Source organism: Colossoma macropomum, unplaced genomic scaffold, assembly GCF_904425465.1.
Source record: "Colossoma macropomum unplaced genomic scaffold, Colossoma_macropomum, whole genome shotgun sequence".
In the NCBI taxonomy this organism is placed as follows: Eukaryota; Metazoa; Chordata; class Actinopteri; order Characiformes; family Serrasalmidae; genus Colossoma; species Colossoma macropomum.
In genome coordinates this window covers 49,303,354-49,447,532 of record NW_023494792.1, presented here as the reverse complement: position 1 = coordinate 49,447,532, position 144,179 = coordinate 49,303,354, and the positions used below count along the sequence as shown (strand labels likewise).

At 38.9% G+C, this 144,179-nt stretch overlaps 5 protein-coding genes and 1 long non-coding RNA gene across 12 annotated transcripts in view; 4 read left to right on the top strand and 2 right to left on the bottom strand.

Annotated features, from left to right (window-relative positions):
• The window catches only part of strip2 (striatin interacting protein 2), a 59,903-nt gene extending 49,527 nt beyond the window's left edge, over positions 1 to 10,376 (top strand). The window contains exons 18-22 of one of the 2 annotated variants that reach the window (XM_036577453.1): positions 1,191 to 1,291; positions 1,393 to 1,459; positions 1,607 to 1,711; positions 3,345 to 3,549; positions 6,949 to 10,376. In XM_036577453.1, coding sequence (XP_036433346.1) covers positions 1,191 to 1,291; positions 1,393 to 1,459; positions 1,607 to 1,711; positions 3,345 to 3,549; positions 6,949 to 7,199 — 729 coding nt within the window. In that variant the 3' untranslated portion in view covers positions 7,200 to 10,376. The remainder of the gene's footprint in view (positions 1 to 1,190; positions 1,292 to 1,392; positions 1,460 to 1,606; positions 1,712 to 3,344; positions 3,550 to 6,948) is intronic. The other variant, XM_036577454.1, reaches the window with a different exon arrangement.
• A 429-nt stretch (positions 10,377 to 10,805) lies between these two features.
• Positions 10,806 to 19,256, top strand: LOC118812435 (small lysine-rich protein 1). Its single transcript, XM_036577455.1, has 3 exons — positions 10,806 to 11,928; positions 12,242 to 12,281; positions 16,420 to 19,256. Exons 2-3 carry the CDS (start codon positions 12,279 to 12,281, stop codon positions 16,675 to 16,677), a joined length of 261 nt encoding a protein of 86 aa, XP_036433348.1. The 5' UTR covers positions 10,806 to 11,928; positions 12,242 to 12,278; the 3' UTR covers positions 16,678 to 19,256.
• Positions 19,257 to 19,474: 218 nt separating this feature from the next.
• On the bottom strand, positions 19,475 to 37,972 carry cd9b (CD9 molecule b). 2 transcript variants are annotated; one of them, XM_036577452.1, is made up of 8 exons: positions 37,718 to 37,972; positions 27,273 to 27,375; positions 21,996 to 22,093; positions 21,709 to 21,783; positions 21,520 to 21,621; positions 21,343 to 21,432; positions 20,613 to 20,696; positions 19,475 to 19,973 (listed from the first exon to the last, which is right to left on the bottom strand). In XM_036577452.1, exons 1-8 carry the CDS (start codon positions 37,784 to 37,786, stop codon positions 19,908 to 19,910), a joined length of 687 nt encoding a protein of 228 aa, XP_036433345.1. In that variant the 5' UTR covers positions 37,787 to 37,972; the 3' UTR covers positions 19,475 to 19,907. The 2 variants fall into 2 exon arrangements, with proteins under 2 accessions (XP_036433345.1, XP_036433344.1); XM_036577451.1 differs by lacking the exon at positions 37,718 to 37,972 and adding an exon at positions 29,569 to 29,801.
• Positions 29,863 to 30,208, top strand: LOC118812433. Its single transcript, XR_005007537.1, has 2 exons — positions 29,863 to 29,989; positions 30,074 to 30,208. It is a non-coding gene; the product is annotated as an uncharacterized LOC118812433 (long non-coding RNA).
• Positions 37,973 to 53,895: 15,923 nt separating the features above from the next.
• On the top strand, positions 53,896 to 117,825 carry ano2b (anoctamin 2b). Its single transcript, XM_036577450.1, has 26 exons — positions 53,896 to 53,982; positions 54,096 to 54,137; positions 54,467 to 54,799; positions 67,198 to 67,296; positions 68,497 to 68,651; positions 68,820 to 68,874; positions 69,187 to 69,238; positions 69,835 to 69,890; positions 70,018 to 70,065; positions 70,822 to 70,886; positions 70,988 to 71,122; positions 74,135 to 74,295; positions 75,468 to 75,550; positions 76,932 to 77,015; positions 77,687 to 77,773; positions 90,036 to 90,110; positions 90,347 to 90,548; positions 92,175 to 92,286; positions 93,362 to 93,419; positions 93,619 to 93,719; positions 104,067 to 104,215; positions 109,329 to 109,481; positions 109,808 to 109,860; positions 111,560 to 111,729; positions 114,882 to 114,987; positions 117,425 to 117,825. The coding sequence occupies exons 1-26, from the start codon at positions 53,938 to 53,940 to the stop codon at positions 117,818 to 117,820; spliced, it is 3,075 nt and encodes a 1,024-aa protein (XP_036433343.1). The 5' UTR covers positions 53,896 to 53,937; the 3' UTR covers positions 117,821 to 117,825.
• A 6,231-nt stretch (positions 117,826 to 124,056) lies between these two features.
• Positions 124,057 to 138,516, bottom strand: LOC118811385 (golgin subfamily A member 6-like protein 4). 5 transcript variants are annotated; one of them, XM_036575551.1, is made up of 6 exons: positions 138,472 to 138,516; positions 138,252 to 138,306; positions 137,918 to 138,040; positions 132,600 to 132,668; positions 126,539 to 126,631; positions 124,057 to 124,745 (listed from the first exon to the last, which is right to left on the bottom strand). In XM_036575551.1, the coding sequence occupies exons 2-6, from the start codon at positions 138,291 to 138,293 to the stop codon at positions 124,656 to 124,658; spliced, it is 417 nt and encodes a 138-aa protein (XP_036431444.1). In that variant the 5' UTR covers positions 138,294 to 138,306; positions 138,472 to 138,516; the 3' UTR covers positions 124,057 to 124,655. The 5 variants fall into 5 exon arrangements, with proteins under 5 accessions (XP_036431444.1, XP_036431445.1, XP_036431446.1 ...); XM_036575552.1 differs by having other exon boundaries at positions 138,252 to 138,313; positions 138,472 to 138,506; XM_036575553.1 differs by lacking the exon at positions 138,472 to 138,516 and having other exon boundaries at positions 138,252 to 138,365.
• Between the last annotated feature and the right edge of the window lie 5,663 nt (positions 138,517 to 144,179).

Sequence of the window (144,179 nt, the reverse complement as noted above, 5' to 3'; positions counted from 1 at the left end):
GTCTCAGTATTACTGGATGGTTAATGTTTGGAGATGTAGTAAATGTGGAACACAGCAATCAAATGCAGGCAATTCATCATGAAGCAAAATCACCCTGAAGCCTGAATCTCATCTTAGAAATGGAACCACAGCAAAGATGTGATTAAAAATGAAGGGCTTTCCTCCTCTTGTCTCATCAATGATGGAAAAACTAACCATAGACCTTATGAGATGGGTTTTTGCTATGCAGCATCATTGCTCTGGTAAGAACAAGGGAAAAATCATATCATGTATTTAAATAGAATAGAAACCAAAGATAATAGTAGTAGATTTAGAATCCAATATATTTATGCCTTTAAGAGATAGCTTCAAGCTCCTGATGCTAATTCTTGCCAAATGCCGGTTCTTTAAGGAATAGTTTGGTAAAAAAGTCACATTTACACATTTTTTATCTTACCCCAAATGTTATTAATCAGCCAAGCATTTTTGGTGTCTAATTTGGCTTCTTTAGTTTAGCACAGGAGCTATAAGTTTATTGTAGCTAAGAAGTAATGAAATAAGAGATAACGTCAAGCTCCTGATGCTAATTCTTGCCAAATGCTGCATCTAAAATAAATAGTTTGACAAAAAAGTCACATTTACACAATTTTTATTTTACCCCAAATGTTGTTTGGGGTAAAATAAACAGCCAAGAAATGGTTGGTGTCTGAATTTTGCTTCTTTAGTTTAGCGCTGGAGCTAATGTAGCTAAAAAGTAATGAATTAGCATTATTAGCTTTGTGCTAATGAAAAATCTTTGTCTCAAACTAGGTGGAATTGTTTGACATTGACGTTTTTGGTTTTTTGACACCACGTGATGTACTGTTGTCTAGTAAAATGTATGTAACATAAAATACTTCATGACATGGGTAAAAACAGTAGTAGCCATCTTGACATCTGAATTTTGAAAAATACTTTTGTCCATTTTTATAGATAACAGTATGTCAAACAGTACCAGAAACAATATTAATTTGCAAATAATATTAATTTGCAAACAAATATCAACTTGCCTAGCTTTTCTCTGAACACCATGTTGATTTATGATAATTAAACGTGCTTCTGAACAGCTTGACAGATTTTCTTGCGCAGAAACAATATGCAATATTACATGCAATATTAGATGCGTCTCATGAGCTGAGCTGTAATTACTGTGCTTGCTTCGTCCTGTGCAGTTTGAGTATGTGTCCCAGCATCTGGTGTTTGCCAACTGCATCCCCCTCATTCTCAAGTTCTTCAACCAGAACATCATGTCCTATATCAGTGCCAAAAACAGGTAGGACATGTTTAGGCCTCTGCCTCTTGAACACCAAACATTCTTGGATATGTGTTCATATGTGTTTAATCATTGTGTTGCACTGTGTGCTCTGACTGCAGTATATGTGTGCTGGATTTCCCTCACTGTGTGGTCCATGAGATGCCTGAGCTAACTGCTGAAAGCCTGGTAATTTCTACTTTCTATTGACTCTTCTCAGTATTTCTCTTTCGCCAGTGCTGCTCATCTGTAAGATGATCTAAACGGGTGTAAGCAATGAGTCTAAAAAAATCTCTGAGATGTACGTTGTCTGGTTGTGTCTGTTTATGTTAACAGGAAGCTGGAGACAGTAATCAGTTCTGTTGGAGGAATCTGTTCTCCTGCATCAACCTACTGCGAATTCTCAACAAACTCACTAAGTGGAAGCACTCTAGGACGATGGTGAGATATAACATATAGCATTCTGAGTTTTGATATTTTATATTTTGCATTTCAAGATTGCTTTAAATCAAAGTGTTACAGTCCTGTGCAGTAATCTAAATAGAATATTAATTTTTCAATTTTTAAACATGAGTGGGGTGATAAAGGATACATACATATCCATACATTTTATTATATTTACTTACATTTACAGCATTTAGCAAACGTTTTTTTCCAGAGTGACTCTCAAAAGTGCTTTGTTGTCTGCTTGGAGATACATCTTAGCTAGTACAAATAGGTTAGAGTAAAAGCTACTTCTGAGCTCGGATATTGCTAGAAACAAAAGCCTATGTTGAGACCTAGAGAAAAATAAAAAGAAGTAGATGTAGTGCAATAAAGTACATTTTAATTAGTGCAGTAATAAGTTACTTATGTCAGTATATTGGAATAAGTTTCTAAATGCTATAAAATTACACAAGGTTCTGTCTGAAGCGGGGCTTGAACCCTCTTTTCCCGCTTGACGACTGTTAATCATCCCCTACCTAGTAACTGTGAGAGTTATTTATTTATTTATTTATTAACAACATTTTTTAAAAAATGAGTGCCAACTAATAAACTCATTTTAAAAAAACTAAAACAAGGGCTTTTGGATTTTTGTAGCTTGGTCTTTATTTGATAGTTTTAATAAAGGTTTTTGATTAGCCTTGATTGATTACCAAGTATTACTCTTAAGGAAGAAAAGAAATAATATAAAAATTTACTTAATGGTTCTGATAACATAATTATTATTTCATTGTCAGTTAAATAGACCTGATGCACAATGTGGCACATATATTTTGTTTATACATGTACGTATATTTTTATTCCATTGGGGTATTAAGGGTGGATGATATGCACTCAAATTTGTATCATGATAATTTCCACTATACTGCCAATGGCAATATAATATCATGATATACCCAAAAAAAAATGAGTACTACTACTAATAAAATATTATTACTAACCTCAACAGTATTGATAAATGTTGATGACAATGCTGATGATGCTGAAGCTATTTAATTATTTATTTCTGTTTTGGCATTTTTGCACTTATTACAGTATCCATGGTATGGTTAAATCCATCCTCTGCAACAATGACAAATGTCTATTAAAGGAATAGTTTTCCACTTTCCCCAAATGTAGTCTGTAATCATGACATGCTTGGTGTAGCTGGAGCTATGAGGCTAATACAGCTAACAAGTAACTGAAGCTTATATCCAACCAATTAGCATTGTGCAAGGTGTACGTCCAAACCATCACACAGTTGCCTCAATCCACATTATGATTGTAATCTGAAATAGATTTGCTTATGTGGTTTCTGACACTGTATGACATACTGTTATAAAATTGTTGATAAAATAGCAAAAGTACAGATAAGAAAAGAGTAGCGACAAGCTCAGACTTCACTGTTTTTGTTCTGTTTTGGCTGTTCAGTTTAGTGCAGGGGACTTTTTTTTCCCAAATATTCCATTTGATCGTATGGAGGATACTATGTGTAATGGTGTTGTCATGTGTCATGTGGTAAAATTCATATGACAGCACTAGGATTAGTTCTGGGTCAGTGGAGTTTGATACCTTAGATGCTGCTAGAAGCTGACTATGCACTCTTCTCCAGATGCTGGTGGTGTTTAAGTCTGCTCCAATCCTGAAGAGGGCACTGAAAGTCAAGCAAGCTATGATGCAACTCTATGTACTCAAACTCCTCAAGATTCAGACGAAGTACCTTGGCCGCCAGTGGAGAAAGAGCAACATGAAGACCATGTCGGCCATCTATCAGAAGGTCCGCCATCGGCTTAATGATGACTGGGCCTATGGGAATGGTAAGAACCATGGCATCTTCAGTCCACTGTGTCAAGTTATATAAGTGAGAACAGCGTATTGTTTGTGAAAGATAGTATTTCAGATTATAAGGGAATTATAACCTATAAAGACAGCTATAAAAAGATCAAAATTCATCTTCCTGTCTGATTAAAAATGTATTTTTTTATTCTATTTTTAGTTTCCATTTTTATTTCAAAACCTTGTCATCCCAACCACAAATAAGTATACAAAGGAATAAAATAACATTTCTCCAGTGCAACACACAAGACAGTACTGTACAAGTGACCAGTGACATAGACATAAACACACACAACAACACAAAACTATGCTCAGAGCCCAAGAACAAATATAACTTAACAAATAAACAGGACAAAACAGTATGAGGCAGAAAGTAAATTGTAATTAATGAAATAGAGTACAGAGCTTAGTAGGCTGGGTAGTAACATAATACATGTAACAGTGTTATGTAATCAGGATACATAAAAGGTAACTGTATTCTGTTACAGTTACAGGAAAAGGGCAGTATACAGATTACATGTATATGCTAAAAATAGAGTGATTACAAGCAGGATTACAGAAAAACACACGGGTCATTATTTCTTGCCTGTGTTTGTCTCTATAGATAAATTTGGCTGCTAAATGCAGACATTGTGGTGAATTTTTTTCTTGAGAGTGAGAGTTTAGCGCTTTCAACAGCGTGAGAAGAGAAATAGCTCTCTGTGGCTCTGCTAAGGGGAGACAGCTTGTTGTGGCAAGCGGTAAACTCGCACGAAAGGGGAAAAAAAATTAATCACGAAATCTACATTTAGCTGACAAACAGCAAGTTTACTATGGCAATAATGTTAACCTAGAACTTACAGAGCCAAGTTCAAATCAGCTTTTTTGTTTCTTTGGCTGCTATTATGATTGGGACTGATGTCGGTTTTCTTATTGGAACAGTGTGAGTTAGAAATTAAAAACTGAGTTGAGATGAAAAGCTTGCCAAACTTCAAAGAAAACCAAACTGAGAACAGTAGAACTCAGCCATGTCTGTTAGAGTGACAGGTGTGAACGGTTTGCTCGGCAGTGAAATTCACATCATTCATGCGAATGCAGCTTTAAGGGTAGATCACTTTGCATAACAAAATGTAAAGCTTATTTGTATGTTCTATTTTCATATTCCACGTCATTCTAGCATACGTGATGAGTTGTTGAAGACTGAGACTAAGTGATTAAACAGGTGACAAACTTCCGGTGTGTTACTGCTTGAGTTGGCTGAAAACCTGCAGCCACACCAGCCCTTTGTGGATAAGGTTGGACACCACTGACGTAGAGCAAGTGGTTGGTAGCAGCATTATAAAACATTACAAAACAGTCAATTTTGACCACACACTCAGATTGTACATTGTTCTACCCATGTTGTTACAGTGCTCAAAAGTAATCCTGAGACATCTCTGTCATCGTTTGTATTTTTTAAATTATTACATTTGTTAATATAGTGTGGAAAGTGCTTTAACATATTCAAAGGTATTTCTACTAACCTACGTAAAGGAAAGAGACGCTTATGGTTAAGTGGTTTAAGTTCCCTTACTAAAGTTTTAAATTCAGTACTGGAATCATTTTAAAGTTTCATTTAGTAAACCTGGTCATTACTGGTTGGTATAACTTCTGATAACAATGAAGAAATTATAACCTTAGCTCAAATTGATAAATAAGCGAGTCATGAATTGTATTTAGTGAGCGTTCTAAGACCTTTTGAGCACTGTTTATCTGACACCAGCACTTTTTTCATTCACTGCCCAACAACAATGGTCGCTTTAACCCTTGTGTGATGTTGGGGTCTGTGGGACCCATTTTCAATGTTTACCAAAAGAAAAAATGCAATTTATTATTATTTCAACCCCATTATTTCCTTGGCCTTTGCTCATTTTCTGTGAAGATCATATAAAATAACACATTTTCAAAGACTTCACACTGGTGTTGGGGTGAACCCACGGGGAATAAAAGTGTGGAGGTGCTGTGTCCCTTCACTGTTCTCCTCCTACATGGCCTGCTGTTAGTGTGTGTGTGTCTGTGTGTATATGTGTTTGTATATGTGTGCGTGTGTGTGTGCGGGACAGGCTGCTGACTGGCTACAGCTGCTAAAGGAGAACCCTACACTGGCCTATTGTGATATTTTAAACATCTGGCATTTTACATAAATTGCTATGGCTGTATTGATAAAAAAAAATCAATAATGCAGTAACAAAACAGAGTAACAAAAACATGAACAACACACAAGGGTTAAGCTGTTGGAACCACTTTTTTGTTGGAAGAAACAGCCAGTATTATAAACATGACCAGTGATATAGACTCTACATAGTGTAATTAAACAAGACGTGCATTACACTTATACAATGAAGAAGTACACAATAGTTCAAAACTAGGTCTGGAGGCCAAGAATAATCTAATACAAAAAGTATGCCTTAAAAATATAATGTTTAATAATATAATTAGTGCAGAAGAGTACAGAGCTGAGTAGATTACCTCTGCAAATTATATGTAAATCATAAACAGTGTGGTGCATGGTGCTTGATATACAGATGGCAGCTGGTTTTTCATCCACTGACCAACATGGTTGCCTTACTCCAAGCTGCTGGAACTACTTTTTTGGTGGAAGAAGGAAGAAGAAACATATTTGAAACAATGGCTGCGTCCAGAAACTTTTGCTACTTTTTCTGTCCTCCCCCTTCCATTCTACTGCTCCTCTCCTACCCCGGAAAAAGACGGAGGAATTGAGGAGAGGAAAGGAGCGGGAGAAATAGAGAGAATGTTGACTATTGATGAAATGAGACAATCACAATGCTCACTTGAATGCAACGCCTAAGCTGCAACACAAAGCCTGCCTATTCACGCTGGTGTGGTTTTATACTCCATGTTTTTTTTAATTGTATTTTACACCACGTACAAAATACACAACACAGATAATTAGAATCTAAAGTATAGTTGGATTTTACCCTAAAATCTGTAAAAGACTCTAAAAGGCATGCATAGATGTATCCTCCACTTAAACCAATTTCAGCAGCTGTTTGAAGTGGCTACTCTCATCTTCTGTGGTATTCAGACAGCCGGTAAGAAATCATTTTTTGGGTCACAGAGGAGAGGAGGGGGATCAGTAGGAAAAAGCAGTAACTTTCTGGACATTTCTGGACGCAGCCAGTGTTCGTCTTCTTTGCTTTACTTCCTCTGTTGTATAAGAGCAATGGAACTGTGAGTTCCATGAGTTATCACAAATAACATCACAGCAGTGTTGAACTACTCCCTCTCATGTTCTATTGCTTAATCATACCAGGAAATTAATGAGAACAGTCCTTGAGAGGTGAATGTGGACAGTCCTGAGAAAAAGGCTATCATATTTCTCTCTCATTCTTATCTGTCAGATATCGATGCTCGGCCATGGGACTTTCAGGCAGAGGAGTGTGCCCTGCGGGAGAGCATTGAGAAGTTCAACACCAGACGCTACGATAAAAACCAGAACAGCGAGTTTGCGCCAGTGGATAACTGCCTGCAGAGTGTGCTGGGTCAGCGGGTGGAGCTGCCCGAGGACTTCCACTACAGCTATGAGATGTGGCTGGAGAGAGAGGTCTTTTCGCAGCCCATCCAGTGGGAGGGCCTGCTGCAGGCCCAGTGATGGAGCTACAGTGAAAAAAGAGGTGGAAAAGGATATTTTAACCCAAACTAGACTGAAACAACCTACTGTGCGTTTACGAGCAGCCCACATGCACAGAAACACACACACTCGGTCACTTAAATACACGCAAGCATGCAGACAGAGCACCTGTGCCAACTGTATTCTTCATGTAAATGAATGCTTGTAAATAGAGATGTTCAAATACAGTGTATGGGCTTTGAAATGGTAACCCTCCTTTACTGGTGATTGATGATAATATAAGCACATCAAGTGGGCATGATGCATCAAGTGCTTCTATAAAAACATAAATATTTATCACAATGTCAACTCCTCACTACAGTACGAGAGACGACACACACTGCCGGTCAAAGTTCTGGGACACTGCGTTCATTTGAAAGGAAAGTCCTACTTTTACTTTTTAATTATGTAAGAGAAAACTTGCAAAAGTTACTTGCAAATGCTTGCAAATGTAAAACATTTGTTTATGAAGAGCAGTTTTTGAAAAGCACAGATTTTGTTTCAGATGTGCTTTAAACAGCTAAGACGATTTGAGTGCCGATGAGTCCTGACATCACAACAAGGTAGTGATGGACATTCTGGCTCATTTCAGTGATTTAGCTCCAATAAGGGATAATAATACAATTTCAAGCTTCCAAACAGCTCTTTATTCAGTAGCAAAATCAGTTTTTTGTATCTAAAATTAACCAAGTTAGCAAAATCGTCTGTCATTTAATTTTCAATAAAATCTAATAATATCTTTAGTAAACTGATGAACAAAAATTGCATTATGTTTAGCAGGTTTAGGCATAATGAGGGGCACAGCCAGAATGTTCCAAGGAGATCCAGGTGGGTCCTGTGATTTTCAGCTACAGCAACATTAGATCTACCCATTTATTTCATCTTAACTTATAAAATACAAAGATACAACCAAACAGCTCTTTATTTCACTACAAGGGGATAAAATATTATCACACATATGTATGTGATATTATTTTCCTCAAAGTAAACCTGGTTAATATGTTATCGAAAATGGAAAAAGAAAATATGCTCATTAACATTAAAAAGGAATTCCACCATAATCTCTATAGTCTCGTTACCATGTAAACGAAGTGTTGCACCATTCTAGAGAAGAATAGTCTGAATTGTTGTGATAGGAACCAGACGTCTGAAGCATTTATTGTCTCTGACAGCTGCATCACAGCAGGTTATCTCATGAAAAGGTAATGAACATGCTGCCTGATGCCATGATATGATAGTTTTGAAATAAGGCTTCAACACAAAACTTATTTTTTGAAGCACATTCATGGCGGAGAGGTACATACAGGGCATTAAAAGGCAAAGACTGCCCAAAGAAAACTACCTTTTTTCAGATTTACCACTGTAATCAACATTACATATAAAAACTCTTAAGACACATGGGTTCATGGGTCATTTTAAGTGGTAAATAAAGTAGTTATATTTGCAAAGACGTCACAGCCCCGGGATCCCTCTCACCACCATTGTTAAAAATAGACAGTGCACCATGTTTACATGTTTACGTCTCAACCACTGAATTATGCAGAAATTTGAAAAAAGTGTTGGAATTCCTCTTCTAAAACAGTGTCCCCAAGCATTTGACTGGCTGTGTGTCCATATATTTCTATTGTATAATAATGAATGCTCAAATACTAGAAGTATTATAAGTAAGTTCTAATGAAAAGAGTGAAGGGATTTATTTATTTATCATTATCTCTCTCAGTCTGGAACTGCTGGTAGAACTTTTATTTTTGATGCATACGCACGTATATAAATAGAATGGAAAGAAAATATATCTGGGCTTAGCACATTCTGTCTCTGTTGTTGTGCTAAAGAGACTCGATATGTCCAAGAAGAAAAAGCCCAAAATGGCAGCTAGAAGCATAGCTCATGTGTCAGCGGGACCGGAAGAACTGGTCTTTAAAGATTCCTTTCAGAAACTGCTGCTGTCTCTGTGTATACAGACGAGGCGTATGGCAGGAACGTCCTTGAGAAAGCAGTAAAGTCTCAATTCTCTTTGTCTCTCAGATGTCAAGCGCTTCCTCCCACTCCGTACACATAGAATGGGCCCCTAACAGCACAGCACAAAAGCACTAAAGTGTCCTTGGTGAATAGTATCACCCACCTTACAATTAACAAACTTCCCACACCATGGTGCTGATTTTTAACACTGCTTTTTGTCATCATTTCCTCTCTTTCACACCTTCTCTCTACTGCTCCCCCTCTCTCGCCCACTCTATCTCTCTCTCTTTCCCACATGATTTCTCCCTCTCTCTCTCCTTCCTTCTTGCTTGCTCTCCTTCTTGCTTGTCCACCCTTCTCTCTCTCTGTCTCTCTCTCTCTTTCTCACACTCTTCCCCTTCTTTTTTGCTTGTCTCTCTGTCTCTCTCTCTTTCTCACACTCTTCCCCCTTTCTTGCTTGTCCACCTTTCTCTCTCTCTCTCTCTCTTTCTCTCTTTCTTACACTTTCCCCCCTTTCTTGCTTGTCTCTCTCTCTGTCTCTCTCTCTCTCTTCCCCTCTCATCTCATCCTCTCTGTTGCTGTCTTTCTTACTCTTTTTTTGCTTGTCCACCCTTCTCTCTCTCTCTCGTTTTCTCCCCATCTCATATTCCTTCACACCTTCTCTCTATCTCTCCCCCCTCTATCTCTCTCACGCTCTTTCTCCCTCTCTCTCTCCCCTCCCTTTGTCTCTCTCTCTTCCTCTTGCTGTCTCTCTTTCTCTCTCTCGCAGTCTTGTCCTCCCTTTCTCTCTCTTTTTTCTTGTTCCCTCTCTCTCTCTCTCTCTCTCTCTCTCTCCCCTGTCTCTCTCTCCCCCTGTCTCTCTTGCCCTCCCCACTTTACCTACCTATAAAACTAGCAAATATTTTCTAATCATTTTTATTACCATTTCCAGTGTTTGATTAAAAGTTGAAGGTGCTGGTGTTAATCGTCTACCTAACAGTGAGGTAACTGTAGATTCATACCAAATTCAGCCCTTTTTATAAACACACTGATTTACTGTACAGAATATGAGATGATGAGTCTTTATTGCAGAGTAAATGTTCGAAATTGTTGTATTTGTCTTGAAAAAGCTACAGAGAGACGTATTTCACCTTAAATCCATTATCATGTCTCAGTTTTGTTTTGGTGTCATTGTCCCAGAATTAAAATATCGCATCTTAAGATACAGTTATCTCTCTTCTTCTGCTCTCAAAGACGCTTTAATGAAGATGAGTATGTAATTCCCAGCTTAAGCGGACATCACCATCTAGTGGAGAACACTATGCCAGTATTTTTACTGACCACCAGCAGAAGACCACTAGCAGAAATAAAGAGGTATTTAGAGTAATTCTGAGCACAGCACATTCTGCCCCTGTTTGAAAGTTAAAGAGACGTGATTATGTCTAAGCAGAAAAAGCCCAAAGTGGCAGCTGTAAGCACATCTTATTTTTCAGTAGGACTAGACGTTCTGAGAACGATGTGAAGAATTAAATAATATTTGTCATTTGATTAAAGTTGATTCCCCAGTTTGAACAGCGTATATTTTAGCGTATATTTAGTGAAATGTACAAGAAGTTACCCTAAAGCTAGAGAAAACTGAATAATTCCCTGCCAAACCTCAAGAGCCCAGCCAGATTACAGCGTGGATTTCCACAAAAATGTGAACAGCAAGATGGAACTGTCCTTATTCAGGAAAAAGTTTGACGAATGTAGGATTTAGGGTCATAATGGTGCATTTTATTTGTGAAGCCATTTCCACATCATACTGTAGTTTCAAATATCATACAGAAATTAATAATTGATATGTTTGATAGAAATATTGTAATACTGCATAAAACCAAAGTTTAGCAAAAAGAAACTGACTGAAAAATCAAAACTAAAACTGACTAAATTGCAAAGGTGAAAGATTTCATGCTTTGTTATAAAGGTTAGACAATTCTATTAATGTAACTAGTGGATTTTGAATTTTTAATATTATATTTATGCTCGGTTGAAATTTTCATTTAGTTCAGTCAGATATGAGCATTCTGTAAACCAGGGGTGTCCAATTGCATCCGCAAAGGGCTGGTGTGGCTGCAAGTTTTCACTCCATACGAGCTGAAGCACAACTGATTCTACTTGTTTAATCAGTTGGTCTTAGTCTTCAAACATTTCATCATGTGATCTCCTGCTTTGTTGGAGTGAAAACCTGCAGCCACACTGGCCCTCTGCGGATAAGATTGCAGATAACTCATTGTTTAAGGTGTGATTTAGAACCTGATGGGCCAAACTTTACAACATCATGACTAAAATACTATGTGGAGAACAGTTCTCACAGTTTGCATGGTTGTATGGATTTTTCATGGAAATCCATGACCTGCTGTGCTGGTATAGAATAACCCAACTTCAGCAACAGACTTGTCTTTCTTAGAAGGAGTCGTTGTTGCTTACTCTCTTTTTTTTTTGTTCACTTACTTTCTAAGCTTAAATGATGCTGCAGTGAAAGTGTTGGCCTGGTAGTCTGTCACATTATAAATTGATGCCAACTGATCAAACAGTGGATTATCCTGAGCACGTGTGGGGGATGACATCCTAGCCAACAACAGTCTGGGCCAACCTGAAGAGTGAGCTGGTGACAGAGGGCTGGGATGGCATGCTGCTGTCCCGTCTCTACGACAACCCTCTACAAACAAAAAACTATTCAGAAGACAGAGGCCCACAGTGCAGAGAGCGCGTGGAAGAACCCTCCTCTCCGGTAGGACGTGCTTTCTCTGGTTATTAACAATAATGGCAGAAATCTTTATGTCCTCCTTGTGACTTCAGGAACAAGAGTTTATTCTGTTTTGCACAGATAGAGGAATTTAGACGAAGGGGGTGTGAAGTCAAGAGCTGCATGAGTAGTGTGTGCATGATTATGCAGTACAGCATAGTGTATGTTGTAAAAGAACATGATTAGACAAAATTGAGGTGTCAGTAGGCCTTAACTGGCAGAAGGCAATGGAAGAGTGCCAAGGTGAATGGCCAAGTAGGCAACACTTACATGATTTATAGATTTTTCCTGTCTGCAGGTCCCTCAAGTCCTGGATAAAAAGCTGAGACTGTAAAATGGTAAGTTAGTGTAACATGAAAATAATATTTAACTGAAATTTTATTGACCTGAAAATTCTCCAGGTACATATAACAGTGTCATTTAGGGTTGTTGGGATTATTCAATTCAAACAAAGTACTGACAGATTTTGGCAAAATACTTTGAACACAGTGATGGCTGAATACTGAATACAATGTCCTAAATGTATTCAACAATGTATTCCTTTACAATACATAAAAAGTAACATACTCAGAATTTATTTAGAGCACATTCTGGACTACATCCTCAGAAGGCATATTGAAAAACTATGCTATGTTGTAATTTTTATTTAATTCATACTGTTTCTTGCAGTTTTCTCCATGTAAATCTCATCACCTGTCCACTTTAATCCACTGCTGCTCTCACAGTTCCCCTGAGCAGGACGCCACCTGTCCCATTAAGCAAACAATTCGGCATACATGAATAACAAAATCTTGTGAATTTGACTGTAAACTGAGCAGCTGTGATTTTCAGCTAATTTTGGTTTATGTGTGGAACATAATGGCAGAAACACACACAAGTCTGGTACAACACCAATGCTAAGCTTATCACTTGTGAACATGTCTGCTACCGAGGAGAATATTCAGTTCATTCAGCCCTCAAAAGACCTTTACACTGAGATAAATAACTGGCTCATTACGCTGGTTTAACAGTCTACTCAGGCTTTAGCAAGAACTTCAGTGTGTGTAAAGAAGTCATTTGCTGAGGTCCTCTTTCTGAGTGTGTTTACTATGCATACTCTGATTTTCAAATAAAAGTGTTTCTTTTAAAGATTGTATGTTTTTATATTTACTGAGTAGGTATTTTAAAAGCATTCTCCTAAAATTGTAAAGATAACTGTATTCTGAATCTTGTTTTTACAAAATGTAACTTGGACTGAATACAGATTCTTCATTTGTGTATTCTGAATACATACTCGCAATACTTGTATTGCAATACATCATAATCCTGATTACCCTGATCAGTTAGCAGTTTGCATGATGATAAATATTGAAAATTCTCAAAATAGAGGCTGATGTTGCACCTGCTATTATTTGTATTTATGATCCAGTACTGTGTTTGCCTAATTGATATTTCATTATGTTCAAATGTGCTGAATGGTGGACTAAAACAAATCTATGTGATGGCTGGACGCTTCGGGGAGAAGTGTGGAACTAAATCTTTGTTCTCCCAACTAGGATAAAATATCAACTACTATTACTTTTCACTGTATTTATGTTTATTTCGAAATATTCTATTGTTATACCTTTTTAAATAACGTGATTTGGTGGTTTTAAACCATGTGCTTAGACTTTTGCTCAGCACTGGATATTTATACATTTTTAGTGAAGTCCTTTTAAATGTTTATTTGTTTATCATTTTCCAGTACAGACTATTGGAATGGCAATGTATAGTGTAGTACTGTTTAGTTCATTGAAAAAAAACAGTAGATTACTACTGATATGCTCTATGTTAACAAAAAGCTTGGAATCACTTGTCATATTAGCTTAAACAGTGTGGATATATACTATATAAGCCTGACACCAGAAGATACTTCAAGATATTTGTTTTACTCAGTATTTCATTTTTTTGGGATCACCAAAAGATTATTAAATGATAAACAATATACTGTAATCATGTATTCGTAGTAGGGTCATTCCATATCAACTCACTCAGCCCTCCCAGTTAATGTCATAAATTTTCCTGAAAATAATGATGTGAAAACTTCTATTAAATTCACAAGACCTTGCAAAATCCTAAAGCTCTACTCCAAGTACTTTTTTAGCTATGAATTTTTATTATTTTTGGGATTCTTTGCATGTGCATTCTCAGCCTCACCAATTGCTTATTTTTTGCTGGATTTGGTTGAAATTTCTACTGAACATGAAAGAAACTCTAAGGATAATTTGCAACATGGATTTATGTATTGCTGAATGTTTCACAGTAATCAAATTTAAAAAATATTTTTTACCCGAACTACAAATCTTTTAACTTTCAAAAATTAATATCTCCACTAGTTTTTACTTTATTGCAACCAGATTTTAATTCTGTGTAGAATTAACATAGTTCTATCTATAAATTCATGGGACCTTGCAGGCCGCTCACAGACTACTTGGGGATGTATGAATTAACTTGTTTTACACGAGGAAATCTGTTGTTGCAAAATATTTTGGAAGTTGGCATGCTGGTATACTTGGACATACTTTACAAGATGTTCTAGATTTTGGCACTCCTAGAACATGCATCAACAGGGCATGGGCATTGAGGTATATCTGTTGTTGGAGGGGGGGTGGATCTTGGATGCCAGACACCACTGTTGAGCCTTCTGGAGGTGGTGTAGGCTTAATACCATGAGATACTGATGAAGGAAGGTGCCCACTTGACAACCATTGTGAATTGCTCACAAAGGCATCTTTGTTGTTGTTGTTGTGGTTGTTAGTATGGTTAAGTACCAGTGTATGGTCATAGTACATCCTGTTGTGTTATAATTTGGCTAGGTTGTTAGGTATCAGTACTTACATCTGACTGTGAGAGGTTTGGCTGCTGTGGGAAGTCTCCTATCAATAGCACAAGGAACACCTTTTCCTGTGAATGACTAACATTGTGCACACACGCAGAGCAAGATGACATCATCTAGCATGCAACAAATCAAGCCATTACAGGTTGCACCTTGCCAATTTCCTGAACCCAATGAAGCACAGACTCAATAGGCATCACACAGAAATAGAAAACCATGAAGCCAGCATAGTACAGATATCTACCTATGAAATAAAACCACAGAATGTAATTTTACAGCCAGTGAAAAGTATGAAAAAATAGCTATTTTCAATAAATTATTAAATGATGGAGTAATGTACACTGAAAAAATGGTTTGTCAGTTCAACCTAAAAAATTACTACATGTGGGAACAAGCAATTGAACTAGTTTTATTTAACTCAAAAATTACTTTGATCCAAAGAATCATTAATTCAAAGTATTTATTTAGATTGAATAAAACTAATTAAATTGCTTGTTACCACATGGAGTACTTTTTTAGGTTTAACTGACAAGCCATTTTACAGTGTAACATTTTTAAAAAATTTTATATATCTGTAATGAATATTAATACCTTTGCATAGAAAGGTTTCAAGCAAATTCAAACAATCCTTCTTGTGAGAATATACAATAAATATAACTTTATAAATCAGCTCTGTGTCTCTAAATTTTCTCTGCAGGTCCAACTAACTTCTAGATGTGATAGAACTATGTAAAAAAATATTTTTATAATTTGATTATTGTGAAACATTCAGCAATACATGAATACATGTTGCTAATTATCCTTAGGGTTTCTTGCATGTTCAGTATAAATTTCAACCCAATCCAGCAAAAAATAAGCAACTGGTGAGGCTAAAAGTGAAGACCGCAAAGAACCGCAAAAATGATGAAAAGGGACAAACTAAACAACGTACTTAGAATATAGCTATAGGATTTTGCAAGGTCTCCTGAACTTAATAGTTCATGTTTTCACTTGTTTTTTTTCCCTCAACAAAATCCATGCCATGAACTAGGAGGGCTGGGTGAGTTGGTGTGGAATGACCCAGTAACTTCTACCCAGCAACCTCTAAATTTAGTAACATCTAAAAGCCCTAAATTTTTGCAGCTTCCTGGGAATTATTGCAAGTAGAGTAGTAGCATCCTAATACAATAACTTTATCTTTAACAAATTGCTTTAATAGTATTGAAAAAAGTGAATTCAAACTTTTGAATGACAATGAATAAAAACCCATTGGCCAAATTGGCTGAATTGCCATGGATCTCAACAAAGAAAATATCATTCAAAAGCAATCATTTAAAACACCTTTTATTTTGCCTGTGCAGACAAAACCTTCAATCTATAGTTGATCTAGAGGGTGAGAGAGCTCTGAGATCTTAGACTGAAGTTCTGCCTTGAAGGACTGAGACAGAGGTGTAAAGGTCAAGATGTATAGAGAGGAGACGAGGAGGTGGAGAGGTGCAAAAACATCACATGAAACAGAAGGGAAATATGGAAAAATACATCGTTAGGTAGAGGGTCAGACAGGTAGAGGGTCAGACATTTATGACTCCATTTGGTCTTACTCCAAAACGAGTTATTTTATGACTCCATTTGTACTTTTACAGCCTACAAGAGCCAAGAAGTCCAAGTCCCAAAGTGCCAGACCTAGGAAGAAAAGTGACAGGAAGCGGTCAACTAAGAAAAGGTCAGCAAGTGCCAAACCCACACAGCCAGAGGTGGACATTCTCAGTCCAGCAGCCATGGAGAACGCCTACTACATTTCCCATAATGCTGTGGACTGCCTGGAGTTCAGGGGCTTTGGGTGGCCTGAGGCCACTAAGAAAAAAGGAAAGAAATCAAAAAAACAAAAAAGTAAAAAATAAAGAAAGACAAAATCGACAAAAGCTACTTATTGTAAACAAAGGAAATGAAAACAGTGTCATGAATTTTCAGGGATAGATACTGAAAGGATAATATTCTCTTGTACATTTATGCTGATTAAATATATTTTTGCTAACTGAGTTTTCTTTCATGCATACATGTTTGTTACAAATACATATGAGACACCCTTTAATGATTTTTCTGTGCCAAAAAATGGTCGTCACCCAGACCAGTGGAGGGATGAACTACATCTACTAGAACTGGGTATAAATCAGAAAAAAAAGACCTTTAAAAGATGGATTGTCAGTTAATGTTCCCCAGTTAATTTATTTGTATATTGAAAGTATTGGCTTGATGACCAATTGTATGAAGTCATTCAAAAGCTCTCAGAAGTAGAGCACAAAGAGCAAGGAAACTGAAGACCTGTGTCAGCAATGGGTGTGCCATAGAGTGGCTGAATTAACTGTTTATATGGGGTGTCTGGATACTTTTGGACATACAGTGCTGGAGCTGCTCAAATACACTAATGAAGTAAAATGTTTTGGGGCTTTCTATTAGAAAAAGCCTTACAGTGTACATGCCCCAAGCACTTTATACAAACACTTTGACACCTGGGTCATTCTACAGAAATGTCCATTTTAGTGCCCCTAGCATTTACAGATATATTACACTTGAAAAACATGTTAGGGTTACAATGTATTTATAATTGAAAATAAAACAATGTTAACAATGACGTCCTCTTGAGCCATTAGTTTAGCAATATTGTTTTTTAAATCAATTATATAGAATTCCAGGCATCACAGAAGTGCTCGTCCTCACAGTCATGTGTAAAGGGTGAGTGCCATATTTTAAGGTAAAGAACGTTTTTCTGTAATTTTAATTATAATAATCTATACATGACTATGACAAAGAAAACAAATGCCAAATAAATATCATAAAATATATAATGAAAGTTGTGGTCCCCAGGAGTCGTGTCACTGGTGTTACTGTGTAATAAAAAATCTTATTTTGAAATAAAAATCACACTGGTGACATCACGACTTCCTTTTACCTATTTTCTGAGGCTCTATGAAGAAAAGCACATGGTAGGTCCACTGTGTCTTTCAGTTATCAGGAATTTTCTCATTTAGCTCATGATTTCATATGAAGCTTTTAGTTGAAATCACTGGTATGATCTACTTTATTCTTAGGTGATTGTGAAACAATAGAATACAAATGGATTAAATTACATATTTTAGTGGATATTCCATGACTGACAACATGTGGTTTGATGCTCTCACTTTTTTCATTAAAAATGTCACTGGTGTTACTGTGTCTGGTACCTATATTATGTGCAACACCAATGAGGATTGGTAACACCAGTGACTCCTATGGATAGATCAAAAAGTGGACGTTTCTGTAGAATGACCCACCTACTCATTCATGCAATTATCCAATCAGCCAATTGTGTGGCAGCACTGCAGTGCATAAAATCATGTTCACATCAACCATCAGAAGGGGGAAAAACTGTCATTTCAATGATTGTGACCATGACATGATTGTTGGTGCCAGATGGGCTGGTTTGAGTATTTCTATAGCTGTTGATCTCCTAGGATTTTCACACACACAACAGTCTCTAGAGTTTACTTAGACTGGTGCAATAAAGAAAAAAAGATCCAGTGAGCGACAGTTCTGTAAACAGAAATGCTTTCTTATTGAGAGAGGTCAACAGAGAATGGCCAGACTTGTTCTACTTCATAGAAATGATTGTGTAGTAGCATCATAATGGAATCATTTTATACATGTATCTTAACTCAGATAACCACTCTGTACAATTGTGGTGAGCAGAAAAGCATCTCAGAATGCACAACACGTCAAACCTTGAGGCGGATGGGCTACAACAGCTGAAGACCACATCACTTCTGGCAGCCAATAACAGAAAGCTGAGGCTGCAGTGGACAACAGACTCACCAAAACTGGACAGTTGAAGACTGTAAAAACATAGTCTGGTCTGATGAATCTCGATTTCTGCTGAGGCACACAGACGGATGGATCAGAATTTGGCACAACAGCATGACTCCATGGACTCTGCCTTGTATCAACAGTCCACGCTGGTGGAGGTGGTGCAATGGTGTGGGGAATGTTTTTTTTTGTTTGTTTTTTAACACTTTGGGCCTTTTTAATACCAATCAATCATCACTTCAGTGCCACAGCCTATTTAAGTATTGTTGATTGTTGTTCATCCCTTCATGGCCACACTTTACCATCTTCTAATGGCTACTTCCAGCATGATATTGCACCATATCACAAAGCAAAAGTCTCAAACTGGTTTCATGAACATGACAATAAGTTCAGTGTTCTTCAGTGGCCTTCCCAGCCATAGGATGCAGTAGATCGGGAGATTCACAGCATCAAAGTGTACCTGAAAGGTCTGCAGGAATTGCTTGATGCAGTCATGAGATCATGAGGCTGTTATGGGAGCAAAGGGAGGCCCTACCCTGCATTAGTATAATAAAGTGCTTGTTGAGGGTATATTTGAATAATTTTTCCACTTTCTAAATATTTTTCTATATATTTTAGTGCACGATTTCTATTTATTTGCTGAGTCAAAAAAATATATAAATAAATAAATAATTGTACATTAAAACATGCAGAGGTGTGTTCTTGAAAGAGGATGAACTTATTTTCAGTACATTTGCATATAACTGTACAAAATCAGGAGTTAAATATTTGAGAGCTTTCTTTCTCCCCTTGTGATACTGTCTGCACAAGAAAGTGAGAAATGATCTAGCGCATCATGTTTGACACAGTTAAACCCAGTGTTGGTATTAGACAATTTTATTTAGCATTAACTACTTTCCATCAAAAGTCTAGTACTGGTATATGCAGAAAATATTTTATTATTATCATCATCTCTTAAAGTTAGTTAAAGTTAGAATTGTAAAAAGAAATAAAATCAAATGTTTACAAGAGCATATTCACACATACATTTAAAAACAGACATCAAAACATCTGGGGAAAAAAAAAATATATATCACACCAAGCCATCATCTATGATAATTTAGGGGGTATGACTGGTAAAAATTATTCCATACAGAGACATTCAGCTGAGGTGGCCATTGCTGGCCAGCATCAGGAAATAATTTACGATTATTTAAGGTGTGCTGAAGCGGTGGTCTGTGGCTTGGCCTGACCTTAAAGCTAAAATCAACAGCAGGCAGGTAGGTGTAACAACAGAGGGTCTGAGAGCTCCTTAAACAATTTCTCGGGTTCGTTTGATGGCACAGCACAGCAGCATGCTGAAGATCATGCCAAAGATCTGCCAAAGAGAAAGCCAACAGTTAATAATAGACTGAGTTCAAATCTAAATAAGCAGTTGCTTAGAGTATTTTTTGTTTAGTATCATTTGTGTTAGTCATGATCCTGGCTGAAAATTCTGGTATGAAGACATCAATGATGATTACCTCCATATATATATATAATGTATATATATATATATATATATAAAATGTGTATATAAATAATAGTTTTTTCAATATTCTATGTTCCCTTTATATAGTTTTATTTCCCATCAGTTTGTGTTTCTTCAGTATTTATGGCCTTTTTTTTCCAGATCAATATCAAGTATTAACTTGTTTTCATTCTTACATACAAAATAACTGAATGCTGCTTAAGGCTCCCAAATGTTCAGAAACGGCCCTGCAGTTCTTTCACAGCAACTGTTGCTAGGGTGGACAAGCTTTATAAAACATTCCCATCCTTCATCAACCTAAGGCAAAACTATAGTGCACCACTCTTGTCAAAATACTGAATTTAGGAAGTCATGTGATATTTATTTTGTTTGCATGTTAAAGGTCATACTTAAGACAAAAACAGAATTTTGCCAAGGTTTTGTAAAGCTTGAACAACCTGGCAACAGTAGCTATGAAAGAACACTTTTTGAAAATGTCATACTCACCATGATCACACCAATGCCAATTCCAACACCTCCAATAATGTGCAGCTTGGAGTTGAACAGGTCATCTATGGCAGCTGGGCAACTCTAAACAAATGGCAACAGGACAAAAACATACAAATACATAAATAGATAAAGCGTGACATTTCAGGAATCAGGCTGGGGTCTACAAACTTTTTGTCTCGGATGGCCAAAGTATAATGTTTGTGGTGGGCTAGCAAACAAAAAAAAAGGGGGCAACTCATTAGCTCTGTTTTTGCATGTTGCCAATGTACGTGGAGAAACTTTATATAGTCCGTTGTTTTCTTTTCATACTAGGCACACTGTCTGGTCATCAGCAATAAGATATTCTCCACACTGGTAGTCTCTAAAACTCCTCTAGTTTGTGTACCATTGCCAGTTATGCTCCATTAGCTCATAACGGCTAACTACTTTAACTCATAACTACAATGTTGCAGTCAGTCACAGCTGAAGGGTTTCAAGGGTCATAGTTTATCACATTTGATTTTATAACATTAGACTATATAGAAGCTAAAAAGGAAGAACATAAGAAGGTAAAAAGGTGTTCGGTCCACTGGCTGCGAGAGTGGTGCAATGTTAAACCAAACATCCTTGTGGGCAGCCCTGATCTCAGCTATTCAGGTCGTCACTTAAATAACAGTGATCGCATTTCTTCTAGTAGGTTGGGAGGAAAAGACGATTGATGACTGGTGGAAGGAAGGTCAGTTTTTACCGTTGTAATGAGAAGCTGCGAACCCTCCTTCTTCGGACATGTGTCTTGGGCAATATCAAAAGCTGTTCCAGTGGTACCACAGCATTGAAGCTAATTAGGGTGGAAAGAAATGTGCTTACTCAGGTTGAATTACATGTCCAGATCTTTAACCAACACTGCATACAAATTAACACGTACGCTATACTGGATCGCTCGCAAAGCCTCCTTGAGGGCTTCCTGCTTTGTAGTTTGGTAATTTTGGTAGGTCTCCTTGTAGAAAGTTTTCAACTCGTCCACAATCTGCACAAGCAAGAGACAGCGAGACATTGTTAGTTATATATATATATATATATATTTTCCTAGCCCCAGTTTGTACATGTTACTAACCGTATCTTTATTTGACAGTCCATAGATTCCAGCTGCTACCTCTGCCGCAAATAAGACAAGCAGGAAAATGAAGAACTAGATAGAGAAAGACACACACACACATACACACACACACACACACACACACACACACACACACACACACACACGTTATATTGACTAGGTCTTAAAATGTCTTAAAATACTGAAAACATCACAGGCCCATTTCAAGTCTGAAAATCAAAAAGTAGTATCCAGAACATCTGAAAGGTCTGACAAAATTTGTGTACACCTGCAAGAAGACTCACCAATCCCAGCATGCACGGTGACTCTCGAATAGCTCCACAGCAGCCAAGGAAGCCAACCACCATCATGAGGGCACCAGCCACAATAAGGATGTAAACACCTAAACAGCAAAAAAAAAACAAAACAAAACAAAAAATATCTGGTGATGCACACCACAGCTGGAGCACTTTAACGTGAGAGTCTGGTGAAAAATACAATTTACATTTTAATTTTGCCCATAACCCAAATGTAGTCAAGCACCCAAGTCATTTCATGTCCAAAGGTTGCCTCTATAGTTTTTTTTTTTACTTATATTAGTTACGAGAGTACTGTAGCTAACTAGCAACAGACTCTTATGTATGCCAATTATCATTGTGCAAACTGCATGCCTAACTCACTATTACACATTTTATATAACATATTAAACATGTCAAACCACATCAAGGTATTACATATTCTCACATAGACCTGCTTATGTGGTTTCTGATAGTGTTTGACATACTGTTATCTATGAAAATGGTATGGACAAAATTCAGCCTTCATGATTGCTGCTAATATCATTTTAGCACTGCAACATTCTTTTGTACATTTTTTTAGATAACACTATGCCGAAGCTTACCTATGTTCCAAGGGCTGTGCAGACCCCCTAGATCTTTATAAAACATCAAACCTCAGTATGATCCATTAGACCTATGAAAGGGTTCCTAAGGTCATGGTTGCGGGTGGGGGGGCGGCCATCAGAGGTCATACAGTGCACTTGCCCTTGGCAAGACTAGCCTCAGTGACCCAATTAAGTTTGTAATGCCAACAGTTTTTCTGAGAAATTAGAGCACAGTATACATTCATACATACATGAACTGGGGAACATTGGGCAGCAACCTAGAAATTTCAAAGAGGGAACACAGAAATGACTCCTAGTACATCGTACAGTGTCAGAAACTACATAATCAAGTTTTAGAGGTGATTGTATAAATTCAGGCATACAGCTTGCACAATGCTAACTGTTGAGTTATTAGCTTCCATTACTCATTAACTATGGTAGCACTACAGCAAAAATTAATTAGCGAAGTTCAGACACCAATTACTTTTTGACCTTGTTAGCAAATTAGTACTTAAGAGGGCAGCTCACAAGAACAAAAGGTATATATGGTTTGGACTCTTATGCTGCCCTGCCTAAAACAGACAGCTTCAGGCACAAACCATGCCTCATGCTAAAGCCATCCTATTACCTCAGCATGGGCGTGTGCAGTATGCCCAGAGTGCAGAAAACAATAGATCCAATGCTGAAGTCTGCAGTGGTGTGCCTACATAACACCACCCACTAGCTATTGTTGCCGACAGCCTATCATTAAGATGTTTTGCATTGCAGGGCAGCCCTCTCTCACAGCAGTGTGGTGCTATAAGCATTGCGAACTTGCCTGCTGAAATGGAGGGAGTGACCAAGAGCAAGCCTCTATCAATTCCTGACAGGCAAACAAACAGGACCGAACAATGTGGGTTCTGTTGGGGGAGTCGGGGTGCAGAGAAAGGCGCTTCTGTGAGGGTGTGGGGAAAGAGTGAGTGGGAGGGGGACAAATACTGTCTCATTAGCCTCGCCCAGCTAAACAGCACAGCTGTTATGACCCTGGAAGACCAGCCTCTAAATACCCCGCACAAACTCAAAACGACCCCAAATGTCCCAGCCGCTCAGCTCAAACCACCTCACCCATTTTCTAGGTAAATGAGACTCGCCTAAAACATGGCTAAATGCTCACCTGAAACGGGCATTCCAGCCAAAAATAACAGTATAATATTTATTTTTATTAGTTATTTTTCCACGTTATGTACCATTCTGTAGTTTGGCAATATAGCCCCCGGCTTCATTGATTTGAGAGAGTTCACGATTTTATATTGTTTTCATGCTTTCATTCATGGTTCTCTCACTATAATACCCAGCATGCATTGTATAACTACATCAACCACTGGGATTCCCTGCAGTGTCACCAGTCCTAACTGCCATCCACTGGTCCACAATTTGGGTACCCAAGACCAAATTACATATTTTGCTGATGTTTTAAATATTTTGCAAAAAATAAAATAAAAATAAATTAAAAAAATGCAACCTCTGCAGCAAATAATTAATAAAATGATATTAAAAATTAATGATATTAGTTTTCTGCAGATGTTAATGCACAGCTACTCTATATTTGATTATCTTAAATAAAAAAAATAGGTGGAAAAAATGAGCTGTGTCATGTGCAAAAGTTTAAAGACCTTTCCTTAATTAAATCATTATGTCTTAAGGGACTCATTAGGACTGGTTTGGCAGGTCATCTGGAATTGTCATCAGCTGACAGTTCCAAAGCATCATAAATTCCCTAACACTTCTGATCTTGTAACATTCAATAGCCATGGGCTTCTCTAAACAGCTAAGGATCTGAAAATGAAGCAAACTGATGCCTACAAAGCAGGAGAAGGGTATAAAAAGATATCAAAGCACTTCCAGCTCTCAATTCCCACTGTCCGAAATGTCATTAACAAACGTCAGTTAAGGGGAACTGTGGAAGTCAAGGCAAGATCTTGAAGACCAAGAAAACTCTCCGATATAACTGCTGTATGCTGACCAGAAAGGCAAAGCAAAACCCCCATATGACAACAAAGGACCTGCAGAAAGGTTTAGCTGACACAGGAGTGGTGGTGCACAATTCTGCTATGCAGCATTGCCTACACAAACAATAAAGAGTTTTATCTGCAATAAAGAGTCGTCAGAGAGAAAACTAACCTGCAACCTCATCACAAAAGAATGTCTGAAGTATGCAAAACAAAACAAAATCTAGAGAGCCATTTTGGAAACAAGTTCTGTGGCCTGATGAGGTAAAAATGGAACTCTTTGGCCACAATTACTAAAGGTGCGTCTAGGGGAACAAAAAAAGCAGAATTTGATGAAAAGAACACCTTGCCAACTGTTAAGCACTGGATGGATCTATTATGCTTTGGGGTTGTGTGGCTGCAATTGACACAGGAAACATTGCACAGGTAGATTTAAGAAAATCCACTAAATATCAGCAAATTCCAAACGCAAAAAGTGACAGTCAAGAAATTTAAGTTCACTTTCTACAACAGGACAAAGACCCAAACATTATATAAGTGTTACCTCAGTCATCCAAAAAAATTGTAAAGAAAACAGCAACTTTATCTCTACTGAGCACAAATTGATGGCCTGGTAACTACTTTGCTAAATATAGCTTTTAACATGTTAATCCATTCAGTCTATGTAATGATGATTTGAAGACAGTTACTGCAGATGTATGGCTGTAATACAATATGTTGTTTCCTATTGTTACCCATCTGTCTGCCTTTTTTACTTACAAGCCAACCCAAAAACAAAACAAAACAAAACAAACAAACAAAACAACGCCAGCCCCCAAAATCCACCCCAAAGCATGGACTCCATGTAACATTTACAGTAGATGTAGTAATGCTTTCTTTTTGTTTAAGGGCTGAACCTGATACTGATAGTCAAAGATGACCATTTTCACACCAATATTGACTTGCTCTTAAATAAAGACTGTATATATGAATTTTTTTATACTGTTATATGTAGCACTGTGCTCAAAGCAAATCTGCAGTCACTTCAGGGGAGCGTGCTATATTATATTAATAATCTCATTTCAAAGGAGCATTGTACATGAATGCATCTGCAATCTGGGTGTGGTCACCGGCCAATGCTGGGAAAAAAAAATAAAATAAAAAAATAAAAAAAATAAATATATAATATATATATATATATATATAGGCCAGCCAGTGGATGCAATGGTCAACTACTAGTTTAAATCCTACTAGGTTTTTACAAATAAGAAAAGAGTTCATGTATAAGAGCTTCATACATGAATGAATACACTTTGCCAAAGTTTTCTACATTTATGAAAAGACTTAAGCTGTTTAAATAGCTCACTGGTAGTATATTAATGTGCATAATATTTTGGGTAAAGTTTGAACATTATTGGATTATACATGGACACTGTATACATGACAAATTCTGTATTTTCATAAAAGTTCCCTAAGAGGTTTCAGATGACTGGACAGAATTCCACAGTAAATGAAATAATGAATTGAGTCATACTGACCAGCACACTTGTTTTCAGGGCATTAAGGTGCATATACCTCGAGCTATTGCAGCACAATACTGTCTTCAGCAAGAACTACAACTCACATTTTTTACATAAGTGCATACAAGCTAAACACAACTCCCAGCATTCCAGAGAACAGAGCAAATGTGAAAATGTCTTAACTTCAGTTATCGCTCTGTGTACTTCTTACTCCTACGCAAGAAAAGAACTCATTCTGTCAGTAAACATACACACGCCCTTTACAGCAATACCCAGAACTAGCAGAGTGCTAAAATGACAGACATGTTTACAGTTTTTTAAATACATTTCACCAATAAAAGTACTGGGAATGGATGCAGGCAGCAAGAGTTCATGTTAATAAACTGCTTTGACCTTAACTACTGACACTGAAAAAGAAATTACTATCCAAAAGCACGTGTTTACCATGAAACATCATGTCTTAAGGTTACTCTCAGAATGACCTTAGGGGTCAGTTTCCCCAAATCCTTGATTTAAATTAAGTTTATTCATAGACTAAAGAAGTGCACACTTATGTCTGCACATTGCTCACTTATGTCTGCACATTTGCACTTAAGGTACTGCACTTGTCTTATTTTGTTCCATGTTGGACCATTGATCCTGGAGGAATGTAATTTTGCTCCAATGTGTACTTGTACATAGATGGAATGACAATAAAAGCCTCCTGACTTGACTTGATAGTCATGTATTCCAAGACTGGGCTTATGTATCCCAGGGAACGTATTACACAAAGCTGGATTTTTATTTTTTTTTCAGTAAACTGGATAGCTTTAGCCCATAGGGAGGCCAGCCCAACAGAAATGTCCCCTACCTTTTGGACAGTCCCCTACCTTTTGGACGGTATTTTATTAAATATTTCCCAGAGTCTTTCAGAACATTATTTCTATCTTGATGTAGATAACAAAGAACTTCCTTATTTACACTTTTCTTTCATTCTCTTAGCAGACTGTGTACCAGTCTGAGCTCTGATAATTCAAATAACTTGGTTTGCTGATTGTGGGTGTGACCTGCTCCCATGACTACCACCATACCCAAACAAACCCAAGAGCTGAACGCAGGGATAATGTATGGATTGTGCGAGGTGTGGCTAGTCCTGATTTTAAATCCGTGGGGTGGTCTGCCTGTCGCCTAATGCTGAAAATTGAAATGACCTTAAGATGTCCCTCTTTTTACCTGTGAAGAATGCAGTAGGCGAGCCCTCTACTTGAAAAAGGCCCTCAGTCCTGCTGTCAAAACGCAGCCACAGTCCAACAGCCAGGACTCCTGTGCCTGCAAGCTGATAAAATCAAAACACATGCAAATAAGATTTGTTTGAGTTTCTGTCCTGCAGCAAGATAATCAGGAGCTGGTGTATGGTACTGCCTGGTAAAGCCTTCTCTGGTAAACAGGGCACCACCATACCAGCTAATTTAGGAAGTACTAATTGGCTAGTACAGTTTTGTGCAAGTGGAAAACAAGAATAGCAGGTTAGGCATGAGGTGAAACTAACTCAGTCTGAGGGAATGAAGTCCAGCAAGTCTTTTAGAAAAGACGGTGTCATTGTTTTTTGAAAGAGAGGCCTACATGTAAAGCATGCTAGCCAACCCACCACACTATCTTCATCAAACTTTGTGGCATTAAATTGAAACCCAGGCTGTAACATGAAAGATCAAAATCATAATGCTGACACTGATGCATCAACCATTATGTGGTCATTTTCCTCAGCGTCAATGAAGACCACAAGCTCATATGTAATAATTTCCCTGGATACAACAAGGCACTTGCGTTACACAACATGGCTGCAGATGTCCCCCATATATTCCACAATTGCATAACCATAGCTATGACAGATCATAGTCATGCTTGACTCAAGTCAGAGTGTGGTAAAGATCACTTCTTGATGCACCATCATAACTGTTTAAAAATGACAGTGCTGTACAAACACACAAAACAGTGGACAAACTTTAGGGTGTAGTGGTGTCAATCTTATCTTTCTTTACCAAGTTTCAACAGCCAGATTCCTCTGTGCTAATATCTAGTGTGAAACTGTCACGTTTAAACAGATTTCAATCTAGGGTGTGGCTGGTTTCTATGGAAGCCCATTCAAGCCAGGTAGAAGAGGAAAAAAAGGCAATGTTTTATCCTCGTTCTCTGTTTCTGGCAGCAGCAAGTTCAAATTAATTACTTATTTTCTTGAAATTTTGACTTAGTATCTCAAAATGATGACTTGCCATGTCAAAAGTAATTTCTCAAAACTTGACTTTGTATGGTAAAATAATGATTAAGTCTAAGTACTGACTTATTTTCTCAAAATTTGGACTTATATTATGAATTATATTATAAATTATGACCAATAACCCCAATATACATGTTAACTTTCTTGAAATTTAGTAAGTCATTATTTTGAGACACAAGTAGTCAAATTTCAACATAATGTGTTACTATTTTAACAGAGCGAGCCATTATTTTGAAATTTTGGGAAAAATAACAGATCAAATGTGTATTTGAAAGTATCTAAAATCCCAATTTTGACAGCGATCTGCCAGAAACAGAGAAGCAGGGAAAAATAAAATAAAATAAAATAAACCTAGGCAAGAATGGGCTTCTGTGGGTTCCATTTGAGTTTAATTTTGCTGCAAACAAACCAGCCAACAACTGGACAACTACACTGCAGATTTGTGTATGTGCCCTATCAGCCATGATAAAACCTGTTTGTCATGTTTGTTTGGCCTTTTTTAATCAGCAGAGTACTTAGAATGGTCATGAATTCACAAATCCCTGCGGTAAGGTCAAACAGGCCTGCAAGCTCAATAGGCCAAACTTGCAGGGCGGGTTTTTCATTGACGAAGAATAAGCCTAACCTAGGATGACGCATAGAGAATCACAATTAAGTGAGTGATATAGTCCAGGTCAAAGTTTCATGTTTCTAGGAAATTACCTCTCAGTGTTATAGCCATTTGATGGTACAGAGACTGGGTCAAAAACAAAATGTGACCAAAGATTACATTGGTTTTATCTATTGGATCTCAGACACATTGGGGTAGTGAGTGACAAACCCCTGTGTTCTGAGCATGTAAGAGCTGTAGCAGGAAAACATGCCTTAACTAGATTTTCTAATGACTGCAGTGCTGAGAAAGAAACATCAGATTCATAGCCTCTTCCGCTTAGTGATTCCAATCTAACCATCATACCACTCTCCTCATCTTCTATTATGTGCATTAGCAGGCCAATCTGTCTAAAAGCACCATTAGCACAAACATGAGTTTGCTGAAAACGGAAAGCAGCAGTGAGAACTGCGTAGCTTAGTTTCACTTTAAAAACCTTCTCACACCACAAACAACATCAGTAATAAACCTCATATAGTACCTTTACATACATAAAATGAAGCTCAAAGTAAGCATTATGATAACATAGGAAGCACATGTATATATTCTACTCCTCACTGAAGCACCCTACAAACCAGTATCTGAGATGGAAAGATTATACATACCCAAAACAGAAAATTGAAGGCAAACATCAGGTACTTGATGCAGCTGACACCTCCTGTTACGACTCCCATGGTTAAGCTTTAGAGTTTTCAAACGAAGACAAAAACCTGAACTTTAATTCAGACTAACAGTGCGTAGCCGGCTCTAGCCTCTCAGGGTGCTTCCCACCTTAAGTCAGAGAGTGAGGCGCGTAAATGAAGCGTATCTGGTCATAACCCCATGACTTCCGTGTTTATATGAGTGGCTATATGGGCGGGTCCAGATAAGGAACGGTCAAAAGTTGGAGCGGGGAGACACTCCACCCTTAAGCGGACAACATGGACTTAAGCCAAACTTTAGCTTCGGACCAAACTTTAGCGATTATATATGTTCCCTTTAAGATTACAGCGATGTTGTGGCCATTTTTGTAAACACGAGGGTCCTGTGAGTATTCTGAGCCTAAACACGCTTTTTCAGACGAGCTGACTTTAAGAAAACCCTGTTTTGTTTGGTGTTTGTTCTGCCCAGTGTTTCAACACAGGCTACTGCTGTTGCCCTGGAAGACGGAGACGGGGGCGGGGCGAAGCGGTTGAGGCAAGCAGACAAGAACTGAGCTCCTTTTCGCCCCGTTCACTTGAACGGACACGCACCACCTCGGTTTACCGTATATTTTGATCGAAGTCGTGTTGTCCTTGTCAATTTGTCGTCGACGCCATGCTCTTATACCCATATACAGAACTCTACGGGATAAAATGAATTTCTCAATGAGAAAAATGAATGGAATTTACAAAATGGCACCTGTCGTATCTGGTGTAAATCAAAAATGTTCCAAAGCTGACGCGTTAATTTTGTCCTATGAACATTCTTCTGTCGAATATCACTGAATCCTCTGAATAACGAGATCGTTAAAGCGTCAAAACGTGAAAATTGCTACCTGTAAGCTAATGATACTTGCAGCCTCCTTAAAAACCAGCACCAGCTTGCTTTGCCAGTGTAATATTCCCATGTTCAGACTGAGGGCAGATCAAAAGAAACAGGTTTCACTTGTTATCTGCTCTTCGTCTGATACTTACTGAAACACGATATATCTTCTATGTTCTGTTCATAGTTTGATTTGAACAGCTCTACAAACCTACCTGCACTCAGGCTAACTTAGTACAGACTTTGCTTAATATCACTGCTGACCCCCTAATAAGCTGATTTAGGCTATCAAAATATCCTAATTACTATTTAAATGCTGGTAACATTTTCTGAGGACATTTTCTCAGGACATTCGCCAGCTTCTTGTTTGAATTTTTTTCCGTTCAGCAGTTAATGCTGGGCCATTTAAGTTTTTTTTTTTTTATTATTTAATTCATGATGAACTACTAAACATTCTGAGCTGCAAACAGATTTCATGGTTGGTCTACCATGCTTGAAACTTTTTCCTAATCACAAGTCAGAATGCTGTCCACGACAAACAAATATACTATGCACTTTCATAAATTATATTTTTGTTGAGCATAGTGAATGATTTGAACATTTATCTGGAAAAATGAATGTCGCTGCTCCGCTCCACAGCTCAAATGCTGTATGTATGAAAGGCCAGCGCGTTCAACCTGTAGCCACATCGCTCATGCCACGCAGAGGTAGCATGTGTGAATAAGGCCTAACAAGCCTAATGTCTCACAGTTCAGGTCAAAAAGAACCCCAGGATCTGTAAAGTGAATGCCTATTTTGTCTGTACAAACTCAAATAATTTGTTCTTGCTGCTTCTTTTACTCTTAGGCTGTGTGTTTATAGAGGTATTTGACTTGTATTCACTTGATAGAATTTGTTCTGGAAAGCCTGCTTATCTGTGTACATCTAAAAAATGAATAATGCTTGATGCATAAACAAGCCTGTTTTTGACACAAGAACAACACAGACAAGGTGAGCAGAAAGTCTTGTTCCGTTCTTCAGTTCTGAAGAAAAAGAATGGGGAGCTCAAAGGGGAATTCCAATGAATTTTCAACAGTTCTGCATAATTAAATCATTTGCATATAAACTAAAAGTCATTCAGAGTGGTTTGACGTGAAGCGCTCAATTCTAGAGATACTTATTGAGTCAGAATTGTTTATAGTGGTGAGGATAGGAACCAGACATCTGAAACGTAAAAGCTCCCTCACAGGACGTTTTTATGTGAAATGGCTATAAATATGCTGCCTGATGCCTGAGACATTGTCAAACAACATTTCTGAGATAAGGTTTTGGCCTAAAATATATATTTTAAAAGCCATTAATGGTGGAAGGGTACATGAAGGGTGTTACAAGGCAAAATAGCCCCCCTTAAAAAAACATGTTTTTCCAGATTTACTACTATTTTACCTGTATAAACTTTACATATAAATACTCAGAAGACGTGAGTAGGTTCACTGTTTCTTTGGGTAGTAAATAAAATGGCCATATTTGTCTCATAAACATGGGGACACCTGATTCCTGTCATTACCAGAATTGGTAAGTCGGCAAGTTTCTCTACAATGCATCATTTACCACCACTCTGAATGACTTTGTTTACATCTCAACCACTATATTATGCATTCATTCTGAAAAAATGGTGGAATTGCCCTTTAAGGTGAATAAGGTGTGTTTCTGCTTCTAAAAGGCCTAACGGCTTCTGAACTGAAACTCTTGACCATAAGGGACTGGGTTGCTGGACCTGAAATGCGGCTATTTGTATATTCACAAAATGAGGTGGATCAGCAAGTTCTAATTTCACCTCAGAGTTTTCCACATCAAACACAAAACATGCAGTTGCTTCAGGCTAGTTTTGCTAACAGTGACAATTTGTGATTCGGACCATCTTGTACAGAACAAGATGATATAAATATATACACACGCACACAAATGGATTTCTAGAAGTTACAATGAAAAATTTAAAACAAGCCTATGGATCACCGTAACTAAAAGGGTTAGCTAAAGAGCTCACTCAGCTAACAGTGCTAACATGCTAAGAGCTGGCTTTCATTCCCTGCTATTTGCTGTCTTTAGTTTTTGGCATGACTGTCCTTTAAACTCTAACTTAAGACACTGAAGCAAGGGAATGAGGAAGGGATTGCCTTCCTAAAATTCACAGAGAGGACTCTGATTACAACAGCTGACTGTCACTGACACAAAGAACCCCATTTAAATGCTTGAAACATATACAATTTGGAGCAGGTACAAAAATGTGTTGACTGCAGTGGTCTGGTTCAGAATCCTGAACCCAAATCTGGCAGTTGACAGGATTCATTGGGCCAATGCCCAGGAATGATTTTCAGGTTCATTGAATGAAACTTAAATTTCCACTGCTAGTATAGAATAAAATAAACTTTTTTCATTTTGATTTCCATTCAGAAAGGATGGCTTTGTATGTAACATAGGATATCTAAGGCCTATTTTTCAACAATAAATCTACTACTCTAAATTTGCAAAGTAAACAAAATGGCTTTACCATGAAATCCATAACTGTGCTTTAAAGTAATGCTGTAGTTTTCAGTGTACACATGTGTGAAGGTGGAGTTCCATATTGTTAATGTAGTCTATTATATGTCAACAGGCTGGCCTTCAGTGGTGTAGCCTGAGGCCAGAAACATACTCAACGCAAGTAAGCGAACGCAAATGACAGTGCTTGGCCAACGCATTGCAAACGCTCAGTCCTTCTATAAAAACTCACCATGCGTTCTTATGTTACTGTGGAACTTAAAACAAGGGGACGTTAGCGTACAAATCAGAGAGGGATCTACTGTTGTTCCAACAGCCTCAACAGCTAAATATGGACAAGTAGAGGAGAATGAGCTACTTTCCCTCTTCTGTTGGAATGGAAAGGCGATAATGTATCATATTTTTATGTAAGCCATCTATGCATAAGACTCAATTGCTGCTAGAAAAGTATTATCATTTGAAAAATAATCAGGAAAGTATGAATACATACACAATTTACATGTAATTGAGAGTAAATGTGAACATATGTAGAACTATTGTCTATATAGAACCATATACAACAAATTCTCCATCAATCTGAAGCATTATTTCACCTTTCAAAGAACCATTTAGCATGAAATGGTTCTATATAGAACACATGGTCCTAAATACAATCATTGCTTTGACTAAAGAAACTTTGTAGAACCACCTTTTTAAGCATGTACTGCATCATATCAAGGCCTATTAGAAATGACTAAAGAGAGTTGACTCCTTTAAGCTTGCTGACACTTTCCGTTTCCCAAAATGAGTATTGATTATATTGGAATGAACATTTTTTCATGAAGCTTTATCATGTGTTGGCTGTTAAATGGATAGGGAGTGGCATCCTCTTACAACTTTCAGTTTCAGAATGACCACTGGTTGAATCTTAATGGAAACTGATCGTGAATAAATTTTCTTCTTCTTTTTCTACTTCTTCTTCCTCTTCTTTTTACCAAAATAATCTGTTTGTCAGATCATGTGGATGACTTGATTCAACCCAGCAGCCACAGAACATCTGGGATTGGTCAGGATTCTCACAGCACACAATAAAACATTGTGTGAGATCGGTTAGAGGCTCCTGCACACTTTAATGATATTGATATTGCAAAGGCTGATGTCGTGATAATGATTAAGGAGCGATACATTGGACAACCCTATGCTGAGCCTATGATACTTTTCTGTTTCCTAGTATATACAGCACCCTTCACAAATTTTGGCACCTCTGGTAAACATGAGCAAAACAGGCTGTAAAGAAGCTTCTTTATTGCTTATCCTTTTGATCTTTCACACAAAATATTAATAAAAATCTAACATTTTTGAAGTACATTGATTGAAAAAACCTAAATCTTATCAGAAAATAAATATTTCTCTCAAATCTGTGTGCCACAATTATTGGCACCCCTTCACTTAATAATTTGTGCAGCCTCCATTTGCAAAGCTACCAGGTTTGTGTCTTTTCCTATAATGCTGAAGGAGACTTAGTGAGACATATGGCAAAAGATCTGAGAGCATTCCTCCATACAGAACCTCTCCAGATCCTTCAGATTCTGAGGTCTACACTTATGGACTCATCCTACAGGTTTTCTATGGGGTTTAGGTCAGTGGTCTGGGGTGGCCAAGGCAAAACCTTAATTCTGTAGTCAGTGAACCATTTTTGGGTTGATTTTGAGGTGTGCTTTGTATCACTGTCCTGCTGGAAGATCCAACTATGGCCCAGTTTAAGCTTCCTGGCTGATGCAGTCAGGTTTTGATTTTATTTCTGCTGGTACTTGATTGAGTCAGTGATACTGTGTATCTGAATTAAATATCCAGGACCTTTGGAAGAAAAACAGCCCCACATTATCACAGATCCACCACCATACTTCACAATGAGGATGAGGTATTTTTATGCATGCATGTCTTTGTGTACATGTCAAACTCACCTCTGGTGTTTGTTGCCAAAAACCTTTATTTTGGTCTCATCTGACTATAGAACACGGTCTTACTGAAAGTTCCAGTAACGTTTGGTAAACTGTAGGAGTTGAGTTTGTTGGTCATTGACAGCAGAGGCCTCTTTCTGGCAACCCCCCATAAACAACTTGGTGGTTATATAGGTGGTGTTTGATTGTAGTTTGGCAGAAGTTGTGACCCCAAGACCTAACTAATGTCTATAATTCCCCACCTGTGATCCTTGGAGATTCTTTGTCCACTCAAACCATCCTCCTCACTGTGCGTGGGGTCAGTATAGATATATGTCCACTTCCCAGCAGATTCTTAACATCTCCAGTTGCTTTAAGCTTCGTAATTATTGACCTGATAGTGGAAATGGGCATTTCCAGCTGTTTAACTGTTTTCTTGTAGCCATTTCCTGATTTGTGCAGCCCAACAACCTTTTGTCATACATCACTGCTGTTTTCTCAGGTCTTTATCATAACGATGGATGACTGAGGGAATTTGGCCGGTGTTTCACCTCATATATATTCCCCCGTAAATTAGAAGGTCATGGCTGACCATGTAAGTGTTCCTAATCGCTTAGGTGAACTAAAAAACAAAATATGAATGGGAATATACTTCAGTTTCTAGGTGTGCCAATAATTGTCACATACATACATTTAAGAATTTCTTTTTTATGACAAGATTTAGTTTTTTTCAATCATTGGACTTCAAATAAAGTTTAGATTTTGGCTTACAGCTCATTTTGCTCATGATTACCAGGAGTGCCAATATTTGTTCATTGGCCATTTTACTAGGTGCACCTACTGTACAGGTACGCGTTGTAGGTTTACAATTGCTGACAGTAGTCCATCTCTAACTGTACAATTATTGCCCCCCCCCCACCTTGTTCATCAAATTACCACATATGGAAATGAGTATGGAATAACAAAGCTGCAGAAAATATAGCCTTAAACAGGAGCTGGACATACAAATCATCCTCCCCCTTCAACAAGTTATAAAACAACTATCAGCAACTTAACAGAAATTAGACCACAGACATTGCTTCAGTGCAATGCAATCTACTATCGTGGGCGCAAACAGTGGAGAAACATAATCTGCAGGTTTCACAGATATCAGCAAATACTTTGTGTGTAAAGGCCCAGACTGATCTCTTGCAACTTTCGCCTTAACCTTGAACATGTCCACAGCATCATATGCAGAATCTGGTCTAGCTGGCCATGACTTGCTGTCCCTTTGAACTCATAAGTGTGTTGCTTACTTTTTTCTATTTTTATAGCTGCTAATATATGTGTGTACCAGTTCCACTAAGCCAGATGTTTCCATTCGGGATGACATGACAATGACTGAGAAAGCTCTATAGCAACAAGAATGAAGTCAAGAACATGAAGAAATAATGCCTTGTATATCAAAAGGAATCAAATCTCAAATCAGGTAACATAGTTTCCCTCTGCAGGCCCTCTAGTGGCCATCCCACCATCAGAATGGAAATCAACTTGGATATTTTTTTTCAATTAATGTAATCAAATAAAATATCTTTCTCCAACTTTAATGTTGTTAAATTAACTAGAACACTGTTGGCTATCTGTGTGTGAAATGTCGTGACTCTGTGTTGAGCTGCTGATGAGCAATGATGGATGAAAGCAGAGGGTTGTAAAAACAATTCACACCTCTCCACAAAGACGGTCATGTTGACATAAAACAGACAGCAAACCTGCAGCTTCCTTCATATCAAACAATCCTGTACAACTATCACAAAAAAAACATTTCAATTCATTAAAATACACAGTGGTATGCAACAGGTTGAACACCCCTCAGTCATATTACATGTTTTGTAGATTTTCTAAGTGAAAATAAGTGAACACATCCAATAAGGAACACACTATGGCATGTTTCTGCAAATTCTGGTAACATTTTATTTTGATAGAGCCACTGTAGATGCTTTGTAGATGCTCAGTCTGTCTTTAAGTAACATTCAACTATATTCTATTAAATGCAACTGAACTTAAAGTTGAGTGTGATAGATTCTAAATCTAACCCTAATCCTAAACCTAAACCTAACCTTAACTTCAACACAGAACCCACCTACTCATAGACCAAACCTTCTCCACAATATGGTTAATAATCAACTAAGTATCAACAGAAAGTTAATAATTGAAGTATCTGTAGATCATCTGTAGAGGACCATCAAGATAAAGTGTGACAGTTCAATTCAGCAAATACACAGTAGTTGTGCATTAAATCGAGCAGTGTGTTTTCAGTAGATGATGTGTTGACTTGTTTTCACTTAGAAAATCAACAAAATAGGATTTTTAAAAAAAATATTTTCAGGAGTGCCCAAACTTTTGTATTCCATCAACTTTATTAAAGACGAAAGTGCACAGTTCAACTGAGGGAGCTCCTCCAAAACAGATGGGAAATGCATTTTTTGGCATTATATGAAAAAGGACAAACAGTATTGTACAGATCATAACAGTATATGTCTTATCATTTAATAACTTTTTCCCCACAGTACTTATTTAATATATAATCAAACAATTTGCCGTCTAGTTTATAATGTTTAGGTCTACATTGTGTAAGTTATTACTGAATATAAATTAACATTAAAATTACTGTTAATAACAATATGACACGTGATTCCAGACTGTTGACCGGTAGTGTAAGGGGGTGTGGATATGAGCTACTAGCTAATATAACACGCTTATTAGTGCAAAGCAGATAAACCTTCATATACTCCTAAATACAGCAAAGTGAACGCAAGTGTTTGTTGAAACTCACCCAAATGACGAAATTAAAGACGAAGAGGAGGTATTTGATGCACACCTCTCCGCTGGTCAGCGCTGCCATGATGACCGGTGCTGAAACTGCGACCTGCAGCCTAAACAATGTCAACAAGACGGTTTGCTCTCCCGCTTTCGGCTTCTAAAGTGATTATATCCCAAAAGCTGTGCTGATGAAAAAGTGGCTGTGCTGTTTGATGCACTTCGCTTATTCTCCGCTGGTCAGCGCTGCTCCTCCTACGGGATGGCCGCGTGAGTAACGGTGCACTCCCACCACAGAGGAGAAAGAGGGGTTTAGAACAGCGCCAGTGTTTGTTATGTAGTCTGAGAATACGTGACCTGAGAGTGGACACTGCTTATTATTAGACTGTTTATTAGTGAGAAATCTGCACATGAAAAGCGACATAAGTAGCTGCTTAGGGCCCTGTAGACACCAAGTGCTCGCTAACAACTCCTAGGATATTACTGCACCATTATGTATAGATGCTTTTCTAATTGGTTTTGGTTTATAAGAAGAACAAGAAGTGCTGGAAAAGGGGTCCATCTAATGAAGCAGGATTAACTTAAACAGGCTCTCTGGCTGAATTTCAGCTTCATGAAAACAAACACAGCCACAGTGAACTCTCTTGACAACAGTGGTTAACAACTTTCTTTGTTAATCCAGGATTAGATACACAGGCTTTAAATAATCCAGGTTTAGATAGTCAGGCTGTGATTAATGCAGGTTTAGATTCTCAGGCTGTGATGAATCCACATTTAGATACACAGGCTTTGTTTAATCCAGGTTGAGATACTCAGGCTGTGATTAGTAGAGGTTTGATACTCAGGCTGTGATGAATCCACGTTTAGATACACATTTATTTAATCCAGGTTTAGATAGTCAGGCTGTGATTAATGCAGGTTTAGATACTCACACTGTGATTAATCCAGGTTTAGATACTCAAGCTGTGATTAATGCAGGTTTAGATTCTGAGGCTGTGATGAATCCAAGTTTAGATACTCAGGCTGTGATTAATGCACTTTTGGATACTCAGTTTGTGATTAATCCAGGATTAGATACTCAGGCTGTGATTAATGCAGATCTAGATATTCAGGCTGTAATTAATCCACGTTTAGATAGTCAGGCTGTGGTTAATCGGGATCTTGATACCCAGGCTGTGATTAATCGGGATCTTGATACCCAGGCTGTGATTAATCCATGTTTAGATATTCAGGCTGTAATTAATCCAGGTTTAGATAGTTAGATAGTCAGGCTGTGATTAATCCAGATCTAGATACCCAGGCTGTGATTAATCCAGGTTTAGATAGTCAGGCTGTGATTAATGCAGGTTTAGATAGTCAGGCTGTGATTAATGCAGGTTTAGATAGTCAGGCTGTGATTAATCCAGGTTTAGATACTCAGGATGTGATTAATCCAGGTTTAGATAGTCAGGTTGTGATTAATCCAGGTGTAGATACTCAAGCTGTGATTAATGCAGATTGAGATACTCAGGCGTTTAATCCAGCTTTAGATACCTAGGCTGTGATAAATCCTAATATCTGTGCACATGACAGTGTGATATTTATGACAAACACGTGAAACAGGAGGAGGAGTCGCTAAAGAGGGAAAAGAAATCATACAGCCTAAACTGTAGAAATTAAATCATATGAAACAGTGAAAAAGTGATGAAAAATGCTGTCACCACTGCTATCAGAATTAAGATTAAAGTTAGACAGGTAAACCAGAAATACTGTGTTGTGAGACAGACCCCTGGATGGAGAACTCTGAGAAGTTTATCTTTTATTTAAATTGTAACTTTTTACAGCTCCAAACGAGGATTGTAAGGAATTTTTTCCTCTTGTCCCCTTCTCTGATACCTCCACCACCTCACTCTATCTGGTTCTTCTCCTCTGAGCTCCGGGAGTGTGCTAGAACAAACGACATAGGTGTCTCAATGTTCAGGAACACACTTCATTTATTCTGGGGTCAGGAGGGCCTTTTAAGCATGGCATTTAAAAGCATACATGATTGGCAGTTTAGCCAGTACAAAGAAAATATAGAGTTTGCAAGAACACTAAGCTGAGGTGCTAAAAAACCAAGAAACCATGGTGGAGCCAGACGCAGCTGCCAGGAAAGGTGTTAAAATATTTTGCTTAGACAGACAAGCATAAGATGCTTGTTTCTTAAAGAAGTTGGTGTGCTTACAGAACAGCTTTATGGTACAGAAAATGATTGTTCTTTTACGGAAATCCACAGAATTTATTTCAAGCATTAATTTTACAGTACTGAAATCCTGCTCAGGGCCCCCAAAGGACTAGATTTGGCCCAGCTTTCACATTTTTCAAAAAACCCTCACAAGCTTCAAAGCAAGGCTGTTTGTAAATGACTCATGGAAGCAAAATTTGATCCAAATCATGTTTTCTTTTTATGTCAGGTAATGTCAGGTCCCTAACCACAGTGGATGTCAATATGATAGTTGTAGGAGAGATATTATTAAAGGAATACTCCAACATTTTTCAACCTAATCACTATGATCTCCATTTGTCGCATGGGATTGATTATCATGGAAAATCATTTTGACACATTTCTCTGTTTTTAATAAAGAACAGAAAACCTGTTGATTTGATTGTGACTTGTATGTGTAGTTGCTTTTCATCTTCTCACTGATCTCTATTATTTTATTACAAGTCAGCTCTCTAAGTACAGGAAAATGATTGTCCATGGTAGACGACCATATGCTAGAGATGTGTCAGCTAGAGATTAGGTTGAAAAATGTTGGGGTGTTCCTTTAACCACAAGCCCAAAGACTTAACACAGGCATCAATCATCTGCCCTAGAAATGATCCCATGATTGTAAGATGCACATGCTGGCTCAGTGCCAAGGAAACAAACCGACCAGATTGCAACATGACAGAGTAACCACCCAAAAAAACAACAACATATAGATTCTTCCCACAAAATTGTGTTTTTGAGGGTTTGCGTTATGAAATTTGTGGCTTCTATAGATGCTGTCATTGAGGATCATTAATATGCGCCGTTGCCTTACTCATCGTTGCCGTCACATTGTGCTCGCCACTGCATATGAGTGTGACAGATCCTCCTCCCTCCCATCAATAACGTTTATGGCTTTGTCTGATTTTCCCTCAAGCTGCTTGTATCGGGGTGGTACAGAGGAAAGGACAGTAAGGATGACAATTGCGCCTTAAGGAGAGGCACTGTTTTGGACAGAAGAATGGAAGCCATTGTCGTGGACACAGCGCCGCACGCCCTCACCCACTCATCAGTGTTGTGACAGCCATCCAGCTCCGTCAGTGCTGCACGTCATCCTTAGCAACCAGAACACAATAGCTGTCAATCATGTGGTTAGAAACAGCTCAGAAGCCACAGAATGTGCCAGTATGGAATTAGAAAACACTGAATCACAGTGATGGAATGAAGAGATTGTGTATGAATAAAAGCATGTTTTCCAGTGGCGCTTTTAGATGGCTGCTTGTAATTAGTAGTGCTGTGGTTTATTTTAACCTTCTGTTGTATACCTTTAAAACCTGCATCATGCATCATTTTTTTCCTAATACTTGGTTACACATCCCTTTCCCTTAACAACAGGACCAATCCTGTCAGTTAAAAGTTACACCAATCTCTAAACTTGGTGCTAGAGTTTGTGTGTGCCTATTTCAGTGCTTCACTTGATGTTCTGATTTGAGATTGAGGTCTGGTGATTTTGCTCAAAATGTCCCACTGTTCCAACATGTCTGGTGATCTAGTCACATAAAGACACCCTACAGTTGTCAGCCTGGAATGAGGGAGTGTCAATGCTGTGTTATATTAGGTCTTGAAGCACAAAGTTCATGGAAGAGTGGGTTAAAATGGACAGGAGCTATCTTAAGAAACCGGTTTACACCTTACCTCACCAGACTGATGCTGATACTTTTCTTCCTCATACACTGTTAGAAATAAAGGTTCTGTGCAGGTACATTTTTTGTTCATCAAGGTACATACAATGTAAATGTTCCCTCAAAGGTACAACAGTGGTTTTAAGGTCCAATTGTGCACCTTAAATATGTTTTCCCCAGGTGAAAAGTACATATTTGTACCTTTTCATATCCTAATGTGTTAAAACAGAACAATAAAAAAAGCCTGGAGATGAGACGGGGTGTGTGGAGTCAGTACAACTTAGAAAACACAATTTCAATGGATTATGGTACAATTATGTTGATTAAAGGTGCTGATGTCCAATTCCCACCCAATAGCTAGATCTCTCCCTATCACATAGTGCTACCAAGCTGGGAGAATGAAGGCCAGCATGAGCTTCCTCCCAGGCATGTGAAGCCAACCACTACAACTTCACTGGACAGCTAAACATGCCTAAAAGACAACACTAACTACCAATTCTGTTATGGCAGCTAACACACATTTGTGTTGTGATTGACAGGAGAGGGAGGGCCAACCACAGCGAGGCCAATGATGCTGTCTTGGACTCCTGGTCACAGATGGCTGTGGCATTACCAGGGGCCAAGCTGGCGATCTCCAGATGATAGGACCAATACTCAGACAGTCGTGTCACACGGGGGGCCTGAAACATGTCAAATTAAACTGGATAATTTTATGCATAGGGGGTCTCAATTTTATAGAATTTGCTTCCAGTTTATTACAGAATAAGGCGTGTCGATAAGCTTAGATAAGTTGAAGGTTTCCTCCATGTTTTGTTCAGTTAGAACATCACTGTGTTTGTGCTGCTCTGGTCATCAACATTGTATGCTTTTTCCTTGACCAGAAGCAGAAAAATCTTACGCATCATTGTTAAACACAGTGTGACTGAAACATAATGTTCAGATGCGGCTGCATCAGCGTCCACTTCTTCTTTCTGTCATCTGCGAGAAGACCTTTTTTTTATAGAATCCATAGTCAGGTACTGTTATATTACTTCCTTTGGCACTGACCCTGGAACATGAACAAGTTTATCAGTCATGGAAGCTTATCTAGTTCTTCCTGGCCTGTAACACCTGAAAGATAAAGGACAAAATCTTTGATACATCTCCTGAAACTTTTCTTTAAAATTTGTTTTCAATGTGTTATCATCCTTTTCAGTGTATAAAGCTCACCAAACAGAAAGCAGCCAACCAAAATTTAGTAAGGCCGTGCTCTAAAAAGACATTTTGTTCTATTTTCCCCCCTGTATTTCCCTACTGGCTTTTGAGCATAAGCAGGTTTATCAGTCTTGGTCGTTACTTTCAGACGTGAAAGCATGTGAATGTTGTGAATGTCATTTTGACCTATTAAACTCAACAGAATTTAACAAGCTCACCGCTGCTAACCAGTTATCAATGAGGGTGATAAAAGGGCCTGTGTTCCGCTCCAAAACAAGGCAGGGTTCAGGCTGGCAGCCCTCTCTGTCTGACACAAAGCCAGCCTTCAGAATGTGTCTTAGCATCTTGTGAGGCCATGAGATTTTGGTAGATCACCACAGTGCGGGGGAAGATGGGGCGGACTGTGAAAGAATTATCATTTTAGTTTCTGAAGAAGTGTGGGCTGTGACTCCAGTCAGCCTAGCTCTGACTTTTTCAACATCTTTCTTTTTGGCCTAATATGTACAGTACTGTCTGAAGTCAGATACCACACTTAAGCTATTTTATTTCCAGCCATTCAGTGCAAGTTATTTATTTTTCAACGTCAGAGCAAAAGCAGAAACTACATATTTAACAAGACAATTACACAGAAGGCTCAACAACCAAATATAAGTTTTTTAGTATCTAGTGTGTCCACACTTTACCTTCATTAGCTTCTGTTCTTTTCAGGAGATTTCAGAGAAGTCAAAGTCAAAATTTATTTATATAGTGCTTTTTACAACAGGTGTTGTCACAAAGCAGCTTTACAGAAAAATCTGGGTCCAAGCCCCTATGAGCCAGCCAAAGGCGACAGTGGCAAGGAAAAACGACCTAAGATTGAGAGGAACTGAGGCTCAAAAGGGGAACCCATCCTCCTCTGGTTGACACCGGATAGCAAACAGCATTAGTATAAAATATTAAAATACTGAAACGGGGAAAAAGCAATGGTTTTAGTAAACAGTTTGAGTCTGTGCAGCAGCAGCAGCAGCAGCAGCAGCAGCAGCAGTATCATTAGTAAGGTCAATTTACGCAGGTGATCTTTGCACAGCATTGTACAGCGAGAAGCTTCATGGTGGTCAAACCAATCCAGAAGGCTGGTGAGCAGTGGGCACCCAATCTAGGCAGAAGAAGCAACAGCATTAGACCTCACAGGATGAGCAGTTGTTCAAATGTGCATAGATATTTTTCCATACCTTCTTTCCACAAGTTCAGTCTTAGAAGTTGGTTACATTTTCTTTATTAAGCTTACAAATTACAAATTTAGACTCATGAGTCCTTAAAACTTTACCCTGCCAATGTCTCTCTCTCTCTCACACACACACCTTATCACATTATCTTTGTGCAAAATAACATTTTCTAAAATCTGCATTCATCAGTTTACAAGCAATTTAACTGGTTTTATTTGACTCAAATAAATACTTTTAAACAATGCAGAGCAGATTAAATAGGTTAAATGAACTAAAGCAATAAATTATATCAAATTATATTGTACTTCAAATGAACTTCTTTCCTGTTCCATTTTGTACAGTGTACTAAGTGTAATATATCTTTTCAGTCTTAAGTTTTAAAACTTTGCTGTAGCTGTGAAGAAGACGATGCTTCCCTAATTAAAATGCTGTGTGATTGCTTGTGTCTCAAAACATCTTGAGTAAACAAAGTAGTTATTTATCCAAAATCACAAACAGTTCTTTGTATTGTCTCTAATGACAGCTCAGAAAATGTTATGATTTCTTGGAAAGAATCTAGTGCCCCACCTTTAGGTGTTTAGTAACCATGTTATTAGAAAATAACATTGCAGTGGGTGGAAGATAGAGTTCATACTTTGATATGTGGAACAAAACTACTGGATATTTCTATCCAGTCACATGGAAACACTGTAGTTTTAACTGTGTTTAACTTGATGTAACACATGATGTGATAGTGATGCCTTTGTGTTTATTGGTTATAATAATCTATTGTGGAAGCTCTTGCTATTGTTTGTGAGTATGTGTGATTTTTATATTTTGTTGATTTGTGCTTGGTGAAAGTCATAAAAACTCTCCTTAACCTCTAAAAAACGTGTCCATTCTTCACTCTCATAACCACATAACTACAAATAACTGACATGGTAGCTACGGAATTAACTGAATAACTAGTATCTGAGTAATAAGTTTTAAGGCTAATAACAGAATAATAAATCAAGGGGTTCGTTCAAAGGGAAAGGAACAGTTTGATAATGAAAGAAATGTGACACTTCCTTGTTGCATCCACTTGAGGGAGCCAGTGACACATTTTCACCACATGCCTTCATTCTGGGGAAGACTGTAAATGACAGAAATGATGAGAACGCCCATGGCTTTTCAATAAAAACCTGCATCTGGTCCAATCAGTCCAGACCATAATCAGTTGGGTTATGATCACCTTACATGCTGTTAGGTTTTGACTCATTTCTTTTATGCCTCTTTCTCTTCAGTTGCCGAGTTTAACATGTTTGGAAATAAAATATATTAACATTTGCACAGGCCTCATTTCTCATTTTATGTTTTATTGTTTTCAATATGTTATATTCAGCAAATAATCAAGTAGTGCAGTAATAGTAATTGTAGATTAAATTGTACAGATGTAGTAGGAAACATTTTATACTTTATGTTCTTTTTCCCTATTTGTTAAACCCAGTAAATACAGAGTGATAAAATTGGCAGAAAAACAACTTTGTTTCCTGTAGAAGATTTGCTTACTTATTTTCACCTAGAAAATATAGAGAAGAAACATGTAATTTGACTGGGGACACCCAAACATTTGCATATTTCTATATATATTACATGCAAATTTCCCTCAGACTGATAATCAGTACCTCTGACTGGATAATAAACACCTTTGTCACCTTTTTATTTCATTAGCCATGTTTATGTAAAGAATAACATTTTTGGTAAGTGTATGGGAAGAGGAGCCTGAGGACAGATAACTCTCTTCATTTGCTTCATTAGTTTTATCAAATTTGTACATATTCAAGGGTGATTAATTGAATTTTTTTTTACATCTGTTTATTACCTCGAGTGTTTGAGCTGCCTTCTGCCATGTGCCCCTGAGACCCCTGAGCACTGACCCCACTAGTCCGGTCAATAATCAATGCCTATGCCTTCACTCCAAAGAACGCTTTTTTGGCACCTTTAAGAGTGCATCAGGAAGGGGTGTGGTTTATCATGAGTTCGCTGATGTGTTGCACCTGACCCTTGTTTTGCTTCCTTATTATTGTTTTTCTCCTCCTGTAAAGAGGACTCTGAGCTGAAGGCTTGTAGAGAAAGATGTTGAGCCTGATGTGATTTCAGGGAAAAAAAGCAGAAACACTGAATTTATTGTCATTATTTATGCTCAAAAGTTATAATAAATCATTTTGGTTCAGTTTCCACACCTCTGGGATCTCTAACACAATAATATTGCTTGTTATATAAAATAGTGGGACTGAGCCCTGTAATCCATAGACACTGTAGTTCAGGGCATCTGAGCTTTAGTCCTGGAGTGCTGGACGCTTTAATTCAACACATTATTTAACTCAACATTTGGTTATCAGCGTTAGTAGGTGTGTTTGAGCAGCACCAAACTGCACTCCTAAAAATAAAAGGGGCTAAATGTCTCTTGTTTAAAATATATACATATCTCTTTTACAAAAACGGTTCTTCAGGAACCCTCCACTGAAAGGTTCTTTAGGGTTCTTTAAGTGGTTACTCAAAAGATTCCTTTGTCGCACCTTGATTTCTGATGGAGTGTGTGGGGCTCTGGCCCACTGGACCTTATGTTGTGCTTAATAAACCTAAAGCTTTGCTTATTATGTGTTCTTCTGAACCCATAATAAGCTGTAGCATGTAGACATTAAATCAGCGTAACTAGTCCAATGAATCAATGCTGTTACAGCCAGCTGCTCTTTTGGTAGTAGTACTAATCCACTTCATTTCCTGCACCCCACCTTGTGTAGTTGAGCCTATATTAAGATGTGTAGTGTAACCCTTAAACAAGCATGAATGGGATGATGAAGATCCATTTAGCAGCCCTGCTTTTGAAGAGTTAAAAATGTGACATATTTCGCGTTCTTGTTTCCAAGAGGGAAATCAACCAAATCGAGAGCAGCTGCCGAGCTGTGTGGGTGAGCGCTTTATGCCTATTTATGTGCAGAGCCTCTGAATGGAGTAACTTTCAATCTCATCCATACCATTCCACTACCATGGCCTGAATGTGTAAGCCTGCTGGGAGATTGGCAGAGTGATGTAGTGGCCTATATCATCAACCCACGACAGCTGAAATTATTCAGAAAGCTTTATCCTCCATATGTTGTGTTTATTAGTTATATGAAGTAAAAACAGCTCATATAAGTAGCTTAAAGATTGTCGTTCCTTAAGCCACGTTAATCAAGTTGGGGTTGCGCTGCGATATTTCTATACTGTGGGGTTTCTGTGAGAAGAAGAGAAAAACATCTTGGGCACCATGTTTGGAACATATGCATGACCTATACAGTAAGACACCTAAGCACTTTATGTTTAAAACCATCTATCTTGGAAATAAGTGTCTTGTTGCTTGTAAAATCACAAGTGATAGTGTGGGTTTACCCAAATAGTGCACTATATGTTCTGTACAGAATTGTACACATGTGGCTGAATCCCAAATTGCTATTTGTTAGACATATCTTTTGTCGTTTGAGTGCAGGAGGCATTATTTTAAGACCCATAGTCACTACATAGTGCACGACATAGGGAGTAGGGAGCCATTCGAAATTCAGCCATAATGAAGTATTGCTTAGCCAAACCAGGTTCTAGATGATACCACTCTTTAAAAAGATGGTTCCTCAAGTGTTCTTTAGCGAAGGGAATGGTTCTCATTTTACAGAAATGATGACAAGGGTTTTTCTATTGTTACAGGTTTGACATCATAACAATGGAAGACCCCTTTTTAGTGCTATACAGAACCAATTTCAGAAAGGTTCTTCACAGAATTACATGCATACATTCTCAGTCAATCTGAAGAACGATTTCACCATGCAAAGAACCATTTAAGCATGAAATGCTTCTACATAGAACTCAGGGTTCTAAACAGAACCATTTGCTTTACTAAAGAACCCTTGAAGAACCATCTTTCTTTAGAGTGTACCAGTAATACTGGGCTTCCTCAGGCAGAGGTTTAGAAATGGTTAAACAAACACATCACCATGTAACATCACTACTTCCGTATCAATGGGCCTCATTCACCAATATCTTCCTAAGTTTCTTCTTAAATTTGTTCTTAAGGTCCTAAGGAAAGTCTCTGTCAGATTCATTACATGTTCATAAACCACTGAATTGTTTGTGCCTTTGTGCTCTTGAGTATGTATAAATTCTGTTCTTACTAAGTACAAATCCCAAATAAGAAAACAATGGTGAATGTCAGAATCTTCATGAAAACTGCGTAAGTGGGTTTTAAGAAGAAATTTTGTCTTAAAAATGGTTAGTGAATGAGGCCCAATGTTATTTGTATTCCTTCTAATATTAGTGTTTTTTTATATTAGTGAAGAAATAAATACTTATAGCTCAGATCAACTGCTTTTTAATTCTAATTTTCTTCAGTGCCTAAAACTTGCACCGCACTGTATGTATTTATGTCGCGTTTTCCAGTTTTCAGTGCACAAATCACTAGTGTAAACTCAACCACTGGGTCTGCCATGAGTCTTGACGTTCATCTTTCACAGGGCCTCTAATGTTCTCAATGTGCACTATCATCCTGATTAGCCAGGCTGACTTCAGTCAATCTAAAACCCCAGTGCGCATATGCCATTCACATAGCTAGACCTAATAAAGTCTACGACATTGTTGATTTCCTTGAAGACAGGTCAATGGTTCCTCGAAAGACGGGTACGTGCTGCCTTAATATTTAATTACACAGATATTTAACAGCCCCAGTGTAATAAGACACTATGGCTCTCCGTGAGGCTTTCAGAGCATTCAGGGTCCAGGCTCACCTTGGACAGATTTACTGCATCCTGTTTTTTTTCCATGAACTTTTGCAATTTTTTTCTCTTTCTTTTCTTCTCTTTCTGTTCTTTTTTCATAATTGAGAGCTTAAAAGGGCTGTAGAATGAAAGTCCCATTTTGAGCTCTTTTCCACCGAGCCGAGGTCAAAACAGGACTGGCATGGGTCGTGGACTCTGTGCACTAAACCAAGACAGAAGGTCCTGGCAATTAGTCAAAGTTTGGCCCGACCATAAGCCTCCTCTCGAGCAGGCATGGTATTAACTGCCACAACCGTCTGCAAAGTAAGCCTGGACAAAGCCAGGAGAGGATTTCGCAACCTGACTGCACCCAAGCGTCCCAAGACCCGTTTGCCGCTGCCTTTCGCCTGTGACATGGCCGTGAGCAGGTCCAGATCGTCCTCGCAGAGTGGTAAGTTGCATGTCACTCCTGGCTGAAACACACAGAGCTGGCGCGGTTCGCTAATCCCCGTAGTGTGTTTTTGCTTCTCGCATGGTTGGCGCTGTTGCGCTTTAGTTAGCCTAATTAAGTTGCTGCTGGTGATGAAGGTGGGGTACTTCAGCACCGAACTAGACTCACAGTGAACTGCCACGCGTGGAGGAGGACATATTTAATGATGTTGTGCAGAAATAGAATGTACAGCGCTGTCGGAAGTGCCGGGGACCTGAGTAAACAATGCGCAATGCGATGGCGCACTTTTACGCATGGATCACATGCGTTCATTATCCTCAGTGTTGCTCTCAGACAAGTTTACGAAGTAATTGAGTTTTTAAACGATTTATTTCGCTAAGAACTTTTTAAAGGCGTCTGTCCATGGTGCTGAAAGCAAGCTCAGTGACTGCCAGTCCACTCCAGTCCACTCTAGAGCAAACAAATCAACACGACACCAAAAATAATCATCCTTATAAACACTACCATCATTTATAAACCTTTTGTTCCACACAGTTGAAGCCTGGAACACCGCTGTGGACCAGGTGAAGGTGTCAATGGCCATGAGCGAGTCATCCTCCATCCACAGTGACAGGCTGTACAGCATAGCCAGGGAACTTTCTGGAATGGGGTTCGATCCGGTCAGCTACACGTTTGACGACCCCTTCAACTTCATCGACGACCGAACTCGCTCTGTGAGTGACTTTTCCATGTCAGCAAACGATGTGATTTTCTCAAGCTTTTGCTTTTTGCTTTTGCCCACCTGCTTCTTATGTGAGCCCTGCTGAAAAAAGACAATTAGAACTATTAAGATTAAAACCTAAACTGATGGTTTTGCTTTCTAATAAGAAATGGCTTCGTGGTTGCTGTTAGAAACCACTAGTTTTCTGTAGGGCACCTTTAGCTCCCATTAGGAAACCATCAAAGGCATCTGGAGTCTGTCCCAGAACACCTGTTAAAGCAGTAGAATCTGTTAAACCAGTAGAATATTCACACTGTGAATATCAACCCATCAGGAAAACTCATTAGTGAAAACACCATTAGTGACTATTGGACACCACCAGAAACTTTTAACGGTTTCTATGATTTTTTTCAGCAGGCAGTTCACTCATGAAAATTTCATCAAGTTCCTGACCTCAAGTATTTATAATATCATGTCTCTCAAAAACGTGACACTGGATAAGACCCGAGCCAGACGGGTAGAGGAGCCTGGAGCAGAGATACCTGACGCAACCTGGCGCAGCTCTTTATAGAGTTAAGAGGACTCATTCAGTATAAGGATCCATTATAGTAAGGCTAAGATTCAGCCCCAGAATAGATGAATCATGTAATCCACATCATTCTGCCAAGGCTGTCTTAGGTCATGTTCTGGCTGTGTCCCAGACTGGCAGACTTCTGATCTTCCATATTTAAAACTTTATCACAAGCATCTGATGTAGAAAACCAGCCTCATTTTGAAAGTTCAAGGAAATGATGTTCCAGGAAAATAAGATGCTTTTGCTTCTTCCTCTCTCCCAGCATGGAGAAGGATTTGGTTAGATTTTGGAAATATCAGGCTCATGTTTCAGACTGGCTTACTGACCCGTTATTGTTCCACAAACAAGAGCATATTAAATTCTCTTATAGAGGGTCAAGCACCCAAACAAATAAAGAAACAAACAAACAAGCAAACAAATACATGAAATGAACGCAGGCTGGGATTCTACAATTCTTCGGTAAAGGCAGTTCTTATATATACAGTCATTTTTTTTACTAAGAATTTCAATTACAGTTACACCAACATAAACACTTTCATCCTCAGTTTGTATTAAGACAGTGTAAATAAGAGTTGTTTAAAATATGAAATGAGCAGGTAACAAGTCCCAAAAATCTATAGTTACAGTCATAAACAAAAGTTTTGGATGTTCCTAGTTAAATTATATGTTTTGTTGATTTTCTTATTGAAAATAAGTTAACACACCCTCTACTGAGAACACACTTTTGCACAGTTTTATGCACAATTTCTGTTACTATTTGCTGAATTTAACACATTGGAAAAAATAAAATAAAATATTTTTCCCAACATGTTAAAACTCAACAAAACATGTCATTTGACTGGGGTGCCCAAACTTTTGCACACACATGTATGTATATAAAACCCCGACTACTCAAAAAGCCACTTGAATGCTTAAATGTTTTCTTGAATGATTACACGGTTACCATGATTGAGTACCTGTTGTGAATGATTCTTTAGGGAACCTTTTGAAAATGGTTCTATGTAGCACCATAATGGTTCCATTATGGTTACAAGTCCTTTTTTAGTACTATACAGAGTCATTTTTTGCTAAGATGTGTGGTATTTTATTTTGAAGGCAAGCAGACTATTCCCTCACTTTTTCAAGCACCAGAAAAAGAGGCTATTACATTCTGTGGCTATCTGACATCTGCTTTATTGATTCAGTTGTCCACAGTGTTCTTTGGTGCCAGAACGGGTAGGTGGAAAGGATGTTTACTCTGAAAAATATGATGAATGGTTTGCTAAGTCAAAATATTTAAAAAATTGCATGGCATGGCATTAGAACAAGACCCATACTCAGCTGGCATTTTGGACCTGAATCAATATTTGATATCAACCATCCTGCCTAAATGTCTTGTTCGTCTTTCCTGCTCAGCAGAGATGGGTACAGCAGCCTACACCTATCCTCCAGTAAAAGCAGTTTTACTTCAAGATGCTTGAGAAGAGGTAGAAGTAGCTACTAAAAGCAACTTGAGTAGGAGTGAAATGTCTCAGCTCAAAACTCCTGAAGTATTGAGTTCCCTGTAGTATAGAACTGCAGCAGTATAACCATCTATCAGCACAGGAACACTGTCTGTTCTGCTCTGTTCTTCTCTTGTAGGGATCCTTTTGGTTTAAAGCTCTAAAGTGAGAGGTTCAACACAACAGAACAGAAATTAAACAGATTTATATGTAAAAGATCAAAATGGAAATGTGGTTTCCTCACAAATATGAACATTTGAGAGCTTAGAAAAATAAAAATAAATCAAATTTGTGTTTAAGCACATGCAGCTGAGCGAATGTACCATAGAGTTCAAAAGTTTGGAATCACTGGTTATATTAGTAACTGTTGTCATTTTGTTCATTTGAATACAGTGTAGATTGAAATACTATAAGCTGGAAACCAGAAGGGACATCTGAAGATTCAATGTTCAATATTTCAAGCTCATGAAAAAGATTGAAAAAATATTAAAAGATTAAAGCATTAATAAATAAGAAAATAAATTACTACTGTACAGAAATACTGTCATTATAAACATATACAATGTAATGTATACATCATGTAATTATACATCATTTCTTGCGTCTGAGATTTGACCACCATGTTTTAAATAAGAGGCATTCTGGATTAATCGGAGACGTAGCTAGGACTCCTAGAATGGGGTCGCCACTGATATGCTAATTATTAAATGTGGCATCATCAGACTCTGAGAACTGATTCATACCTACCTTGATGGCAGATTTTCACCATATTGCATAATCAATGCTTTATTGATGATGTCTGTCTCACTTTCCATAACTGTGGTGTCCAGAAGGGTGGCAATGCTTTGGATAGCACTAGCCACCTCTGGCCACCCCTAGGCTATACCTCTGATGTTAATTTTATTAAACCTTCACTTTTAAAAGAGAATTCCACCATTTCTCTATAATTAAATGGTTAAGATGTAAACAGTCATTCAGAGTGGTCCGATGTGAAAAGCTTAATTCTAAAGAAACTTACCAAGTCAGAATTGTTCACAGTGGTGGTAATAGGAATCAGACGATGAAGAGTTTAATGCATCTAAAAGCTCCCTTAAAGAAAGTTATTACATGAAATGGTTATGAATACACTGCCTGGTGTTTGAGACATTGTTTTATGATTGTTTTCAGAAGGTTTTGTTTTTAAATACATTCATAGAGAAGGGGTACATGCAGGGTAAGGCAAAATAGTCCCCAGTGGAAAACTATTTTTTAGATGTGTAACTAATTTACCGACATTACATGTAAAAACATGCATAGGTTTATTAGTCATTTTGGATAGTAAATAAAATGGCTATATTTGTGTTGTAGACATTGCGTCCCCTGGTTCAGCACCACTGTAAAGAAACCTGAGTCTGTAAGTTTCTCCACAGCAAACCATTTCATAACAAAGCACTCTTTGACTTTACATCTCAAAAAATTTCAAAAGTTGGTGGAATTCCCCTTCAATGTTATACAGCTTTCACAGTCATTAAGGAATCTGAGCTTTCTTCATTTTCAGTTTGCTGCTAATTAATTGACATCTGTGAGGCTGTAAAGTAGCATCATAATAGAATCATTTCATACATTTATCAGCAATATTTTTATTTTTTAATATATTAAAAACAGAGAAAGCAAAATTGTGATTCCAAACCTCTGAACGCTCGTGTCAGTGCTAACTCCACAACTGCCCACGTTTGCTAATCGATCTACGAATTAACGACAAAAACACCCATATATTGTGTACTTTTGTCTCTGAACACGGAAAACTGCATACATTCTCCCACCGCATTCCCACCAACCCTAACTGTGGCGGCACAGGTGTCTCCCTGATTCCTGGAATTAGCGAGTGACGAATCACGAGTTTCTATGGAGATCCGTAGGTGCGCGCGGTTCCTAGTCAACCGGCTGGCTGGCACAGCGCGCGATGCAGAAAGCACAGAGCAGGCAGGCGGATGGGTTGCTCGCGCTGCGCGTTACATGAAGGTTTGGACGATGAGGATGGCAGGCAGCGTTGCGCTTGAGGTGACTGGGGTGTGGACATGCTCTGAATAAAGCAGGCAGTTGTGCAACGGTTTCAACTCGTCTGAATCTTTCTCTCTCTCTCTTTCTCTCTCTCTTTTTGGCTTCCCTTAAAGAGCTCCAACATGCTGCACTCTTCCAGGGATGACAAGCTACCTGTGAGTACGCCGCTCATTTTCTGAATTAACTCAGCTGCTGTGTTTGCACTGTGATTTGTTGCGGGTTATAATCACATTATCTGAAGTAGTTGAGACTTTCAACTTGAAACCAGGTGCCTGCCCCCTCGGAATGAAAAGTGCCGCTCTCCTTGTCTTCTGTTCTAAATTTAAGTGTATTGAGAGCAGCCAAATTAAGAAGCAATAGTCTGACCTACATCCATGCCTGTCATGCCCCCCCCCTTTCCTCTCGATGTGAATTTGATATGCAGGCGAAGTGGTGAGCGCTGCGCTTCTCTGTTCATTGTGTTTCCCCGTTGGCGCTTTTACAGGTGGTCAACAACTTCATGGACGCGGGGCACGAGCCGGGCAAAGGGTTGTACTTTGCCGACGGGAAGAGGAAAGTGGACTATGTGCTGGTCTATCAGTACCGGAGGCCGTCCTCGCTCCACGAATCCCCCGGCCAGCACCGGCTCTCTGTCATCTCCAATGGCAGCTTCCCTCGAGTGGGCAGCAAAGAGCCCGAAGGGGTCAAGGAAGAGCATGCGGAGGTGGTGCTGGACATGGGCCCTGCTGACCCGGCCGAGGGCGAGAAGATCATGATCCGGGAGGAGTTCGAGGCCAACCTGAGGGAGGCTGGGTTGGAGATGGAGCGGGACAATGAGGTGAGTGCGGGATAATGGCTGTATCGCATACGGCTCCTGAACCCTCCTGAGGAACAGGACTGTTTCTGTTGACTCTTTCTGTTATGGTGACAAACTGTTCCGCTTAATGGTGCTTCACCGTATGTGCATCTCAACATGAGGATTGAAATGCATTATGTCAGCATCCAAGAAAGCAGTTGTACCTGTCATTTTTTGAGCAAAACAGGTGTCGATGAGGTTGACTTTCAAATAGTAAGATGTTTCAGTAGATCACAATCCCAGAAAACATTAACAACTGTGGGGGTTTTTGCTTAAAAGAGGTGTTCATGGGGTCAACTTTCAAATATTCAGATGTTTTGATGAAATGCAATCTCTGAAATAACTAGTGGCTGTTGGTTTTTGAGCAATAGCCATGTTCATGAGATTAATGTTAGAAAATGTAGATGTTTCAACAGGATGCAACCCCACAAAGCACTAGAAACTGTTATTGTCTGAGCAAACGAGGTGTTCATGAGGTTGACATAAAAATTATGAGGTTTCAGTGGATCACAATCCCAGAAAACATTAGCAACAATCCCAGAAATAACTAGTGGTTGTTTTTTGGGTGTTGATGAGATGGACTTTCAAATATTCAGATATTTTGTTAGATCACAATCCCAGAAAACACTTTTTTAGCCAAAGAGGTGTTCATGAGGTCAACTTTTAAATATTTAGATGTTTCAAGAGAGTGCAATCCCAGAAAGAACAACAGGCTGTTGTTTTTGAGCAAAGGCGGTATTCGTGAGTTTGACTTTCGAATATCAAGATGTTTCAGTAGATTATAATCACAGAGAACATTAGTGCTGTGTTTCTGAGCGAGAAAGTTTTTCACATGGTCAGTTTTTGAATATTAAGATTTTTGACAGGACGCAATCTGAGAAAGCACTAGTAGCAAAAGAGGTGAGGTTGACATAAACATTAAACTGTTTCGGTAGATCAGAATCTCATGAAACATCAGTGACTGTGGTTTTCTGAGATATTCGTGAGGTTGACTTTCAAATGTTTCGGTAGATCATAATCTGAGATAACATTATTGTGATTGTGTTTTTTGGAGCAAAAGATGGTTTCACAAGGTAAATATTGGAATATGAATATGTTTCAGTAGGATGCAGTCCCAGAAAGCATTAGTGGCTGTCATTTCTTGAGCAAAAGAGGTGTTCATGAGGTTAACATAAATATTAAGATGTTTCAGTGGATCACAATCCCAGAAAACATTAGTACCTGTTTTTTGAATAAAAGAGGTCTTCATGGGGTCAGCTTTCAAATATTTATATATTTCAATGGAATGTAATTGAAGAAATAATCAGTGGTTATTGTTGTTTGGGCAAAAGAGATGTTGATAAGATGGACCTTCAAATGTTAAGATGTTTTGGTAGATCACAATCCCAGAAAACACTTTTTTTTAGCAAAGAGGTGTTCATGAGGTCAACTTTCAAATATAGATGTTTCAACAGAGTGCAGAGTTTCAGTAGATCATAATGACAGAGAGCATTAATGAGCGTGTTTTTTTTTTTTTGAGCAAAAACGGTTTTCTCAAAGTCAGTTGTTGCATATTAAATTTTTGATAGGATGCAATCTGGAAAAACACTGACAGCTGTCATTTTTTGGGCAAAAGAGGTGTTCATAGTGTACATTTTTGAATGTTGAGATTTTTCAATAGAATGCCATCCTGGAAAGCACTGACAGCTGTCATTGTCTGAGCAAAAGAGGTGTTCATGAGGTTGACATAAACATTAAGCTGTTTCAGTAGATCACAATCCCAGGAAACATTAGTGGCTGTAAGATTTTGAGGAAAAAAACATGTTCATGAGGTCAGTTTTCAAATATTGCAACAGAATGCAAAACCAGAAAGGACTAGTAGCAAAAGAGATATTCATGAGGTAGACTTTCGAATGTTTCGGTAGATCATAATCTGAGAAAACATTAGCGATTGCGTCTTCTTAAGCAAAAGAGTGTTTCATGAGGTCAATTTTAGAATATTGACATGTTTCAGTAGGATGCGATCCCAGAAAGCATTAGTGGCAGTCGTTTTTTGAAGGAAAGAGGTGTTGTTGAGGTTGACTTTCGAATACTAAGATGTTTCCATAAAATGTTTCATGCCAGGAGCTGGAAATCTTTTCAGATCTTTTCAAAAGGAATAGTTTTCATGATGCTGCAGGGAGAGATTGTTTTTCACTCTCCAGGCGCCAGCCATAGAATTTCACTAAAGAAAGACCTTGATACTTCGCTATGAATGTTTTGCAGTTTCGTCAAGGCTGTTTTGATCATCAGCATCATTCAGAGCTAATACTGAGATGTTTTGTTCTTGTCTGCTCTTCTGGATCGACTGCTTCGTGAAACACAATGTGTTAAGTGATGTGCGTGTGAGTGCGTGTGTTTGCACATGTGTGTGTACGTGCAGCACAGTGGAATCTCTGCGCGTGGGTGTTGGGTTTGGGCTACTCCTCTTGGCTGTCTCTCCAGATTGCGCCGGGACTTTTGCCAGGCTCTCCTAAGAAACCCTCTATTTGGCAGCAAAACAGTTTCAGAGGGCAAGAGAGCAGCTTGGTTTTATGGTGCAACCCCCTTGTTTTTATAGATTACATCCATTATTAAGTAGATGAGTTCTGTGTTGTTATTAGTGATGCTACTTACTGTTGTCACTCATTTGTTTGTCTGTTCGGGGGCATTCCTTGAGATGGTATAATAAGAGATCATAAACAGCTGAATATTATTGTCTTTTTAACCCCAAGACCTGTCAGCAGTTTATTACATGCCTCTATAGCTTAGGAATAACTCTTTTGCTTTGTAGTCCATTTATTTACTGAATGATAAGATGTAATAAGGCTGGGATTGTAAGGGTTTGCACCTGATCTTAAGATGTTTTACTCAGAATTTAACATCATCCTCTGTACCTGATGAGTCTGTTATGACAGATGTGATACATACCTGTGCCACTATTATGCTTAAAGGACCAATTAGATACTTCAGGGTGTTTTTTTCAAGAATTTAAATTAAAAATACACTAACTTAACAAACAATGTCATCCTCTGTTTGTGTTTAGACAGCGTAAATAATAGTAGTTTGAGAATAGAGAATGAGCAGGTCATGAGCCCCAAAAATCTATAACTAGTCATATGCCAAAGTTTAGGCACAATAGAATACCTATATAAATACAAAATAGTGCTTAAAATAAAAAAATAGGACATAACTGTAATCCAGTACTTTACAATTTGAGTACCTTTGATAAATAAGGTATTCATAAATAATGATCATTGTTAGGGTAACATTCCAATGTTGTAAGCAAAAAGAAACAGGAGAAAATTTTAATACTCTTCACCCTGACCTGACTCAAGAAAACCATTAAAAAGAAGAAAAAATAGAAAACACAGAGGGTAAGCATTAGGCGTGAGAAAAATAATTAATTCTAAGATGCATCATGATTCTCTCTTGAAATATTTGTCATAATCATATTATTACGCTATATATATTAATAGTGGTATAGTGCCAAACATTTCTGGTGAAAAACAAACACCATGGCTTGTATTGTATACAATGTAAAAAAAAAAGATCAAATAAAAATGTAGTTCATTGGTTTGAACATATTGGATAGTGAAAATAAGCTAACACTGTTGAAGACGCTCAGATATAGGCTAAAGATTAAATAATTTTAATTCAGTTCCTTCATGCAAGGAGAGATGATGCCCCTCTGTTTGTCTCAAACATGCACAGCATAAAAATGTCTCATCAGACATATGGGCTGCCATGACATACATTCCAAACCTAGTGGTGCATGGTGGGCCCCATTTTTCACAACGCTACTTGTGAAGAACAAACATGGCACAAAGTCATAATGTGGGTGATAGAACTGAAAAAATCAAGATGCATGCAGAATAACAGTATAATTGCATGTTGGCACCCTTAATTGAAATTAAATCAAATCATGATTCCCATCCCTCGTAAGCTTGGCTACCTTGGATGGTGTTAATTAAAGCTGATCTTTTACATTGTAAAGCTAACTGAACTAAATTAAAATGTCAGTAATTTTACAGGAATAGATTATAAAAGTAGTAGAATTAAGGACATATTTACATATTTCATAATTTACTGGTAATTTCACTCACAGTTCCATTGCTTTTTACATGTTTTAAGGAATAGGTGATATGCAGGAACCAGTAATTAAAACATTATGAAATGCCATTAAAATGTCTCTAAAATGTGAATCCAGTACATTCCTGCCTGGGTTTGCCCTACAGATGGGTTCTCTGAGTGCAAGCTGTGGGCTTTTGCAGGACACAGCTGGCTATAATTTAAAAAAATGGTTTTTTTTGGCTGTTGGAAATAAAAGAGTCTGATGTAGTATGTAAACGTAGTTTGTTTCAAAACAAACTGTTCACTTTCCAGACCATACAGTCAGTATATTCCCATTTGGAATTCACTATTTTTGTGATGTCACATAAAAACTGCATGTTCACATATATCCACCTATTCAGCCTACAGCAGTTTAGCCCCTTCCATTCATGTTGAAGTAGCAAGAACTGTTATAGCATTTACACTCTGCTTTTTGAATGAGTCTCAATACAGGTAGCCAACCAAAACAGAGATCACTTATAAATATATATATATATATATATATATATATATATATATATATATATATAGTAGTCTTAAACGCACAGTATCAAAAAAGGCCTGTTTAATTCTAATCAATGAAGAGAGGTTGGAAAAAGGTAATGTAAAAGAGGTCATTCAAAAATGAATTATGACTGTTTTTTGTTCCATAATCCTAGACAGATGCCATATCTGCACTACAGTGGAAAAAATACAACATGGGCCCTTTAAAGTTTCTCAGTTGTTTATCATAGTAATGTTCACTTTGTACATGTACTTTGTACAATTAAGAATGCTCAAGAGAGCACGCTTACAGCTGCAACACATCTGCAGGTTTGCAGGCCTATTTTGTGTGTGTGTGTGTGTATGTGTGGAGGGGGGGCGGACCCCTTATATTTGTCTTTATGTGTTAGATGTTTAGTGTTCGTGTAGTGTTAGGCCTCTTAGATATGAGATATGCACATCTGGAAGAGTGATGACCACCTTGAGGACAACATAGCATCCATTCATCAGCTTCATTTTAGGATATCCATTTTCTGTGCAGTAAATTCATTACTGATCACTTTAAAATCACACACACATCTTCTAAGCCGCTTATCCTTCTGGGTTGCGGGGGGAGCTGGAGCCTATCCCAGCAGTCATTGGGTGGAAGGCAGTATCATTTTTGAAACAATGAGTGTAAAAGTATCTTCTAGTCTAGTCTTGTATTAATACTAGGGCTGCAAAAAGAAATATTTTGACAGTTGGTAATGCATGTGAAATTAAATGAATGTGATGCAGGTGTACCATTAAAATGTTTGGGAGTGTTTTGACATACTGAGGTACTGTTCACCAAGGTGCTTTCTTTAAGCCTGTTGGTAAAGCAATAGCAATAGCTAAAAATAAGAGATATATAATAAATATGTAAATAAATGTTACAGCTCCTCAGACTGCAGCATCGTTTAACTGGTTTAACATTTTAACATGCTGGTTCACTGGATAAGCTTTGTGTGAAAAGGTTCTCAGGTTTTTATATGCGAAAACTATAGCTGAATCTCAAATGGCTCCCTGCTCCGAACATAATGCACTAGGTAGGTCTTAAATAATGTCTCTTGCATCCAGAAAGTACATAATAGCTCTAATAAAGCACCGTTTGGGATTCAGCCACATGTGAATAATTCCCTACTGGACAAATTTGTGCATAATTAGGGTCAGAAGCCAAAATTTCATAACATAGTGGACTACAAACAAGTCGGGAGCCACTCAAGATTCAGCCTGTGTTTACAAAATGAGTTAACCTTTTCAACTCCTTGATACCACCAGTGGTTCCAAAACACACTTTGTCATATTCTTCATAACTTTCATATTTCATAAGCTACATTTAGAAGGTGGGTGTCATATGAGAGCTGTAACTGTCTTCTTTCCAGTCAAATAAATGGGTAATGTAATTTTAAATCTTTATAATAAAAGAAGCTGAACTCAATTTTTTTTGTCTACTGAAAGTCGACCCATTTTTCAACAATACTGGGCTATAAACTATAAACAGATGGTGTCTCTTCAGTGATATACTCTGTAAAAATTATTTTTATAAAATAATGCAAAGAGCATCTATGATTTTTGGCTTTCAGCAGTAAATTGTAAGCACATAGCAATATGTGCATGATCATAAAACATTTTCTGTTGATTTGAGGGGAACTTGTACAAAAAATAAATAAATAAATAAATAAATAAAATTAAAATTTACATTCATTTCATGCAGTTACTGAATAATTTGCCTTACGATTTGGTCACGTAAATTCAGATGGAAAAACCAAAATATACCCTGGTGAATAAGAGTTAGCCAGTTGTACGTAGTTAGCTACCTAGCTGCTAGATAACTGATACATGTAAGGCTGTGACAGGACGAGGACAAGCTGCTCAGTAGTGTTTGAAGCCGTCTGCTGAATATTCTAGTTAGCTAGTGGTCTATTATGATGTTCTATGGTGGTTTTTGTAAGGGGAACATTATTAGCTCACCTACAGTGTGAACTGCACGTCCTACAGCTGTAACTTAACGTTAGTTCTGTTTGTCAGAATACCAACATGGAAGAAAAGCTACCGTTATCTACGACGCTGAAATTGGCTTCCAATTTTGCGATTTTTCCGTTGCACCTGAAACAGTGCAACAGTTACATGCTGGCTTCTTTTCAGAGAGCTTCAGCTTCGTCCGTTTACTGACCGCACTGTTGCTTCAGAATCGACACCAGCATGTTTTCTTCCCCTGCTTTGGAAGGTAACGTTCCGTGGAAAACGAAGTCAGACTAGCATATTTTCTATGGGACTACTTCATCCTTCATTTTAAGAAACTGCTCCCAGACCTCACTGTTTTTTTAACTTTCGGCTGTATTTGTTCTTTTCTTTCGCGGTTTGCTCACATAGATACAACACAGTGAGTGAACTGCTGCCCTCTGTAGCCTCTTCAGGTTAAGTTAGCTAACGCTAGCTAGTTAGCTAGGTAAACTCATTAGGGTGGACATTTAAAAATGTTAGCTAACGAAAATCTGCAACGGAAATGTTTATCGACGTTATTTACTGTAGACTTCATCGATAAAGGCGAATAATTATTTCAGCCCTGATTAACATTTGCAGTATCAGCCTTTGTGGAGCCCAGAGTGGTTTGCCAAAGGGATCCACACTATAATGGACTTGTAATGAGAATAGTCCCTGTCATATCAAAAACATTTTAAAATAACAGCTGCCACATATAACCTACTGTGTGAACATTTCATAATGAATGGACCAGTAGAGATTCAAACCTTTTATGCATTGCTGGAAGTAGTTTTGTTAGGACAGCAACAGAATAGATTGTGTTAAGATAAGACCATGTATGAAATTTCTGTCCCCCCTGTTTCTTCATATATATGTTTTTTTTTTTCTTTTTTGCTGTGAGACCTGTAAAAACTTCTCAGGATGCTCCCTGTCCTAGGTATCATATTTTAAATGGCAATGAGTACACAGCAGTTTAACCCCTCAAATGGCCAGGACACACCAGAGGACCCGAACTTTTATTAAACATCAATAACACAGACAGTTTGCATTGTAGTACATGTAATGTATGAATAATAAACTTTAAGATATAATAAGCCTCTGATTTAAGGTGTAAATATGAGAACAGTTTTATTTTAGGGGAACATGATAATTAATATAACTCTGAAATTGCCTTTACCCCTAGAAACCAAAAGCACCAGCTGACTGTCCTTAAGCATGTTCACATGGCTGGTCCCACCACTTTAAATGGCATCAGCACAGAAGTCTCTGCTGCTCTAAATGTAATTCATAGAAATAATTAGCATCAGTGTTAATGTGAAACAGCATTATAGAGAATAAATGCTCATGGAAGCTTTTGGATCTTAGATCCAGAGCACACCACAGAAAACATTAAACTGGCTTTAAATTGGTTTAACTGCCTTAAAATGTTCTAACACTTATCTATCTGGCTTGGTTGCCATCTCTCAAAAACATGACATTCTTTTGTGGTATCCAAGAATTTGAAAGTGGGTGGACTCATGGGTGGATTTTTGTCTTTCTGCCACCACCGAACCATCTTGCATTGGTTTAGCAGTACTCATTCGTAATTAAGCTGTGGTTCTGAACTCTTAAAACTCCAGTGTTCTCGTGTTTCTGAGGGCTGTGCTCTGTGACTGCTGCTAAACGCTTGAAGTTGCAGCCTATAAATTATTCACCTGTTAGGTTAATGACTACGGCAATCTGGACAGCTAAATTGTCCTTTCACCCAGGTGTCACAAGGAAGGTGATTCGGCATGATCATCATCACTGGTGGTTTATTATTGTTTTTATCCTTATCATTTCTTTTGTTTTATAGTCACAGACATTATATTCATCAGCAGTGCCTTTATGATCACCATTACTAGCGCTTTATTATTGTTTTTTATTAGGGATGCACCAACATAGGAATTATGTGCTTATACTGATATCTGATATTTTTCATGTACATAGCCTGATACATAAACATTTGATGAGTTTCAATACAAAGTGCTGAATATTATAACAATTTTGGATATAACAAGTTTTTGAAACAAGTACAAGAAACAAGAGTAACAGCTAATTTGTTTATAACGTAGAAATTTGAACTAGTTATACCTCAATCAACATTATTAAAAAAATACAGCATTTATTTCTATAGGATTACAAACGAGGTTACATTAATAAAATGCAGACATGCTTGAGTAATAGCCCAGTGTCACTAAATGTTGTGCTAATCTGGAGTGCAATAATTACATCATCAAATATTGGTCAAGTCTAAACAGCTGTCCCATGCCAATAAATCTTTAAAGCAATTATCTGTCAATACTGGTGTGATTCTGATGTTGTGCATCCAGTTTTTATTCATGTCATTTTTTTCTCTTTCATAATGATGGTCATCATCATGAACATCATCATTTTTTATCGTCATTGGAGGCACATGTTGGTTCTATTTTTGTTAAAATTTTTATCACTTCCCCTTACTTCAATACCTATAAATGATTGAATGAATGAATAAATAAATAAATAAAAAGTGAAAAAAAAACACTGAACATATAAAATATAAACAGAATGTCAGGGTGCCAACTCAATATCTTTTTTCTCCAAAAATTCAAAAGCATGGGTCACGTTGGGGTGCTGGAGCCTATCCCAGCTGTCTTTGGGCAGAAGGCAGGATACATATGTTCCATATTTTTATATTTAAAGAAGTTTACATTTAATAGCACGCATATTCTTTTCGATGTTAACCTTCTTCTGCAGCCCCCCCTAGTGGCCATTCCACTGGTGGAATGAAAATTGACTCCCATATATTTAATAAATATAAACAAATTAAAAGATCCTTATATAAAAATTAGATTAACTAGGACACTTTAGGCACTCTGTGTGTGAAATGTTGTGTGTCTGTGTTGAGCTGCTAGTGAGCAATGAGGCTGTAAGGGCAGGACTGAGAACCCCTTCTGTAAAAACAATTTACACCTCACCACCTCTCCTCTGTGCTGAAAGAAAATGGACGGCACAGCTGCAGCTTTCTTCATATCAAACAAACCTGAACGGCTGCCATAATAAAAAATAGCATTTAAGCACAATAAAAAGACACTTTTATAAATGTTGCTTGCTGAGTTATGAAGATGAAAATTGCTTATGGTTTTGTAAATCATATACATATTGAAATATGTTCCATCAATGTTACTGAAGAAAAAATGCTGCATAGTTCAACTGAGGGGCCTCCAAAACAAGAAATAGCATGGCAACTACAAAAAAGGTTAAACAAGAAGGTAACTCTTTCAGCTGTGTACTTACAGAAGATGGGCACACATTTTTCCAGTGAATGCTAATCAGAGGTGTACCGGTTTGCTTTCATGTTTCCTAAGTGATAATGTCTTTGGTTATAGGTCTAAAATATAGTTTTAGACAGCCAGACATTTCTCTGCAGCGAATCTTAGAAATAACTCTGGGTACTTGCTTGTAAAAGTTCTGATTCACTGCACAGACCCAAAAGCATTGAAATAAAGTATCATGTCTTCTCTTTCATTGTCATGGTCCTCATCATGAACCACATCATTTTCATTGCCATCAGAAGCTCATGTTGGTCCATTCTTGTTCATATTCTTCATCACTGCCCTTTACTTCTAGCATGAGATCTCTGCTTAATTATTCCAAATGTCAAAGGCAGGATTCACCCTTGCATGCGGGGGACACTTCCGCTTTTGTGTGTTTGGAAGCCCCTGAAATGTCAGCCGCAGCCGGTTTCCGTAGCGAAGGCTCCCCCTCAGCCTGCTCTAAAATCGACCTAATTGCCTTACCCTGCTGAGATGAAGTACTAATTGGAATATCTTATCCTAATTAACCTTCTCAGATCCACATGTTATTTTTATCTCACTTTTGTGTGGTGTATGTGTGTGTGTGTGGAGGGGACAGAAGAAAGAACCGGGAGTGCTAGAACACAGGCCAGAGCAAGGTTCGCTTCAGGTTTCCATGATCTCCCTCCATCTCTCTTTCTCTCTGTCACTTATTGTCAGCGTCACATCCTCCTCTCTTCTTAGCACACGCTTATGCCTTGATCATGATGGCATAGCCAAGTACGGCCAGACAGATTAAGTTACTATCATCGCTGTGTGGAGACGAGGCAGCTTTAGAGTTCTGTTACATGACCAGCACACGCACACGCATGCACACTGTAATGTTGAGCTCCATGTTGAAGTTTATGTAATCGTCTCTGTAGGTGTATGGCAGATAGAGTGACCGTTTACCTCCATTAGCAACTGTTATCTACATGCAAAATATTTTTTAACATGTAATTAATCCCCCGGAGAGTACAGAGAATTGAAGTGCTGCCCAGCGTCGCAGAGACGCACCCAACAGCTGGGACCTGGGTTTCTGTCCCAGTTGTGCCGCATGCTGTCTGCGATTGGGGAGCACAGGATCGCATAGCATCTCAGTGGTGCACAGTGAATTAGGGATCTCTTTCACCTCTGTCGTTATGCGTAACAGCCTGGTGTCTGTGCACTTGTGTGGCAGACTTGTGCAGTTTTTGAGTGTGTTTTTCTGTGGAGGCTTTGCATTCCAGGAATTGTGCGCTTGTTCTTGTCCTCTCAACTGGGGTACTGAAATAAGAACGAGGCTGAGTTGTGAAATGGCTATAACTAATTAACGGGAGAGATAAACTATTGCTCAACAAGAAAAAAAAAGAAAATGATCTGCCAAAGGAATGAGATAATTTCAATTAATAAAATGACTTAAAACAGGTTGAATAGTCTTATAATGTTCTTTTATATCATACTGTGCAAAAGTGCAAAAATAGACCATGCTTCATTTATTTAATGTCCAGTCAAACAGCAATTAAGTACGACTTATTAATTTTTCAGGGTCGTGAAAGGAGCAGAGAACATATATTTAACAGAAAATTACACAGAAGCCTCAATAAATAAATATAATATCACATTTTTCAGTATTTAGTGTATTCACGCTTTGCTGTTATTACAACTTCCAATCTTTTTAGGAGAATTGCAAGTAATTCCAAACACATTCAGTGATGTTTAGGTCTGGACTTTGAGGTGGTCAGTCTGTTGCTCTGAGAATACCAGCAGCTTCTTTGCAAATTTTCCTGTTTTCTGATTGTTTCCTTTTATCAGTAACAGTTTCTTGACAGTTGCTTATCCTTTTAGACCCATAGTGTTGAATTGCCTTCTCACAGTGGAAAGATGGACAGAACTGTGGATTTTTTCAGATCTGAAGCAAAAGTGGACCTTGATTTTCTCCTCTCTCTCTCCCCTTTTTACTCTTTTTATCATTTTTTGACATCTAGTTTTGGAAACCCGTTTTATCAACTTATGTTGTGTTTGACTTTTTTTCCTTTCTTTTGCAAGTGGATTACCTTATTTATATAATCCGCTCAGAAATATCTTTTGAAAAATGACGAACTTGTACTATTAAACATTTTGGCCTGTTCACAAAGCATTAAAGATCTTCTCTGAGACATGATTCCAGTGCACAATTGCATTTTATATTATGTCACATAGGCTAGACAGTAACTCCAGTTATGAGGACCCACTGCGCTGCACTGTTTCAGCTATACTGCACTGTATACCCCACTGTCTACAGCTATATATAGCTAACACTTGATCCAACTCATCAGGTAATTATCAAGCCCTTCATGGATTAGGTGTTTTTGGGGTAGGAAATGTTATAGAGCAAAGCAGGGGGTCCTGTGGACTGGAATCCATGGGGTTCACAATCACCCTTCTCTGATTAATGCTCTTTCTTATTCTCCCTCTCTCTCACTCCCCCAGCACAAAGTCCATGGGCAAGGCTTTATCCGGGTGCATGCACCCTGGCAGGTCCTGAGCAGGGAAGCAGAATTCCTCAAGATCAAGGTGCCCACCAAAAAGGTGTGTCTTGCTTTAGTTCATATACACTCTGGAGGTGTCAACTTTCTCTTATTCTTAATGTGGATGTTCAGAACCTGTGGGGTCTCTGTACTGAGTAAACTGCCCACAACATTTGGACATTTAGGGTCTTTGGGTAAAAAGAAGCTAGGTCACTCAAGTGTCAAATATTTGAGCAGGACTTGTTCTTTTCTCCGTCAAAGAATTCTAAAGCATGGTTGCTCATCATCTAGTCTTGGAGGTCAGTTAGTGAAGTGCACGTTGGTATTACTGGCAATCCCACAAAAAATGCTAAATAAAAAATGAAAAATGTGTATATCAGCTTAATTTGACACTGAATAGATGAGAAAACTCAAATTTCAGTAAAAAATCATTCAAAAGATTTTTTGTTTATAACTGACACATATACACATTAATATTTTATCTTTTAAAGCCTTGAAGTTTTTAATGAACTCTTTTAAGTAATCATCCATCCAGACCTGCTTCACTAGGGTACAAGTATGAGGTGAAATGCAGGGCAAACACCCTTAGTCATCCATCAGCATGGGGATGATCAAAGAATCCACAAAATAAACAAGACAGAAAGTTGATAAAGGTGTATAAAAATAGCTTTACACCTGAAAATACCCATGTCTACTATACGGACAATGATTAAAAAAATTAAAAAAAGACTGAGGGGTGAGCTAAAGAGGAATGTCCACAAAAAAATGGACCGTTCAGTAGTTCCATCATTGAATTTGGATACGCTTGAAGTAAATATACATAAATGACTCAGTTCAAAAGTTTGGAATCAGTTATCATATTCTATAATAATGTTTTCTTTTTAATTATAATTTATTAACTTTCTAATGATCTGTTTAAAGTAATTTATTGCCAAGAACTTTGTCACCTCTTCTCAGTTATGCGCTATTTTGGATATTTTTTATAGCTTAATTCCTTTAAGAATGGTCAAGAACTCTGTTCATCATTCTGGTCACTACAGTTTCTTAATTTTGTACAGCTTCCTACAAATGATCCGAAACTTTATATTAGCATTATTTTAGAACAGTATTATATTAGTATTATATTAAAGTTATTTTATCTGCAACACTTTTTCTATGTTATTGTTCGTATGTGGTTTATTGTTTTTTTCTTTCTCAGCTTGATGTCAATAGTTTTGTTTTGCCTCATGTTTTGATGTTCTACTGCATGTGTCTCTCCCAGAGCTATGAGATGAAGGAAGACAAGGGTCTGTCTGCCACTATGAGCGCAGTATGGAGGAAGCTGAACCAGCCCTTCCAGCCCAACATTCCCCACCTGCAGCAGCAGAGCCGCACTAAGTTCCTCTCGCACAGCTTCTCCCGGGACAAGCTCCATCTGTGAGGAACCTCTGGGGAACCTTAAGGGTTCGCGCATGGGGGAGGATGATTTAACGAGATTTCTCTTAGTGCCGAAGGCGCTCATACCACTCAAAAACATAAACCCTCACTCATGACTTTGGCAAAACCTGCCTTTACTCAGCCTCGCTGCTTTTTTGTCTTTTTCAGGTACAACATTGAATCCAAGGACACCTTCTTTGACAATGCCACGAGGAGCCGAATCGTAAGTCCTTCTCCTTCCTCAGTGCGGAAGAGGTCATCTCGTTTAATTGGGACAGCACGGTTAGAATTGGCTGGCCTGGTTGTTGTGTGAGTCTGCTGGAATAATGTGGTTATTTACCAGCAGCCTGAGATGACGCTGCCCTCTGTAGGCATATTACTAGGAGACAGTTCCTCTGGGGGCTTTCTAGGAACACTTTGTTTTGTTTGTCACTCCCTTTCTCTCTCTCTCTCTCTCTCTCTCTCTCTCTCTCTCTCTCTCTCTCTCTGTCTCTCTCCCCCACCCTCTCTTTCTCGTTCTCTCCTCTCCTCCCAGGTGTACGAAATCCTCAGACGCACCGCCTGCACACGGACCTGCCAAACCATGGGTTAGTATTGCAATAATCTGTAACCAAGGCGATGAAAAAGTGGTAGAGAGATCCTGAGGAAAGCCAGGATGAGAGGCCCACTGGTTCCGATGCTGGCGAATCTGGGTGCTGGAGAGAGGCCTCTGCCATATGCTCTCCTGGACCGATCTGCTCAGCAGACGGACACTGCCGGCAGCTACGGGGAGATTGAGGCTAGCTAACAGAAGGGGTTGGGTTCACGCTCTCTTTATCTAGACTTCTCTCTCTACTCACTCACTTGCTGTCTTCCTCTCTGTCTCCTCTACTGTCTAAACTGGGTCATGCAATCCCACGATTGGGCTCAGAATTGAAGCGGAGTCCATGGGGGGTGGAGGAGTGGAGTGGTGGTCCCTCCAGCTTGTTGCTGGGGAGCCACTTTATTAATCGAGGGCTAATCACCGGAGTGTGTGTGTTGTTCCTTTGAGGACTGATTAATTACTTTGATGAAAGCCTGTGTTCTACATGTCAGCCGCTTTCCATTTTGAAAACCCTGTGTGCTAGCTTCACACAAAGCAAAGCAGCGGGGTCGTGCCAATCAGCCAGTGGTACTTTATGGTGATTTCTCTCTTTGCTTGCAGGAATCACCACATTAATAGCTAAAGGAGTGTATGACTCTGCCTTTCCTCTGCATGATGTGAGTTGAGTTTGTGCAGTTCTTCATCTGAACCTTCATTTTTGACCCAAATGTTGATCATTACATTAACTGTTTCAAAATCCAGCATTTAGTACGTTGAAAATTGTTAATGTATGATTTGCTGCAGGGAGACTTCAAGGACAATGAACATTCAGAAGGGACGAATGACAGACAGGTGACTAGCCATTTTTTTGTACATTTATTTATCTTCTCTGTGCAGCCCCTTAAGTGGTCATTCCACTGGTGGAATGGAAATCAACTCAAGCATTATTATCAGGTTAAGTAGGGCTTTCTGTGTGAAGGTTGTGACTCTGTGGATTGGATTGGAACCTCCTGTTGTAAAAACAGTTCAAAACTACTGTCTTGATATCATAAAAATCATGTACAACTGCCAATAAAAAACAACATTAACTACAAAATAATACTTTTAAAAGTGCTGACTTGCTTGCTCACCTACAAAGACAAAAATCCAGTTCACTTCCGGTTCTGCAAATCATACACATTTCCTATAAAATATATTCCATCAATGTTATTATTATTAAAGAAAAAAATGCATAGTTCTACTGAGGGACCTGTTGTATTTATTGTATTTATGGCTACTGTAAAAAGGGGTTTAAAAAAAAGGTTCCACAAAGGGTCCTTTTGAGCGATGCCATGGAACAGCCACCTTTGGTTGTTTAAGGACCTTTCAGTGGATTGTTCTTTCAGGATTCATTCTTCTAAATGAGATGTGTGAATGTGAAGATCTTTTTAAAGTTTAATGAACTGCCTCATAAGGTTCTGTTCAATTAAAGGTGATCACTTAATGTCCAAGTCGTAACTAATTAATTACATTTAAAACTGTACTTATGTATTTGTGTAGCATGTAAGGCATAATGGGCACTTTTTGTACACATATGCCATACAACCTGAATTTTTCTCACTGTTTCAGCTTTTACATGATGAGTGGGCAAGATATGGAGCCTTTTTCAAATATCAGCCACTTGACCTTATTAGGTACATGCCATTTTTAATAACACACTGTTTTTCATAAGATGTGATGAACGTTTACCAATACTTCATGCGTGATTTCTAAAGACTTTGACTTTTGCCCTCAGGAATTACTTTGGGGAGAAGATAGGCCTCTACTTCGCCTGGCTTGGCGTCTACACTCAACTGCTAGCCCTGGCCTCTTTGGTGGGCATCATTGTGTTCCTATACGGCTGCTTTACCATTGACTCCAATATACCCAGGTATGAGGCAGTGCACACTCACTAGGTGATAGGCTTCAGGCCTGCTGTGTTTGGGCATGGGCATCATTTTGTTTATAAAATAAACAAATATTCAATTAATATTTTAAGTAAAAACAAATTATGCAACCCAAAATGCTGCTACGACAAAGTAATGGCCCTTACATATGATGTCATTGAGCTTATCATGAAGTTTTTCAACATAGTCATTCTTGGTAGCTCATTGAAAAAAAGAGCCACCACCGTTAGATTGTGTTTGTCGTTGTGGAACTTGTTAATGATTGTAAACTTTAGCATTGCAGGCTCATACAAACATCATGTTCAGTGATTGATAACACCTAGCAAATGCTCGTGGCAGGTCTTTACAAACATTCAAAATGCAATGTTAGATAAAACTAATACATAACGGACTACTAAAGACTTTTTAGAAATCACAGTGTAGCAGGCAAGCAGAAACATGACATTTCTGTGCAAGCCAGAAGGTCAGTTCATGTAGTGGTCAAGGTAGAGCTTCAGTATGATGGTGTTTTGTTGCCTGTATCTGAAACCATTTATTTGAAGAACCTCTGTTAAGAATTGTAGGTTGTACGATATTTTATGGCAGTGGTTTCCAGTCTTGGTCTTGGCGTAACCCTGCCCCACATATTTTGGTGTTTTTCATGCTCTAATAATAGATTTGATTAATCAGCTAATTTACAAGCCCTTCCTGAGATGAAAAGTGGTTGTGCTAGAGCAAGGAGAATGGAAAATGTGCAGGGCAGGGGTTACTCTAGAACCAGAGTTTGGAACCACTGTTCTATGAGATTGTGAATTTCCAAGATTGTGCTCAGGCATGGTAAAATGCACAAGAAGGGGTGGTAGTGTGTCATTTAAAACTTTGCTGCCATGGCTCTTGTCATTCTGGACTTTAAAACTTGCCTGGGGCTTACACTGTAAGCAGAATATAATCCCTGAGGGATAACGTGATATTTTGAAAATGTCACTACCATTGAGAATGCAAGATCAGTCTATTAAATGCAGAGATTTAATTTTAGAGACTTTGAAAAGAATGTTGATAGCAAAGCTAGGTACTTACTACAAGTAACAAAGGGCTGCCATGAGGAGAAGTTTGAAAATGGTTTATTGAACACATTGACATGGTAAAATCACTATAGCTGTATTAATATTTCTTGTATTCTACTATTAGCTGTTTTTCTTTTCACTTCCATGTTAACTGACAGTGTGTTGGGAACAGTAGGCCATGGTTTGTTTCATTTCAGTTTGAAAGGACTTTTACTGGCATGAAGTGACACACCATAATGTAAAGCTTTATTTCGTACACACCTCCTGATCTCTCCATCTCCCAATTAACTAACATTCTTTCTCTTTATATTTTATAATAGCACATGAATGTTATGTAATAACATAAAAGCTCTAAATGTTAATATGCTATTTTAGTCAGATTTACATAACAATTGGTGCCATGAATACACTAAAATGGGTGCTATGATATTATTAGCCTACTTTTTTCAATGCTTTTAAATTACTTTTCTTTTTGAGGTATAGTTTATCAACCTAGCTTGCAGCATACTAGCTAGTTAATACATTTTTTTGCCTGTATAAGGTTTTCTATTTTCAATTAATGTCACCCTGCTTAAAACTTTCAGCAGGAGGGTCAAGCAGGGTTTTCCCACCACTTGTTCTGTTTTCCGTATGTAGGCAGGTGAAGAAGGTGTACGAGACACCTGTACCAAAAAAGTAGTTTTTTCTGTACATGATCAAGTGAAGTAAGTAAAGAAATGTATTTTATTTCAAGTAACAAATGTAATATTGCTGACTTGTTTTAAAGATATGACCTTGTCCCTGACAATTAGCTTTTAACTTGACTAGCTAACTAACATTTTTTTTGTTCAGTTATAAAGTAATGCTTGTTTCCACTGGCCTGCTGGAGGGTCTCTAGTAGGAGCTTGCTACATGATAAATGTCATAATTTTATAGCTGAATATTAATTCTTTGCACATATTAACTGTAGTTTAGTAATTCATTTAGCACAGTGGGCTGAAGACATAGCTAACATTAACCTAGCTAGAAGGCACTTGGTTGAACACTCCACATTGTACTCGTGTGTGCAATAAACAAATGAACCATGGTCTGGCAAAGTTGGGGGTCACGAACTGTGGTTTGGTTCACTGCTGGTGGGAACTCATTTTTGTGATGTCTGCACCAAATGGGGGAAATTAGCATCAGATCAGCATGAGTGCTTTTCTGCTTCGTAGTCTCTGTATAATCTGCCTGTTTTAACGGCTGACTGTCTACAGATGGTCATAATGTTCATGCAGCCCGAGCTGCTACTTATAACGGCAGACAAGCAATAAAATAATAGCGAAGTGATCATTATTGGTTTGATTATGATGCACGTAGATGTTAAGTATCTTTACTTTCATGCAAAGGAGTTTTTTGGCTCAAATGACGGCAAATGTCAAAGTAACACAGGCTTGTATCCCTGCCTATTTAACAAGTAAACAAGTACTCACATTTGTAATTTGGTGCGCTTTAATTGTTGCAGTGTGAAACAAACTGAACCAAATTAAATAGTTACATGATGTCACAAAAACTCTGGTTCAAACTTTAGCAAACAAGCTAGATGTGAGAACAGCTTAATTATAAAACGGCGCATATTTAATCAGGCAATGGGCCACAAATCAGGCAAAATTAAGGAAAGTACTTTTGCCTTCAATCGGTGTGTGCACTGTACTGCATGCAGTCGAAATGAGGGTGAAAGCAACTTCTAAAAGCAACTTCTAAAAGCAGCATGCCAACCATCAGAGGATTTCACACACTCTAAACACTGTTTATGACCTCTGCACAGTAATGTGTGTGTATATACAGTATAGATAATCGCATTTGATTCACTTTTTTATATGGCAGTTAATTCTGACACCATTGTACAATTCACCCTGTTTTAATCACCCTCTGAATGTACTGTTGGACTGATATGACCATGTTTTGGATGTGTTTGTGTGTTGGTTCTTCCAGTCTGGAGATGTGTGATGAGACACAGAACTTCACCATGTGCCCGCTGTGCGACCGGGCCTGTGACTACTGGCATCTGAGCACAGCCTGTGGCACTGCCCGTGCCAGCCACCTCTTCGACAACCCGGCCACTGTCTTCTTCGCCATTTTCATGTCCCTCTGGGGTAGGCATCCTCTTGTTTATGCATCAGCTTTTCATTCTTCTTCTCTATCTTCATCGCTATTTATTGAATACTACTCTGTAGTCATCAGACTCTTAAATTCTAAAGTCCCCAAGACTTCTGTTCCTCACCCTTTCTTAGTAGTTTTATAGTTGTCCCTTAGTAATTTATAGTGGTTAATGGATACTGTGTCTTAAAATTGAAGTAAAAGTTCTGCTAAAAAAAAAAATAAATATCTACACAGTTTTCCTTGGAGAAATATGGGTGATGATTGTCAAGTTTTGCACTGGAGCTTTGAAGTTAATGTAGCTAACAAGCACCTAAATTATCACATGCTTAACTCAAACTACATTGAATTTTTTAAATAATGTCATATCGACTATAGGTAGGTGAAAACAGTAGTAGCAGACCTCCTGAAGCCTGTCTGATGTCTGAACATTTTACTGTCACTTTAATAAATAAGTAATAAGCCTGGAGGTTAAAGGGTTAACAAATTGAGCAGAAGTGATACAGGTCTGTTGAGAACCACCTTCGCAGCTTCTCAGTTTGGACTGTTCTGTGTGCTGCCTCAGCACCTGCTCTGGATCTGAATCCCAGGTGACGGGCACCATGAGTAAGCAGATATGTTGCTATGTCTCTATGGAGATGAAGATAAAGGCTTGTGTGTACAGTACGTGCGGGTGATGAATGAGCAGGTGTAGCATTACCTGTGCCTGTCAATGGCTGCTCAGGCCTAGTCTTGGCTCTGCCGTCATCGGCCCTTCTCCTGGAGCCTTTGTGAAAGTACTTTTTTTTTCACAGCTGCGTGTGGCAACAAGGTATATGCATTATTCCTCATACACAACCCCCAGTGAGGAGCAGATGGAGTGCTTGTGTGTACAGTCATGCACCTGGAGCGGCTAATATTTATTGGCTTTCGAGTACTTTTTTCAAACTGAGAGCAAATGTTGTCCAAGTATTTGTCTAAGATGAATGGGATGATTTGTTATCTAAATTTGTAGTCCTGTTCTTCAGGAGGAGTTGAAACTGTGCTGGCACTAAGAAAGCGATGCGATTTATTACAGACTAAACAAACCTATTAACGTAATTAGTGACGCAGTGTTTTTGCTCATGTTTTTATTTCTCTCTTTCTTGCTCTCTCTCTCTTTTTCTGTCCCACTGGCCTTCTGAAACAGCGGTCATGTTTCTGGAGCACTGGAAGCGCAGACAGAACAGCTTAAACTACAGCTGGAATATGACAGGAATGGAGGAGGAAGAGGTGTGTGTCTACTGGAAAATTTACCTTCATCCAGCACTTGTTCACATGATCAGCCATATATGATGAGGTGGAGGCCAAGAGTTACATGTTGGTCCCCAAGCACAAAAATAACAGGACTCTCTCTGTCAGTCATATGTCTACATGTTATTTTGGCACTCCTTAAGCTTAAACTAGGGGAGACTACCTTAAGGCTGAATTGTACTCTTGCATCTGCAAACATGTGAGAGTTTTTGTGCATTTTTTTTGCATAGATATCTGTCAACATATAGTAGCATACAGTGCGCAGAAGTTTGGGTGCCCCGGTCAGGTTACGTTTTGCTGATTTTCTAAGTGAAAATTAGTGCACAGCCTCTACAGAGAACACACTTCTGGACATTTCAATACACAATTACTCTTTATTTGCTGAATTTAAAGCAAATAAATAGAAATTGTGCACTAAAATAATAAACATATTTAAGTGTTAACTTATTTTCACTTTCAGAAAATCAAAAAAACAGTTTGCAGTAGGGGGGCAGTGTCCAAATCAGAATATACAGAATAGAAAGAGGAAAGTGTCGCATTTTTCCTCCCTTTCTCCAAAAATTAATAAATGCTTCATTGTTTTGTGATATTTTGGAGACCGTATAAGTGTTGCACCTCTTCCACCAGCCAATGCTCAAATTGCTCAGTTTGATTTTGCATTAATTCTGCTTCATATTGGGTATCATTTGGGTCTCGTCCTGCCCCAAAGCTACCAGATAGCCAAACAACGTGTGCTTGACAGACAGCTCCACAGAATCGCACAACACATAGTTGACATTTTGGAGAAGTGCATATTGTAGCGTCTGCAAAACTACTCTTACCCATTAATCACTTCTTGTTTAGGCTTAGAAGAGCAACAATTATAGGCTGTTTGTAGCTCTTTTAGGCCTAAACACAAGTAGTAAATAGTTCACGATATACATGTATATGGGTTTAAAGCTGTTTCTTATGACAGCTTTTTTTAAAAAAATTTACATAACTCTGTGTTGATTAAAGAAATGTGTTTGCACGCTAGCTTGCCTAAAAATAGCCGTAATATAAATTAATGGCTGTAGTGCTGCTTGTTTTACCCAATGTAGTTTTTGTTTTCATTTGATATATTCCCCTCTCCTCCCTGAAAATGCAATCTTCCCCCTCAGGAACGGGCAAAGGTTTGAATATTTTTTCCTTTTGTAAACTGTCTCCTCCGAGATTCCGTAGATAACTCTTGGAGCTTGCCCTTGCTTTGTGTCCTTGAGTTGCTGTGGGTTTTGACCTATTTGAATGGTTTGAAATTCCTCCAAATGAAGTCTCAACAGTCAGCCAGCAGGTCACACACAGAATATGAAATTAATATTACAGTTTGGCCTCTCGTCCGCAGGAGCACCCCAGACCTAAATACGAAACCCTACTCCTTCAGAAGAGGCAGAGGAAGAGAAAAAATAGAAAGAAGAACAAAAGCGAGGTGAGTAGTTCGCTCATAAAAAGCTCAAAGCTTTAATGAAACAGTCATCTGCTGTTTCAGTTGCTGGTAAATTAACAACTTTTCTAGGTGTTCACTTTGGATTCTAAACACATTAGAAATGCGCTAGTTAGGCACTTTAGAAACTTTGCTTTTGTACCGAAGTGACTGTCATACACTATCTTGACAGCTTTTTGTACTGTCAGATGCTGTCGGCTTTTGTTTTGAATAATGACTGATTTTGAACAGATTTCTCACTTTTGCTTTTGCTCTGTGCAGAACTGTCACCGAGGAGTGCAGCACTCGCAGCATATATATTTTGTTTTCTTGGAAGGAATACAAATGAGGACTTATGGTTATAGGGCTGGTACCAAACGCTATGAGCCGCCAGCAAATGCTTCCATGATGCACTGCTCTGGCTTGAGGCGTTTGGCACCAGAACTTTGGAGGTTTGGTGGGCTGCTCTCCGCACTGGTTCTGCCAGGGCAGAAGGAGGGGGTTGAGGGAGAGAGAAAGAGAGAGAGAGGTAGAGATAGAGTGAGACTGGCAAGCAGTGTAGAGGAAGGTGAGAGCACAGCTTCTTCATTCACGAGCAGCACTGTTGGCTGGCTGGAGGCCCCTTTTTGCGTGCTGTTTCCTGTTAGTATGTGATCCGTGGGCTCTGTGTGTTCCAGCCTGAGAAAAGTGTGGAGGAGAGCATCGATCTGGGCAAGGACAAATGGAGACAGTGGTTGCTGTCTGCCATGGCTACAGGGAACCCGGTAAATGCTGCTCTCTCTCTTTCTCTGTTTCTCGCCCCCCCTGCAGTTCCTCTAGAGCCTTCTCTGCACCTGCATCTCTGTGCTTCTCTGTGTCTCTCTTTAACTCTCTGCCTTGCTGTGGGGCTGCGGGGTTTCTTCTCTCTCTTATACACTTGTGGCCTGGGGACCTTCTTTTCTTGGCTGTGGGATCGCAAGGGTTCTCTGTCTGCATTTCTGGCCCTGCTTAGCTCGTAGTGGTTGGTTCTGACTAGCACTTTGGTTCTACTTTCAGTAGTCCTAGTAATGTTGGGTTTTTCTGTTAAAGGTCTTCTGCCACTGCTGCCAAAACCTGTATCAGTTTTTACATATTTTCACGTTCAGTTCAGTAGAAATTTAGGTGGGACTAAAAGCAACTTGTCGGGAGTGTGTGTGTTTTGTTTCACTGGCAGGAACGATCTTCGATCTGGTAATTATTTAGGTGTGGCATAAGGGTTATTAATTACAGGTACAATAAAATTAGACCTAGAACTGGTAAGATTCAGTAAGTCTTTGGTATAATTGCTATTACACTTGTCCCTGAATGTGTTGTAATGCTCATAGGGAAAACTGAGATTAATGAGATGAATCAAAATCAACTTATCCCCATAAGACTTTGTTCTTCACCACAAAATTAGCCAGAATAAAATCCAAATAACAGGACATATCCAGCTCTGTTTACTGTGTGTGTAATTGGGGATGGAAACAGGAGAGGGCATTGAGTAGTCACATGCATGCATTTTTTGCATGTCAGTGTATGCAGTAAATCATAAGCAATATTACAGTTTCATTAATCAAAATAATTCTCAAGATTTTCTGAAATATTTTATTTTTGTTAACCTGCAATTCCCTTTTAGAACTGCTGCTTGTAGGTGGTGATTTCTTCCATCACATGCTGGTTCCTATTTGAGAAACCAGTAATCACTGAAAAAGGCATATGAATATGTGCCTTTTTCTTATGGAATATGAGAAACTAGCTTGGTCAATGCTGCTAAAATTGTTGCCTGTAGGCCAAAGTTGGCCTGTGTGTACACTGGCCCTGCAGTATTTTAATAACAAAATATAGTGTGATGTCATAAAATGCATTGTTAAAAATCAATTGGAAACCTACATTATTTTTTGTATATTGGTTTGTCTTTTTGGCCCTTGGCCCATCAAACAATGCACAGATGTCATGTTTCTGGAGCACTAGAAGCACAGGCAGAACAACTTAAACTACAGCTGGAATATGATAGGAATGGAGGAGGATAAGGTGTGTCCACTGGAAAATTTACCTTCATCCTGCACTTGCTGACGTGCTCAGCCATATATGATGAGGTGGAGGCCAAGGATTACATGTTGCTCAGGACTCTTACTGTCACTCTTTTGTCTGTTGTTTTGGCACTCCTTAAGCTTAAATTAGTGGAGGCTGAATTTTACTTCTGCATCTATGAACATGTGAGGGTTTTGTGTGCATTCGTTTGCATAGATGTCTGCCAACATACAGTTGTGTGCAAAAGTTTGGGTGCCCCTGGACAAATTATATGTTTTGCTGATTTTTTAAAGTGAAAATTAGTACACAGCCTCTACAAAGAACACACTTATGCACATTTTAATACACAGTTACTCTTTATTTGCTGAATTTAAAGCAAATAAATAGAAATTGTGCACTAAAATAGCAAATTAACTTATTTTCACTTAGAAAATCAATTTGGCTAGAGCTGTTCAAAGTTTTGCATACGACTCTACTTGCATATAAAGTAAACGTTCGCGGTCGCAAACATTGAGTCAAAAAGTTTGGGCACCCCTGAGCTAGATGATTTCTGATATTTCAGAGTACTTGAAAATACTTGGAGAATTTACATCATAGCAAGTAACTTTTAATTTGTTTGTTTGTTTTGTTTGTTTTATAAAACTATGTTTTGATTGTTGTTGATGTGGAAAAGAAGAGAAGAGCAAACTCTGCTGATCTGTGTTCAGCTGTAGTTTTACAGTAAGAGTACTGACAAAGACCTAGTGAAGTAGAAAAAGGGAGAAGTTAGACTGGGAGACCTGCCTAAGAACCTGATGGCTTAATGCCTGTGAGACATGGTGTGTCAAAGGAGGAATGGGTTCTCTTTATGACCATCACAGACCATTGCTCTCTGTCGTAATCCTCTTACCATAGCAAGCTGTGTTTGCTACTAATACTATAATTAACTACTACTTGTTACCTTGACTCTTCAGCCCCCACCATCTGGGCAGAATGGCAATAGTAGAAACAGCATGTTGTAGATGCCTTCCTCAGGTTTCCTCTTTGTGTTTTTTACTGGAAAGGCAAGGCTTAATCTGTGTGATCAAATGGCATGTTGGCTTAGTCTTGCCCACAGGCCTCATTAGGCAAATTATCCAAGTTAATCAAAGCTCATTAGTAGCAGGACACTACAGAAAGATGTGACAAGACAACCGACTGGGTTGATATATCTGGAATGACCTACACTCCCTGAGCACTTTATTAGGTACCTACCTTGTATGTGCACTCAATTTTATCAGCTCCACGTACCATATAGGAGCACTTTGTAGTTCTGTATGACAAACTGTAGTCCATCTGTTTCTCTGCATACTTTGTTAGACCCCTTTTACCCTGTTCTTCAATGGACAGGACCTCCACAGGACCACCACAGAGCAGGTATTATTTGGGTGGTGGATCATTCTCAGCACTGCAGTAACACTTACATGGTGGTGGTGTGTTAGTGTGTGTTGTGCTGGTATGAGTGGCTCAGACACAGCAGTGCTGCTGGATATTTTAAACACTGTGTCCACTCACTGTCCACTGTATTATGGACACTCTTGCGTCATGGGTCCACCTTGTAGGTGTAAAGTCAGAGACGATAGCTCATCTGCTGCTGCACAGTTTGTGTTGGTCATCCTCTAGTTCTTCATCAGTGGTCACAGGACGCTGCCCGCAGGACGCTGCCCACAGGACGCTGTTGGCTGGATATTTTTGGTTGGTGGACTATTTTCAGTCCAGCAGTGACACTGAGGTGTTAAAAAATCCAACAGCACCGCTGTGTCTGATCCACTTGTACCAGTGCAACACACACTAACATGCCACCACCACGTCAGTGTCACTGCAGTGCTGAGAATGATCCACCACCCAAATAGTATCTGCTCTGTGGGAGGTCTGACCACTGAAGAACAGGGTAAAAGGGGGCTAACAAAGTATGCAGAGAAACAGAAGAACTACAGCCTGTAATTATAGAACTACAGAGTGCTGCTATATGGTAAGTGAAGCTGATTAAATGGACAAACAGTGTAGATACAATGTAGGTGTACTTAATAATGTGCTCAGTGAGTGTGTCTTCAGGTGTGATGGTAAAAGATTATAGTAGTGAATAAAAAAAAACACATTAAAACATAAATAGTATTACAAATCTTTATAATTTATTTATATATTTTTTTAAAAAATATGATTTGCCAATTGTATACACTTCTGTTGTAATCATTTCATCAGTTGTTGTTATTTTGTTGAATAATAACAGTGTTAATTGAAATACAAACAAGACATCAGAAGATATTTTAAGGTGCTTTATTCAGTATTTAAATGTTTTTGGAAACATTAAGTTATTAAATGTTAAATAACATACTGTTATTATTTAGTTACAGGTGTTCAATTTCTTATTAAAATATGAGCCATAAGATTTGATCACAACTTTATGAATCAATTCAATTAACTCTATGCTTAAAGTTATACAGTTTTCTCAGTATGGAATCATCTGTGGCTCTGTTCATTGTTTTGGACCCATCCGAAATTTCTTTTTTACTTTTTTTTCACCGCTTCCTGCAAATGATTTTAAACCTGTGAAGTTGTAGAGTATCTGCATCCTGTATAAGAAAAGTGGTTTTACATGACTGAAAACAGTGATTCCAAGCTTTTAAGCATTAGTGTGGATATTATATATAAACATAATTTGCTCTTTAGTCTTTTGTCATTTACAAAAATTTTACATTTGTTCTGGTATAGGGCCATCTAGTGAGTGTACCTAGTAGTGCAGCTAGTTTGGCTTATTGGGTTTAGGCTGTGTTTTATATTGTCCCATAAAACATGTGTCAGCATTACAAATCAGCACTGTAACCAAAGGGGATAGCTGTGGATCTGAATACTTAATAATAATAATAATAATATAAATATAACCTGTTACTCACCTTGTTTTTCATTTCAGGCCAAATATTAATGATAGAATGCACGGAAAGGAGGCAGCTGGTAACACTGAAATAGGGGCTAAATGTTTGGGGAATAGTGAGATCTCTCCCTGGGCTTTACTCTGATCTGGTTCGGGGCATTCTGACCTGAACGCTAGCCTACTTTCCATTGTTCTCCGACGTGTCTGTCCAAGAGTCACAGATTTCTAGCAATGACTTTCAACGGGAAGCCCCTGTCTTATGTTTAGCTCCTCTGTCCTAGATAGCATGGCCCACGGTCAGTCCTGGCCTAAATGTCAGACATCTACATTTTAATAGTCTCCTATTATAGATGCCTTTCCCACTGTGTTGTAAATTTGCTGTCAGAAGACGCATATGACACTCTTTTTCTCTCAGGCTGAGGGCAGGCAGTGTTTTATGAAGCTAACAAAGAACACACAAGTCAAGGAAATGGGTGAAGCCCACTGTGGTTCCTCGATTTATAATCCAGGCTGTGTTCCCATCATTGAGGGCCACACAGAGAGAAGTCATGGGACTGTGGCTGATGCTGTCTGTGGCTGACCTGTTTCTGAAGGCCATGTTGCAGTGAGTGACTGGTGGTGGCTCCTAACTTTACCACTGACCGCTGGGCCTTTTGTAGTCTCTTATCTGATGAGTATACAGTGTGTAAGACCTGGCGAAACACCTCAGTGGAACAGCAGTGGGTGAAGCTAAACATCCTGTAGGGATAGGATAATTGAGGAAACTCACAGAAAAAGACATTTGAAAGGTATTTAGGTCATGGAGATTTTTAGGAATGTGTTTGTTCGTTTTAAGGTGAAGGATTGCAAGAAGAATCTAATTAAATGTTCTGGAGGAATGTGTGCTTATTAGCTTTTCACAAAGAAGCCGGGGTTCCAGTGTCTACACGTTATCAAAATAAATGGCTTACTTGCTTTAGTGGATATAAAAATGTTCACAGCAGTGCTCAACACGTGATTTAGTTTCTTTTTATCTCTGTTTTGACCGAGTTTTGTACACACTGGCCAGCAGAGAGAGCTAGACTCCATCACAGTGAATGTATGTTAGAAAATTTCTCTGTTTATTTCTGTTTATGAGAGAAAGAGGAAGTCAGAAAGCAAGATATCTACAGATGGAGAGAAACAAATACAGTGATGGAGAGAAAGCTACAGTGATAGTGAGATGAAGAGATACAGAGAGAGAAAGCTGAGAGAGTGTAAAAGAGAGGGAAAGACAGCGACAGAGGGAAAGAAAGGAAAAGAAAGAGAGAGAGAGGGAGAGAGGAAGAGAAAGGGAAAGCAAGATGAGATCTACAGTAAGAGATGGAGACTGAGACGGAGAGCTGCAGTAAAACAAGGAGAATGAGAGAGGGAGCGTACTCTCAGCAGGAGTGTCACAGCTCCATGCTGGGCAGAACTCCAAACCACCGGCTTAACCACAGCCCCCGCCTCATTGCTATGGCAACCGCATGACACTCAACCCCCTTCGCAAGGAAGCAGAGTGGGGTCGCATTCTAAAAGCCTTATCACATAACTATGCCAACTTGGCAGCTTTCTTTCATAAACAGCTATTAGTGACTCCTATTAATAAATTGCAGTGCTTTTGATAAGCATGGCTATTTTAGGCAAAGCCTGATGTATTCCTCTCCCCCCAGATTTAAGCGAGATCATCATTAGGATCTGGGAAGAGGTATGTTTTATTATGAGTGTGACCTGCCCCTCTCTGAGCATGGGCTTTTGTCTTTGGAACTAAGAAAATGAAGATGCTGATTCACGTAAGCATGGAATCATTTTGACTGATTACTCTTCTTTATAGAAACACTCTCTGGGAAGGATGTACATACAAACACTTGTTGCAGTGCAGTGTAAAAGTCACCTTCATGTGACCACAATATGCCTGATTTTAAAGTTTGATTGACTAAAACTGCAGCTTATCACACAAACTGTGCCTAGCCCTGCCCACTAACTGCTCACTTGTGAGGTGCAGTGTTTAAAAAGCACTGTAAAATAATGGAGCCGTCAACAAACTCAAGACAAAATATAAAATATAAGTTCAGTGATTAACTTAACAAATCAAGTTTTTTCCCACTGAAGTTATTTCCCACAGTCTACAGGGGGTAATTCTACTCCATCAAAGAAAAAAAGAGACTGCATGCATATGTTGTGGCTGCATCACTGCATATTGTACACTGCATCTTCTCACATGTGTCCTGAGAGTTTAAACCGTGCTATTTTGATGGTAAACTTTCAGCACGTGTTCGAGACTACTGCCTCCATCCAAACACAAAATCTCAAAAGTGGCTCAAACGTTAGTCCACACCTGTAATATCTCTAACCACTTGTTGTGCAGTTCCCTTGTTTTGTGTCCCCGCCCTTGCATATAAAATCTTGTATCTCCAAAATGGTATCTTTACAGGAAAAGCAAAAAATGTTCTTAACTTTTAACCAAAGTTAATGGAACAAGATTGTTTTTACAAGTAATTTTGGAGTATTTCCATTGGCCTATTCATCATGAAACTTTAATACATTGTAAGAGGCAGCTATTCAAGCTTGTAAACTTATAAAAATGCCCAGAAACTAGGCTTGTGCACCAGTTTTGTGTAACACACAGGCAGAATTTGTCAAATTTGTGTCTGAAACTATTGCAGAAGCTTAGTTCATCAGGCCCTCTGTGTTAATTCTGGTTTGTTAATGGACTGAGTGTTGCTCTCCTCTGAAGATTCCTTTGGGTTTTTTTTTACACGTTGTTGTTGGAAGCCAAGATTGGTCATAAAACTATGATGTAGGCCTATTCTTAGGATTAAGGACAATTCGGGGTTTTTGCAGGGCTCTTGGCTGAACATTATTATTGAGGTGCCGATGGAGGTACGTGGAAGATTGCTATAACTCTATTTATAATACTCTATTTAAGGTCTGATCGTAGTGAGATATGTTTTCAGAATATCTGGAACCTGTCCTACCAGGCATTATACAATTGACTATGCTATCCATGTTTAAAAGTCATCTGCAGTGTTTGTAATCTGTGGCCTTGTGCAGGCCATTAATCAGTGAGCGCATTACAGAATTATAGTGTGTGAGTTCTTTGTGTCTGTGCGTGTGTATGTGTGTGTTTACATAAAAGCAGCGTTAGGTCTGCTCAGCTTGCAGCACTATGTTGGGATGGGAGAGTGTGTGAGAATGAGAGGGATTTAAAATGTGTGTCAGATGGGGCTCACACCAGCTTATCTCCTGTCGTACCCGACGCCCAAAAGGCGGCGGTCCATACTCGGCCCCCTCTTAAAAGACAACCTTCCCTTTTCATCCTTTGCTATGGCAGGCAAGAGCTTTTGACCTTAGCTGATATTGTCATTAATAACCTATATCTGTTAATTGTTAATAGTGGTCTGCCACATATATTTACAACCCCATTTCCAAAAAGTTGGGACGCTGTGCAGAATGTAAATAAAAATAGAATGCAAATCATGTAAAATATATTTTAAAGGAAAATACTACAAAGACAACATATCAAATGTTGAAAGTGAGAAATTATATTGTTTTTTTAAAGTATATGCCCATTTTGGATTTGATGCCATTAACATGTTACAAAAAAGTTGGGACAGAGGCATGTTGCCACCGTGCTGCATCACCTCTTCTTTTAACAGTACTCTGTAAGCGTTTGGGAACTGTAGAGACCAATTGCTGTAGTTTTGAAAGTGAAATGTTTTCCCGTTCTTACTTGAACTTTACCAGCCTTTTGTTGCCCCGTCCCAACGTTTTTGGAATGTGTTGTTGGCATGAAATTCAAAATGGGCAGATATTTTTCTTAAAACAATAAAAATTTCTCAGTGTCAGCATTTGATATGTTGTCTACTATTGTACTATTTTCGATGAAATATAGGGTTTAAATGATTTGCACATCATTGCATTTTGTTTTTATTTACATTTTGCACAGCGTCCCAACTTTTCTAGAAATGGGGTTGTACTTATTATCTTCAGACATAGGCTAATCTTTGAACATAGCATTTTTATGAACCTGCATTGCAAATGTTTACAAGGCTGGGTATTAATAAAACAATTGGAGAAAAATTACAGTGCAAGATAAAACTTTTTGATTGTGCTTGGCTTAATGAAATGTTTATACTTATTATTGTTAATAACTATTGTTGCTACTACAGCCTAACGAATAAGGCCAGCTTAGCACTTAGTTTCTAGGTATCACTTTACTTGAATCTTTCTACACCACAGTGACATATCCATGACAGATATTAGACACTATCATGAGATGTCATAATAGACTATATCCAGTCATGTAACGGTGTTATATAACCATGACCAGTAATTGTTAACACATATGTTGTAGTGTTTGATGTCATGATATGGCTAGACATCAAATATTATGGCGTCTACCATGACAGTTACCGGTAAAGGTAATTTGACACTGTTATATCAATGAAAAAAATCTACTATGGCAGCTTATGACATGGTCATGTCAGCAGGGGTCAAATAAAGTGTTACAATTTTCTTTAGCTATGAAAAAAGCTTGGGTACCATTATTTGTTGATGATTAAAATATTATCTTATTTGTAATTTTGAAGTTAATTTTTAATTTGAATTTTTTTTGTTTATTTTTAATATTATAAAATATTAGTTTATTTTATTATCATTTTATTTTTAAAAATGTTATTTTATTGTTATTGGACAGGCATGACCAAAATGTCCATGAGTGCGTACCTGTGGACCACTCGTCTAAGAAATGTCCAGCTCACCTCTTGTTTATGGCCCAAGACACCTGGCCATGGCAACATGTGCGTAGCTAATACAACTGTAATCTCTGCTTCGATGTTCTTGCTCTCTGCTAAGCCCCCTGTACAACAGGGCCTCAGTTATGTGTGCTGCACTGGCTACGTGGGCGGAGGCCAGTTTCCGGCTCCTCTTCTCTCTCTCTTATCTCGTCTGTCCGAGAGCGCCGGGCATTGGGAGGGAGAGAGGGGATAGGGTGTGTGACGTCAATCCGCCCGCCGCATCTCCGTAAAGTGGCATATGGCCTCGGAGGAAATCCCCACGCTGGTGAGCTTGTCACTAATTTCCCAAAGGGCTTAGCGTGAGTGTGTGTGTGTGTGTGAGGTAGGCAGTATTAGTGCTGTCCCAAGCCACCATATCACTACTGGACATACATCCAAGTTGAAGCTGCAGGGTTGACCTGAGGACAAAGCCCTGCTGAGGAGGGCAGAAAGCCTTGTCTGAACTCGGCCTAAAGGCAAAACCTTGCGCACGTCTGTTGCGTGCCATCATGCATTGTTGGCTGGGATTTACTTTGATTGTTTTATATGTGACAGAGATGAGAGGAAAGAGTACGGCAGAAGATGAAGCCGGCAATCTCGCTCCTTCTCTGATGAAACACAGCAACAGATGTCATGGAGAGGCTTTGCCAGCAGCTGGCTGCTAAAAAGACACCCCAGCTTTATTAGTACTGACACAGAGTTTCCTCTTCGCACACAAAGCTGGGGGAGCAGATTGACACACTTTTTAGCATCTCTTTCTCTCCCCCATCTCTCTCTGTCTCTCCCTACCTCACATCATTCCCTTAAACTCAAAGAACTTGTCAGTGGGTCTGGAGTTCAATATCTCGCTCTCATTACTACATACATGGCATGTTTACTGCATAGTAATTCCATTAAGACTTAAGATTAAAAACTGGATGACATGCAGCACTTAGTAAAAGATTAACAAATCCACTCTCTCATTAGCCACAAAGTGCTATCAGGATGGCCACAGGAGGATGTGATTGTGCTTGGCCTCACAGATTCTTCCTCACAGATGTTCCACCAGGGTGCTGTCACTTCTGCCAATGTCTGGGCACCGTCCAGCCCTGCTGTGACCCACTCCCACTGAGCTGTGGACTTAATCCTGTGAGCTCTGTCTATGGTATCCCTTCCAGATATGTCCCGTTGGCCCCTGGCTCCACTAGCATAAAAACCCATGCTAACCAAGACTCCCACACCCCAGGCCAGCTGTGTAGCTACAGTCCTCTAACCAACATGTAGACCTCGCTGGCTTCGATAGCCACTGAGTTGAGTTGGTTCGATTCAGTCACTGCTATAGTACTGCTGTAGTATTTGTGAGTGTTGTGTGGCTTTTTTGTCTCATTTCATACCTTTTCTATTTTCTATGAGCAGTGATGGTACATGGATCTGATTCAGTGAGGGTTAGTCTCGGTCTCAATTTGGGTTGTTTCTCTTTTCACCATGAGATGGAGAAACAGATTAGAGCTGTGGATGCCTGAAAACAGGCAGAAGGGATAAACCATTTATGGTTGAGCATGTTCTCTTTTGAATCATTGCAGACTCCCACCATTTTGGGAGATGGGTGGAATTGATTTTATGCCCTTAATCAGCAAAAGAGATGCGTTCTTGCAAAAAATGTGTTTTTCTATCTCTCAACTTTAGGTTTTCTTCTACATTACATGGGTGAAGTGTTACTTGTGAGAGGATAAAGTACTATGGACAAAATACCATAATGCAACTGGTCTGCAGCAGCCATGTGTCTTATATTCAATGTATACATTTAAAACTCACTGGTGTTACTTGATTAAAAATTGTTGTGCAATATTTTGACCAAAACATTTGTTGAATCAAGTGAATGCAATGTAATTCATCAAAATCTCCATGGAAGTGTCTCAGAAATCTAAGATCAGATCAAGGTGAGGAAGCTGGCAGCACTCAGTAAAGAGTGTTAATTTCCATATTGCAGCCATCTGCATTATCAGTATTGCAAAGTTCAAAAGTGTCATGGATTTACAAAGGTTTTTTTGATCAACTCTAACATAGTAGTATAATTATGGTTTGAATAAAGGCCTCTAGATTCGGTTTCTGCTACGAGAACTTCAAGATCTGTTCCATGGTCCATGGTATCATCAAATGCGTGCAGTGTAGCTGGTATCACCGATTCTCCCCGATCCTGAAACAGTTCCTAACAGTTTATGCTCTGGAACCTTAAGGAGGAAGCCCAGCTTGTCTGCCTCACTCCCTTGTCTTCCTCGCCGCAGAGCATATCCCGTGGCTGGCGGCTGAGAGCACGGGTCCACTGGGGCTCATCGCGTGGGTTGTGATTAATTGTCTTGCATGACCTGCATTCATTATTTTACAATTCCTCAAAGCTGTGACATCGTGAGAGGCCTGCTCAAGTGTAGCCAACATTGTTAAGCTGCCTTGGCTCTCCTGGTTCCTGGGCTGTGGTTTAGTCATGGTGAGTACTTCTGCAGGCTAGGTGGTGCTGTTGCTCTCCTAATGAGCCCAATTAGAGCAGTGAGAGGCTGAGACAGCGCTTGGATGCAGAAGTGAGATTTGAACTTCCAGAATCCTCTACCTGCTGTATTGGGTATGTGCCATTAAATGTTAATGAAACTGTCTTCCTACTTTTTTTGTATTTGTTTTCTACAGACAGTTTTACTGTTTGTGTCTCACCACTTGAGCTGATTACAGCTTTATTCAGTTGTAAAAAAAGCAACGTTTTCATAGATTCGACCACAGTCTACTCTTACAAGAGCACATTCCTGTGGCCTGCTAATTGAACTTGAGTGATGGCAGCAGGCTGTAAACTTAAGGATGTGTGGTGAATGCCTGAGCCTCTCCCCATGCGCTCATTTTGCTTCTTCTGTATTCTTAATTCTGTTGGCTTATTGTGGTGCATGAGACCAATGCAGCAGGATCTGTTGTTGTTGGCTTGTTTGCTTTAGTTTAGATCCAAAAGACAAGGTTAGAAAAGGGAAGCTAGTTAAAGGATGTTTTATTAGTGATGGCTGATAGTTTTGAAGTTTTTAGGACAGTATTGGTCTAACATTGTAGTCCATTATTGGCACTCCGAGTTACTTCTACTCAGGTAATCCCTGAGGAGGAATGACAGAACTGTCTCAACAAAGACATACAGGAAACATACACATGCTCAGCCACAACGCACAGATCCACAGAAATGCTCTTGCTAAGCAGCAAACACAGTTTCATTAGTCACCATCCACTATCATACGGTTTACATTCCTGTGTCAAAGTATTACTCAAACCTTCTTGCTCTCTTCTCTCTCTCTTTCTCTCTCTCTTCCTCTCTCCCCACAGCCTGGAGATGAGAAGCTTACGTGGAGGGACCGGTTGCCTGGATATTTCATCAATATCTCCTCTATTCTACTAATGGTGAGCTGTGCTGCTTGTATAAGTAACTACTGAATTTAGACCATGTTAACAAAGTCATTGTTTTATATGTTTATATGTGTGTATATGTGTATATATATATATATATATATATATATATATATATATATATATATATATATATATATATATAGTCTTCACTCTCCTGTTCATTCTGTCTCTTTCTTTTTTACCGTCTTGTTTTTTTTTTGCCTTCTACCCCTCTCCTTGCTCTCTAGTTTGGTGTGACCTTCGCCGCTGTGTTCGGAGTGATTATGTACCGCATCACTGTCTCTGCCCTGCTGGCCATGAGCCAAGACCCTCAAATCAAGTCCAACGCAAGGGTCACTGTCACAGCTACAGCCGTCATCATCAACCTAGTCGTCATTCTCATCCTGGACGAGATCTATGGCTCTGTGGCTGTCTGGCTCACTGAACTGGGTGAGATTTACACTATACTGTCTGCTGTTATATACATTTAGACTACGATGCATGTCTGAGGACTGTATGGTATGAAATTAACAACTGAACCCCATCCATACCCATCCACAAGACCCAACTCGGCCCAAATGGTGCTTCTAAATTTGAAACCCAAACCTGCTTACGCTCCCTAACAGAGCTGGTTTGTGGTTTTACAGTGCTGTGCTTTGTTACTTAACACTTGAGTTGAACAGAGAGAAAATATGCTGAGATTAACTGGCATTTTACACATCTTTAATAAACTAGCAGTGTTTATTAGCAGTATATTTTTGGAATTGTAAATCGTACCTGGCAGAGAACACCATCCATCCTCCTCTGATCGACTGTTAATGGTAGTCCTGTTGCGCTTAAGTTCCTCTTGCTACTGCTGATACTGCAGAAGTGCTTAAAACATAAAAAGGGAAAGATCTGCTGTGACTGTTCCACCAGCTCAACATCATCCATAGATTAGAGGTATTCCAAATGCAGCTAACTTCACTTGAGAGAGAGAAACGAAGGAGAGAGGCCGAGTGCATGTGTAGAGAGACTATCACACTATCTGGTGAAATTCAGTTGATTATCAATAGGGTTAAGATTAGGATTAGGACTGGGGTTAAGTTTAAGTTTTGGGTTGAGGTTAAGGTTAGATTCAAATTGAGTATAAATTAATATAAAGTATATTATAATATAAAGTGTAACTGAACATAACATATTTAATTGAATGAAAGTTAAAGACAGAGTGAGTATTTTCAAAGCATCTACAGTGGATCATCAAAACAAAGCATTACCCTTTGTCTGTGCATGAGTTGTCAAGTCCTGGCGCTCTTCATTTTCTTGTCTTTCTGCTTCAGATATTTGCTGGTACCCCATAGCTCTGTATAACTGTGGTCATGAAAGTTTGATTGAACTCATCTCTGCCCGTCCAGTAAAGCTTGGGAAATGAGTGGCTCCTCAGCCAGAAGAAGGTGGAGGGAGAGAGGAGAGGGGAGACACTTTTTACTGCCTACTGAATAAGGCATAGGCCCTCCCCCACTCTGACCACATACAGTGAAAGTGTGGCATCACTCCACGTTTTAACCTACTTCCAAATGCACTTAGCTGGGTCTGATTATGGTCCGTCAGACCTCCAGACTGACAGATTGCTCCAGTTTACTACATAGTCTGTGTTTGTTTGATGTGCTTTAGATGCCTTCCTTTCACAAATCTTTTAATTACAGGCTTGGAGTACTTTCTCTTGTGTGCCTTCAGGGTGCTGGCATTATGGCTTTATCGTCCCAACGTCACTGGGGCCCAGACACTAATCTGTATTGTAAAATGAAGATTTAGTAGAGGAAGCCTCAAAACATATAATCGCAATACAACTTATACTATGCGCTTTGGCCTAAGCCAACCACCAGGTCTGCTGTAAAGCTGAATTATACCCAAAGATTATACTGGAGAGTAGAGTGAGAGTTTGAAAAGAGGACGTTCCACAGAACATAGCCTATGTTGACTCATATGATACATATATGCATCAATAAAGATGAGTTGATGAACTTTGGATGTTTAAGTAGTAGCATGGGAATTGTTTTCCGTGGCTTCAACGCATCTGCTCTCATGTATCCACAGAGATCCCGAAGACAGAGACTAACTTTGAGGAGCGTCTGATTCTGAAAGCCTTCCTCTTGAAGTTCATGAATGCTTATGCTCCCATTTTTTATGTGGCCTTCTTCAAAGGCAGGTAGGTAATCAAGACAACCCTCAAAGCTAGAGTATGCTCACTTACAGCTAAGGATGGTGATAAGAAAAAGGGTAATGCTGGTATGCTCAGAGGCAGGGTTTAGGAATGGAGAGAGAGAGAGAGAAACAGGGATGCAGTGTTTCCCCTGCATGGGCTAGGCTTTATTTTAATACACCCCTGCTGAAAAAGGAAAATTAGACAGCATTGAGATTAAAACCTAAATATTTTTCACCTATTTTGCATAATTCCATCAACAAAATGTCAACAAAGTTATTCAGAGATGTTTGATATGAATTGGTCTGTTGTAGAGAAAGTTAGAGAGTCTGATTTCTTTACAGTGGTGGTGAGGTGAACCAGGGGTCACCATGACCACAATGCAAATATAGTTGTTTTATTTACTATTGAAAACCACCAGTGAGCCTATACAAGTCTTCTAATTTTTTTAATGTAATGCTTGTAATTGTAAAATAATGGAAAATCTGAAAAGAAAATGTTTTCTTTGGGGACTTTTTTGCCTTACATTGTCCTGCTTGTGCCCCTCCAACAGGAATGGATTAAAATAAATGGATTAACAAGACATTTTAGGCCAAAACTTTATCAAAAAACTATTATAAAACAATATCCCATAACCATTTTGCATAATAAGAGCTTTTAGAGGCATTAAACACAAAGACGTTTGATTCCTATCACCACCACTGTGAACAATTCTGGTTCAGGAAATTTGTCTAGAACGGAACATTTCACAACAAATCACTCTGTGAGTGACTTTGTTTACATCTGAGCCATTTAATTGTGTTTAATTGAGTTCCCCTTTAAGTAAAAAAGAATACCTAGATGTGTTTAGACATCTGTATCTACTAGAATTCTGATGAGAGAGAGAGAACAGACTGAGGTGTACAAAGGATAGGCAAGAGAAAGCCTTTTGTCACCGCAACCCTCTGGAGGAGATACTGAGAGCAAACTTAAACCTAAAATAAAGCAAACATGTGGCTTGTTGTTTGCAGATGCTGGTAGAGACAGAAAGTAGTTCTTTACCTGGCCATGACCTTCAGCTTTATCTTTCTCCTATCAACAGGTTTGCTGGCCGGCCTGGGGACTACGTTTATATTTTCAATGATTACCGTATGGAAGAGGTGAATTTGGATCTGTTTGTGGGTGTGTTTGGAATTTGTGGGTTTGTGTGTTGTGCGATTTTGTGTTGCCTGTCATTCTCTTTAATGCTTCTGTTAACAATGGTGTTTTACTCCTAGAACACTAATCAGATTCTGCTCATTCGCTTCTCTCTATCTCTCTGTCTCTCTCTGTCTCTTTCTCTCTCACTGTTGCTCTCAGTGTGCTCCTGGAGGCTGTCTCATTGAGCTATGTATTCAGCTCAGCATCATCATGTTGGGAAAGCAGCTCATTCAGAACAATGTCTTTGAGATTGCCATTCCGTAAGTGCTCAGAGTAATCAGCATCTCTACACCTACACCTATGTCTGCTCACTATGGCTGGAGCTCTCTGTTAAACATTCTCTGCTCTCTAGACTAAAAGAGCTTAAACAAATGGTAAAACTATCTGTTCTGCTCAGATAACGACTTTATCAGATAACGTCTTGGACATATGATGCAGGTTCTGAGGGCTCCACGCTTTTTCCACTACAGGAAATCCCTAGATTACAGTTTGTAGCCTTTCCTGCCCCTGTCTGAATTTCATTTAGTCTTTCTTGGTCTCACACACACACGTACACATTCCAGTGGGGCTTGCTGTGTTCACACAGGCACAAATGCACTGACACGCTGTTATCATCAAACTAAAATGCAAATTACACGTACCATGTATCGTCAGAGACAATAGTGCTTTACTTACTGATCCTCAGTAGGTACTCCTACACATGCACAGAGGAAGGGCATTGGTCTTCAAGGCCTCAGAGGATCATATGTAAAAAGAGCCGCTGGTCTATGTACACCCTGTATTAGGTGCTTATAAAGAAAATGCAGATGGAATTTTCTGCCTCTTTTGTCTTTTTTGGCTTTCAGAATGTTTGGAAAATGGACCTCAACAAAAATTCATTTAAAGAATCAGAGTTAGGGAAGCACCCATATGGGAGTTGTGGGCCAATATTCATTATTTTTATGTACATATCTGCTGATGCAGATGCATAAACATTTATGAAATATTGCGATTAGGTTAATCATTACAGAGAACATTTGCTTGTGTAGGGTTACAAATGCAGTGAAGCAAATAAAATGCAGCTGTTTTAAAAGCAGCCCAGCATCACCTAAACATTCTTTTTAAGTGTACAATATGACATCAAATACTGGTTTGAAATATCAGTCACATTTAAACATCAGTACGATGCTGATATTCCTTTAAGCAAATATCTGCCGATACCGGTATGATTCTGATATCAGTGTGCGTCACTAATCAGAGTCTGTAATACAAATAATGAGCTGTACAAACTTGCGTATGATTTTGGAAATTTTATTCTGAATTGAATTTGTCTTTACATTATCACAGTATTCACTGTGACACTCTAAGCTGTTGTGTAAAGAATCCTGCAGTCATCACGTTTTCACTGTTTTGAGTATAAATGGCAAATAGAGTGGCCTCTTCTACTGGCTTTGAATAGGAGTAGGAAATTGTTCTCAAGGAAGAATTCAAAATACATTAGCTATAAGCCGTGCAGTAAGGACATGCAGATTTTGAATGTGAAAAGATGATATATATTTTGCTTTTCTGTGAATTTATCTTTCCCACACTTTTGTCTGTGTGCTCTTAGGCCAACTTATGTTTACACTGAAAGTAGGTTTGTTTGGCTTTGAAAAAAATATTTTAGGTAGACATAAATAACTGATCATATTTATTTATTTAATTCAGTAGCGTCTTCTAATGCATTTGAAGATTAAAATAACGTGGTATATAAATAATACTGATACTGTTTCATAGGCCTATACTATAGCAGCTTATTACATTGAGTGATACTTTTGAATGTGAATGTAATTTTCTATGCTTCACAATAAAAAGTAAGCACATATAAAAAAAAATTTCAAGACCTAAAATTGCCTACAGTTACAGAAGCACCCATATATAGAAACATATTACACTGCTGGCAATGTAATTTTGCACTAATTAAAAACTTGACTAATGAACTGCTGACCATTCTGAAAAAAAAAGCAACATGAAACTGCTGCGTTTTTGCATTTTAGACTTGATGGTGGTGTCATGCCATTCTTTATAGACATCTAACAAGAGTCAACATGTGTCTGACTAGTTTTTGCCACAAGGGCTTAAGAGTACTTGGACAGGACGGATGGAAAACTAGGACATGATTTCCCCAGGGCGACGGAATGGACCTGGAGTCACACATTCCCGTTTACTAAAAATCCCTTTTTAACCTATTTCTTTCTCGTCGTCCTTCAGAAGAGCACAGCCCTCCCCATGGCCTTCTCAGTTTCTTCACCCTCCTTTATCAACCCCTGAAACTGCAAGGGCCTGTATTTTAGCCCACAGTTTGATTACTCACTCTCATAACAATATAACTTACATATTAGTTTTATTGTAGTTACCAAATAATTTGGAAAAGAATAAATCCTAAGATGAGTAGCTGACTAATAAGCGTGCAGTTTAAGGGGTTAAAGGTTTTATCTCTTTAGGAAGTTGTAGGCTCTGGTCTGAGTGTTTACTCCGTTGTTGGGACATCCTATATCTGTATTTGGTTTCCTGTTCTGTGGTTAACTTGCTTCTAGAAGCACTTAACCTGCTTCTAGACCAATCAGTCTGGTTCAGAATGCTGGGCCATTATCCAACCACACTGCCTACATTCGCATCTGTGCCACGTTTCCCACTCATTTTAATTAACATAGCGTGCTAGCTTTAAGCACAGTCGTCTACCGCGCATGCTCTTCCTCTCTGCTGGGCTGTTGCTAAATGCTGGTGGCGCTTGGGTTTTTGTTTCTCGTGGCTCGGCTTACATCTGCTGTGGCGTGCGACTGCAAAATGTCTGTTTATGCTATCGGGCCCACTGCACGCTCCTACAACAGCGGCAACATCAATCATTCATTGGCACCAGTGCTGCTTCACGTCTTTTGTTTGTGTGTGTATGTGTGGAGAGAGAAATTACCACAGTATGATCATGTATAAGCATGCACAACCACAACAACTGTAAGGTGTAACATGCCTGTGTATTGGCAGATTTGCAGCTTCTCATTTCTTTTCACATTCCTTCAATTTTAAGCGCTTGACACTATGATCTCGTATTTATACAGCTAGTGTCACACGCTGAACTTACAGTGCTGTGAAGAAGCATGGAGAATTGACCCCCACCCGATTTCTGCTACTTTTGCTTACTTTTTACTTTTTCTGTTTCAGATCACCTAACTGATTTTAATATGAGATAAAGACAACTTGAGTAAACACAAAATGCAGCTTTTAAAGGATCATTCCATTAATTCAAGATAAAGACTTATTCAAATCCTGTATCACCCGTGTGAAAAAGTAATTGCCCCCTAAATCTAATAACTGGTTGTGCCACCCTTGGCAGTTACAGCTACAATCATACATTTGCGATAACTTGTGATGAGTCTTTTACATCGCTGTGGGGGAATTTTGGCCCATTCTTCTTTGCAGAATTGTTTTAATTTGCCTACATTGCAGGGTTTTAAGCATTAACTGTCCATTAGAGGTCTTGCCACAGAATCTCAGAACTTTGATTTGGCCGCTCCAAAGTCTTAATTTTGTTTCTTTTGAGCCATTTAGAGGTGGGCTTGCTCATGTGCTTCGGCTCATTGTCCTGCTGCATACATTTTAGGCCAAAACTTTATGAAAAAACTATTATAAAACAATATCCCATAACCATTTTGCATAATAAGAGCTTTTAGAGGCATTAAACACTTAAGACGTTTGATTCCTATCACCACCACTGTGAACAATTCTGGTTCAGGAAGCTTGTCTAGAACGGAGCATTTCACAACAAATCACTCTGTGAGTGACTTTGTTTACATCTGAGCCGTTTAATTGTGTAGAAATTTTGAGTTCCCCTTTAAGTAAAAAAAGAATACCTAGATGTGTTTAGACATCTGTATCTACTAGAATTCTGATGAGAGAGCAGAATTCATGGTTCCTTCATTTATGACAAGTCTTCCCAAACCTGCAAAGCAGCCCCAGGCGATCACATGACCATCACCATGTTTGACTGTTAATATGATGTTCTTATAGTGGAATGCGGTGTTAGCTTTATGCCAGATGTAACAAGACACATTTCTTCCAAAAAGTTCCACCTTTGACTCATCTGTCCACAGAATATCACCCCAAAAGTCTTGGGGGTTATATACATTTTTTGGGGCAAATGCAAAAAAATCTTTGTGTTTTTATTGGTCAGCAGTTGATTGCGCCTTTTAACTCTTCCATGGATGCCATTTTTGCCCAGTATCTTTCTTATTGCAGAATTGTGTACATTGACCTTTACTGAGACAAGTGAGGCCTGCAGTTCTTTGGATGGTCGTCTGTGTTCTTTTTTTACCTCTTCGATGAGTCGTCAATGCACTCGTGGTGAAATTTTGGTAGGCCGACCACTCCTGGGAAGGTTTACGACTGTTACAAGTTTTCTCCATTTGTGGATAATGGCTCTCACTGTGGTTTGCTAGAGTCCCAATACAGTGGCTTTGTAACCCTTTCCAAACTGGTAGATTTCAATGACTTTGTTTCGCATCTGTATTTGAATCTCTTTAGAACGTGACACCATGTGTTGCTTTTTGAGACCTTCTAGCCTGCTTCACATTGCCAGACAGGTTCTACTTAAGTGATGTTTAGATTCAACAGGTCTGGCAGTAATCATGCCTGGGTGTGAAATTGAACCTAGTAATCAGTTGAATTTGATTTAGTAGCTAAGGAGCTAATAACTTTTTCACATAGGGTTAGATAGGGCTGAGCAGCATTTTTCCTTTATTTAAACATCATGTAATGTTTACTTTACTTAATCTTTATCTAATATAAAAGTAGCTTGATGATCAGAAACATTCAAATGTGACAAATATGCAAAAAACAGAAGAAACTGAGAAGAGGCGAATACTTTTTTATGGCCCTGTAAGTATAATCTAATGGTAAACATGAAAGGATACTAAAAATGCATGGCAACCATTATGAAATAGCTGCTGTTGACTGCTGTAGTGTCACATTTTTTCCAGCACTAGTTGCTATTTAAATTTTTTCAGGAAAAAAAATTCCTCACATTAAAGTAGTTCGCAAAAGAATGCAAATAATGAGAGTAGAGTCCTTGGAAAGACCCGAGAGAGGAGAACGAGGAGAGCGTGACTTTAAACCGATTCTCTTGTTCTGCTCTATAAATACTTGCTCGTTATTGGGGAAGGCACTGGGCTGGTGCAATGCAGTGTGATGGAGGCCAGAGGGGACAGGAGGACTCAATATCCCACAATTCCCTCTACACATAGACCTGACCTACATCATAGCTCTAATCTCCCCTTAGGCTCCACTGTATCACATCATATAGACATGCATGGCTGTGTGTATACATAATTTTACTATTTAGAACCTGTGTCCGTCACAGAACATTTTGTTGTGATGTAGAGCAGGGGTTCTTAAGCTTTTTAACGTCTAAGAGAGAATTGATACCAACCTGGGACCCAAGTAAAAAAGTATTACTACAGTGAGTTTACAAAATGGCTCACGGTGGTTCCACATTAACAGTGCAGCTTCAGTTTTTTCAGCTGAACAGTCTTATAAAACTCACTACCACTACTTCTTCCACTCTCCCCTTTTACTTCATATTTGTCTGTCATCTTGTAATGAAGGGGGTTTAGGGGCAATCCAAGGCTCATATTCATCACAGGCAGGGGTCAAAAACAGTCAAGTAGTTACACAGTCAAACACAAGAACCTTGGCTTAGCACTCAGTTAAGGCAACAAAGGGGTATATGTATGTGACTTAATGAGTGTTGTCTATCAGCTTCACACATGAAGTGAAAGACAGTATTGAAATGCATGTACATGTTTTCAAAATTCAGTTTTTTCATCTATAAAAATCACTCAGTGAGAAATAGCCTTAAACCCACAACACATCACACTCAGGCACATGTATAGATACACATTCCCCATCATGTGGTGACCCAGCACATAGACACGTGCGATTTGGTGAAGCAGTTTGGTGAAGCAATTTGGGTCGTGACCCATAGTTTTAAGAAACGTGCTTTCACAGTGCTGGCCAGCACCACATGTTTGTTTCTGCGTGCATGCGTATTCACCCAAATTCAAATGCACCTCAACAGCTGGTAAATGGGAGCTTTAACATGGGCGGAGGAAGACATTTATGATACAAAGGCATGCATTAAAAAGTAATGCTTTGTAAAAGGCTCATGTTTTGGGGGTATAAATAATGCAACAGCTGCATTTAGTGGGTTTTATTGAAGGCATTAATAGGCAGAGATATGGACCACATGGTCCATTTCATTCTCTATATTTGGCCCTCAGAGGCAGCTAGCACCATGTGAACTCTTTCCTTGCTCTCCCTTTCTCTGTCCCTCATTCTCTCTTCATAATGACTTCCCAAGCATTAGGGTGGGCTTTCTGGTCACAGACAGAGCTAAGGTCCTCAAGGTTCTTGGAACATGGTTTGCAATTGGATGATCTTGATCTGTTTTTGTTTTAAAAAATACAGTGGAAGTTTTCTCATAAGAAGTAGAGAGCTTCAGATGTGTTTTCCAAATGCACTTAATTAAGTAATAATTTACGATCAGCTAGTATGTGATATTTACATACGAATGCCAGTGCTATCTTTTGTCCCTGCTTCACAAAATCTGTGGTTGAGGTAATTACATCTTGAAAGAAGACTTTCATTAATACATGGTCTATTGGTCATTCTCTTCCACTGCTGGTCACCTTGGTTTGTGGCATCTGGAAATGTTCATCATAAGGGAGGAAATCTGTTGTGTTAGAAAGCTAAAACAAAACAATAATAGTATTAATTTATGAGAAAGTTCTGTAACATATGCCTCCAGAAAATTTTAATCATAATAGTTATTTTCATTGTAAGTCTAGAAGTCACAAAGGATGTCTTAAAAATATTAACCATTCTGTGATTAAGTGTATGCTAATATTTTAGTGTGGGCAAGTATTTTTGAAAAATAAGGAAATAAGGAAAAAAAAACTATATCTGAAAAAATGTATACTCTTAATACCTATGAGAAAACTTAAAGGCCAATTTTTTTTAAGTAAAACAAACAGGGCAGAGATTGCTGAGATTAAAGACTTCGCTTCGGAATGTTATTGGGCTGAATTGTTCCCGTTTTTTCAGGCTGTTTAACTTTACAACAGTAACAGTTATTTATGAGTGAAAGTAGAGCTACAACCTTGTCTTTGAGCAGCTTGGCAGAACATGCAGAAGCTTTCAGCCATTAGGACGAATGTTTGTTTACTTTGGAGCGGCACAAACCAAAGAGAATGTCTCTCTGTTAGCTGGAAGTTGCCTTTGGTTTAATATATAGTACCACCTCATTGAATGCTTTTCATGACCTTAAAGGCATTTTGATTTTAAGTCTCATGCTTTAAAAAATTGTTTCTGAGACAATAATACATAGTGGCATTGAGTCCTATGTATGAATTCATTTCTAAAAAGAACAATTTTCAGCAGCTTTCAGTGCTGTTGGAAAAGCAGGTGGCTTTTTTTCCAGATGGCTCCTCATGAAGCTGCTGGAGAGAATGCCAAGAGTTTGTAAAGCTGCATCATGGGAAAAGGAGAATCTAAAGTACAATATACAGTACTGTGTAGAGTCAGAGACCACCCCTTATTTATTTTCATTTCCAGTCAAAATATCCATTAAATACAAGTTATTCATTTTTTGTGAGACATTACTGAGGAGCCCTTCGCCCACTGACAGCTGGGATAGGCTCTGGCAGCCCTCCCCCCCTGCAACCCAGAAGGATAAGTGGTTTAGAAAATGTGTGTGTGTGTGTGTATTACTGAGGAGATTAAATATAAGATAATCCACATACATAAGGACCAGGAATGTCAAAGGAAAATAAATGAAAAACACGGGAGTTTCTGTAATTAAAACTGGAGTTCAAAAAATAAATACATAGATAAAACATACAGAGAAAATTCGAATCCTAACCACTGTGCAAGTCCTGATAGACCACCAAAACTTTGACCATCTGATAAACAACACTTAAAGCTTTCATCTTTGGGAGAGAGGAGAAAATCAAGCTCCACACGTGCTTCAGATCCGAAAAACTCCACAGGTGTTTCTGTCGATACTCCCACTGTGAGATAACAACAAAACACCATGGCCCAATCCCATTTCACCCCTTGCCCCTACCACTTAACCCTTACCCCTCTATTTTGCACGTTTACATGTAGGGGTAGGGTGTCGCCATTTATTTTGAGATAGAAGTGTTAGGGCTACACAGCCTTCCAAACGGAGGTTTTTCAGAGACTCACTCCAAACGGAGGAGAAAAAAGAAAAAACAGCAAGATGGCAGCCAAAAGACTTAAGAAACCCACAAATGTGAGAATTTTCTCTGTTAAAAATACGATAACCATTACATTACCTTAGTTTAATGTCGTTTCAATGTATTATGGTCCTTTTCTAAATAATAAGCGTAAAGAAATCGCTAATAGTACGCTGCTGTCTCAGTAGCTATCTAGCTAAATTTCCCATTCTTCCTTAAATGGAATAAACCACCTCAGGCATCAGAAATGCAGCTCCATTTAAGGTGAAACTGAAAATTCAAACAAGAAGCTGGCGAATGGATGACTTCAGCTTCTCACTGAAGAGTTAGAGGTGATAAGGTGATAAATAATTGTTGCATTCCCCTTTTTGAAAGCATATGATGCCCTAAATTTAACTGAAGCCCAGCAGCGAGGTTGCTGAACTTCACTGCTCCTCTGCTGTTGCCTACAGAGCACCTCTAGTGGCCTGTTCATGAAGTAATGTTCTTTTTTATTTGAGGGTTCTCCCGTTTCATAGGGGAAAATTTCACTCACTTGTAACTCAGTTCCGAGGGGCAAGGTGACACTCAAAAACAAGGGGTAGAGGTAAAAATAAGTAATGGGATTGGGCCTATGAGTCTGAAAGGATTTGTAGCTGTCGAGAATCTGTTACTGAGAAAAAGTAATAGACAAAAAAGAAGAAAATCTGCGAACTGCAAATCAAACAAAGAGGCTGCTGGTGTTCTCAGACCCCCCACCCCAAAGTCCAGACCTCAGCCTTATTGTTCAAGCCTGAACTTTGAAAGTGTGGACATAAAGTCACATGAAGAGAATAGCAGCTGTAACTAAGGCAAAGAGTGGACACACTAAATACTGGAAAAAAAGAAATTGTATTAGTTGTTGAGACATATGTGTAATTTTCTTTTAAATGTTTTTCTGCTTTTTTTCCTGATGCTGAAAAATGAATAACATACTTAAATGGCTGTTTTGACATTTGAAATTGAAGGATGGTCTCTGCACAGTCACTTTTGCACAGTGCTGTGGTTTTGATTTGTATAATACTTTCCATATGTGTTATTTCATAGTTTTGATGTCTTCACTGTTATTCTTAAGATATTAAGGAAGGAAATGCCTCATGAGTAACTGTATCCTCACTTATGACCAATACCACATTTGAGATTGTTTTGAACAGTGAGCAGCTGTACTGCTGCCTGCTCTTTGACTCCCCACTTGTTGTGTATCAGTAGCGTTTTAGTTGCTATTGACACCTGCTTTTCCTCCTGCTTGTGCTTTAATGACCACTGAGCTTCAGGGGCCAGAGTGATGGATAGGGCTGAGGAGAGGAGCAGACATGACACCCGCTGTCGGGTTTCTGGTGTCTCTCATAGATAAAGTGGACGCACACAGATGGGGCAAGAGCAATTAAAGGTCAATTTGTTCTCATATGCTGTGTCTGTCTTTTTAGTGTACGCCTGGCTGCAGTTAGCATGCATGCCTTGCGTGCCTGAGTGTTTGACAGCTCTTTTGAGCAAAGAAAGGAAGGAACTAGTAAAACTTAAATGTAAACAGTATTAGACATGTACAGTTGTGAGGTTTCTAAAGAGTGCAGTTTGGCCTCTCCAGTCTTTTCTTTAGATGGCATGTGATCTGTACATCTGTGTATTTAGTGTAGTGTGGGTTTACTCTAATATGTTATATCCAGTATCCAGATGCTCCCTCTAATAAGTGAATTCAGCCACTTTAATGTACACTCGCTCTGACATAAGCATTCAGCTGAGCACTCACAACTCCTTAGAAAAGCATTACCAGTAAGAGTGGCCACACATGAGCCTTAGTTCACCATGCCCAGTGCTGGGCTGTGGAGTAATGGAGTTTCCTTTTCTGGGGTAATGGAGCACTGACGAATGATGAGTTGGAGTGGCGTTTGTGATACAGAGCTAATCATTCAACGTCAGTCCCTAACCTTACTAATGCTCTTGTGGCTGAATGCAATCAAATCCGCATAGCATGGTTACATAAACTAGTATATGGTTTCCTACAAATTATTTGTAACCTATTAGATTGTAGATGGCTAGAATAATATTAAAATAATTTTCTGTGTGTATCTACTACAAAATTGATTTTATATTACTACAAAATTGATTTTATATTAACTCTTTATTTTTAATTGTATTTTAATAAGGCACTAACACTGCAGATGATCCAGCCACAAATGGCATTAAATAAACTTAGAGAGCATATCACTGTGTGAAATGTGTCCTTAATTTGCTGAAATACCAGTTTCATATATTATTGATTGATGTGAAACTTTTTGTTCTTGTGCCCTGTCTTCTCTGTCCACCATCCTGCCCTCCCTTCAGGAAGCTAAAGAAGCTCTTCCGCTCTCTGAAGGAGAAGAAAATGGCCCCAGAGGAGCGTGAGGAGCAGACGGGCCGAGCTCTGCGCCAGTGGCACCTAGATTACAACCTAGAGCCCTTTGATGGCCTTACACCTGAATACATGGAGATGAGTGAGTGACCGTCCACTTTGAGATTGAATGAGGGCAAAACTGGGGTGAAAACATTCATGACTCCAAGCTTGCCAGTTTACAGTTGAGCCTTGGGTCTGTAGAGTCATTGTGTTCAGTGCAACAGAATGTTTAAAATGACTTCAGATTTAACAGGATAAATAACAACAAATAATCAAGGCTATTTGTGGAGTTATAACAAAATTTATGCAAGTCTGTTTACCAAGTTAAGTTACAAAATAGCAGAAATGAACCAAGCAATACTTACTTGTTTGTGAAACTCAGTGGAACAATATGAGGAGGATTGGTCCAGTTTAACTCCTGAGCTGCTATGTGCAAAAAAGAAAGAAAGTATCTTTTTTAAAAGGTAGCTGGAATCAGTCAAAACCAGAAATAAATTGGCAAGACTGATGGCTGTGGCTGATGACAAATGGCTGAGGCCAAGACCAAGACAAGACTGAGTACAAATACTACCAAGATAAGTCTAAAACCAGTCCAAGATAAGTCCCAGACAATTAAAAACATCTCAAGACGTAAAAACATAAGCTGTGGCCTGTGCAAAAGTTACAGCACATTTTATATTTTATGGGTATTTTTCCAGTATGTTCAACTAAGCAAATAAATATAAACTGTGCATTAAAATGTGCAGAAAATATTTAAGTTTTCTGTAGAGCATGTGTTAACTTATTTACGGTTAGAAAAACAAAATATGAAATTTGACCAGGGTTGTTTAAACTAATAGATACATCTATATATGTTTGAAGTCTAAAAGTTTACTGGGATAGGTACTCATTGGTCCATGGAGGAAATGGGGCAGGTGAGTTTTAGATTCTGCAGCGTTTGTGAGCTTGGGGGTGCTATAATATTGACTTTTTCACTAGGATTCTGTTCATAAGAAACCTTTTAGATCTCAGTATTGCTGTTTATGTCAAAGATTTTCGAGAAAGTGGTCTCAAATCAACTTTTGCATACATTAGAGGCAAAGGACATTTTTGAAAAGTATCTTAGCACTGAGACTGCTCTTTTGAGAGTCTTCAGGGACATTATGACGCATGCTCTGAGGAGGTTTCTATTCTGTTATTACTTGATCTCTTTTGGTAGTAAGATATCCTCTACTACCATCTTACCTGTAGGGTGCCCCAAAGATCCATTCTTGGCACTGTGTTATTTAAATGTATCATTTCTTTTCATTTTTATGCACATAATACTCATCTATGTCTATCTGTAAAACCCAATGGGCCTCATTCACCAATTTCTTTTTAAGTGTGTTCTTAAATGTGTTCTTGAAAAAGGACCTAAGAAAAAGTCTATGTCAGATTCATGATGTGTTCTTAAACCGCATCAAGCTGGTATCAGCAGATATTTGCCTTAAAATATTGCTCAGACAGAAGTTTAGATTTTTCAAACCAATATTTGAAAGAGTTGGGTGATATGGCAAAAGTTTAATATTGCAAATATTGTTTTCACAATTTAACAGTATTTTTAACATCTGATAAGTTAAAACCAACAAAGCAATAACACATTAAAAAAATACTGTCATAATTTTTTATGCTCACAAAAGCATATTGTGATGTAATTTATCACAATAACCATAAATATTATCATATTGTTTTGCCCTAATATTTGCTGACTCATGTTGTACTCTGGAAGAGCAGAATGATTAAGGGACGCTGGGTTAAGTGTTCATCTGTAATGCACTTCATCTGTAATGCTAATGCATGTAGTTCCAGTTTTCACATTTTATAAATGATCAATATCAGCATTGGCAGATATGTACAAAATAAATATGGAATCTCAGCATCAGCCCACAATTCCTATTGGTTCCCATGGTTCCCATTCCTACTAAAATGAGACGTGCCTTGTCATTTCATAACAGAGTATTATTCATGGTTTTGTGTCATCATGCCTAGACTATTGAAATGATTTGTTTACCTGCCTTAGTCAAAGGCAAAGTCATATCTGTGAATTGTTAGCTCCCTATTCAGGTCTTCACATCAATGGCTTTTGGCTGTCCTAAGGATGAAGCTGAAATGATGGGAGGACTATGTATTTCCTGCTTGTTCCCTTAAGCTTTGGAACAGTCTTCCCTTTGATATTAGACTCTCTGATTCAATGGCCACTTTTAGGAGACGGCTTAAGCCTTATTTTTATTCTTTGGCTTGTAACTACATGCAGCATGTTTAATATGTGCTTTAGTGTTTTTTTTGTTTTCTGTCTGGGTTCTGTTTGCGTTCAATATTAGTGTGCCTTATATAAATAAAGATTACTTAATTACTTGCTATAACAATACGCATGAAATATTTGAGGGAAAAAGAGAGAGGACATAGAACATGTTAATAAATAGAAACTGCTCTTCAAACTACACCTCAATGGAGATAGGCAGCTCACAGGTAAGAGTATAGCACGTCAGTCTTGGGCGTTTTTGAAGCATGCCCTCTGGCCTGATCTGCGTAAACCATTGTTTTGCTGCAGAGAGAAAATAGCGAATGTCAATCAAGTCAAAGCTGGAAATGCCATTTCCCACAAAGGTTATGTTCCATCTGTGTCAGACTGGCGGAGAAGCAGTCTTGTGTTCCGTCACCCCAGCCAGAGACTGTAGATTGTAATTTCTTTTCACAAAGGATCGTTGGTTACTTGGAATCTCTAATCTGGAGTCATTGGCTCATAGCGCTATAGGGTTTCTCACAGATTTGAGTTGCTTTTAAAGAGAGACATTTGTTGTACAAATGGTGTTCTAAAATTTAAGTGTAGGTTGCTGACATAGCTGTAGTCGAGACCTGGACTCAGAACAGTACTAGCTGTGTGCTGTCAAAACAGGACCAAGGAGCCTATTTCTCTATTTCCACAAAATAAGGTGTAAAGTATTGATATATTTTTAGGGCTTTTTTCTGTGACCGGCAGCACAGGCTCTAACCAAGCGCAGAGCAACATGTAAACAGGGCAAAGTTGAGTTAAGAGAGTGAATGCATTATCAAAAGGCATGCTTAGGTGTGTTGCAGTGACAGCCTATAAGATTAACTCCTCTCATCCCCTTTAAGAGCTACATGTGCTCTTAATGACACAAGAGCACTGCCTTCTTAGAGAAAAAATTGGAAAAAGTTCAGATGACACAAATATGACCAATCATCAAAAAATTGCATACTTTTATAACAATCACAACAAATAATGATGTTATATTTTAATTTACTTATGCAGCACTTCTGTATTATAAATGTATTGGTGAAGTGGCACAACAGATCATGTGGAGTGGCGCAACAGTTATATAGTTTGATTGGAAAGGCTTGCTAAGGTAGTTAGTGAGATTGAACGAGCTGACTTCCTTAATTGTGTGGGTGTCTGGTGCATTTTGAAAATTATAAAAACAGAAGTCTATATTTTAGTCTCATTATAAGCCTCTGTAACAGATTGTTTACTGATCTAGATATATTCAATTTGCTTCCTTCATTTCCATAACAACTTAGAAACGTCCGCCAGCAGCAAGCAGAGATCTGACATGGCAAGAAAAAGTGCAAGTAGACACATAACATTATTCTGTTCGATTGCACTGAAAGTAGGGTCCTAAGACTCTTTCAGAAATGCTCAGCATCAACTCATCTATAACTTTTAGTGTTGGTGAATTATTACTTTGCCTTTTTCTCAAGAGTGTTGAGACTGTGGTCTTGTCCACACTCATAAATCTCAAGACCATGACGTGATAAAATCCTCTGCTTCAGTCCCAGGCTCTAAAATGTACAGGTCTTTGTCTCAAGGAATACAGTCTTGACTACAGCTCTGGAATCCAGTTCTGCATTTAGACAGTTGAAATCTAATTTGCTTTATATTCCCATTCCTACATTTGAACTTTGAGCTTCACACTATTTGCTGAAATGTACATAAATCAAAATGAAAAAGATCTGGATAAACTTACATAGTCCAAAAATGTCAAAAGTAACATTAAATTGCAATATGATTTAGAGAAGGACCATTTTGTGACGTTAAGTATACAAATATAGAACATTTGAATCTTAAGTGTAGGGTTTAAATGTCAGTTCATGCTTCAGTTTAACTTCTTGAACAAGACAAGTTGTCTATGCAATTTTCAGAATTCTTTTCTCTCTTGTTTTTGCTTCTCAAGCTTTTTCATTTCCTCTCTTCATTTTTAATGCGTGTGAAGGTTAGTAGAGAACAGCACAACTCATCTGTGACTGCTAGATCTACTCTGTCAGCAGTCTGCTGACTGACTCACCCCTGACTGTCCCTTTTTTCCAGACTTTTACTTATTAACACACCCTACACTTTTACTGCCTGTAACCACTACCTAACGTGAGCACATGTCTGATCATGAGCTATATCTAAAAAGCTAGAACAGCTCTATGCCCCATGAAGGCAGTATGTAAAATTGTGTATAATACTGCAAGATACTTTTGGTTCATCACTATTTATCAGGCCATATTACGATTTGTTGAAATTATAAGCATGAGCTAGTGTTGATGATGAGGTTTTAAAAGATCAGTTTAATCCCATATCTGTAATCATGAATACGTGGTGAAACTCAAGATGATACGCAAATCAATGCTGCTTTATATGCCAGAGCATCTTATCCAGACTAATGTTTGGGGACCCTTTTTTAGGATTTGCATTTCCATACATCATCCCACAGATTTGCAAATTACAAAGACACCTGATTGTGACCCTATTTAACTACAGGCCTGCTGTTCTGTGTCATCATATCGTGACACTTGTATCATGATATATATATTTTATCATGACATTGCTGCCAGTGCCCAGCATTTTCCAGTAACGTCACTGAGTACCTAAAATTACTCTCCAAAGAACGTGAAAATGCTTAGGCCGATGTAAAGAAAATCAGCACCTCAGTAATATACAACACAGATGATAGTGTAAAATGAGTCTGGTGTCTGAGGCCCTCATTCTTTTAATCAGTTCAGGTTTTTATAAACACTGTGCCGTAGTGCAGTGCAAAAGCTTGCAGCGCAGCCCGTGTTTATTGCTCTTCGGCATGGTACTGAACGTTTGCAGATTGAACAGACACAAGCATGATGAAAGTGAGCTCAAGGCCCTTTATCTCTTCCGTCTGTTTGTTTGTGTGTTTCTTTCTTCTTCTCCACGCCCACAGTCATCCAGTTTGGCTTCGTCTCCCTTTTCGTGGCCTCCTTCCCTCTGGCTCCACTCTTCGCTCTCTTGAACAACGTCATCGAGATCCGACTGGATGCTAAGAAGTTTGTCACTGAACTACGCCGGCCAGATGCAGTGAGAGCGAAAGATATCGGTACTGGGTTTCATTTATACATGCTGTAAATGATCTAAAGAACAGATAGACAGTGTGGCTGCGTTCACATTGTAAGCATAGTGTAATCACATGGCCATGTATCAGATATTTAGGCTTATCTAATATCTAATCTAGGACTACATATGGAAGTTTTAAGTATGTATTCAGCTCTAAAAAACTCAGATCTGTGTTATATTTAGGCAAAAATGTGCGCCACTTAACACTGTAATGTGAATGTATCCTGTCTATTTAGCAGCATGCAAGCAGTTTTGTGGAAGACGAACTGCTTTTGGAATTTGACTTCCGTGTTCATTTTTCTCTTTCAGGAATCTGGTACAACATCCTTAGCGGCTTGGGCAAGTTTTCAGTAATCATCAACGTAAGTGTCAGTTCGATACCTTAGGCTGTATGTTCTTTGCGCTTTTTATGACTTTAAATGAAACAGTACGTAAGCTGTGGGAAGAATTGCTACAAATTACGAAACAGTTTTTTCCGACAGTGCAGTCTGATTTGTTGAGAAACCTTTATAATGTTCTGTTATTTTTCCACTTTAACTGTATTATTCCACTGAGCACCAGTTGCTAAGCAAGAACTCTCATTACTTTAGCATATGCAAAAACAGAAAGAGAGTACAACACAACTACATTTTAAAATCCAAACAAGCTGTGACGGCGGAGCAACTAAACAGACTAGAATTAAACAGAAACTAACAGAATACAGTTTAGCAAAAAATAGGCTGTGAAATGAAACAAAATGACATTAATTTGAAAAAGCTGAGCTGAACCTCATATTGCGCAAAAGGTGAATTGGTGAATGTGCCAATATTAAAGCACATTTTATACGTTTGAGGCTTTTTTATTTCACTTTTTTCTGTGTTTTGCAGGACTGTTGTATAAAAACAATAGAACACTCGAGGTTGTGTGTTATTGCAAGTAACACTGCAAATGATTATCTACTCACCTTCAGCTCAAGCCTATGACCGAATCACAGTTATCAATAATACACTCACTCTCGTGTTCTATTGTTTGTCACAACCCTTTGAATTGAAGCGATGAATTGAAAGGTAGAAGAGTTTCCCCTTCTGTCATTCCATTCTGGGGAAGAGTATTGTGCCTCCCCATGATAGGCTGTGGGCCTGTAGTGAGGATTATTTTGCATCAAATGTCAGATAAGCCCTGGATTACAGCCACTCTACTTAATATGGGCCAGAGATCTCAAAGGCAAACATATGATGGAATGCTTTGAAGTGTGCTCTCTAAAGCAGGTTGCCCAAAGTGGGAAAGAATATGATTTCAAAGTACTGACTTTATTTTTCCACTGTGTTTAACTGTTATACTTAACTTTCACGCATGTCTCATGAGATCATTTGATATGATCGCTAATAACGTCCAATAATAGGTACATTTGTTTTGAGGATTTTAAGAAAGGACAGCCTTTGTGCCTCATTTTCATGCCCCAAGTTCATTCGCAAATGCCTGGCAAGGTTACTTTAATATAATTTAATAGAAATGTGATTTGTGAAGTATGAGAAAAATAAGCAGGCTGGACCTCAGGCCAGAGTGAACAGTGTAGCTGGCCTGCTTGTGGGAAGATAAGCAATGAATCCTTTCATTGGGTCCAGCTGTGGTTGGAACTTGCTGATTAGCATAGATGCAAACTCAAAGCAAGGCGTCTGCTTGCTTTCCCTATCCCTTTTGATAGTTATTGTTTTGCTTGTAGCTCATTGAAAGAAGTGGAGGCATTCTAAATTTGTTTGTTTTTGTTCGTAGAAGCAGATATTTTATATGATTTTATGATATTTGATTGATCTGTTATTGGTGTGCATGCAGTCTTGAACTGCAGAAAGCAAATTTAATTTCTATGAAATATTTGTCATTGTTTGGCTTTGAAATAAACAGAACTCAAACAAGATTCAGACCTGCCAATACAGAATGTAAATTTAATCTACTTGTAATTCTTAATGTGATTAACTATTTACTTGTGTATTTACATTTAAATAATTATGTAACATAATAGAATAACGGCAATAGATGTAGTAATTTAAAAGTTTATTTATCTTGTCTTGTTATTTTTTTCAGGCTTTTGTCATCTCCTTCACATCAGACTTCATCCCACGGCTGGTTTATCAGTACATGTACAGTGAGACTGGCACTATGCATGGCTTCATCGACCACACCCTGTCCTACTTCAATGTGAGCCATTTCAAAGCAGGCACAGCGCCTGCTTCGTCAGCTGTCACGGTGTGCAGGTGAGGCCCTCAGCAGTAGTTTAATACTTTCAAAGAATCATTATGGGTTCTTAATCTGTATGTTTACATTGGGTACATGGAGCAGAGAATGCAAAGAAAGCAACGCTCACACAAGCAATATGCTTTATAAGGAAATTGTATGAGAAACTGACACTGGATCTAAGCAGGTTGCTTAATTTAGCCTAGGCAGTTTAACCAAATTTAGCTGAACCAATTCAATTTCAAAGGGTGTTTGTTTCAAAAGTCACAGAGTAAATGAGTGGTCAGCAGCCATGTGATTTCATGGTTTCTTCCCATTTCACATGGGTCTAAAATAAACATGTCTTGCACGTCTTGCGTACACTTAACAGTGCAGGACCACACCATGGGAGATCGCATCTATTTTGCATCAGTTTCCCTGCATGGCCGTACTGCCACGTCACTAGAACAGCTCACGCTATGCCTTTCTTAGCTTTACAGTTCACCTCTACGACACCCAACAATGAGCTCAGCAAAATTGTCTTGCAGTTCCAGCTCTGTGCTTTGTTTGAGTGGACGAGGTACAATGAAGATGGGAAAAGATGACTTCACACCCTTCTTTTAGCATGGGGCAGCTCAGATCTTAATGGGCTGGATGCTGTACTGGCCTTCCTCGAGGGCTTTAAATCTTTAATCTTATATCAAAACACTGACATCATGCATTTGAAGCAATTGCTCCCCCATAATGGTCCAGTAGAGTCCAGTGGAGGCCAGTGCGGGCCCTGTAAGTGTTGAAAGGATAATCAGTTTAACCATGTGGAAGAAGAATAAACTATAGCTGAAATGAATGAGAGCATTAGTATTGCACAGAATAGCCAGGGAATTGTCAGTAGTTTGCAATATTGGATGTGTAACAAAGGGTTTTTCTTTCTGGGAACTAATGAGATAAACCTACGGCTAACCTGTACACTGGATGCTGAAGAGTGCTCATTGTCTTCACACAAGTACACAATGTGCCTATTTGTTAGTTTGTCAGAGAAAGTTTTTTCACTTTTTCTGCACCTAGCTAACATCAGTCAGAGTAGTCAGCCTAGTTAATGATACAGCCACACCAGGCTGGTTGTCTCTGTTACATCCTTAATGATGCACGTCCTTGGCAATATGCTCACGGTATGACGTGTTTCATAGTAGCACAGTATAATACATTTACTTACTCACAAACAACAAGCAAACTCTGCTCATTTTACTATACTGTTAAAGCTGAATTGTTAGTCTGTTTGTTTTCTTTGTCTACCTATGACGGAATGTAACCAAGCCAAATAGTGATTTAACAAATTTTCACACCTTGATTGGTTAACCGAGTACTTGAGTTCCTGTGCACATCCCTGTTTGATATCTGTTTGCATCGTGTTGCAGTGTTGAACTCGTTTTCCAGAAGTGATTTGAATGACATAATTGTACATTTCGTCACATTGTTACACTCGCTGTTTCTCTGTAACTGGTCTGACAGGTAAGGATTACTTTGAACCCTGGCTAAAATTACTTGGAGACTGCAAGGCATTGTTTGCTCTTTTCCTCGATAATTCCTGCAAAACAATTTTAGGAAAATAAGACTGACCGATTCTCCTGAATTTTTGAGTCATGTTCGTAACTACATTTAGGTTTACAGCTAATCCGACCATTTGACGCTTCAGAAGAAGAGAAATCAGACAAATGATATGTTTCCGCTACTGAACTGGAATGGACATTTTTATTTTCCATCACATACATGGTCAGTTTGTGTGAGACAACAATTTCTGCAGTGATAAACGACAATTATACCCATCTATCTTCAGTCTTTTGTGTCTTTTCCTGTTTTCTTGTGATAAGCTGATGAAAGGTAGCAGCAGAGATAAGCCTCAGATAATGCAGCTATAATTGGCAGGGAAATATCCTCAGGATAGGGTGTAGGGTGGGTAGAAGTGGTATCTTAGAATTGAAAGAGAGTAACAGAGCAAGAAAAGCATATAGATTCCACACCAGCCCTCCATCATACACATGAAGTGTAAGATCTAGAAGGCTGCTTTAATGTGTTTGGTGGCTTTGATGACACAAGCTGGAGGGCAGTGGTGAAGAATGCTGTTATCAGAGACAGATGGACTCTGCTGGTGCAGACAGTTGGGAACAGGATGACCCCTCTGCTGGCACATTTTAGCCACTCTCCCCAGAGACTTTAGTGGCACCATGATGTCAGGATTTTACCACCCCTGTGTGTTTGGTGTCTATGTGTGTGTATGTGAGGGAAAGAATGAGGGAAGTACTGAGGAGGGGTAGTGGTGGTATTGCTGTCTACATGCTATAAATATTCTTTCTAAATACCGTGAAATATACAGTGGTTATGGATGACTAAATCAAGTAAATCTTGATCTCTACCATATATGCAGTTTTTGCTAAAATAGCTCTACATAAATGAGGAGTTTCAGCTTGAGAAATTATTTCTCCAGACGAAGACTGCTGCTTGTCTTAGGCAATATAAACCAGTCTTACACGTTCCAAGAATATTACTGTATATGGCAATGAAGTCAAATAGTAGCAGTGTAGCTCCTGAAGCCTCGCTGTTTTGATAATTCAGTACAGGAAATCAAAACTCTGGGGAACTTGCTAGGTTACAGCCAATTTAATCTAATGCTATGAAAACTGAAGGTTCAGCCATATTCTGTAAGGTTTTCATTGACTTTGCTGACCGTATCTGTCCCACAGGGTCTTATAATCACGTTCTTACCGCAGCGGTATCTGATGACTTTCGACACTGGAACATCAACATTTTATTCTGTAACTATTTTGTGATGGCTTGTGATAACCTGAAAGCTCTTGTGAAGTTTTTCTCCACTCTTCGCTTGAGTTGATCTTAGAATCTGACACACAAAGAACATGCTGTGGAGCAAGATCACAGACACAAGTAGGTGTTGAGAGAAAAGCCACAGTTTTCATGCCTTCCTAGGCCTTTAAAAAGTGTACTCTAAATCTCCTGGAATGATTAATAAGGACGTCTTATTGTCTTTCACCATGTAGCACTCTGAAAGAATGTGTGAAGCATGTGCTACTGATTTGCCCTCTGTTTTTATTGCCGGACAGCAAAACAGCTCACTGTTGAAGACTGCTGCCTTAAATATCCCCCTCTGAACACAAATGTTTAACTGCTCTTCGGTCTGCAGGTACAAGGACTACAGAGAGCCACCCTGGTCGTCAGAGCCGTACCAGTTCTCAAGACAGTACTGGTCAGTCCTAGCAGCTCGACTGGCCTTTGTCATACTCTTTCAGGTATGGATTTCGAGTTGGCTACTATAGGGGTATAAATCTTTGATGTTACAGTGTTTTCAATGTCATTAATCCTTCAGAAATTATTCAGTGGTTCAGACTTCAAATTTCACCACAATTTGATTTGATAATGCTGGTATGATTTTTAAAAATAAACTGGAAAATTAGCGTACGTTTACGCAGTAGTGGAATATACATACATACATACATACATGCATCATCTAAACCACTTATCCTTCTGGGTCACGGTAGAGTGCTGGAGCCTATCCCAGCTGTCATTGGGCGGAAGGCAGGATACACCCTGGACAGGTCACCAGTCCATCGCAGGGCAGACAGACAGACATACACAGTCACTCACACCTAGGGGCAATTTAGCAAGTCCAATCGGCCTGACAGCATGTTTTTGGACTGTGGGAGGAAACCGGAGTACCCGGAGGAAACCCACGCAGACACGGGGAGAACATGCAAACTCTACCCAGAAATGACCCTAGTCACCCTGCCGGGAATCGAACCCAGGCCAGTCTTGCCGTGCCACCCCCAGTAGTGGAATATAGAATTTCAAAATATACACTAAGTCTAAAAATAGCCAGAGAAGGTAAAAAATGGGCAAGTACACTCCTGTACAGGAAAATGGGCCAAGCCCAAAATACAAATGTTTTTTACTAATGGTTTTGGTCACAGTCCAGATTTAAGCCCTATAGAAAAGATTTGGTCTCACATTAAACAAACTACAATATTGACTCTTCTTTCTATAAAAGGCTATAAGTTTAGCCATAAGACTTCAACATCCAAAGAAATCAAAGGGAAAAGCTCTCCCATACTAAGTTACTTGGTCTATTTGTTTAATTATTGCTAATTTACTCACTAATGATTTGCCGCTAAGACCATTAAAACTTAATGTTTTGTCATTTTTTGGCTTGGCCCATTTTTTAGTGCCGGAGTGAACTTTACCGTCCCTATAGTCAAATGTAGTTGATTCCACTCCAACATTTTATAATCATTAAAGTTCTACCAACTTCAGATTAATGCATCACAATGCATTGATGCATTTGTACACTGTTCAGCCGCCACCATTCACCCTAGAAAATCCTCTTTCACTGCAACTCACATAGAATGGAGGCCTTCTCTTTTTGTCATGGAGAGAAATCATTTTTGACCTCATCAGATTTTGTCCAGGCATTACTTTACAACTGTGCTTTTTGGCCTATGTGATTTACTTTAACCCAAATCCCAGAGAGTTGCTGATTGCAGCAGAGTGAGGTCAAGCTTCCAAACACATAAAAATGCACTGCCGTGTATTTATGACTCCTGTTCATGAGGCAGGTTTTCCTCTATAAAAATGCTGCTAATGATGTAATGTAGTTTTCAAAGGTTGATGCTGACAATAGAACATACTGTATGTGCTTTAGTACTTTTAGTGGGGAAAAAGGAATTTTGGCCAGGTGTTATAGTAGCACCTCCAATTTAGAGGTGTGGAGAATGTGGGGAAAGTCAGCAAAAACACTTTGCTTTTATGGATCAGCACAGTAAGTCAATTCTTGGGCTCTTTGTTATTTGTTATCTACACTCCCTACATTCCTTGTTAGGATGCATGAGCAGCAACAAAACACATTATTTAAATGGATTAAACAAGATTCTGTGTTTAAAATGCAAAATAGTACCACAATTCCTTACTGTGTACTGCGAAAAAGGGTATATTACTAATTCCTTTTTGAAAAAGCTTAATTTACCTTTTTTAAATGTAGTTTTAAATGGAAAATAATTCAAAATTAATGGAATGTAATTGGTAAATGTGGCTGGTATTGCATAATCCTTTAGGTTATGTTACTAATTGCATTTTTAATTAGGTGATCAGTAATCTGTAACAGAATACATTTTGAAAGTAACCTTCCCAGCCGCTGTGTGTTAGTAATCATTGCTCGTAACAGATAACATTGGCACAAGAGAAGTGAGTGAAATGTAACACCATGACGTCCTGTCGGCTTAAAGAAACACACACATTAAGAGATATTCTGTCTGCATTCTAAAGCGGTCTATTGTTTTCTTCCTGCTCCACCCTCTTATGGTCAGCTTCTCATTCTCTCCCTCCTCCCACTACCTTTTATCAACATCTGTTGATTAATGATTCTTTTTATAATATTTTTTAGAATTAATTCACCCGTCAACTATTGTCTTAATAAATTAAATTAATTAACATATTATACCTTCTTTAGTTCCTCTCCTAAAGCCAACACTTCCTGTATTGCTTATTTTTCTATAGTGCTTTCCATCAGTGAACTTGTGAGAAAAATGAAAACAGTAAGTGTTAAGTTGGCTTTAGTGACAGGAGATGGATTTTGGCTGTTTATTTGAAGGAGTCTTGAGTGTGACTTTCTGTACTGACCTATTGAGCTCCTGCATTGTTGTAGCTGTAATGTTTACTTGTGTGTCTGCATACCAGAACCTGGTGATGTTCATGGGCCTGCTGGTAGCATGGGTGATCCCCGATGTGCCGAAGAACGTCAGTGAGCAGCTGAAGCGGGAGAAGACACTGCTGGTGGACGTCTTCATGAACGAGGAGAAGGAGAAACTCCAGCTCATCCAAAGCCTCTTCTCCAAAGAGGCCACGCATACCCGGCAGCAGCAATCCCCGCTGTCCCAGCTGGCACAGGACACCTCGGAACCGCAGCTTCCCCTGCCCCACCTTGCCCAGACTGACGACCCAGTCGCTGCAGGAGCCACCATCCCATTGACCGCACGGTCCCGCACCCGCCCCCGAGCCGCCAGCTTCAGCCAGTTCACCCGCCAGGGTTCCACATCGCCCCACAGTGAGGCAGGCAGGCACACGGCCGTGTGAGCGTAGGGAGGGGGGGCGGTCACCTGGCCAATCAATCTTCAGAGTGCCCAGAGTGCTGGGAGTGGAGGACTTAGGAGAGGAGAAGAAAGGAGGAGGGCATGGCTGAGCTCTCCATTGAGTTTGTTAAGGGGGGGACATGGCACCCTCTATGCAGTGTTTTCTCACTGGAGCAAAAGTAAGAGAGGTCATTATTTATGTAATCCCTGTACTGTAATGTCTGAAGCATATGTCCACAGGCGGCATGTTTTATTTTATTTCTTTTTAAAGCCGTGATGTGTCCACGCAATTTGCAGAGGAGTCAAAATCATCCCGGCCGAGGGGCCGAGGCTTAGTAGAAAGGCCTGCGGTCATTCCATGCACAGTTGAAGCAGACACTGGAGTAGGAGTGGGATTCTGACAGTCTCTTATCCTAGGGGCCTCTTGCACATTTTGGAATGTTTATTTTTCTCCCCATCTGTTTTAAGACTAAGAGGAAGAGTTTTTTTTTTTGGCTCAACTCGAAAACTAAAGTGCACATCTGGTCCATACTCATGGCGGTCATTGCACAATTTGTGGAACTGCACAAACACAAACTGCTTTGCAAATTTTATGAGATGTAGCGTATCACAGCAAATAATTATAACTTTTCATTTTCTCAGGTAATGACATCACTGTAGGTTTTATTTGTTTTATCTGAATAATGTGACATCTCTTGGTTTAATAGAGATTATGAAACTCATCAGTCAATAAGAGATAAGGAACAAAAACTGTACTTTAATGCACAAATTGTATTGTACAAAAAAATCAATACATAATACAGTGAGTGTCAAATGTGTCAAATGTTGTTACAGATCTCTCTCTTTAAAGATGCAAATCCTCATAGACAGCACACAATGACTTGTTCAGTTTGCTGATAGGTAAATAAGGCCATGAGGCACGCCGCTGGGGTGTGTCTCAGGGTGTCTTTTAAGGTCTGTTGATAAGATCCATGTATGTGTTAGGGCCTTGTGGTAAGTCCTGGACTTTTGCAGCTTATTGTAATTTATGATTGTTTTTTTAATGGACTTCAACATACTGATAGTTGCAATGCACCTCATCCATTGAGAAATCATAGGTTGATCTGAGAATCATAAGATGTAAAACAAAATAGATTTCGAAAAACAGAAGAGTGATGGCATGCCTGGTCTACCAAGCTCAGCCTTTTAAAACTGTGCTGTGTAATTTTGCCGAGACTTTGGGACATCAGAAATGAGCATGATAATCACTTTGAGGGTTTGGCCTCTATTTTTTGGCGTCTATGCCAGTTAGGTTTAGATAGCCATGCAACTGTGAGCAAGTAAATGTACTTCCTATTATACGTGACCACAAATTTCAGCACATATTGCCTTAGATTGCTATATTAGAATTACAAACTAAATGAGTGTCAAATCTTGCTACAGATTTTTCTCCTTAAAGACGCAAATCCTAAAACAAGAAGAACTTGCTGAGTTTGCTTATAGGTAAACCTATGAGTCTTTTGGGTGATGGATCATAGGTAAACAAACATACCTTGACTCTTGCAACTCATTGTAACTGACTGTTGCATTCTTTAATGTACCTCAGTGGTATGGGCTAGATACAGTTCATCACATCTCACCTTAAAAAGACCAGTCAATAGTCATTATCTGCTAAGACATGGGCACAAGTACTGTCAACCATATATAGAGCTTATAACTTTATAGGTGGCAAGTTAAGGGAACATTTACTTAACCTCTTCTGAGTTCTTAAATATACCATGGCATCTTTTCCTGATGATTTTACAGCTTAGCAGTTGGCAGACCGCTGGCCATGTTTATGACTCTAGGGCAGTTTTGGGCTGTACCCATAAACTTCCCCTTGGCTTGGCCATCATCAGTCAGGGAAGGATTGGTATATAGCGGAAGGCTGGATAAGGAAGACCAACATCTGGCCATCACTCTCTCTATTTCTCAAAGGACCGACAGGACTTAATACTCATGCAAGAAGAATAAACACATTTAATCCCAATTACGTGCAAGCAGATTTCCTTCCATGCTGCCAGGCCAGTGTGTTTGCATTCTTTAGTGGCATCGGCACTGTATCTGTTCGGGGCATATGAAATTTCTGAATGTAGAATTTTCACATCAGGATGACACACACTGTGGTTGTGAAAGCGACAGACCTATAGATGATGATCCTTGTTTGGATCTGTCAGTTCAAACGTTTCACTTTGAAGTCACCTCAAAGAGCAGTATGGCTTTTTTATTCAGCAGCAGATATTCTGCATTCTGTGGTCTACATAGTTTCAGTACACCAACCAAGCTGGGTGCTGGAAAAAGGTTCCATAACTGCATTTGAAATTGCCTGAAAAGCATAAAACCAGCTGTGAACCAAAATTAAATTCTTCAGGAGTGATGGCCTGCCCTGAGGACGGGTTGAGTGTTCAGACCTGTCAAAATGAACCAAACTAAAGAGAATGTTTGTTCTCCATACCAAACAAGGTAGGTGAAAGTGCCTTAAGACAAAAAAACAGATTTGTGCCTCTTTAAATGTGTGCTGTGAATGTAGCCACTACTCCAGTCATATCAAAATATTTTTTTTGTTATTTACACCATATGAAAACACTGGCTGCCCAAAAATGGTCTGTGATTGCTTGGGACTAAATCTGGTTCTATTAATGTACATTACAGTTCAAAAAAAGCTTTTTTGCTCTTACAAAGTTAGCATTCTCAAAGATACACGGTTGTGTTAGGACAGCCGTGATGTCCAGAAAAGATGGTGGTGTGTTAGTCCTCAGATCTTTCATCTAACAAAGTTTTTCTGGAACTTGTTTCATGTCCTCAAGAAGCACAGAGCAGCACCCCTATTGCACATTGTTAATCTGCCTTTACCCACCTGCTGCAAGCCCCTGACTCCATTCAGATGTGTCTTGTTGATGACATGTAATCTTCTCCAAAGCCTCTTGTCATCATGTGAAACTGGGATACAAGCAAGAGGCCAGCTTCACCTTGTAATTATAATCTGTTCTCTTTTCTTTCTGACAGAAGTGGCTGATGACTGAATAACCTTACAAAGCTCCAGTCAGCATGTGATTTGGTTGGCAAATGACTTGGTTGGCATGCTGAGCTGTGTCTGGGTGTACTCCTTGTACTGTGCTCCTGTGCAGAAACTCCTGTAGTGGTAGTTTTATTAATGATGCAGGCCATAAACTGAGACATTGTGTCGAGTCTAAGGTATCATTTACTACCATCAAAGATTCTGGTGCAGTAAGTGTGACGTCAGGCGTTTTTGTAATAGAATCATTCACTGGCAAAGTGCTGAAGAGCAGTAGGAGCAGTAGGTGGAGATCAGTGCCGGGAACCTGCCTGCTTTTCTCCCTTTAGGCATTTTTTCGCAGGGTTAGGCAGGGTGCAGGGCTCACCATGAAAATACTGAAGTGAATGCAAAAAGCTCAAAGGACTTTTCAGGGGGATCAAAGTAGAGAGACACTAAACCGTCCCTGAAAACAGTCTCCCTGAGTTGTGTTGTGTCTGTCTCTGAACGTGTTGTTTTACAGAAATGAAAGGCCCATTATGTGGTTTAGTTATTTATGATGCTCATTATGTTTTATCCCATTTCCCCACTGCATGTGAATATGTATGGTCATGTGTTCCTTGGAGCTGGACGTATTTCCAAAAGCTGGAGAATGAGGCCTGCATGCTGAGTTTCAAAGCTGAGGCACAGAGGGGCAGCACTCAGATCTTCCTCCCAGAATTCCCTCCGGGGCATCTACTCTTTCTCTGGAGATGTTACATACTTGTGTTTCACATGGTTTCAAGTGTTGGCTTCACCTTAGAATTCTTCCATTTTGTGTAGGTGTGTGAGTTTGTTCTTGTACGTTTTCAGGAAAAATGTCCTGACTTCGTAGCAAAACCAGAAAAAAAACCAAGACTCATCTTCATAACCAAAGACATGGCACTGATCTTGTAAAGTAACTATAGATGGCTCTGCTGTCGGAAGAAAACTTTTTATCTCCATTTTTGTCATTTTTCAGTGGCATTTACATATATTTACATGTACTTACACACATTGTGTACAGTATATTATATATTCTAAATATTATTACAATACATATTGCCTATAATACATACAGGGCACATATAGGTTATGTAGGTTCTTATATGTATGTAACATATATGGGACATATAATTATAACATATAGGTACTTATATATACCATCATATGCCAAAGTTTGAGTGGTAAATTACATTTTGATGAAGTGAAAATATGTTAACACATCCTCAGTAGTGAACACATTTAAATGCACAATATTAAACATAAAATGTGGCCAGTGCAAAAGTTACGGCACATTTTTGCAGAAAACTATATATTTGAGTCACTTCCCTGTGGAAGATGTGTTTTGAAAATTAAGAAAATGTAATTTGACCAGGGATGTTCAATTTTTAGTCTGCGACTGTATATATAATACATACGGCATATTTAATTATTATTAGATTACGTATAGGTACTGACATACATATAAAACAAATAGGATATATTAATACATGTAAGTACCTACATATAATACACATGTATGACTCCACATCATGACAAGGCATAAAAACAAGTCTGCATATGTGTGTGTGTGTGTGTGTGTGTGTGTACAAGTATCTCCAGATTACTCCATTTTGAATGTGTAGGTACACATGTGCACCACGTAAGCCCTGCCTGTAGCAATTCTTTTGTCAAGTTGACGAAACCTCGAGCTGACCTGATTTGTCTCAAGTGATCTCTTTTGACCTCCTCTCTCATTTCCCTCGACTATATTTCTGACTCTTAGTGCAGCTGCGGAGGAGCCTTTTTCATACAGAAGTACTGCCTAGAAAAGCTCGTTGTTTGTTGTGCTGCAAAGAATTAGGGCACAATGAAATGAGCTGAAAGAGCCTTAAAAGGCAAGATGAGTTTAATATTAAGAAATAAAGAGTGGGGTTGATCGTACAAAGCCATTTGCGTGATAGTGCAGCTAGAGGACAGAACAAAATATCCTGAAATTACGCTCAGTTAAGCGTTTCATTTCAAACGGAATTTGGCAAGAATTGGGCTAGAGTTCAGCAGGTTTTTACAAGTGGCAGAAAAGCATTCCATGCACTTATGTAGTATGTTATAGGTTATATTGTTCATGGTTTTGATTATTTGATACACTATGTGTATCATTTACAGTCTCAAAACAGATATGCAGTGATAATTGAAATAACCACTTTATTTGATGCAGGATGTTTTCAATTTTATTTTATTTGCACAGTCTGTATCAGATTATGCTGCACAGCTTGACACAAGATGAATTAAAATAGTAACAGACTAGAGTATTTTAGTGTAGAGCAGCCATGGCTGAGGCAGATCGAGGTGTTTTGTGATGTCTGTATTTATGTATCGAGGAGAGAGAGAGAGAGAGAGAGAGAGAGGAGAGAGAGAGAGAGAAACACTAGAGCCTGGCATTTTCCTGCCCTCAGGGTCCAGACGCGCTGCAACATGACTCCCCAGATTCTCCTTTATTTAATACTAGACCTGCACTGCTGGAAATGCTAGAGCCCCTCCACATATACACCTCTTTCTCTTCTCTCATTCTTTTGTCTTTCTTCTGCTTTTCACACTTTTCCCATAGTTGTGAGGATCCATTGAAAGTTCTTGAAGAAAGCACACAAATCTAGATATTATGAGCCACATGTGTAAGGATCACACCTGTTTTGGAGACTAACTGCAAAACCACACCTCCCACAATTCCATCTGAAATGTGGTGTACTCCTTTAAGGCACTCCTTATGGATGTCACATGAAAAATTAAGTTGGCATGCACATGCTTATCTTAGCACTTCATCGTCACTTTGTGTTAATTTGTCACTTGACCATTTTAGTTCTTGCCAGCTATGACCCACATTGCTTCACCAAGAGCTCTATTTATCTCCTATTAGCCACACTGCAGTGATGTAATTAGAGATTTTGATCTGATTGATCTGATACCAGGAAAATGCTGGATTGGATATCGGAGGGGAAAAAGTATGGATCCAATACTATAACAAACCTATCCTGAAATATTACACTAACACTGTTTTTAGGTGTGTATTTCTTCTTATGGGGTAGCAGAGTGTTTGAGTACTCTAAGCATCATAGTCTACTTTTAGGTGCTCATCCTGAGTTCATTTAAAAACAGCCCATTTTAACCCCTTAATAAGCAGGCCCAAAGTATTATTACACACTTCTATAACCTAAGAATAGCTCCATTAGTTTGCATTGAAGTCCTTGTAGCTACTGAAGTCGTTGTATGTAATAAGGCTGAATTGTTAAGGGGTTAAAGCATAGTTTTAAAGAAGAAATATCTGATCGGGATCGGCAGATACTCAAGCCTTCAGTATTGACATTGGAAAAGAAAAAGTGGTAGCATCTGTAGGTGTACATTATGTTTACAGACCTCAAACTAAATCAAGAGATGCAAACATAAACGACCATAAACAAGGTCCAAAACACAGCTGATGTTCTTTCAGCATGTTGTGTGCAGTTACACATTTCCACCAGAGAGGTCTCCAAATCCCCAAATCTTACATAGTGTAGCTTTAACTTAAAGTAAGCAACTTGACTGCCTTAATCTATTGTTTGTTGAACTTTTAATAGAGTTAACAGAACAATAATTAGCAAGTTGTATTCTGTCAACTTATTATTTTAAGTTCAGTAAAATCAAAATATTGCAGCAGCCAAATAGTTTTTTTAACATGCTAAATCTTTAACATGCTAAATCTGAAATATCATACTGTAACATCACTTTTTCTCCAGCCAATTTTACACCCACATATATCCATCATTCATATAACACCTTCATATAACCATCATTACAGTCTCATAAGAAGCTGCGTGAGCTTCTCATTGGGTTTATCTGGATCCAGGCCCAAGTCTTGCACCAACACTCTTTTCTGAAAGTCCTGAAAGAAGAAAACTGAGTGTAAATAAGTAAAACAGCAGCCTGTAGTACGCTCCCAGGAACAAGCTTAATGTGTATCATTTATTTCATTTACATGTTTATATGATTTCAAGCACTGTAATCAGATATGAAAAACTGAAACCAGATATAATTGTGCTCAGTCACATAAAACTCAAATCATGGATAGTTTCAGAACACTGTGCACTTATGAGAGTTGACATATTCTCCATCAGAATTGAGTTTGTAATCATTTGTGTATTGTTAAAAAATTGTGGTTTCCTTTTGTGTCCGTGATGGTCTAAGGCAGAGGGACCTGGCACTGCTCAGTGTGTGGGATGTAACATCTGGTCTGGTTGAGTCAGTCTGTCCTTGAATCTCACATCTGTGTGGTTTATCTCTGTATCTGTGTATATTTGGGCATGTGTGTACGTATCGGGACAAAAATGGCATGAATTTGTAGGAATGCCAGAGAAACACTGAGCGAACCTACAGAAACAACAAAGTGATCCTGATTTTTTTTAAAGGAATTTCTTTTTAAATTTAGATTTAGGTTTAAGCTTAGAACATTTTTTATTACATATACAGCATTGTGCAAGTTTTAGTCTTAGTCACCTGAGAAAATTCTATTTAAAAGCTGTTTGTCTGGGCAGTAAGAATTTATCGGAAAAGCATGTAATAGTAATATAATTAGTAACGATTTCCAAATCTCTCCTTGTGGAAGCCCAATATTGTCATTAGTCTAATCAATACTTCATTAAGTTAAAACATGTGCTGTGATGAAATTTAACAAATCTATACAATGGCTTGGTGTTTTTCTAACTAGCCCAAAACTACTTTAAAAAAAAAAAAGAAATCATTAATTTTATTTGCAGACTTAATGTTAGTTTCTATTTATTCTAATATTATATAGCATATATAACTTTTATAGCTATTATATAACTTTTTGCACCGTGGTTACATATCAAAACAACAAAAACTCATATCCCCAAAATGGGAAATACAAAAATTTTCAGGGAAAGAAAGAAAATGTAAGGCTACTTTTGATGTAGATGTTGGTAAGTAAGTTTTCCTTTATTAATCCCACAACGGGGAAATTCACCTCCGCATTTGACCCATCTGTGCACATACACACTAGTGAACACACACATTAGGGGGCAGTGAGTACACTTGCCCGGAGCGGTGGGCAGCCCTATCCACGGCACCCGGGGAGCAGTTGGGGGTTAGGTGCCTTGCTCAAATGCACTTCAGTCATGTCTTGTCAGGTCTGGGGATCAAACCAGCGACCTTCCTGGCCCTCACTTTATTTGGATGGTCCACTGTACATGGCCCAACATTCAACTAAATATCTATTAAATGCAAGTGAACTTGAAATTGAGTGTGGAAGATTATATTAAATCTACCCCTAACCCTAAACCTAACCCTAATCCTAACCTCAGGGCAAAACCTACACCAACTCCTAAACCTAACACGAACTATAATGTTGTTGATAATCATGAGTATCACCAGAAAGTTTTTGAAAGATTTAAGTATCTGTAGATCATCTGTAGGGGTCCATCCAAATAAAGTGTGACCTAAATGTTTTATTGGAAGTAATTTTGGACCATTTCTATTTGTCAATTCATCATAAAGTGTTCACATAGTGTAAAGGGCAGCTGATGTATTTAAATGAGTACTTTATCAAATTTAGACATACAGGGACATACGCATGACCCCACATCCTGATAAGGTATAAAAACAAACATGTATGTGCATGTGTTTGTGTGTTTATGTGTAAGGCTAATGGTGTTAACTCACCCTAAATTCACGTAGCCTGTGTAATCTCTCACGGAGTGACTCACGTTCAGATGCTAGTTTCGACACATGAAACTTCCATTCTTCCTCCTTCTTCTTCAGAGGAAACAAACAGACCCACCTCACACAATTCAGTCTGACACTCAAGAACTTATTAGCAATATGATCAATAACAGAAAAAACTTACTGATAACTTGGCCAAAAGTCACATTTACAGTTTTCCTTGTACTCTAAATGTAGTTAATTAGCCACGTTTTTGAACTTCTTTAATCTTGCACTGGAACGTCGAGGCTATTGTAGCTAACAAGTAATGGAAGCTTACGTGGCCCTGATTAGCAGTGTGTAAACTGCATGCTTAAATCATCACACACTTACCTCAAACCACATCAAGTTGTTAAGTAATCTCAAACAGGCTTGTTTATGTGGTTGCTGTCACTGTATAACATACTAATGTCTACATTAAGGTGACAACAGCATGTAGCTAAAAACAGTAGTAGCACTGATCTTGAAGCCTGAATTTTTGTCCATACTTTTTTCCATTTATGTATAGTATATACCAGGAGTCTGCAACATGCGGCTCCGGAGCCTCATGCAGCTCTTTTACTGCTCTGTTGCGGCTCTATAGCAGAATTAAATTTTTAGGTAAAAATAAAATAATCCTCGTTTGCAGTAAAATAAAGCTCTGCTGATCATTACAGCACAGTTTTATCAAGAAATGGTCTTAAACGCTGAAGTTACAACTGCTTATTCTCCCTTTAACCCTGAAGGTTGGCGTGCAGACTGTTGGTCACATAGTAACGCAGATAACAATCTTGCCTACCTAGTAGCTAACAAAAAGGCAAAAAGAAAGATTTTAGAGGAAAATCGATAATTTGGAGATAACTGGACAGAGTCATTTGCATTTCTAAGCACTCAGCTGGTTTCCTGAGACAATTAATCTGCAACGAGAAACTGTCAAGCACTAAAAAGTCGCGAAGCTGAAGTCAGACAGCTTCTTGTTTGAATTTTCTCATTCCACCTTAAATGGTGCAACGGTTAGCTACATAGTTAGCTACAATCTGGCACCTCAGGCACCATTTAACAGGAAAATTTGAATAATAAACTGGCGAATGAGAAGCTGACTTCAGCTTCGTAAAAAGTAGAATGTTAATAGACATTTTACAAAACACTATTCTACTTTTGCAGAAAAGTTTTCTGCTGGAGATGTGAGAAAAGCAGCTAGCTGAGCTAAAACTCAAAGCAGATCAAAGTAAGGTTGGATTTTTTTTTCTAATTTTAGCCTATGCCAGGACATCTGCACATACTGAGACATATTTACAGCCAAGATGGTAAAACCTTCAACAAAATGGCCATGAAATGTTGTGGCTCCTAATGTGGTTTCATTTTTGTTGAAAAGGGACAAAATGGCTCTTCTTAACATGTGGGTTGCCGATCCCTGGTATATACTAAAGTCATACAGTGTACGAAACACCATACACAAGTGCATTTGAGATCAATTAATAACACGCTATGAGGCACATTTGTGATTATTTAAGCATGCAGTTTGCGTGATCCTAGCCGTTGGCTATAAGTTTCCTTGCTTGTTACCTTCATTATCCTCATAGCTGCAGTGCAAAACTAAAGATCCAAACCTTGGTCGATCAGCCGAGGGGTCTTGGTCGATCAGCCGAGAGGTCTGGCCTTTGAAATTTGGATCCTTAGCTTTGCACCAGAGCTATGAGAATAATGATGGTAACAAGCAATGGAAACTTATAGCCAACTGCTAGCATCATGCTAACTGCGTGCTTGAATCATCAAATGTGTTTTTGCATCATGCAGCCAGTACAAAATAAGAGCATAGCTTTTCCTTGCCTGGAGTGATCTTGCTAAAAGCAGAAGAAGATCACATATATGGGCTTTATCTCATTTGCAAAAGTGTTGCTGTAGGAGTGCCTACTGGTCTGGAGGATGAGGACAGTTCACATATTTAGCAGGAGGTTAAGTATTTTAACTGTCTTCTTCTGAGAAGAGATGGTTCCTCCTGGACCTTAAGCCTAACCCCAAAATACTGCAGAATACCTAATGCTGAAAAATCGCTTCCTGTGTTGCTAAGAGACAGGCCTTTCTGTCCGTGTCGGGACGATCCAGTTGATGTAGTGTGATATAATAGGGCTGGGCCTGACCCTCTGCTGTTCTGCACTTAAAACATGTCCTGTGAGGATACTTCTTCCTGCACATTGTGTAGCTCCTATAGGCAGAGTGCTACGCCTGGAGCTTGTCAGCATATGGAAAGCATTGAAACGCAGCGCCTCCGCTTGTAACGGCTTTTAAAAACATGTCCCGGCACCTCATTCCTCAGACGCTTGAAACGTTCACACCCTGCTCCCCTTCCCAAACACACACCCGTAGGCATACAAAGGAGTAATGGAGGGTGGGAGAGGGATTGCCAAAGCTGTCTATATAGTTCTGTTTATTTATTTGGTTTGGAAAATGATGGTGATGGATGGTAAATGGATCGAATGGAGTACACATGGTAACCAAGGCCGGTCACTGCTTCATCTACCACTGACCAGCATTAGGCCTCTGTCTCTTCTAAGCCTAGACCAAGTCAGCAGCTGGGCAGGAAGGAAGTGCAAGTAGTCAACCTTCAGTTTGTATCTTTTTGCAATTAGGGGCCAAATGAAAACCTATTGAAATGACACGTGGATAGGAGAAGGCGAGTAATCCATCTATGCTCAGGAAAGGTTAAAAAAAAGGTTCTTTGGAGTGATGCCATAGAAAAAACTTTGGTTCAGTACAGAACTTTTTAATAGGCCTTTGAAGAACTAGTTTTGCAAATGAGATGTGCAAGTTTGAAGAAATGTTTGTGTATAACCTCCATGTAATTAAAAGGTCCTATTCAAATTAAAGGGTTTTTCCTAGAACAAAACGTACCAAGAACAATTTAAGATCATTTTTATGTAGTTTATGCCTGCACAGTATGATCCCAGCTATTAGGGAACATTGCCACATTTGGCTAACTTCAAGTTGTAATAATTTTGTTAAGAAAACCTTTTAATCTAATGTTCAAAGAACATTTTACGGATGGTTATCATTTAAAATAATGTTCCTATAAGGCAAAATGTTAACTAAGATATAACATTTGAATAGCAACGTTCAGATGATGTTTGAGGATGTTGTCAGGACCACAGATTGTGTTACATGATGATGTTTTTAGAGAATGTTATCCTACCTTTAGGAAGAACATTCTGGGAAAAAAAACCTTCCCTCTGAAAACTTTAATAGAACATGTATGTAATATTCTGAGAACATTTTTAGAGAAAAAAAAAATGTCTAGCTAGTGTTGTTTTTTCCTGGAAGGCTGCAATGTGCAGATGAGCCCTCTGACCAATCACAGAGGGTTTTTTGTTTAGTTTTACAATGAGCTGTAACCATGTTGAGCAATCACAGTTCCAGGTAAGTGTTGCTGTGGGTGATTGGATGAATCACAACCATCATGTAATCCAGGTTCAGCATCAGGGTGTCATTTACTGGAGCAATGCCCCACCAACTAATCATCTTGCCCCACTGAACAGACCAAAACTACATACATAAAGTCTGAATTAAGAGTAGTTACATAAAATATTTATTTTCTGATTTGAAATTGTTTGAAATGTGTGTAGAAAACTATAACAATGACGTTTTATGCACACTTTGCTGTTGTCTTTTAGTGTGGCATGCTCATATGGAACTAAAAAAAATGCAAGCGGTCTATTAGCATTTTAGTGTTTTTTCTATGTTGATAAACTCTTCGATTTCCCAGACCCAAATGATCTCATCATAAACAAATGATAGCTAGCTAGGTATGCCAGGAAACATTAAAGGGGAACTCCACCAATTTTGCAAAATTACTTAATCATTAAATCATTTAGATGCAAAATTACATTAAATCATTTAGATGCAAAATTTGCAAAATTACTTAATCATTAAATCATTCAAATGCCGGCTGCTAAAGAAACCTGATGTTTCCTCTGTTGTATTTTCCACCACAGAAACTGGAATCAAGGTAAGAAACATTCATGAGTGAAATAAATTAGTCCTCGTTAGCCACTGTGCATATATCACTGTTAGCCGTTAGCTTACAGACTGTCTAAGATGGACCACGCAGTAAAATAACTATCTGCCTCGCTCTCCTACCCCATAAACTGGTAAGCAGAATAGCAAGTAGATTGTTGTTGACACCACCAATTTGCATTCAGCCTGGTTTGTCCTGCTTTGGCGCCGGCGGGTTCAGTCTCTCTCTCTCCCTCTCTCTCCCTCTCTTCTTCTCTGCAACTCCTTTGTGTGTTCTGGTTCAAATCGATATGGCTCTATGACATTTTGAAAACAGACATACTCGAAGTCCTGCGCATGCCCTGCCATCTTCCAAAATAGGTAAGAAGACACTGCAAACAAAAGCTGCTGCTGGCGTTAGCTGTGCTGAACTGTGCCTTGAAGGCCAGTAACAACAAAGGCATGTTAGCTTGCGTGCACTAATCTCAGTTGAGAATGTGGTTTTGAAAGGAAACACGGAAGTGATCTTGGCATAATAGTTTATGTTAAAAATACTTTTTAGGCCTTTTGGCCTACAAAACTTTTATGTACCAAGCAAAGCATTCATAACTATTTTGTGTAATAACTTAACCAGATGTAGCTTTTAGAGCCATTAAATGTTTTGGACGTCTGGTTCCCATCCTATAATGGTGAACAATTTTGATTTGGTAAATTTCTCAATAAAGGCGCATTTCACACCGAACCACTCTAAATGGTTTTGTTTACATCTAAACCACTGATTGAGTAATTTTACAAAATCGGTGGAGTTCCCCTTTAACCAACCAGCTAGCAACAGAGAAAACTGGAGCAGCAGACTTCGAAAAACGTAGATGGGCTGCCCATGACCCCTGGCCCACCCCACAGAGATATCTAGATGCTCCATTCATGATTTTGTTCTAGTGTTGAGCCTAATGTAATCCAACAAAAATAAACGATACAGCCATTTTTTCGTAAGTAACATTATGGATTCAACAATGCAGTATTGTAAAGCATATCACAACCACAATGTGTAGTATTGTGTCCACATTGTGCAGCCCTAGTCTGTGCTGCTGTTATTTTATGCCATTTGATGCTTCCAGAATTGAAAGCTGGGACTAGACTCAGAAGAACGGCAAGGCGAGACTTGTAGACTTGCCAATCACAATGGAAACAACAACAACAAGTCTGTCCTTTGGTGACCTCACGCTCTCCCGTTAGACCGTCGATGTGCTGGCAGCAGATCACATGCAGCTGGGAGGCTTCTTTCCTTACACACACACAAACACACCTTCCCTGGGCCTACACTGGGCCCTCTGCCTTCACTACAGTGCTGACGCTCTACCAGCTCGCCATGCTCTCCCTCCGTTGGCTGTTCATGTGAAGGAAGTGCAGAAACAGTAATATTGTAAGAATTGCCATAACTCTACTCAACATTGTTTGGTTTGGGCAGCAGGGGTCATTGCAAACGCAGCTGCAGCCAAGAGGAATGTACAAGTAATGCAATCAGGCGCAATTAGGCTTACAAGTAAGTCTGTTGAGGAAGGCTGGAAAGACACAGCCCCGGGTATCAGACTTGGTTATAAATAGTGTTATCGCCACTGATGGACATAGCTGAGGCTGGGCCGGCCGGCGCCTTGCCTTGGCATTTAGAAAGCTGCATGTTAGGCGTGTAAATCTCTGACCTCACAGTGATTCAGTATGATTACAGCCCCTTAGGAATCCATGAAATCTCAAATTTCATCCTTTATTTTTTTTAGTACTTAGCAAACAAACTGTGATTGTGCATTGAAATATGTTCTCTGTGGAGGATGTGTTAACTTACTTTCACTTAGAAAATCAACAAAGCACGACTGTACTAGTGGAATATAGACAACAAAAAAAAACACAGAGCTTTTCTTGGATTTTTGTGTTTTAAAATTGCCTAAAAATGTTATTTTGGCCAAAAAGTGAGCATCCTCCTTTACTGTAGAATATTATTGTAACTGATTATAATGAATAATAGCACTTACAGATCAGTGCATCACTGCATTTTTACCTTCTGCTGTTCCTCCAGCTCCCGCTGCCTCTCCTGCTCCTGCTGCTCTCTCTCCAACCTCCGACGGAGCTGCAGGACAGAGCGCACATAGTCACCATACTAACATACAAAACCAACAAAAAAAATATTTGTGCATCAGCTCAGTGAAAATTCTAATTTACACTGTTTTCCCCCTCATAATCAGTCAAAGTCATGTTTGGTGTCTGAAATGTGCTTCTTTAGTTTTGCACTTGGCTAATTTAGCTAACAAGTAATGTAAGTTTTTGTACATTGGTTAACACTGTGTAAACTGCATATCTAAATCAGCACACACTTCAAACTGCGTTGAGTTGTTATGCAATCTCAAATAGACTTGCTCATCATTTTACTGACAGTGTATGACAAATATTAACAAAAGTCTTTTGCATAGCTAATGGTAGTCACAGATATCTTGAAACATGACTTTTGTCTGAACCTTTGTCTATTTTTTGGGGAACAGCAGGGACACGGGAAAGTGTTTTAAATCAGAGGTGCTGAAATTGTAAGCTGCATATCATCACTGTTGGGGCGAAACTATTTATCTCCACTTCTTTTTTCATTTTTTGAAATAATTTGAAAATAAGAATCTTTATTTGCCAAGTAATTTCTCTTGGTGCAGGTGTCAACATGAATAATGCAATATAATAAATAAAGAAAAAAATATACTATATATCTATACTATATAACACAAAATAGATAATATGCACACTGCAAGTAAAAGGATGTGGTAGATAGTACAGATACAGGTACTGCAGTACTGAGGCACATATATACAGTATGTACAGCTGAAGAGAATTGAGCAGCAAATATAAATGTAAACGCACGTTAACATATCGCTGCTGTCAGAAGAAATCTCCATTTTTGTCATTTGAATGGACCAAAAGAAACGGCCCAAAATGACTTGGAAAAAAGTCGGGTTCTATTGACTTACGTTAAGAGTAAAATAGGTTTTTTCCTTCTACTGTAAAGTCACCATTTTGGAGATACGTATGAGGTTTTCTTTCCGACAACAGCAATATTTATTAAATATGTAAACTGCAACAAGTCAAATGCATATGTGCACTGACTACAGTAGAGGAGACTGGGACTGCAGCTGTTCTCTGCAGCTTACGCTTGGTGTGCAAAGATGTAGAGCCAAACCAGATGGAGATGCAGGATGTGATGATGGACTCTATTATGGCACTGCTGGACCAGAACTGGACCAGCAGCGCTTGAGGCAGCCCAAATTTCTTGACCTGTCACAGAAAATACAGACACTTCTGGGCCTTCTTCATGAATGCAGTGCTGTGCATGTCCCATCTGAGATCCTGCTGAATGGTGGTGCCCAGGAAGACGCTGACGGTGGAGCCATGTATTTCCTGTGGAGGCCGTGTGGTGGGTTTCTTTCTGAAGTCAATGGTCATCCCCACAGTTTTTGTGTGTTTAGCTCCGGGACACTTTATGCCACACTTTAGGCAGTAGAAGGTCAGGAATGATGGTGTAGAAAGTAGAGCTAAAGTCTACAAACAGCACGCGGACATAAGTGTTAGGGCCGTCCAGGTGTTGCAGAATGTAGGAAAGAGCCAGATTAGTGGCATCTACAGACCTGTTGGCTCTACATGCAAACTGCAGAGGGTCCTGGAGGGCATCAGTCATGACTCTGAGGTGCTGAAGTAAAACTCTCTCAAAACACCTTATGACTACAGATGTTGGGACAACTGGTCTGCAGTCATTCAGACAGGAGATCTTCTGCTTTTTAGGAACTGGTAAGATAACTTAGACTTAGACTTAGACTTAGACTTAGACAGACTTTATTGTCATTCAATTTACACCGTACAGTGCACATTAGAACGAAATTACGTTGCATAGGCTCAGGGTAGATCAGGGAGAATTATAAGTAATGCAGTGTAGTGCAAAGTGCAATGTAGTGCAGAGTGTGGCGCATATGCAAACATATTTTTATGTCAACAGAAAAATAAATTTTAAATAAGTATATATACAAGAGGGTGTATTGCCCTGTAGCTCCCAGGTATGGAGTAATTAAAACAAAGAATTGAAGCAGCATTTATTTAGAGTTCAGCAGTCTTATTGCATGTGGGAAGAAGCTGTTTTTGAACCTGGCTGTTCTGCTTCGAAGACTTCGGAACCTCTTTCCAGAGGCTAGCAGCGAGAACAGTCCATGGTGGGGGTGGGAGGGGTCTCTGTTTATGTTCTGAGCTCTGGTCAGACAGCGACTTGTTGCAATGTCCTGTATGGGAGGAAGTGAAGTCCCAATAATTCTCTCTGCTGTCCTTACCACTCTCTGCAGAGACTTCCAGTCAGAGGTGCTGCAGGCTCCTGCCCAGACAGTGATGCAACTGGTCAGTATGCTCTCTACAGTGCCTCTATAGAAGGTGGAGAGAATCGGAGGGGGAAGGTGTGCTCTTTTCATCCGTCTCAGGAAGTGCATGCGCTGCTGGGCTCTTTTGACCAGAGCTTCAGTGTGAGTGGACCAGGTCAAAGTGTCCGTTATCTGTACCCCCAGGAACTTCGTTTTGCTGACTATCTCCACTGCTGTGTCCTTGATGAGGAGTGGTGTGTGGTTGGGTTGGGTCCTCCTGAAGTCGACGATGATCTCTTTGGTTTTCTCGACATTCAGGACCAGGTTGTTGGTTTTGCACTAGTCAACCAGATGGTTCACCTCCTCTCTGTAGTCCAGGTCGTTGTCGTCCTGGATGAGGCCCACAACTGTCGTGTCATGTGCAAACTTCACGATGTGGTTGGTAGTGGACCTGGCACAGCAGTCGTGGGTCATCAGGGTGAACAGCAGCGGGCTCAGAACGCAGCCCTGAGGGGAGCCGGTGCTCAAAGAGATGGCACTGGAGACGTTGTTGCCCACCCGCACAGACTGAGGTCTATTTGATAGAAAGTCCAACAGCCAGTTACACAAGTGGGTGCTGAAGCCAAGGGGGGCCAGTTTGCTTATCAGATGTTGTGGGATGATTGTGTTAAACGCTGAGCTAAAGTCCAGAAACAGCATGCGCACATGTGTATTTCTTCCTTCCAGATGTTCTAAGCTCAGGTGAAGTGCACAGGAGATGGCATCCTCTGTGGAGCGATTTGGGCGGTAAGCAAACTGGTACGGGTCGAATGTGGGAGGGAGTTTGGAGGTGATGTGGTCCTTTACCAGCCTCTCGAAACACTTCATCATGATGGGGGTGAGTGCTACAGGGCGGTAATCGTTGAGGGAGGAGATTGTGGTTTTTTTGGGCACCGGTATGATTGTGGCAGTCTTTAGGCATGATGGTACGACAGCCTGTTTCAGCGAGGTGTTAAAGATGTCCGTGAGAACCCCAGCCAGCTGATCAGCACATTCCTTCAGCAACCGCCCTGGTATGTTTGTCGGGGCCCGCCGCTTTCCGAGTGTTCACTCTCCTCAGGGTTCTTCGGACATCTGCTGTATCCAGGCAGAGTATCTGCTCGTCAGGGCGAGGAGTAGATTGTTCTGCAGAAGTGGTGTTCAGTACCTCAAGCCTTCCAAAATATTTATTTATTTTGTTGAGGAAGTTGATGTTGTTCTCACAGGGGGGACGAGTAGCTTTCTAGTCTGTGATTGTCTGAATGCCTTGCCACATTCGTCTTGTGTTTGAGGGATCCTGGAAAAAATCCTTCACTTTTTGACCATGAGAACGCTTTGCGACTCTTATGGCACGGTTCAGGTTTGCTCTAGCTGTTCTAAGTAACACACTGTTCTAAATAACACACGACTTAAAGCATGCAGGCACAACAGATTTGGTCAGGGTCTGATTGAAGAGATCAGTGAGGATAAGAGAAAGCTGTTCAGAACAGCGCCTGAGTGTTGCAGGTGGGACACCGTCAGGGCCAGCAGCCTTCCTGATCTTCTGTTTCCTGAGAACATGGCCGGTTTGGCTGTTCAGTTATGGTGATGGGAGGTGGTGGGGAGTGGGTTGTAGTTGTTGAGGAGGTGAGATCAGGTGGGGGTCAGGTGTGAAGAGGCTACAGACAGTGTGTAGCAGACAGTCTAAAGCTAGATTGGAGGGAGTGGAGAGATGTCCTTTGTATTTCAAATCTTGAATAAAAGTTATTGAGCTGGTTTGTCAGCAGTAGGTCTGCTACTACATTTGAAGCTTTTGGGTTTGTGGTTGATTATGGTTTTGAGTCCTTTCCAGATGGAGAAACAGTCATTTGAGGAGAACTGCTGTTCCAGATTTTCCCTGTATTTGTGTTTGGCAGTTTTGACTCCTTTGTTCAGTGCCCACTTCTATAAGCTTCTTCCTTGGCTGTGTGCAATTTCCTGAAAACCAGGGTTTGCTATTGTTGTGCTATTAGATATTAGATGTGCATATAGATGCCAGCTGCTCTTTATATTGTGTTTCAATTTCTTGATGAATTGACCAATAGAAATGCTCTAAAATTACTGCCATTAACTCTGATTCAAAGTTAAGAACATTTTTTACCTTCTCTTGTAAAGAAACCATTTTGGATATACAAGGTTTTCTTCTGGTTGTGATGATTTATAGTGTCTAGTGACATCATGCAGATGATATGCTTTTTTTTTTGGGCTAAATCATATCAAACATGTCATAATGTGCTACATGAGGCATAATGTCCCATAATATGTTGAGAAACAACAAAATACACATCACTGACACAAACTGCGGATGCACACACCGCATTGTTGATTGTTAATGAGTGGCATGGTAACTGATTGCGTCACTCCCATAGTCAGTCTACACACTGACATTCAATACTTGAGCACACACCAAATGCCAGATTTAAAGGAACATAACTATATATAATAAATATTCAAAATGTGGGATGTGTGAGTTGAATTTTTTTGGCATTACCTTAAAAAGTGTGTGACTCGTGCAGATTTTGAAAATAAAACATAAAATTAAAAAAAAACTCTGAAACCCTGAAATAAGCACACACTATGCTCAGATTATTTAAACGTTCTATTTCATTATTAATTATTATTATTATTATCAGGTAAACAATCCTGAAATCTGGGGATGCTGTAGCCCCTCTACACCCCCACTTCTCATATGTCATACAGTGTCAGAAACTACATAATCAAATCTGTTTGAGATTACTTTACTGCAGGTGTGTGATGATTTAGGCACACAGCTTGTATGTAGTTAATTTCTGTAGCTAATTGTTAGCTACATTAGCCTCTAGGGCAAAACTAAAGAAGCAAACTTTACACAGCAAACATGTCCAGGATGATTGAGTAGAAAACTTTGGAGAAAACTGTGTAAATTTAATTTAAACTATTTTTTTAGTAAACATGGGCAAAAATTGGTGGAAAAAGCTTTATTTACCCTTTCCTCTCGCTGTTGCTGCCACTCACTGTCCTGAAACATACTGTATCCTGTAGTCTTGTCCGGCTTTGTCTGACCATTTAGGAACACGTAGTCCTCCTCTTTACACATGTCTCTCATACACTGCGGAGAGGATGACTGTTGGGGTCAGCCTTAGAGTTGGTGTGGTAGTGTGTGTGCATACATCCCTAAACAAGTCTTAAAACAGTAATATGCAGACTCAGCATTTTCCATCCAATTCTATTGTTGCATACCACTAGTTTTAGGGGATTGGACAGTTAGACTGTGTTACTAGAATTCAAAATATAGCCTTAAAAGTATATGCCACATGTACCTTGGACATGGGAATTCCAGCAAATATCTTCTCATGGGCCATCCTTAAAAGAAGACTGAAAACTTGGTTGAAACATCCGTTTGTTTTTAGTTGTTTGAACTCATTTAAAATAATTCACTCTAAAACACTCTTTTATACCATATTGTACATAATTTTATAACGTTAAAACATATTCATAAAGTTTTTCCCAGTGCAGAGCAAAATAAACCAGCAAACTCACCCGAGAGATCCAGTATTGCCTTTGCTCTTGTGGGAGTTCTCCTTCAGCTAGTTCACTGATGTTCTGAGATGGTCAACCTAATACAATCTGTAATATATCCTGACGACACAGGACAGATATTACAACTATTTCAACACAGGCCTGCTAGAACTCCCACTAGCATGCAAATAAAATCCAACATCCCATCAGTCTTAATTAACTGTGCCTGTTACAGTCACTATGTTCCCTGTACTGTATGGTAGAAATGTGACCTTTTGTACTGATGCAGGGACAAGTTTCCCCGCACCCAAATTCAGTAACGCTTTCTTTTACAGTCCCCTAAGTTCTAGGTATTAATCTCTTTTCACAGTAACAATAAAATGCAATTGCTGCCTGCTTTTGTACTACAATTTTTTTTCTTCAGTAATAATGATGGAATATATATATTGATGGAAATGTGTATGATTTACAAAAACTGGAAGAGAAGTGCAATTTCATCTTTGAAGTTAAGCAAACAAGTCAAAATGTTTCTGTTGTTTTTAAATGCAGTTTTTTAAATGTGAGTTTTGATATGCAGAAAGCTGCAATTGTGCTTTCCGTTTTATTTCGGTATTGCTGCCTTAGTGAAAAGGTGTGAATTATTTTCACAGTGCGGGGTTCTCACTCCTACCTTTTCACTCCTCATTGCTCACTAGCAGCTCAGTACAGATTCGCTGCATTTCACACACAAAGAGCAAACAATGTCCTAGTTAATCAGAGATCTGAAAAAAGGGGTACTGGGTTATTTTATTTTATTAAATTCATATAAAATACTCAAGTTTCCATTCTACCAGTGAAGTGGCCACTAGGAGGCCTGCAAAAGAGGTTAACCAAATTTTGCCATTATGTAAAGTTCAAAGAAAGTTTATCTGAATTACACTGAAATGCCCAACAGGTTGTACTTAATAACTTAGTAAATGTGTTGTATAATCTCCAAAGTGTTGTGCAATTATTTGGGGTAAAAGGATAATTGCCAAGACAGTCTAGCTAAATTACAGTGAAATGACTGACAGGTTGTAGCTTTGAAACTGACAAAGGATACAAAAAATAAAATGTAATTTTTTTTCTTTATTAAGTTCATTATGTCTGTCATTGTTATCCATTTACCATGGATTTTGTATTTTATTTAAAAGGTGAATAAATTAATAAAAAATGAATAGACAGTCACACACTTCAAGCATGCTGTCAATAAAAGACTGTATTATCATCACAATCATTTTTGTGTTCAGTGTTGAAATCTGCTTAAATTAGCTGAAGAATGCTGACTTACTTGTTCAGGATTCGATGATTAGGTCTTGACTTGAGACTTGCCTGCACTGACTCAGGACTTGACTTGAGACTTGACTGTCCTGACTTGGGACTTGATTTGGGACTCGAGTATTAAGGCTTGCTACTTGCAACTTAGTGACTTGTTCCAAGTGTTACCCAAAACATGTGTGGTTGGAAAGGGTTGCCAAAGTGGCCAGTTCCTCCTGAAATCTGACTGGCCACCCCAGATGCCTCATTATTAACTTCCACCCCGTTTGCATTTAAGGGGAAGCTACTTTCACTATTGGCAATTTCCAGAACAACTGTCTAACCTCTCCCAACTCTTCCTCCCACCCCTACATTCGCATTGCCACCCAGCCGAAACTCCCTGCCACCCCTTTCGCACTCCTGTTTAAATTTTCTAGATCCGCCAGAGACCCTAAATACAACCAGTTTTAAATCAGTGAAAGGAACTTTCTCCTAGAGGCCTAAGGCCCCACTTCAGCAGAAAGGTCAGGAATGTCCACTATGACGTTAGGTTAAATTCCTTGGAGCACTCTGAGAAATGCATAACTTCATCACATTCGTCAGGGGACAGAAGTGAGCATGATGCGAGTGACATAAAGAAGAAGCTGTGAATTCTGGGCTTGGCACTTTTGTTGGTAATCTGAGACTTGCATAGCAAGCAGAAGAGAATGAGAGCGAGGCGTGAATGGATATTACTTTATGGAAATGTGAGGAGAGTGAGAGATGGATAGATGACCTTTCCATGCCCAGAGGAGGGGCGTTTGTTGTAGTTTTGTGTGAACAGCTTTGCCCTCATGTTGTTGGAGGCAGGGTGCTGAGATGAGGTGTTGTGTCATAGGCCCTGGAGGTTTTGACTGGACTTTGAGGTCAAGGGGTTTTATGACTGTTATGATTTGGAATTTTCTCTAGTTTTGTTTACAGAAGACCCCACATAAGGAATTGGCCCTTAGCTAATAGCTTGTGAGTAAGTTATGGCATTACACTCTTAGTACACTGTTAAAAATAAACACTCCAAAGTATTTATTTGAAACCTTTACATTATGTGGAGCTTCTTTAAACTTTAAAAAAGGTCTGTTTCTGAAAATGGTTCTAGTACAGAAAGTGAAATCTATCCACTGAAAGGTTCTTTAAGGAAACCAAAAGTGTTGTTGTTCTATGACGTTGCTCAAATAATCGTTTTGGCATATTTATTTTTTGGAGTTCGCTTGTTTTTTAATGCATCTCTGTGCACTTTTACTGTATATCGCTGTTGTCAGAAGAAAACCTCGTATCTCAAAATGGTAACTTTACAGGAGAAGGAGAAAACATACTTTACTTTTAATGTAAATCAATGGAACCAAGTCATTTTGGGCCATTTTTTAGTCCATTCATCATGAAATTTACACACAATGTAAAGGACAACAGGCATTTTCAGATTATGTCAAAAACTGAAAAAAAAACTTTCTTCCGATAACAGCGATATATATATATATATATATATATATATATATTATATATATATATATATATATACACCTATTGTTATACTTAGGCCATAATTAAAGATGACTGTGCCAGCATTCTTCTATGGAAGGGACTTTTGTATTCAATAAGCAAATGAAGTGAGTCATACAGTGCTCTGTTCCATTCAAATACCGTTTTAATCAACTGAATTTAGTGCATGTTGACTGTTAGGCTCCATAGAATTAAAGTGGCAAAATATTATTAGGTAGAGACCTTCACCTTGGGTGACTCAAGCTATCAGTGCCCTCATGAGTGAATCGTAATGTTTTTTGTGCCTTGAAAATGAGTCTTAAGGACTGCTAAGCTGCAAGAGGATTACATCCTAATTAAGCACAGTCCAGGGCTATTTTCTCCTTGTGTGGTTTGGCATATGGTTTGCTGTATTTATAGGTTGCCAAATGTTGGTGGTCACTTACGTTTCCTTCCTCTGGTCTCATGGTAGCATGCCCACAGCAGGCATCCCCCCAGAGCCTATTTAGCTCTGATCTAATACCCAACCCTGAAGGCCAAGCTCTTCACCTGCTGTGCTTGCTTGTTTTGCCGTTTCTGCTTTCTATCAAACGGAAAGGCCTGTTTGGCTTGGATAATGGGAATAATGTGAAAACATAAAACAAGCATTCAGTGTCATGGTGCTCTGCGACTCTCAAATTGAGCCCTGCTCAATTTCTCTACGCACCACTAAACATTTTTCAAATACTGCCTCAAAATAACCCAGAACGAGACCACAGAAATCGATGGACATGTGGCTTGGAATATACTTAAAGAAGAACAGTCTATCTACAATTTTTGAGATATATAAATGCTAATTGCCTGTTACTTCTGCCAACATTACAAGCCTAAACTTTTTTCTTTACCTTGCAACTTTTAGCCCAAAAACAGCTGGGGAATGGTGTGAGGTGGCCTACATTGCATGGCAAAAGGATTTTTTATTGTGATTATAGTCACAAAATACACAATAAATTTGTTATTTAACAGTCATGTATTTTATCCTATTGCATTTTGTTGCTATTTTGTTAACATTACAAGCCACTTGATGCCAAGTATTACAGTGATTTTATCATGGTAAATGGGGTTAAAAGAGGGTTTTAACACCCTTTAACCACTGTAACTCATAGCCTCTCATGGCTTATTGCTTTATGTGGAAGCTTCATCCTAGATTTTGTGTTGAGTCATTATAAAAGTCACATCCTCCACATAGCTAAACTACAGTCCCCTCCACAATTATTGGCACCCCTGGTAAAGATGAGTAAAAAGGGTTGTGAGAAATGTATCTGGTGAATTAGCTTGGTCTTACTGAAAAAATGAGAAAAATCCAACCTTTAACTGAAGTAAATTTATTCTGAGATAAAAATCAAGAAGTATTTTTTTTTACAAAATTACATGTACCACAACTACTGGCACCCCAACAAACTTTTAGGAACAAAATGTAACTGAAGCATGTTTTCCATTTATATTTTACTTTTTTAAGTTGATCAGTGTCTAGGAACTTTCAGCAGTAATCATGACCTCCTGTTTGACTGGGGTATATACATGAAGTGATACAAAGGTCAAACTCCCTTAGTCATTAATTAAAATAAAAAAAAAAGCATAAGTCAGGGAATGGCTATAGACATTAGGAACTCGCTTGAAAATGCCCAAATCTACAGTTAAGGCAATAATTAAAAACTTCCAATCAACTGGAACTGTGACAAACATGCCTGTACGAGGACCCAAGTTTATTTTGCCCCCATGCACAGTGAGGAGGATGGTAAGATCCCCAAAAAATCCCCAGGGATCACTGTTGGAGACTTACAAAAAAAAAGAAGTATCTTGGGTTCAGCAAGTCTCCAAAACTACCATCAGACGGCATCTCCATGCCAACAGACTATTTGGAAGGCATTCCAGGATGAAAACTTTCCTGTCATCTAACTACGAACGTAAGGACAGATGAAACGAAAATTGAGCTTTTTTGGCAACAAACACTCAAGGCGGGTCTGGCAAAGAAAGATAACTACACTGAAAAGAACCCAATGCCCACTGTTAAGTATGGCAGAGGGTCTGTAACATTGTGGGGCTTTTTTACTCCAAAGGCCCTGGCAACCAACCTCATTAGGGTACATGGTATCATGGAGTCCATGAAGACTTTAAATCAAAATCTGTCTTCCTCTGCCAAGAAACTACAAATGCGTCACAATTTAATCTTCCAGCGGGACAGTGATACAAAACATATGTCCAGATCATCACAAAAATGGTTTAGTAAACACAAAATCAAGCTTCTGCCATGGCCATCTCAGTCCCCTGATCTAAACCCCCATTTTCCAGTGTAGGATTAAGCAATTCACCAAAAGGTGAATTTCTCATGAACCTTTTTACTCATTTGTACTTTAATTGTGGAAGGTACTGTAACCGGTTTATTTGTTGTATTTGTACTCATCACATGATGTGTGGAGATGTAAATCTTTCCAGCACCACTTGTTTGAGTTCCTCAGTAGACACAGATCAGATCAGGTGAAGGCAGATGTTTATAAAAACATGTTTATTCAGAGAAGTCCTTGCAATTACAAGAGGAGGGTGTCATTGTGTTTAAGTGGTCGGCCGTTTCACTCACAACACTCCTTCAAGTATCAGAGAGGAAAAAATGGATCAAATTTAGCCAGACGTTCAGAAAAAATAACAGATTCTCAACAAACAAGTGAACAGAGGAAATGTACCAAATAGATGTATGGACACCAGGTGAGTAAGGGTGTATCAGTTGGCAAAAAAAGAAACTACTTCACTAAACAAGAAACATCCAACATACAAGTCTTTTTTCTTACTAAAATAAAGATCTGTTTTTGTCACAGTTTGCTCAGTCTTGACATACCCAGAGAGGAAATGACGTTTGGAATAAGTATGTGGTCCTTGAATAAAATATTTTTGGCACATTTTCTCCT

Coding starts and splice junctions, on each gene's coding strand:
- cd9b (XM_036577452.1), bottom strand. CDS start 37,786: ATGGCAGCGCTGACCAGCGGAGAGGTGTGCATCAAATACCTCCTCTTC. Junction 22,094..27,272: donor GCCTACTGCATTCTTCACAG/GTAAAAAGAGGG, acceptor TTTGCTGTTTAG/GTGTTTACATCCTTATTGTG. Junction 21,622..21,708: donor GACTGTCAAATAAAGATACG/GTTAGTAACATG, acceptor TTGCTTGTGCAG/ATTGTGGACGAGTTGAAAAC.
- ano2b (XM_036577450.1), top strand. CDS start 53,938: ATGAAGGTTTGGACGATGAGGATGGCAGGCAGCGTTGCGCTTGAG. Junction 53,983..54,095: donor CAGGCAGCGTTGCGCTTGAG/GTGACTGGGGTG, acceptor CTTCCCTTAAAG/AGCTCCAACATGCTGCACTC. Junction 114,988..117,424: donor CCTTTGTCATACTCTTTCAG/GTATGGATTTCG, acceptor TCTGCATACCAG/AACCTGGTGATGTTCATGGG.
- LOC118811385 (XM_036575551.1), bottom strand. CDS start 138,293: ATGGCCCATGAGAAGATATTTGCTGGAATTCCCATGTCCAAG. Junction 132,669..137,917: donor AGCAACAGCGAGAGGAAAGG/GTAAATAAAGCT, acceptor TCTGTCCTGCAG/CTCCGTCGGAGGTTGGAGAG. Junction 126,632..132,599: donor AGCTGGAGGAACAGCAGAAG/GTAAAAATGCAG, acceptor TTTCCTCTGAAG/AAGAAGGAGGAAGAATGGAA.